The 122744-nt window shown below is 31.8% G+C and overlaps 6 protein-coding genes and 1 long non-coding RNA gene across 8 annotated transcripts in view; 5 read left to right on the top strand and 2 right to left on the bottom strand.

Moving 5' to 3' along the window:
* The first annotated feature begins 17269 nt into the window (after positions 1–17269).
* LOC143050866 (potassium voltage-gated channel protein Shaw-like) lies at positions 17270–28823 on the top strand. The gene is made up of 3 exons (XM_076223971.1): positions 17270–17746; positions 27149–27328; positions 28785–28823. Exons 1-3 carry the CDS (start codon positions 17270–17272, stop codon positions 28821–28823), a joined length of 696 nt encoding a protein of 231 aa, XP_076080086.1.
* Positions 28824–48996: 20173 nt separating this feature from the next.
* LOC143051320 (uncharacterized) lies at positions 48997–50092 on the top strand. The gene is made up of 2 exons (XR_012970702.1): positions 48997–49211; positions 49976–50092. It is a non-coding gene; the product is annotated as an uncharacterized LOC143051320 (long non-coding RNA).
* A 9105-nt stretch (positions 50093–59197) lies between these two features.
* LOC143050865 (uncharacterized) lies at positions 59198–66687 on the top strand. The gene is made up of 7 exons (XM_076223970.1): positions 59198–59215; positions 60039–60273; positions 62235–62435; positions 63547–63632; positions 64534–64642; positions 65954–66173; positions 66587–66687. The coding sequence occupies exons 1-7, from the start codon at positions 59198–59200 to the stop codon at positions 66612–66614; spliced, it is 897 nt and encodes a 298-aa protein (XP_076080085.1). The 3' UTR covers positions 66615–66687.
* A 5242-nt stretch (positions 66688–71929) lies between these two features.
* LOC143052631 (uncharacterized) lies at positions 71930–81209 on the bottom strand. Its single transcript, XM_076225696.1, has 4 exons — positions 81121–81209; positions 75694–75979; positions 73946–74098; positions 71930–72788 (listed from the first exon to the last, which is right to left on the bottom strand). Exons 1-4 carry the CDS (start codon positions 81177–81179, stop codon positions 71967–71969), a joined length of 1320 nt encoding a protein of 439 aa, XP_076081811.1. The 5' UTR covers positions 81180–81209; the 3' UTR covers positions 71930–71966.
* Positions 81210–92549: 11340 nt separating this feature from the next.
* On the top strand, positions 92550–102097 carry LOC143052628 (phosphoserine aminotransferase-like). The gene is made up of 10 exons (XM_076225692.1): positions 92550–92706; positions 94276–94336; positions 95113–95182; positions 95700–95905; positions 96223–96300; positions 97012–97106; positions 99644–99813; positions 100190–100318; positions 100730–100867; positions 101339–102097. Exons 1-10 carry the CDS (start codon positions 92653–92655, stop codon positions 101439–101441), a joined length of 1104 nt encoding a protein of 367 aa, XP_076081807.1. The 5' UTR covers positions 92550–92652; the 3' UTR covers positions 101442–102097.
* Positions 102098–105921: 3824 nt separating this feature from the next.
* Positions 105922–119024, bottom strand: LOC143052627 (methionyl-tRNA formyltransferase, mitochondrial-like). 2 transcript variants are annotated; one of them, XM_076225690.1, is made up of 10 exons: positions 118522–119024; positions 117823–117880; positions 113776–113918; positions 113216–113338; positions 111342–111444; positions 109630–109705; positions 109141–109232; positions 108026–108098; positions 106692–106792; positions 105922–106114 (listed from the first exon to the last, which is right to left on the bottom strand). In XM_076225690.1, exons 1-10 carry the CDS (start codon positions 118893–118895, stop codon positions 105947–105949), a joined length of 1311 nt encoding a protein of 436 aa, XP_076081805.1. In that variant the 5' UTR covers positions 118896–119024; the 3' UTR covers positions 105922–105946. The 2 variants fall into 2 exon arrangements, with proteins under 2 accessions (XP_076081805.1, XP_076081806.1); XM_076225691.1 differs by having other exon boundaries at positions 106697–106792.
* Positions 119025–122585: 3561 nt separating this feature from the next.
* LOC143052630 (ras-related protein Rab-11B-like) overlaps positions 122586–122744 on the top strand; it is an 11542-nt gene continuing 11383 nt past the window's right edge. The window contains exon 1 of the mRNA XM_076225694.1: positions 122586–122725. The gene's annotated coding sequence lies outside the window, so the exon portion shown is untranslated. The remainder of the gene's footprint in view (positions 122726–122744) is intronic.

Genomic DNA, 122744 nt, shown 5'->3' with positions numbered 1-122744 from the left:
GAATATATATGCCATCAAGTGTGTTTATTCTTACATGATGTGCACATTTATTTGATTTTAAAAGACGAAAGAAAATTATGCAATTGAAATAAAATTGATCGATAAAACTAATATTCTTTTTAAAACTTCAAAATTCATAACTTGAATGAGTTTTCTAACCATTATACAAATATGATTCGGTTCATGTTTGTAAGGTTCAAACATAAATAAACTAACCATAGATAGCAGGACTAAATTTTGTATATACGCCAGAAGCGTGGTTCGTCTAAAAAAGACTCATCAGTGACGCTCGAATCCAAAATAGTTAAAAAGGCCAAATAAAGTACGAAGTTGAAGAGCATTGAGGACCAAAATTCCTAAGAGTTTTGCCAAATACAGCTAAGGTAATCTATGCCTGATGTAGAAAATCCTTAGTATTACAAAAATGCAAAATTTTGAAAACAGTAATTTTATAAATATATAACCATATCAATGATAATTCATGTCAGCACAAAAGTGCTGACTACTTGGCTGGTAATACCCGCGGGGAAATAAATCTCCATCAACAGTGGCATCGACCAAGTGGTCGTAAATAAACTCATTATACATACCAGGACTAAATTTTGTATATACGACAGACGCGCGTTTCGTCTACAAAAGACTCATCAGTGACGCTCGAATCCAAAATAAGTTAAAAAATGCCAAATAACGTACTTAAATGCGACAATGTGTCTTAAAAAGATGTTTTAGATATTTTACATAGTTGATGTGTGTCAATTAAACATTATAAAAGGCAAGCATAAAACAAAAATTGCTTTTTAACCAATATTAAATTGAATAAGTTCTGAGTACATTGATGTTTATCAGAAGGAAATGGATCTTTTTATATAAACTATATTAGTATAAAGCAAAGGAAGCTCAGGTCTCACGGTCATAAAACTTTCGAGCATGATGTTTGTACTCAGACTAGAACATCAACCAATCAAATTGCTGGATTTCATGTTTCAAGCATTATTTGTGTGCTCAGAGCACTGAGCAAAGTTTCATGACTTCAAGGCGAGGTGTACTAAACATTTACATGTATGTAGTTCTAAGACATCTACAACAAAAAATGTTATCGATTGGTCAATATTTTCAGAACACGTAAGGAAAAAACTCTTTCAAAATTAGTTGAACGTTTCAATCAGATACAGATTGGTCGTAGCATTGGCACTGCATTTTTGATAATTCTAAAACATTAACAAAAGCTGCACGAGTCCGTCTACATTCGTACGAATGCAAATTATTAGATGGTGTATCATAAAATGAAAGGAATACACATCAAAATCTGATATATGTCAATCAATTATTAAACATTCTAACGGTGTTCTTATTGAGATATCAATAATCCCAAATCATGTATATGCATCAACATTTTTAATGTGTTGTAATGATATAAAGAGTCAACCATTTAACTTTTAGTTTCTCAACGCTTTTTCGGTTAAAACGCACACCCTTTTTTTAAAGTTGAATGATCGTTCCCTAACATTATAGCATAGGAACCTAAATGAAGTTGATTTGAGTCGTATTAATGACTACAAAATGTAGAGAATAGTTGTCGTATCGTGTATTTTATTATCGCTGTACAAAGATTTTCAGGAAAACCTCTTCATTATGCCATAATTGCGTAACAGCTCTCAAAATGAAACTGCATCATAGTCCATATAAATAAGTACTAGAACACACCAGCGAAATCGCGGGCATATACAGCTTGTGAACTGTTGTTGGATGATTTTTTGTAAAAGATATTATGTATGGAGAATTTCATAAAAGGTATCAAAAGCCCTCTCCCTTTTTCCAAAGTCCGATATATGTGTTTCCTTTCTGTTAAATTCAATTGTTTTGTGTTTCTGACCTCAGACCGCAATTTTCTACTCCTTTGATACAAGGCTTCTTTTGGTAAAAGTCAAATCAAATTAAAAATTTGCACCGTTTCAAACATGAAATAAATGTAACTGCTTATATATAGACCATTATTAGTCTAATAAAATATGCATCTAGTACAATCCATCAGTGCCTTTTCTTTTGAGAGCCTTATTAACATACCAATGGTACTGAATCATGACGACCGACTTAGGCTTATTTGAGGGGTAATCGGAGGGGTCCTGATCACGAAATCCCGGGCTTTAAATCATGAAATCCCGAGATGCAGAATTTAAAGAAATTCATATCCTGAAATCTACAAAAATCGAAAAATATATTCCCGGATTCCGTAAGGATCAATCCCCAAATCCCAAGCTTAAAAAAAAACGATCCCGACGCCCCGAAAAAGGTCATGCCTCCCTCTAATCTCTACCTTACTTCAATTTTTGCAAAATCACTATTTTCCGTTTCAACCATAACGTTTTATGTCCCATTTATGGGCATTATGGTTTCTAGTCTGTTCATCCGTGCGTTCGTTCGTTCGTTCGGTCGTCCGTCCGTCTGTCCCGCTTCAGGTTAAAGTTTTTGGTCGAGGTAGTTTAAGATGGAGTTGAGCATGTCTTACTTATTAATATATATGCAAGTGATATGACCCCTTAAATAGTAAACATTTCAAAGAAAACAGTAGACAGAGTCAGGGACTTTCTATACTAACATAGAAAATCCCTGACAGAATACAGAGAGTCTCTATATATTAAAGTAGTATAATCGTAGTTTACATGTAATAGTTGTGATTCTTGCGATCTAAACACCATGATATGGAGAACGCTCTGAACGGCTTATTTATTTTCTTTTTTGTTATCTATCATACGATTGGTTGTACTTGGGTCACATGTTTTACTTATTTTACTATATATGCAACCGGTATGACCCCTTATATAATAAACGTTAACATTTCAAAGAAAACAGTAGACAAAAAACAGAGAGTCTCTTTATATTGAAGTAGTATAATCGTAGTTTACATGTAGATAAACGCGAAAACTAATTGTCCTTTATAAGGAGGTATAATAGTTGTGGTTCTCGCGATCTAAACACCATGATATTGAGAACGCTCTGATTGGCTTATTCATTTTTTAATTTTTGTTATCTATCATTTGATTGGTTGTGTTTGTGTTTCAAACCGGAAGTCTTATCTATGACTAAAATTCGATCTGATGACGGAATCATATCTGAACTCCTTTTTTGTCGTTTTTCTCCCAAAATAACTAAATCTGCATAATCATGAGAATGGATGACAAATGCGACTATGCATGTTACCTATAGGACACAGAGGCATGCTGATTGATTTACTGTGGAAGGAAGAGAAGCGACACACAAAATGAGGTCTTCTCGTTTAATAGTATAGATATAATATCCATATGCTATATTTGTGGCTTAACATAATGTATAATATTATAAACGGATACGGAAACAGATAGACACTGCATCAAGTTTGGTGTCGTTCATTTTACGATGCCTACAAAGATAGAATTGTTTCTTCCTATGTGTTTATATACCAGTTTCTTTTGTTACTTATTCTGACATCAGTGTATGACTTCTTTCAACTGTGTATTGCTGTGTGTTCCTTTTTTAACTTTGGCTAGGAGTATTGAGATGGTTCAGATCTCACAATACATGTTAAACCCTACTGCATTTGTGCGACTATCCCAAGTCAGGAGCCTTTGGTCTATATTGCTATTGTATGTCTTTCGTAATTTTTGCTTATTTTAAATGACTTGGAGTTTAGTATGACGTCCATTTTCGATGAACCAGTACACCTTTCCATTTAGGAACTAAATGAGTCTCATCTCCGCGGGGTGCAGGATTTCTCGCGGTGTTAAAGACTCACTGTAGCCTCTTGGTTTAGGTTGTTGTCTCTTTGACATGTTCCCCATTTCCATTCCAAATTTCAATCAATAATTGTCTGCACTTTATCATCTATTAAAATATTATTTATTTGTTTTCAAACAAAACATATTAAATTATCATTTAAAAATCAACATACCTGCTTACTGATATGATATGATAGTATTTTTCGCTTAATTAACAAGTATGTATCGTCTTTTTTCTGCCCTTTTTCACAACAGATCATTAATTTCATACTTAGCCTGTACTAAGTCAGAATATAAAAGTTGTTTCCCTTTGTATGATTTGTAAGCTTTTGCCACATAACTTTTGTCATTTGATAAGGAACCTTTTGCCATTTGATAGTTGTCAGTACTTTTGTTGTTTTTGTTTTGCCGTCTTAAGAGTTTGAATGTCCCTGTCGAATCTGTTGCCTCTATATAGGAAACTTAAAGAGAAACGAATAAGCGTTTTCATAAATTATACATCATTTCTCGTTTCTCGTTTGTAAATATAGATTAGACCGTCGTTTTTTCCCGTTTGAATAGTTTTACACTTGTAATTTTGGGACCCTTTAGAGCTTGTTGTTTGGTGTGATCCAAGGCTCCGTGACCTATAATGGTTTACTTTTATAAATTGTTATTTGGATGGAGAGTTGTCTCATTCGCACTCATACCACATCTTCCTATACCTATTAAGTCTAAAAATAACGACCAATATATCGTCAACGAGTAAAAAGCCAATTAAAATTAATTGATAGATTTTCTTCCCCGCCCGCCCTCTGAAATCGTCCCGCCCCGACTTTTTTTTTTTTGAAAAATTTACGATTTCCAGATTTTGTTTATTTCCGTTACCGGTAACCGTCAATAACTTCGTTTTATTCGAACTTCCTGTTTTTCATATTTCTTGTTTCGAGTACTTTAAAATGATTTCGTTGACAAATTCTGCTGCTCAATGATGAAACTATCATCTACGGAGAATAGAGATAGATTGCCAGAAGGGCATGAAATATTCGGGTAACGAGTAATACGCTGTGTCCAAGAACGCAAATCAGGGTATGTCAGACACTGAAAAAACTTATTCATAGAGCATTTCAAATTGATTCTACATTGAAAGTATGTGAGAAAGGTCAGATAGTTGAGTATATTATGTTACTTTTCTTTACGAGTCTTGTTTGTCACGCTTTATATCATTAATCCATAACACTGTTTTTTTTATTGCCTGTTGCAGGTCAGTTTATTCACACAATATTATAAATAAAAACCTTAGATCTATTGTTGCAAATGAGCAATCTATTGTATTGCCTGTCGTATGCAATAGCTCTAGGGCTACTCAGACCAGAATACTTAATTACTTCTCTGCATGATTTACCGTCAGCTGATATAACTACCACATTTTCAGAACGCCCACCGACTACACAAATATTTTCATTTTTATCGACGACTATACCACGTGGTTGTTTTAAAATATTTGTGTCTTCGAAAGACCATAGAACGTTTCCTTTTGTATCACAACACTCAATACTTGTCTCGGTTTTCGTATAGTATAGATGGTCATTATGAAACGCTATGTATGAATATGATCCGCATCTAAACGAAAGAAGATCAAAAGCATTGTTTGATTCGTCTTCAATGTTCATCCTTATAATTCCTTTTGGGACGGAACAACAGTAAACTGTACCATTGTGAAATGAAATGCCATTTGTGTCGCCGTCAACTAGTATTTCTCTCATTTTCGAATTTGTCAAATTTAAAAGACAAATTTTCTTACTTCGGGTAGAGATTACAACTGTATTTCCATCTTTCGAAACATTTTCTATATCAAATATAGGAGTGCCTTTCGCAACTTGTATTCGCTTGATATACCTTCGTTTATTGACCAAAATCATTTGATTAAAAAAACCCTCAGTTGTAAATTCACCTATTAATAATTTATCATTGGCCAAGAATGTACAACCGCATATAAAATGGCAAGAAGTCCCGTGAGAGATTTTAATAGTTTCATTTAATTTCAGAGAAACTGTAGGATGTGTATTTGAAGGTATTGGGACTATCTGCGCTTGCGCCGAATTGGTCTCAATCATATCCATATCACTTTATGTGTTTGAAATTTCTAAAGTACCAAGCGAATTAACATCTTTAAGAATGGTGTCGATTTTTTCAGCCTTAAATATGATTGATCTACTATCTGTATTTCCTTCTTTTCGGAAAGTCTCGAGAGTTCGTTCAGCAGACACCAATGATATATCTATTGCCTGAATACCTACAAGAATTTGCATGTTCGTTGCATTTTTTCTCAAAAGTTTAACGTTGTGTGATAAATTTGTAACATCAGTTTCGATCGTATCTAATGCTTTTATAGATTGATCATTGCTTTTAATTTCATTTTGCACCACTTTAGAAAGTTCGCTCAGAGTCGTTTTTTCAATATCATCAAGGCGTTCATTAATTATTCTACGAAATTTACTTATATCTTCTTTTACTGATTGTTCTTGTTTTGAAATTTTTCGCTTGTTATTAACCCGGTCGTTCTTTAGTTTTTGTATATATTCTCTGACATCGAGTAGGCCCTGCTCTGTGCTCGATAATTTTGCTGCGTGTAAGGTGTTTAGCGTCGTTTCTTCAAGGAGTGATACATCTGTGCAAGATTTGTGCTCTAAAAAGATACACTTTCTACAGCAAGTAACGTTGTGTGTTCGACAGAAAGAATCGAACTGCTCGTCGTGTTCCATACATACGTGTTTAATTGATCGGATGTAGGCTGGAATAGTCCTGTAATCGTCAATGGAAACTGAAGTATGTCGTTTAGACAATTTTGAAACACTATGAGGTCTTCGGCAATCAGAACAAAGATAATCTTGACAGTCATAACACCATATCTCAGCTACTTTTGTTATATGGAGCTTATCGCAGAGCGTACAAAACTCGTCCTCTGATGTAGCCATGGTTACCTGTGATATGAAATAAAAGAAATGATGTAATAACGTCAATAAAAGAGGGACGAAAGATACCAAAGGGACAGTCAAACTCATAAATCTAAAATAAACTGACAACGCCATGGCTAAAAATGAAAAAGACAAACAGACAAACAATAGTACACATGACACAACATAGAAAACTAAAGAATAAACAACACGAACCCAACCAAAAAACTAGGGGTGATATCAGGTGCTCCGGAAACGTAACGTTTAATGTATTTGTAACATTAATTTAAAGTGGCTTTAGCTGTAAAATATATGTTCACCGATTTGATTCAAATTCTCATATTTAAAAAAATGTATTCAAGTTATAAAAAGTATAAAACAAATAATATACCGAGCATGGGCGCGATAACATGTAAATTTGTTTCGTGTGTTTTTAAGTCTAGACGCCGAATACGTCCGGTTGCGATGATAAGCGATAGAAACTTAAATATTGACATACATATATATGAGAGTTGTGCATTTGGATTTTTCTATGTCTGTTTTATTTCATATTTATATAAGCGTTTTTACCTGTATAAAAACGATTTTTTTATGAATCGAATCAGTCAACCAACATGATCAAATGATTCACCGTTGTTTCACTTACAATGTTTACTTTTATTAACCTTTTAATAAATGAACACGAACCATGCATGCAGTATCCATCTCTACCCAAGGGGTTTAATTGAACTTCACATGCATTCGGATTCAATGAGGTCGAATCATTCACTTGCGAGTGGATAATTCATCAACAATGTTCCTTAGCATATTTTGACTATTTGAACCATACTGGCTGCGATATATCATTTCACTATTTCACTTTCATTAATGATTGAACAAAAACGAATACTAATGTTTATATTTTATATATCTCCAGCTATTTTTTAAACATAAATGAGGCCATTAGTTATCTCGTTTAAATTGTTTTTCATTGTCATTTCGGGGCCTTTTATAGCTGACTATGCGGTATGGGCTTTGCTCATTGTTGAAGGCCGTACGGTGATCTATAGTTGTAAATTATTTCTGAGTTATTTTGGCCAAATGTGGAGAGTTGTCACATTGGCAATCACACCACATCTTTTTTATATCTACATAATATTATACTTGTACCACGTAAACTTTGATTCCATGAGAAGAAGTAAACAAAGACAAACTATCAACGCATAATTATTTTCACATGCAGCAAAATTATTGAAATCAATCTCTCATTTAGTATCAAGCTGTAATTACGGTCATATGGTCCATCGCACATCATCGATGGACCCATCGAGGGACCATATGACGTCAGCTTAGACCATTTTACTTTAACGTTCCTGAATATAAATATATTTATTTATAAAATTGCAAACATACAAACAAATAATCCTACCGTTTCATTTTCGGTGCCAATAGCATTTCTGACTCTTTGTGGTGCTTCTGCAAAGAAAATATTGATATTGATTGCGCAATCAAAGGGCATAATATAAAATCATGCACATTCATCAACCCTTAGTATAGTAACACAATACAGAAAGAAAATAACATTTCATCATCTCATCAACTATCATTCATTTTAACAGCTTTCGTAACATTTTACCAAACGGTTTATTGTAACACTGTATTTATCTACATATGATGCAATGTTGCAAATGCAGTGGCATTCTACTATTTGCATTGTATATGAAGATCACGTGTTTTAAATGTTATTTTACGTATCCAAAACCTTTATTTTGACGGTCAATAAAAATCTTGCAGGTATATTATAACGTATCGACTTCGTCAAAAGTCCATGATTAATAAATATTTGCCACTGAACATAAATAAGCAACACACTTACAATTATCACGTTTGATTCCAATTGTTATCCATTAAGGCGACGACATTTTACGTCATGTGTTGTGTGTGTTTGACATACAATCTACATCAGTGTGGTGAGTAAGGCGAAAATGAAGACGAATATTTAAAACATTTTCAGCAGACACAATGACTTTATCAGGAGATACATGGATCTAGTTCACCCATAAACATTTTGTCTGTCCTCTTTGATCAGTGTTAAATAACAACTTTTTCTGGTAATGAATCCGATATGAATCAAATGTATAGTTATATATGATAACGAATCTGCGTTCAAAGTATGTTGCTAAAAAGTTTTAATGTGTAAATTATTGCGTATAATTTTTGAAATATCAAAACCAGAATAATCTTAACTTCATGTACGTTATTTTTATACCATATATTAATGTTTTTCATAATCATGATATAGATTTTGTCTTCATTAAAAATAAACTGATTTACCATCAATGACAAAATTAGCAGCTGCCAGACAATCTCCATGGAAATGGTTGAAAAGTGACTGTGCTTCCTCAAACGTAAATCGTCCTCTGAACAGCTCTTGCAGTCTTATTATCTATTGAAGGTAGAAACAAAATTATCTCTCGCCGAATAAACATTTCGAAAAACATATGTTTATAATAGTGTGAATACATGCAAACATATATTGAAAAGAAAACCAAATTCAGAATATAAAAGATTTTACTTTCGCTCATTACCTTGTTATGAGAGAAAGAATGAAATGAGTTGTTGGTTATACAGTATATCACCGAGAATTAAAAAGAACGATGGAAAACCAAAAACGACGTACGGCCTTTACTATCAATACTAAATCGCCAGAGTCTAAAAAACGCAATTTAAAATACAAAATGTTTTATCAACATCGCCATTCTTTAAAAGAAAAACAAAGGTAGTTTACATTTATACTATATATATTTATAAGATAGCGTATTATAAGTTTTTTTGACGTCAATTCATATATCATCTTCTAGGGAGTTATAATGTTTTTGCCAAGTAAATTTACATTTCTAATTTAATTGCATTCCTACTATTAGTTCAATCAAATTGATCCGTTAAAATATTATTCACATATTTTCCATTGAAAGTCAATTTCACCGTTATCTATTCATGCACGATACACCGACAAACATGCATGAGATCCCCTGGTTCCAAACAAATTCAGACTTTAAAAAAACTTAGCTATTATTTCTGTTTCTTATGCAAAAGAATATTAATAATGTATTAGAGATTGAATGTTTTTATATTAATATATAATAAAGTTGCGCGAAATTTCATGATTGACCTTGACCTATTTACGGACTTTAATTAAGTTGGTGATATAATCGCCCCATTTATAACATCAATCGCTTCTCGACAACATGTGTTTAATTCTGTAGTAACTATACCAGTATAATACATGCTTAACATCGCTTATTAAAATCTTCAAAATATTTGTTTTTTATTGTTTTATTTCTCTTACTGCTGGTGAAATGATATGTATTATAACGTAGCTAGTTATAGCTGTGTAATGCCATGACTTGTAGCATACAATTTGTTACCACATCTTCAGATGATGAAGTTAGAAAGCAGTTAGACATAAAAGTCATACCCCTCAAGCAAATTGTACCGTATTAAAGTTTGCTATTCGTTCTAGGTTCGTCTTACTAATATCAATTAATATAGCTCCTTGCATAATCCGCAGCTTATAAATCCATATATTGATTTACTTTTTAGATTGGGCAGACTTGGTGAAGCTACATGCATAAAAGGCTTTAAATGCTCCAAACAAAAAAGGTGTGCCAATCTTCGCTAAAGACGTGCAGACCTGAAAATGTTCTTCCCGCTGACAAGTTGGGGCTAGATTAATATCCATATCTACGTTGTATGCGATATAAATATACGACAAGGAAGTAATAATACTGTTTGATAAATCTTGTTTATCTAGATATTTAGAATAATTATAGATTAAACGAACATCAACCACTAGGTTTTCAACAACAAGAATATAAACAAAACCAGAAAGACATTTTTCCATCAAATTACAAACAAATGCCTTATCATATCTTATATCAAGATCTAAATGCTCTCGCAATCGTCGTTACTTCTTACTTCTAACTAGTAATACATATGACATCAAATCTTCAGATAAAAATACAAGATTTTAACCCTACGACAAGTTTTGCTTTTACAATGTATTTACAATACCTCATGATCGTTATCCTCCATTTACATCTACTTTTAGGGTCCTATCTTTTTATATACGATTATTCATTGTATACTGTTAACGTAAGGTCAATACCAATCTTCAGTCTATTATTAGATAAATGTATTTTTGAAAATATTTGTATACAAAATGAATTTTTATAAAGGTTTAAAAACCAACTCAATACAATAGACATAATTTCATCGATATATTCGGATCAATGCATGTAAACATTGTGTTGTATTCTTATTTTTAAATTAGTTAAATTTTGAAAACTTTTCTTGTTGATTATTGATCACCGTAATTACCAATTTTAATATTTTCGTTATCTTAGTATATTTGATTATATTAAATAATTACAATAGAGTTACTGTTCAAGTCTTTCAATTTATAATATTGAGAAATGTATTATTGCTATATTAGTTTGAACATTTAAACAGATTAGATAAACCTGATATTTCAACATGATACAAAATTGACAGTCCAGATTCGCCAATTTGTATCGAAATATTTTTGAAGATTAAGAGTTATAGTTTTATATCATTTGAGAAACTTAGAATATCATTAAGCTATACGAAACTACAGATTATCCATGTTTAGATTCAGGGTATGTGTCTCCTGCTGTGTATACATCAATAATCGGTGATATTATTCAACCTACTCATGATGATGCTTGTAAAAAACTTATTTTACATCGATTTCAGTCAGTAGTTAAATTTTCTCACTATGATCGAGCCTTAGCATTCTCAAAAGGAGATTGATGGAAAATGCGATAAAAGTGGTTTATTTTGTTCCAAATACTTTACACCAAGACAAGACGCGGGTTTTTCTCCGATTTTCTAACTCTGTCGTCCCCCACCCCCACCATCTGGTTGCCATCACAACCTCATCCTTATTTTTCAAGTGTGTTTACTGTTTGGTCTTAGAAGATCTTGCCTTATATTTCAGATATTTTATTTTTATTTTCTATATGCATATAAAATTTAAGATAATTAATCATTTCAATAATACGATTTTAGTTTAAAACAACTATATGCACAGGATTTTTGTTTATATCAGCTTCGATTTTAAAGATAACCCGGCTTGGATACAAAATACACAAATAACGACACCATTACAAACACATTCCCATTATTCATAAACCCTGCATGATTGATTGATAGATTGTTGGTTGCTTACCGTTCAGTGGCCATCCTGCATGAAAACCTGCTATTAATCCATCAATTACATTACCTAAAAATCCATAGTACGGATGGTCATTCAAATACTCTGATAAACTGTTAGTTTTAAAGTGGAAACTGAAGTCAAAACTAACATAGGGATCTAAAATGTCTTCAAGTTGCCAGATCCGAAACTCTGGGGCTCATATGGTCTCTGTTTTAAGTAAGTACAACATATATAGATTTCCCTTTTACAAATCGAACAATTATGACTATTGCAACATCTCATAGCTGCGCATCCTCTGATACCTGAAAATATTACAAATTTCCCGAATTTCCCAACCTAAGAGTAGTGTTTCTAATAGACCATTCTGCTGCTATATAGTAAAGAGGCATATGAGCTGCACATTAACAATAGTGAAATTCGTAGAAACATATACCTGGGTAATAAGTGGTCATATCTACATTATCCCTCCTATAGAAATCACATTACTTCTCCGTTGGGGGAAGACAAGAGCACGTATAATATAATATGAATATAAGATAAATAATATACTGACAACGTGAATATTAATAAACACTTCTGTAATTACTTGATGAAAACCTAATTAGCCTAGGGATGAATGAAATGAATAGCCCCCATGTAAATTATTTTTTCAGACCCGGCATGAAAAGGGTTGAGTATAAGGAGTTTGTACCTGATGTAATGTTTCCTCAGTTGGGGAGAAAGGCAGTGATTTCAGCTGCATATCACCTTGTATTCCGAACACCACAAACTACCTGGTTTTTCTACTAGCTGCAGTCTCTGATATAGAATTCCTAGAGAAGGCTGCATATCCTTCATATGTATGTAGTAGGGATAAATTTCTCCAATTGTTGACATTGTCACATCGTAAACTTCCGGTTGAAGTGAAAGTAGAAAAATCGACTGCTTTATGTTCTGTCAAGTATTTTCAGAAACTTATAAGATTTTAGATGATTACTAACTTCCGTTCGGTGATGAAACATAACATTTCCACTGAAGCAAGGGTGAAGAAAAATATGGACGCCCAGTTAATAAATTTCTTCGGTCCATTTAATAAAGAAGTGGAATTAGAAACCATGTGGTCCTCTGTGTACTAGCTGATGCATTGTGGGATCGCGCACTACCATATATGGTGTAGCTTGAATTTTATCTGCTAATAACGAAATATGTCCTCCATTTCGATTATATTATCATTATTGGTAATAAAGTCTTGAAAAACAATATTCTGCCTGACACATTTTCCTTGCATTTAACGGTGCTGTTATTAACTGCTCGGTTAATCCCGACTATTACCGTCCCATACATGCGGAATGAGAGGTCTAAATAGCTACTGAGAAGCAAACACATTAACTAACAACTAACTAAGTTGATAATGAAATGAATAATTAACAGCATCTTTACAAGCAGGTGCAAATATCAATATCCATGTTACAAACCTCAACTTCAATACAAAGACGCTCCAAATGTACCATTTAACGTGTTTAAAAGTTTCGGTTTTGATTTGCATCAAAAACTAATATAGCCACTTTCAAGAAAATGAAAAGTAATTTTCTTGAATTAATTTTCCACAAGTACAAATATGACTGCTAACAGTGCAATGCTCAAACGACAACTGACCATCCTATCAAAATTATATACAGATGTTTCTCTGATAACATCAATGCTGTCATCCTGCTGTTTCCTATCTATGATCTAATACCTATCCCTTAATCTCTTAATTAAGACAAACTGCCAAGCTGCCAAGCTGACCTTATCATTAATGAAAATAAAACCAGGGAAAGTACATACCCTAGGAATTAACAAATATGTATAAACTCTAATTTAATTTTTAAATTACCATATAACAACCGTCAACAAAAACCTGAGGAAATTGCATAAAATCCATAATAGCCAAAAATGTATAACAAACTGCCAAGTTACAAAATAAGTTTAAGGATGTTTACTGCTAAGTTTAAAAATAAATAACTTTCCATAAAAATAGTATATATTGATAGGGGATTAATTTAGGAATCAAAAAAGCAAAAAAAATATAGCGGTCAATGTGCTTGTTTTCGAGATATTAGCCATTAGAATTTTGGCGGGAAAATGTTCTCTCTTGATTTTTCTTAGCATTATCATTGACCAGTTAAAGTTCTCAAAAACTATTAAAAAATAAATAAGATTTTATAAGACTTTTACAAATGGCTTATCATTATAAATGTAAAAGATTTATAAAGAGAAAAATGGGGGTTCATAGGCAAATTTTTTAAGGCATTCAAATGGATAAAACCAGAGGATTTCGAAAATCTGACAAAAATTCCAAAACATAACAAGCAAACATCCTTAAACTGTTTAAGCATGTAAAATGCAATGATACACCAAAACCACCTGTTTATATTAATTTAACTTTAAATGTTTTGAAGTATATTAAAAAGGAAATATGCATATGTTTCTTTTTTCCCAAACCCAATGTTTTTTGTTTTTTTTTTCTCAAAAATTAATTGTTTCATCGGAAAGTACTGACAGAGCTTAAAATTTATTGAATTTTTAACAAATGTGATTGCATACCTGATTTAATGGTAAACGGTATATTTGCCAAAATAACAGGAAGCATAAGTAAAAGAGCTTGCACTACAAACATTTGTGTTCAGTTTTCAGTTAATTTTGGACAGGCTGAATAAATAAAGACAACAGTAGTATACCTCTGTTCGAAGTCATTAATAGAATAAGAAAATACAATTACGGGTTAAAAACTTCAAACAAGGAAACCACATACATCAATTATAAGTGGAAATCAACAGAACTACAGTGAACTGCTACAAATACAAACACCAACATGCATAGAAACAGAGAATTATTAGATAACAACTGCAATATTCAAGACTTGATATAGGATAAGCTGAGAAGATGACGCATATTTAATTCCAATCTGCGACATCTTGTTCTGAACTATTGGTCATACGGTGATTTTAAACAAACTGTATATTTATTTAAATGTCTTTGAATCACACGATTTACAAGAATAATTTTATAGATACTTGGCAGTTTGACAACCCAAATGTTGATCATTGAGAATCTGCATTTCTCTTTACTTGAGTAAGTGATAGAAAGTTCAGCTGTTATGTATCATCTTCACTCTTGATAATTCTTTGATTTATCGACGGACAATATATGATTAATTGTTGGTTGCATAACGTCCAACAGCAACAGGCAATATGAGAAAGACTGTTTTATCTCGTATAATTAGCAGATAATATATAGTTAGTCCTTCAGCAACGGTATCGATCCAGTGCTACAAGGATATGCAAGTTAAATTTAATAGATTTTTTTATAATTTTCAAAACTAAAACATTCTAAGCTATAGCATTTTCATCAGACTACACACGTTCCGATTATCTATTTAAACAAGTAAAGAAAAACCAACCATACCGAAAAGATGCTTATAAATATAAGATAAAACAGAATACGTTGTTCATTTTTCCACAACAACTATCTCTATATGATATGTCTACCTGAGATTAAACGTCCAATAATTTATAATAAATACAAAAATGGGAATGCTTGCAGTGCTACTTGACAGGCTATTTAGATATTCATGAAAACTAGAATTGTTAGGTGTCCTCACAGAACTTATGTATCCCGGTTAAATCAATACTTCTTAATTCCCCATGCACGAAGATTTAATTGTCCGCAATTATCAGAACGTCATTTTAGGTATTGTATCATTTAAAATTTTAAATTGCATTGTAACTGTAAACAAGTTATCCATTGTTCATTAATACATATTTATAGTAATATTGTTCCATAGGCAATCATACTACAATTCCTTATGTTTGTATTGTAATTGCTTCGTTGAAATGGAAGTTAATAAGTAGTAATTATATAATTACTTACATATTGGTCTCTAAGATTATTCCATGTATCGGAAATTTATGTAGGTTTTTCATATCAATAAGAAGGATCGCAGTTTGTAAAATTTCTAACTCAGCAAACTGTGACAATTGAGTTTAGTAAAAATATTTGCCAACTGGTAATTTGTTCTCTTTATGAAAAATCAAAACTATTTCCGAAATAAATGCTTATATAAATATGAGATACAACAATATACGTTGTACAAATTAAATATCAATGACCTCTATCAATATTTGAATTCTCACTTAATTCAATTGTGAACTTTCCATTTCTAAGTAGCAACATTCCAGAAGCACCTGCATACTGGGTATATATATCCCAATTGATACGATATTCCCATGCTTGCATTTCCTATCACGATTTTCATGATAGAGGGTTGTTGCTCACATGAAATCTATTAAACCAAGATTTCGAAATGGTGAAGTTGAAATCATCCCTTCGTAAATTTTACGGACGCCATCACGTGTTGGTTGACCGTTATGGAATAACCATTTCACAAATGATATCGGATATGTTCCTTACGTCTTAATTACAATACCCTTCCCTTTCATGAATGTGACCTACCGAATTAGACTATTTACCGGATTTGATATCACGTTAGCAACACGACGGGTGCCACATATGGAGCAGGATCTACTTACCCTTCCGGAGCACCTGAGATCACCCCTAGTTTTTGGTGGGGTTCGTGTTGTTTATTCTTAAGTTTTCTATGTTGTGTCTATTGTTTGTCTGTTTGTCATTTTTAGCCTTGGCGTTGTCAGTTTATTTTCGATTTATGAGTTTGACTGTCCCTACGAAACGCGCGTCTGACATATATACAAAATTTAGTCCTGGTATCTATGATGAGTTTATTTGGTATCTTTCGTCCCTCTTTTAATTCAAATATTATATAATTATAACTGGAGTGCTTCTCGAAAGGATATATAAATTTATCAAATATTAATAATCATCAATTGTAGCAAATTTTAGTATAGAGTCCTTAAGAAACACAAATATTAAAGATAAATCAATACTTCTAAATGCCAATGCATTTATTTACAATATTTAAGTTATTGCATTATTAATACTTATACACTGAATATTGTTACTGCGAATGTGTTGTATGCTGTTCTTTGGTAAATGTGTAAAGTCTATTGTCTCTTTGACAATCAGCCCATGTCACCTTATTTCTATATTATGGAGATTGAGGTTAATAAGTTGTTAAAGATTAATGACTAGATTCATTACTTATAAATTGATGTCTTAGAATATTGCCACTGTTGGAAATGGATGAGCGTTTCTTACATCGATTAGACGATAATTGAATGCAATGGCATTAACTCAACGAGCTGTTAAATTATAACGTATACCTATGACAATTCAGATTAAGTTTAAAAGATTAAAAAAACATAATAGGTAATTTGTTCTTCCATGTATTAAGCTAGATAAGGTTGCATAAGAAAGTGTAGCGAAATATGGCAAAAGTACATTGTATTTCAAATAGAGGAATAAAACACGAATTGTCAGATCAACTTTTAAGAAGAATTCGTGAAACTACCTCTGATGCCGCAGATCATATCTTAGCAACAATTAAGAATGATTCTAAATGTATGGACTTTCAATTCAATAGACACACAACGTCTACCAACAATATATTTGATTATCTAAATGGAGGAAAATTACACATGCCAGAAGACATATGTCCACAGAAATTCAATGAAGAACTTGAATTTTGGGGAATACCAGAAACTGAATTAGAATCGTGTTGTTTCACTAGATATGTTTCGTACTTTGACAACCTACAAGTTTTATCTGTTTTAGAGGAAGGGGAATGTAAAAGAAATACTATGTTTGAAATAGTAGCGACGATGGCCGGCGGTAACGGATGGAGGTCTGTACAAGCGAGAGCGTGGTCTGTAATGGAATATCCAACTTCATCTTTTTTAGCCAAGGTATTATTAATATATGTTGAAATAGTATAATGGTGCACGAAGATACCATTCGTTTCCATTTCCTGATATGGTGAATCAAGATATGATCATACCATATCTTAGTTTGATATATACTAAATAAAATTCTACAAACAATTTTCTCGAGAATTCTAGAATTACCAGACATGCAGAAACCAAATACCAACTGTTTCTAACTTAGGATGATATTAACATCGACGAAGGTTCGTTAGGCTAGTGGTCTTTTTTTATTTTCACCGCGGCAAATATTCGAGAGATAGATAAAAGATTTAAAACAGTGTCCGTGAACGTTAATTCAATTATATTTGTTACCACGTGTTTTAAATTATCAGGGATTTATTTCCATTTCCTTCTTGTTTTCGGTGGTTTCCTTTCGAATACTTAATTGAATATTTCCAGTAATAAAACAAAAAATGTAACATTTGTTTAAAAGCAGATAATAAATTAAGAGAAAAAACAGAAATCTCTTTTAAAAGTATCTTAATCAACTGCTATACTTCAGGTTGCAGTCTTGTAATTGACTGCTTCATAGTTTTACATGTAAAACAGCTGATCTTTGAAAATAAAAATATAAAAAAAAACGCTACAAAGAAAACAAATTTCATGTTCATATTATGTATGTCAATGTATGTACTAATGTGAAACTGTGATGTAATCGAAAAATAAGTGGGTCATTCCATGAAGAATAAAAAGTTACGTAACCCTGCAGTTTTTGGGATTTTTTTCTTCTTTCTGTTTGCTGTTTTCACTAGGCCGCACCACTTCCAGTATAAATGATATCCTTCCTCTTTCCTGGATTGATATCCCCAAAAAGATTTGTTTTCACTCTAAATATATGTTTCAATTCAGCATAAACCTATAATTAAACAGAAAAAAATGAGTCCAGAACAAAAATCAGAAAAAATGGACTTTTTCGTTTCCCTCCATGTTTTGACATGCACCGGAAACTTGAGTTGTTATACAAGACTGGTACCTTCAATTTATAGTTTAAATTGTAGAGCCTACAGATAAGATAATGTACCCTCATCTATCAGGGTAATAGAGATTCATATCTCTAGAATTGATATATCATTGTATCAACCCCATTAATTGTATAATAAATTATGCTCCTGTACTTGCTCTTGTGTTAGATGAAGCAATTGTTACTTAACAGTTTTAACGAAAAATGGGCAGCTATAGATAGTCAAGCGTCAATTCAAAATAAATGTTTCATTTTAAGGATGTTCGCTTGTCATGTTTTGCAATTTATGTCAGATTTTAGGAAACCTCTGGTTTTATTCATTCGAAATTTGCCCATTGACCCCCGTTTTTCTTTTTATAAATCTTTTACATGACTGTATGAGTATAAGACATCTGTAAAAGTCTAATAAAATTCTTGTTTTTTAAAATAGTTTTTGAGCACTTAAACTTGTCACAAATAAATTTATGAAATATCAAGAAAGAACATTTTCTCGCCAAAATTTCAATGGCTAATATCCCCTATCAATATCAATACTAGTGTTATGAAAAGTTTGTTATTTTGAAACTGAGTAGAAAACCTCTTGAAAGCACATCATAAATCCCGTTTGATATAAGTTGCTAGCTTACCAATACTGAAACTCTGTTCTTCTGATTAGTTCAATAGAGATATTCACAACATAGTTGTTTTTTTTTTCGGGAAAGTAAAACAAATTCTGGTGAAGTTAAATAAACAATTTCAGCTATTGATCATGTAGAAATCTCCCCCTTACAGGTATTATTAAATATGGAATTAGGAATAAAAATATCAAAAACCTCGGTTCTGTGATTTATCAATAAAATGAGATACGCATTTGTCCATCTACAGTCCGTGTAACGTAAAAGTTAACAATACGAACGCTGCCCGAACCATGTACGTACGCTTCCCGAACGGTGTACGAATGCAAACGAAACGCTGAACGAATGATGTACAAACGAAACCATGTACCATAAACCATACCATAGACGATAACATAAGCGCCCTTCTATCGTACATCGTATGGTTTTGCGTTAATCGTTTCATTTAGCGTATACCGTATCGTTTAGCGTACATCGTTTCGTTTAGCGTATATCGTATCGTTTAGCGTACATCGTTTTTGGCGTGCATAGTTTCGTTTAGCGTATATGGGTTTTTTTAAATATAAAACATGAATTGTGTTCTCTTAAATCTTTTTATATAGGTGATAATATGCGCAAAATTCGGATCAATCAACATTTTTTTTTAAATAGCCTAAGGTATCACCCTTTTTTTTCAAATGAACAATTCAAGTTATTTTAGATGGAAGTCGGAATTAATATAATGTTCTTACAAAAATATATTCCGTGTCTTAAGGTTGACTTTTTGTTCAAAAAGATTGTTAAATATTTGTTTTATGTATTTTCTTTTAGAGCATGTCTTTTAAAATCGACTGAATAGCAGTTTTATCTATATATGTCGTAATTAAACCATTTAGTTTTGTATTATAGATTTTTTTATTCATTTTAAAATCAGACGAAAAAAAACAAAATATTCGAGAAGTTTCAAACAAAAACAATTACTCATTATGTTCCTCATCAACTCTAAACATAAACCCCTACCAATGTACAAACGATAGTGTATTATTTTAAGCCCCAGTCCCACCAGACCACAATCGCACCACGCTCACCGCGATCTAAAATAAATTTAGATCGTGGTGGGGTCGCGGTATGAGCGGCATGAAAATGTAAATTGTCGTTGCTTTCATGATGCTACTACGTTCTCTCTACGCTTCTACAAAGATCCCACTACGATTATACCACGTTCTCACCTCGCTTATTCTGCGACCTCACTACGCTTATCAAGATCTTTCTACGCTCTTCACGTTCTCACTACGACCATACCACGAGTTATCCGATTGCAATACGATCTTACTGCGATTATAACACGTTCTTACCACGATTATACTACGTTCATAGCGCGATCTTACTACGTTCTCAGCAATAACGTCAACATCGTGTTCCATATAAATACACTATACAGTTCAATTCCTTCTATGTCTGATTAAATCGTAGATTTCTCGGAAACAATACAGTCATGCCACCAAAATCTACCAGAACACGTGGGCATGGTGGTAGGAGTTGATGTAGAGGCAGAGGGAGCAAAGTAAGGAATCCTGATCAAGCAGAGATGTCGGACCGACCAATCCAACCTAAATTACAACCTATTGCTGGTCCATAAAGCTCAATGACGATATTTTAGTGAACGATAGCAGAGATGACATAGATGAATCAATATATATAGGAAGATGTGGTATGAGTGCTAATGAGACAACTCTCCATCCAAGTAACAATTTATAAAAGTAAACCTTTATAGGCCAAGGTACGGCCTTCAACACGGAGCCTTGGCTCACATCAATCAGCACGTTATAAAGGACCCAAAATATTACTGGTGTTAAACCATTTAAACGGGAAAACCAACTGTCTAATCTATATAAAAACGAGAAGCATGGTTGAGCCGTTAGCGCAAATGAATAATTACATTCCAACAAACAAAATCTAGGGAGCTTTTTTATATATTTTACATGATAATGAGAATAATGGTCGTAGTGTGAACGTAGTCAGGTCGTAAGAAGAGCGTGATGAGAACGGCAAGGGCGTGCTAGAATCGTACTATGGTCGTGAACAGCGTGGTATAGTCGTAGTGGAAGCGTAGTTGGGTCGCAGTGAGAACGTGATGGTCGTAGTGAGGTCGTGAAAACGTCGCTGAGCGATCGTAGCGCAGTTTCTCCGAATAGAATCACGCTTTCGCTACGCTCTCGCTACGATTGTACAGCGACCTTTGCGATCTTACTACGATCTTAGTGCGCTCTCACTACGCTTTTACTACAACCTGATTTCGCCACGACCGCACCACGATTATTTTGAACATGTTCAAAGTTGGCCACGCTCTTCACGATCTTGAAGACCTCACCACGACCGTGATACGACCTTACTGCGATCTACACGATCGCACTACGATCATAAAAATTTGCATTTTTTTTCACAAATCGTAGTGCGATCGCGGCCTAGTGGGACTGGGGTATTACCTATAAATGCCCTTTAATTTAAACAATCATCATTCAACAATTGTCCGGCAAAAAACTAGACCATTGCCTTCTATTCCTGATTTTTCTTATACCATTTTCCTTTATTTTCTTTTACCATTTTCCTCTGTTCTTTATTTTGCCCGTTATTCTCTTAGACTATTCTAATTTTGTATTTTTTTTCTTTATTTTCCTGTATTTATACCTCCTTTGTTCGAAGCAACCCATCCTAAATATGCATATGATACACACGGTCTATAGGTCTATAGGTCAAAAAGAAGCATTCAATACTTATAAATACATTTTTTTAGCTAGGATTATGAAAACACGATTTTTATCAAGTTTTTTTTTAATTTACCTGTGCACTCTATTTTGGGACCTCGTGTCATCTTGAATGATACATTTTATTGTGTAATGAAATTGATTAAGGAATAACGCAAGACTGCAGTGTAGCCAATCAGAATAACGTATTATAATTCAATTCAAACCTTTATTGCCATAACACTACATATTTATAGTATGTGACACAACATATAATGACACATACATCTAATGTTAGTATAACACTGTAAATGTCCTCCTGATGATACATCTAATAGTTACCACTGGACATTAAACAGCTAACTATAATTTCATCCGCCATATTCTTAGTTTTGTTATAATGTGAAAATCAAACAACATGATGAAACAATAATTATTGCAGATTTTCACTAGGGAAATTATGGGAAATAATTGTAAACAAAACCACTCAATCACATCCCTACGACACAAATTAAAGTCTAGCCTTTTCACATTAAAATACGTTATTTTTTATCTATTTCAATCTATTCTGAATGATTTTAAACAATTTCAAATCAAACGGTCATTTTTCTTATTTGCCATAAAAAAACAATTATTTTCATTTCTTATTTTAAACAGATCGATTGTTTTTCAATGGTCGATGCCTGTCAGCATTTACAAAACCGTGTTTGCCAGAAAAAAGCTACATAGAATAGGAAAATAGCAATGTCTTAGAAATACTTGGAGTTCTTTTCTAATTTCTGTTGAAATGTGGTGTAATGCAAAGTGGTCATTCCTGAATACTAATTTGTACCCATCAAGCATCTGGGGTTAATAACAAATCTATGGACAGTAGTCTCTTTTTTTAAGAAGATCGCTAGAAACCTTAAGTTAATCGGAAAATGAGCTATGCACGATGAAAGGGAAAAGTTTGGTGCGTCGATAAAAAATTTCATGGATGCATGTGATAATTGTAAAATGTCAAGTCTTTAAATAACATCCATTTGTAGAACTGATTATTTCGATCCTTCAAATATGTGTAGAATAATAATAAAAAAATATTATTTAGTCTCTTTCATATAAATACTGTAGATTTGTATTTGATCATCGATTGCAAACATAACGTCCAGTGAGAAATATTTCATGTTTTCGTACAAATCAACTTCTTTTAGAATACAATTGATTGGTTATTTAGGTAAATGATTTGCGAAAGAATAAGTGGAACTTGGCCATAACCTTACCTCTAAAATAAAAAAAAAATATAAAAAGGGTAGAGTTATTTTTTAATTCTGTATTTTAATCATAATGGACTTAAGCACTTTTTACAGTAAAAAAAAATAGTTTTAACACCGACAGCAGGAATCACAAGCGACGCTGGTTCCATAGATATCTTCAACGAATTTTTATATACGTTTTACAAAACCACCAACGGTGACATTTACCATACGATGAACGAACGATGAACGAACGATGAACGAACGCTGACCGAACATTGTACAGACGCTATACGAATGATGTACGAACGATGACCGAACTCTACACGAACGATTACCGAACGCTGTACGTACGATTTCCGAACGAAATAAGTGTTCACTTTTACGTTACAGGGACTGTATATGAATACTTATGAAATAAAAAGTGGATTTATGATTGCAAATGAAAAAACTCTCATCTCGAGACCATATGGCTAAAGTAAACAACTATAGGTAAGCGAAAGTCCTTCACAAATGACCAATACTGCAAGGTTAGCAGCTAAAGCCCTCGACAAGATAAATGTAAAATGATTCTGAAAGGAAAGTAACAGTCTTATTGATATATAAATCAATAACTAAAAAAACAGACTGTATGGACCAAAACCAACAACCGATGAATAATAGTTCAGAGCCAATATCAGGTTATAAAAAAGTCATTGTATCGAAGACTAAAAGGTCAATAAGTTCACTTCCAACATCCATATTTGATCTTAAACTTAAATTAAATACATGAATGAACATTGAATTAATTTGGTTGAACGTGTCTTGAACCCCATTAACTAACTCTCGGGAGATCGACTGTAATCATTATGTGTGTGGTAAATGCTTGAAATCATCATTTCTGACAAGCCGTTAATGGAAAGTATGATATAAAAGACCAAACCATGTTTTTGCTATCTATTAATCCAATGAAAAATCCATCATTTTCTGCTAAAGGAAACGCCTGTGATAAGTATGGAATTTGACATTTTACATTTGTTTGAGATGTTCAGCCTTTGGTTTTTGCCATTTGAGTCCGGTATTTTTGTTATTTTACTACCTGTTAATTAACTGTTATCATTATATGGGATCAACATGTTTGTAAAAATCTTTTCTATATAACAGCTAATTGATCAAGTCTGTAGTAAAGACAGATTTTATAATTCTTGTCTATTGATTATAGTTGGCTTCAGTTCATAAAAAATTACTTTAGGAAAATTACAAACTAAAATAACAGTAATTTCATTAAGTATGTCCTGGAAATTGACACATCAGAAAGAGATTGTTAACGAGCTTTGAAAAACCAATATATATTTGGAAAGAAAAACATGTTCGTCTTGCAGCAATCCCCAACTATACACATCTTTAAAAAGCATATGAAACGAGCGAGAGCGGTAAACTTTTTCCTGCTGACACTTTGATTTTTTTACTCACTTTCTGACTTTTTGATTTTTTATTTATCTCGAACATACAAATATCCGACCCTCTTTATTTGGGGGGTTTAATACCGAAAATAAATAAATGTGTCCTACTTATGATTATCAAAATCTGGAATTCACAATTTTTTTGGTAAATTTTGTTTTTCGCCATTTCAAAGTTGGTTTAACCAAGGGTTAATGCCCGAAGAATATTTTGTTTAATAATAGGACAAAAAATTGTAGTCGCCCTATGTCCCCCTTGGGACGAAGTGGATTAAGTCAAGTAAGTCAGGACAACATACTACAATGTTTCCATAGAAATAGTAAAGATAACACTATCAATACAAACTACTTCTGTTTGACACATTACATTTTAATGACTAAAAAATTACACAAACAGGATGCATTATTTGATATTATAGAATGACTTTCAAGTAACCGTGATTGTTTAAGAGATCTAACGAGAGCAATTATGACGGACAATATGGATTAGTTTCAAATTACTTTTTGTACAATAAGCAGAAAACATTACCATAAGACACAGTTAGTAATAAACATCGATTAATATATCATTGGAATTGTTAAAACGCACTGTAATCCATTTTTATCCATGGACATTTATTCCACTATATCAATCTAACATAGGACTCAAATGCTATATATACCAATATATAAAATCAGATGTCCCAAAATTTCTGAATTATAGACCTGACGGATTTGATTTTTTATATTGTTGCTTATTATATTCATTTTAATACAATTCTTTCCCGTTGTAAAGTTCTTCATTCGGTAAGAGTGAAGATGGCAATTCAATTTCCCAATCACGATGAAATGACCTATTCTTACATGGTTGCTGATTGGCTAAAGACTAGTGGAAAATTTATATGCATGACGAGTACAAATAATCAAAAAATGTAAGAGGTAGGTCTGAGATCTTTTTCCCCACGACGCATACTTTATTTCGTTTCCACAAATTGAAATTTCAATTTATATTCGATGAATATTACCATGTTTCTAATGTATGACTATCAGTTACTAGTATGCTGTTTTGAATATTCTGATTTAATTGAGTTGTTGTACACAATCCTTCAAGGGGCACTAGCTACGAGATATATGAAAAACCTAATATATTTGTTTTTAGGCTCAATCAGTAATGAAATACAAATAGTGAAATAATAATTCCTTTTTAGTAGCCAATAAGGTTCAATTTTGTTAAAATAAGCAAAAAAAAAACATTGATTATTAATTATTCACTTGCAATAACTCGACCTCATTGAATTCGTATTCATGTGAACTTTAATTTAACCCCTTAGCTTGAGATGGATAACACGTGAATTGTATGTGTAAAGTTATTTAAAGGAAGATAATGTCAACATTGAAAATGAAACAAAAGTAAATCATTTGATTGACTGATTCGATCTACAAATAAACTTTTTAATACAGGTAAAAACGATGATAAACATTTATTTTGTATCTGTAATATGAAATTAAATAATCCTAGAATAATTTAACAGAACGTGCTTGCTTAATCTATTTATATCTATATGTATGTTTACATCGCTTGTATGGTCATCAGATGACTATAGAGGTCAACTCGATACATAATTAGATGGCGTCTAGACTCAATACACACGAAACGAAGCTACGTATATTCATCTGTGTGCCTTGTTCATTGTTTGATTTAGACTTTTAATAGTTTGGATAAATGTTTTACATTGTTATAAATCAAATATGAGAATTTGATTAGAATCGGTGAACATGAATTTGACAGCTAGCGCCCCTTTAAGTAAGTGAACGCATGGTCATTTTACACTTTTTTTCCTGTACCAATCAAGCTCGCTTTATTTATTGAAACTAATATACTTTACGTAATGAATGTATGAAATATCCAATTTCAAAATCCGAGTCAATCATGAGCAGTTTATTAACATATCGATAACTTAAAAGGGATGTTTGATTCTCGCATAAGTAAAGTTTGGCGACTATAAAATTGAAAATGGACATGGGGAATATGTCAAAGAGACAACAATCCGATCAAAGTACAGACAGCAGCCGATCACCTCCGATGTTTTTTTCAATGCAGTAAGATAATCCCGTACCTGGAGGCGGGACTCAACTGGCCCCTGAATAAACATGTGTACTAGTTCAGTGAAAATGGACGTCTTCTTAAACTCTAAAATATATAAATGAATTAAATTTTAAAAAACATGCAAGACTAACAAAGACCAGAGGCTCCTGACTTGGGACAGACGTAAACATGCCGTGAATTGAAATATATGTTTGAGATATCACTCTCCTCTACCTCTAGCTTATGTAAAAATATTTTTTAAACAATCTATTTTAGTTTCTAACTGTTGATCACAGTCATATGCAGTAGTGTATAATAACCAAGTTTTCTTTATTTTATTTTTTATTTAGGTGTTTTTATATATCAGCAATGCAATGGTTCTACTGTCTTTGTTTCTACTGGTCAGCAGTACACATCCATTATTTAGAAGAAAATTAACAAAAGATGAATGGTTTGATTACTTTACATCAGAGGAGGAGGAACTGTTCGATGATTACTGGTTTAATGATACATATCATGACGCATCAGTGGTACTACCACGACATGTTTACGTTGAAATCGATGCTTTTTGGTATCTCAAAATGATAACATTGGCGTACTTTACGATTGAAATTATTTGCAAGCTTATAGTGTTTCCTTTGCCGTGGAGAGAGTTTATCACATTTTTAAACTTCATAGACATTTTGGCCTTGTTTGTAATGTATACATCACTCATTGTAGATCAAGTGAATCCTAAAGAGGTATATAAGGATTCTGGTCACGATATTGTGTATTCACTGCAAGTATTTAGAGTATTTCGATTATTTCGATTGGTAAGGCACATCAGCGGGTTCCGAATATTGGTGTACACGTTACGTGCTAGTGTGGGTGATTTATTAGTTATGCTGCTAACCTTGTGTACAGCTGTTTTGTTGTTCTCGTCTCTCGCCTACTTCTCGCAAGATTCTGCCTTTGCACATATCCCTGACGCAGCATGGTGGGCTGTTGTCACTCTGACGACAGTTGGTTATGGAGATATCTACCTGACAACTGTCCAAGGCAGGCTAATTGCATCAACTTGTGCAATTACTGGCGTATGCCTTCTTGCTCTACTGATTCCGGTACTTGTTAATAATTTTTTGTTATTCTACTCTTATTATTTTGGAATAGAAAGACGACAAAACGCTAAGAAAAAAGTTCTCATGAGAAAATCGTCAGTTGCACCAAAGTAGGTAAATATCTTAAGCAAAGTGTAATAGTTTGCGTGAACATTTAGTCGATAATGCCTTTTAAACTGTGTCCGCACATAACAATTTAAAAAAGCACTAGTTTGTAGTTGTCCGCTATAGGTGTCATAACCGGGAATCTTTTGAGATAGATTTAAATAATTGTTTGCAGAAAACATCGTGACAGGCGTCTTAAAATGGTAGACAATAATAGTGAAATCTTGAGTTGATACAATAGCTTGTCAAATGTGGATAATATAAAAGAGAGCGTATCCTTACTAACATTGAAAATGTTTTCATACCTTTATTATATCCTACGTTGAAAACACAATTAAATTGTATGTGTGATACAATTTTTCAAATTGTTCTGGTCGTCCATTCATGATGATATTGATATACAGGGGAGTCATGGTTACAACATATACAAGGCTATTTTAATCATTTAATTGTAAAAATTCGTGTCACATGAATTAATCTAGTTGAGGAGTATTATGAAGTATATAATACGACACACCAATTCAACCAACATTTGATTATAGCTGTGTCTAGAATTGATACGGATGACACATTGGAAAATACATACCTTATTGCGTAGTTGTTATTCAACTATAGATACACGGGCAGTGTGCTTTACGTTGCTTAGATTAATAAGCTTCGGAAATGTGAACGCCGAACCTACACTGTTTTATACACCGTCGCTTTTTTCTGCTTCTGACATTTGTTTATCTTTTTATTATTGTAGTATTTGTCCATTTGTTTCTATTTTATAAATGTTTTTCAGTTTGCCATACTAGGGACTTTTATCAGTAACTACTTATGATACATATTCTGTGATTTGTTTGGATATTGTCATGTAAAAAAAAATCTTACACACTCATTTGTTAAGACGTTGCTTTTAGATCAGTGTTAAATCACGACGACCAAACATCCAAAAAGATTCTGTCATTGCATATTTATGCGATATCATGTTGATAACAAAAATTGGAAATTATAATAGCCGACTGACCTCATAATTTGTTGTTTTTCAATGTGATAACTCATACGCATTGACTGCAAAACATGTATTTGCATCTTCAATTTGGTCCACCTAAAGAGTTATAATTTAGTACATGGAATACATACATGTGAATGCAGTGTTTCTTATTGTTTTGTTTCAAAGAGTTAAACGAATTAATAAAAACTATACGATTTTTTAACATAACAAGTTTCTGTGAGAAGTCTGTCCTATTTTTAAGTAGTAAATTTCAATAAAATATACACTACTTTATTTGCAAGTCTATTACATTTAATTCGGAAGAACAATATGATTAAAAACATAAGGTTGATTTTGGTGTTTCATGAGTTATCAGTGTTTTTCAACTCTGAATCATAAATATTAGTTATCTTACATATACTTTTAAATGATTAAGGTTGTAGATTTAAAGAACCATTTCTTTTCTACGAATTGCCTTTACTTTTTGACGCACTTCGGTTTATAACGTCTCGTCGATAAAAAAAATAATATTGTCTTAGGGCAGGGAGATAACAATACGTGATTTCTTGCACATGTGAGATACTAGATAAGGATTGCTTTGACTGAAAATTCACATTTTCATTGTTACCATTACAATAAGAACTTTCAATATTGACGAAGGATAGGCAAGGCCAATACAGGTATGAACATCTCGTAGGTTTATAAATAAAAAGGACAAACACCAACACTTAAAACTAAAGCAACAGTTTGAGCAAGGAGAAAAACCATGAAAATACCTAGTTTATATGATGACATTTGTGATCGTCTGAAGAAAGGAAGAGGCTTTGTTGACTGTAAGATGTTTATATCATATGTATAGTTGTTGTATGTGATAAATCTTTAACAAGAATTATGTATAGATGTCGTAACACTATGACCTAAGTTTTAAATGTAAATAAAATTGAGAATGGAAATGGGGAATGTGTCAAAGAGACAACAACCCGCCCAAATAAAAAACAACAGCAGAGGGTCACCAACAGGTCTTCAATGTAGCGAGAAATTCCCGCACCCGGAGGCGTCCTTCAGCTGGCCCCTAAACAAATATATACTAGTCCAGTGATAATGAACGCCATACTAATTTCCAAATTGTACACAAGAAACTAAAATTAAAATAATACAAGACTAACAAAGACCAGAGGCTCGTATATTTATCTCTCCGATACACTCAAAATTGAAACGTTTTTTAAAACCCCTTTTGCAGCACGCATCCCATATTCCTTTTATTCCAAAAGACAGCAGACCAAAAATTCATTATCAGGAAAACGTACAGTCCAGAACCCTATTACCCTGAAAGCGTGCAAGAAAAAAATCATATTGTTCTGAAATCAAACAGTGCACAACCATATTACCCGAAAAAAATGCAATGTAGAACCCTAGTATCCTGAAAACACACAGCCCAACAGCCTTTTAACATGAAAGTACACAGCCGTAAACAATACTACTTAGAAAGCACACAGCCAAAATATACGCAGTAAAAAAGTGGTACAATTATGCAAATAATATCCGGCGGACACAACTTAAAATCGAAACCAAAGTCCCATAAACATTAAAAGTGGACAAATTTGGAAATACATGTTGACATTTCTGATTATAAATTTTGTCAATGTTATCCATTGGTTATTATTTTGACCCTACGTTTTTATGATTGCATTTAATAAATTGCCTACAGTTGAAAATATGAGCAACATGTAATACTCGTACTACATTTTTGGAATCTATGATTATATCCAGGTGAGCGATTCATACTCATTTGAGCCTGTAGCTGAATTGCCTTTGTCAAGTCTCTTGATTACAGTTGACATTTGTTTATTACTATTTAATTCATTTGATTGATTATGTTCACTACAACTATTCATATTGATGATCATAAAGGAAATTGTATAGATAGTTTGTATTTTTACAAAAAAATGTACCCCTATTTGCATTAAACCGACATATCATAATATCATATGTCATTACATAATTATAAAAAAAAACTATTGCATTTATAAACATAAACCTAAGAGGTTTAGCTAGCTATAAAACAAGGTTCTACACAAGAAAAGGCATATAACAAGTTAGGAATATGACAGTTGTTGTTTATTTGTTTGATGTGTTTTAGGTTTTGATTTTGCTATTTGATTATGGACTTTCTGTTTTCCTCAGAGTTCAGTTTTTTTGTGATTTTACTTGTTGTTATTTTTTTCGACTTAAAATTAAAAACTACAGTCATACAAAATGCAACATGTTTGTTCAAATGATAGTTTTCACAGGCTTTCATACTAGTTTAAAATGGTGGTGTTCTCCGACGTGGAAGTATTCATTATAACTGTACTTTCACTTCTTTTTCATCAACAACGTATGGACAAATGTGTTTGTTTAAATATGATTAATTTGTTTACATGCACATTTTTGCTCTTATGTGTTAAATTCCAAGGTGAACATTTCAAGAAACCTATACACTGGCAGATAATTTTACCTACAGTTCAAATATTAAAAGCTATATAAAATAGTACACACTATGTAATTATATAATAATGTTGTGTTTAACATTGACTATGCGAAAATAGTAGCCAGGGTGAGAGACAATAGTGCACGACCCGAAGGTGAGTGCACTATTGTCTCAAACCCTGGCTACTATTTTCCATAGTCAATGTTAAACACAACATTAATATCATTATTATACTGACTGTTTACTATTTGGAATAGTGACAGTAGTGTTTTTTAGTGTAAAAAAATGCGCTTTATGTAACTCTGCATATAGATGTATTTATACTGCAACTAGTTGTTTTTATTTCCTAAATATAGAAGCATATCTATATTTTATATAATGTCAATTTCATCATGGAACACTTTTTCCACAATCAGAGGTCCATTAATGGATAAAAAAGTTTGACATTTGTGTTACGATTAAAAAAGCTATGATTTTATTAATTTAAGTTGCAGTATAAACACAATACTCATATAACTCAATACCTTACAAAAAAAAAACAATGATCGCGGACCATATATAACTATTTATCTGTACAGTAAACAAATGACTTCTAAAGTATTCAAATAATGTTGGCTTCAACGGCAGTAAGCAGAAGTAAACAAAGAACAAAAACGTTCTAACAGAAACTACAGTAATTTAAAGTCTCTTAAAATGTCAGAGAAATTAAAATGAATATATCTTCTATTTTCCCCTGATTGTTCAATTGTAATAGTTTATTAATTGCTATGCTCATAAATCCAACCCACTTGTCTGTCAAAGCAACTAAGCTCCGCCTTTGCACGTGAAATTGACAATGATTGACATGAAAATCAATAGTCTGTTGCAACAGCAAGGCCTACTATTTTCGCATAGTGCAGTTAACGCTATATATTTCTTTAAAAAACTATGCAAAAATAGAGCAATTTTTCTATAGAAGAACATTCTTACAGGAAGTATAATAATGTAAGTTAATACTTTGTCTCATGTGCACTCATAATACTTACCTTTGTAATTTAATAGTGAAGATTAAATTTGCTTTACTTTGTTTTACTAATTTCCGTTCAGCAAAACATTTTCCAAATATTATGCATAAATAACAATTTATAAAGCAATATGGTTGGATTCATAAACAGAGAATATAGTTTGTCTACAAAAACAAGTACTCTACGACCATGAATTTAATACCGAATACTCTGTCACAGTAAGAAAACCTACAGAATTTATTTTACAATAATGGTGATATCTTTATATCATTAATTCCCTTGGCTAGGTATTCCGTAGATGTTTTTGTTGGAAGCCAATTTTGTAGCCGGAGAAATTCAGTTACGATCAGAAATGTAATGATAGAACTGATAGGAATCGAAACTGGACCCCTGGCACAGTTTGATCAAGGTATAAATTATATAAATGTATGTCTCCGTATTTTCATAGTTATTTAGATATCAAAAAGCCTCGATTAATCCTTCAATAAAATATTCACCTCTTACAAAACTAATTTTTCTAAGTTACGCTTTATCAAGAAATTCGCTTTACATTTACTGTGCCACGTCACTCTAAATATGGTTTCTATGTGTTGCTGGATAATAAAATAAAAAATGGAAATGGGGACTATGTCAAAGACAACAACCCGACCAACAGAAGTCCACCAATGGGTCTTCAACACAACGAAACAATCACGCACCAAAAGACATGCTTCAGCTGGCCTTACATGAAAATGTGTACTAGTTCAGTGATAATGGGCGACATTCTAAACTCCAAAACCTGTAAATCATCTAAAATTAAAAATCATACCAGACTACAACGGTCAGACGCTCCTGCCTTTGGACAAGCGCAAAAGATTCGGCGGGTATACATGTTTTGTGTGATCTCAACTCTTCCCTTTACTTCTAGTCAATGTTCATGAATAAATTAACACTAAGCAAAATGCACAGTAGAACTCTGTATAAAAGAAATCCGAGTCCGATGTAAGAACAAGTAACTAAAGACATGTTTAAGAAACTAAGCATAATAAGAGTGATACTTGAATGAACAAAGGACTTCTAGCAGTTATACTGGCATGCCAGCTTCAGACTTCATTTTAACCGATTAAAAGATTATCATTTCGTATGAAAATCTTGCACAACCCGTGTACGGTTAAGAACCATACCATTATACAATATATTAAAAGAACATAACCCGTATCATGCCAACAACTGGTTTTAGAAAAACTGATAACTTTTGGATTACCGAGTTATTGATATGCGCATAATCTGAAATGGTAAGAAAATTAAATATGTTTAACGAAAATTGTTGTTTGATTTCGTTAATACATGATAGGTAAAATAAAAAAAAAACAATTTCAAGGTGGGCTGCTTCTAGATAGAAGAGTTGCTTTTCACGCAAGACTATCAAGGAACATGACTCTTATTACGGGGTTTATTTATTTGTTTCTACCTGACTAAAAACACATGCATGCTAGCACCAGTCTACATTTGCAAATAGTCAAAAACAATGACTTCATACCCAAAGGACATGCCGCAGGCGGTTCATTTTCAGAAGAAGGATTACCTTGAGTGTGTATATTATAAACTATGATTGTATATATATATATAGATATAAGTACGTCTGAGCCAGTGAAACTCTACAACAGATTTCTCCATCGGATCACCAGCAGTGATGATGATACATGGCTGTGTACATTATGTATATACAACTCGTCTAAACATCAACCCAACAATGTTAGATCTGTAAATTTGCTTTCGAAAATTTTTTGTTCTTCCCTCGCCGGGATTCGAACCCATGCCACTGAGATATCGTGATACCAGATCGCCTGCACTGTAGCCGTCCCGCTAGACCACACGACCACCTGGGTTTCATAAAAATGAAGCTTGTGGTTGCCGGGTGTTACCTTTCCACGTCAGTTTTAATCTAGCGTCGTACTACAGTACATGATATATTAGGCATGGAGATGTTATTTTTACAGATCAGCTAAATTATCTATAGTAAAGGATCCTACAAATTAATGTAAGATACAGTCACATTGTCACTGGCTCAGACAAAATATCAATGAAAATAAATATCAAACATAATTCTTAAATAACAGATGAGAAGATATATATGATACTTTGCTTAATAGATACAATTGTGTTGCTGAACATATTGTCTAGCTACAAGAAATAAGTAGAATTTAACCATTATTCCTATACAGAAATTTACAACACAGGTCTGTCCCCTTATAATTTTTTATTTAACTTGATGTTTCTCTGTTTCATTAATTTGGTCGCCGTAGTGTGACCTGTTGTTGTTTTAATTTAAAAATTCTCCGTCATTTTGATCATTTATTCACATTCAAGTTAGAATTTCTTTATTACAAGTCTGCATTTTGTCACTTCTACATTGGAGATGTGATATATCAAGTCAAATTAAAAACATATAAATTTTGAACTGAGAAATATCAAGTAAACAAGAAAAATGTAAACATGGGTTTGCGAAATGTCAACTTGATTTTTAATTAGAACTGAGAAACAAAAATTAGGCGAGAGGCTAATCATATTTAAGAAATAATATTACTCATATGTCGAACAAAGTAAAAATGACGTCGGAGGCAAAAACGAAAAAAGACGTAAAGACAATTTACTGTGACAAACGCAACATATAACAGTTACGACGCTTATAAATAAAGCAAACAAGAAGAAAATCACAGTTATTTCCATGAGAATGCCGATTGCTTTTTTAAACACGTCATGCAAAGGTGACTAAAACCTGGAACACGAATTTGTCACATTACGTTACAAGTCATTATGACTGTTCAATTTACACATGTTTTCTAATGACGACTTCTATATATTACAGTACTTGCAACCTTAGGCGTTACTATTTCAGCGATCAATCAGCGGTCATCGATCAGTCACCGATCAGTCAAGTTCGCGTCAAACTCACGTCAGCAATCCGTCAGACTTATAGTAAAAGTAATTGACTGATCGGACTGATCGGACGGATAGTACCGATCGACCTTGATGACGGATTGAACTTTAATATGTCACATGATGAACTAATACAAATTACGGAATCTTAGTTTCGTTTAATTTTTATTAAAATGGCGACTCGTGAAAATCGAACGTTCAATGATACATTTTGTTTATTAATTATTTAGCAAAGTTTTATGAATTGAAATGAAAAGAAATGTACAGATAAAACCTAAATAAAAATATCATCATTAAATAATGGTCTTTTTCGTTTTATTTAGGTTATAAATTTTCAAACCCGGCGAGTGTCTACATCGCGAAATTGATTTTATTATTTTCCAAACATACTCGGGAAAAACAAAATGAAAGGATCAGTTATTGAAAAATGTAGTCTATTTTTTTCAATATTTTAAATTTTTGTATCCTTATCATCATAAAATTAAAATCATAATCATGGACTTTCTATATTCTCGTCACAATCGAAGCCTTTAAAATAACAAATTACAAAAATAACTACTCCTAAACAATAAAAAGTACAAAAATCCAATGGTGGTAAACATAAATACATTCCTTAAAAAGAAAGAAATAATTTTAAGCAGATTTATTCTTGAATAATTCACATTTTCTACAAAAATAATATGAAAATCACTTATAACAACTGATTGTTATTGAAATTACAATATTTTCCAATATGAGAAGAAATATTTGCATTTTGACAATGCGTACAAAAAAATAATATCTTTTTCCTTAAAGTAAACATAATTTATGAAGAACAACCAATCCTGATGAACAAAAAGTAATGAAATCATGGCGGTTTATAACTTATATCATAATAAAGCAATAACTGCATTCTTATTCCACAAAAATAAAAGTTTAAGCATTTTAAGTCTCATTATATCTCAATTCTAATTAGAAGACTTGTCTCAAGATGGTAAAATAACTGATTTCAAATAAAATAGTATCATTTTTGATAAAAAGAAGAATAGTTTTGGTTATTTTAAATGATGCGAATAAAATTTTAGTATGATTTCTCTGACATTCTTTTAATTTTATGAAAAAAAAACTATAATTCTAAACTATAAAAAGTACAAAAATTTAATGGCGGTCAATAATTTTCAGTAAAATGAAGAAATATTTGCATTTTAGGCAACGCGTACAAAAATTTAGTATCTTTTTCCTTTAAGTAAGCATATTTTATGAAGAACAGCCAATCTTGATGTACAAAAAGTACTCAAATCATATGACGGTTAATAATTTGTATCAAAATAAATCAATAACTGCATTCTTATTCCACAAAAATAAAAGTTTAAGTATTTTAATTCTCATTATATCTCAAATCTGATTAGATGACTTGTCTCAAGATGGTAAAAATAACTGATTTCAAATAAAATAGTATCATTTTTGATAAAAAGAATAATAATTTTGGTTATTTTATACAATTTGAACAAAATTTTAGTATGATTTTTCTGATATTCTTTTAATTTTATGAACAAAAAACTATTCTAAACTATAAAAAGTACAAAATTTATTAGCGGTCAATAATTTTCAGTAAAATGAAGAAATATTTGCATTTAAGGCAACTCGTACAAAAATTTAGTATCTTTTTCGTTTAAGTAAGCATATTTTATGAAGAACAGCCAATCTTGATGTACAAAAAGTACTCAAATCATATGACGGTTAATAAAATTGTATCAAAATAAATCAATAACTGCATTCTTATTCCACAAAAATAAAAGTTTAAGTATTTTAATTCTCATTATATCTCAAATCTGATTAGAAGACTTGTCTCAAGATGGTAAAAATAACTGATTTAAAAAAAAATGGTATCACTTTTGATAAAAAGAAGAACAATTTGATAATTCTAAACAATGCGAAAAAAAATTTAATATTATTTCTTTGACATTTCTTTTAATTTCACGAAAAAACAACCTGTTCGAAACTATAAAAAGTTCAAAAATCGAATGGCGATCAATAATAACCATTTTCGTAGGAATAAGTTTATGTTAACAGAGTCATATAATACAATATGATGTTAACAATATTTAATACAAAACTATTAATCAACACAAACAATTTAACGCTTTAAGCATATTATTCTGTATACTATTTTCACTTTTTTTTATTGCAACCAATTTTATTACAAATTAATGTGTAAATTAAGGTGTCTTCGTAGAGGTCCGCGTTCATCGTTTGTAAATACTGTCGAGTTCGGTTTACATAAGAATTTTAAATATATACGTATCCGTCCGATCCGTGCATAAATTTCATTTACTGATCGATCGGTGACAGTTGTCAGGATAACTCTCTCATAGGTTATTTGACTTATCTGACGGATCCTATGGGTCACCGATCACCGATCACTCATCGATCAGTCAAACATCCGTCACCGATCATTCACCAATCAGTCAAGTTCACGTCAAACAGTAACGCCTAAGGTTGCAAGTACTGTATCAGTAGTACACATTGAATATGTGTTGCTTATAACAGCTAGGTTAAACGGTTTGCACTGATAATAAGAACATAAGAAATACTTGAAATTGGCAGATAAACACCACAGACATGTTGTTTTTGGGTATAAGTCTTATTCATTTTCAGTTATGATTCGGTTTTTATTTTCTGTAACGAATAATTATAGTATACATTTTATACTTATGTTTGATGAATGTTTAGCATCAATATTATGTCAGGCTCATTTGTGTGTCAATGTTAAAAGCAATCGGCCAATACAAAAACTCAATGTAGTTACTTAATTACACTGAACGTGTACAGAGTATTTTCAAGCAATACATATAAATAATACTAGAACACACCCGTGATATCGCGGGTCCGTGACTGATATATAACTATGCGTATGTCTTATTTTAGTATTGGTATTGTCATCTGATAAAGTCATGCCGATTATAACATGTATAAGGTGCACAGTTTTCTCTGCTTTCAAAATCTTTCTGTTTAAACCCGTCGACCTGGAACCTTCAATTATTGGTAATATTAATAATTTGGAAAACAAAAGGGCCTGGAATGGAGTATTTTTTACTCAACAGTATACAGCAAAATCCAAATACACTGTTTGGTGGTGCGCCTGTCAGATGCGGAACGTACAGATAAGGTAATAGGTAACAGGTGAATATACTATTGGTATCGGTGTCGGACTCGGTCCGGAACTTCTTAATTATTGGCAATATTAATTACGTGGAAAACAAATGGGCCTAGAGTGGTGTAATTTTTAATCAACATCATTGTACTATATTAGTTATATATAAAGTTGAATTCTTTGTTTCATCGGTTTTACGTGAAGACGGCTGACAAATTGGACCTCGTAATTTTAGTATTATAGATTCTAAAACATCATTATTTATCGCTTTTCAATCTTCTAAATCTATTTAAAAGATGCTAATCAAGCTGCCAAACATAAATTTAGGGATCACATATGTTAAATTTATTCTAAAAATAGCAAAACATATTTAATGTGTGTTGACAAGATACTCGTCATCTCATAGCATGCATTACCCGATATTCGAATTTGTATTCAAACAAAAGAACACGATCGTGAATAGGACATAACTGATTAGAATTACAGTTCAAACCACTTTACTTATATTAACATATCTAAGACCACAACATCATATCGCTATTTAGCTAGGACACCTACATTTTGTATCGGTCAACCATTTCTTTATTGTTACCGTAAAGCTGTAGTGTCATTCTGTGGTTATACTCTGTTAGAGCAGTTTTTGTGTTGCAACACCATAGTTAACAAAATGCGACAATACTCTGTTAGAGCTGTTTCTGGTTTGCAACACAATAGTTAATAACATCCGTATAGTTTGAGCATGCACAATCGTAATGTATTAGCTAAGACATGTATTGACAAAACGATGCGAGCAGAAGGTTTGCTACTGCTTGTTATGAAAAGGACATTTAACAATAGATATAAGCTGTTGTATATCACCCAAATATTAATGCAATCATTATTAAGCGACAGATATACAAGAACATAATCAATATAGCTACTATTGGTATTGAAATATTTTGACAAGGTTTTATATTCATATAAAAAGTAAAATCACAAAAATACTGAACTCAGAGGAAAATCAATTCGGAAAGTCCATAATTACATGACAAAATCAAATAACAAAAACGCATCAAAAACGAATGGACAAGAACTGTCATAATCCTGACTTGGTACAGGCATTTTCAAATGTAGAAAATGGTGGATTGAACCTGGTTTTATAGCTAGCTAAACCTCTCACTTGTATGACAGTCGCATCAAATTCCATTATATTGTTACCGATGCGTGAACAAAACAAACAGACACAATAGGTAAAAATGTCAAAAATAGGGGTACAGCAGTCAACATTGTGTTATCATCTTAATCACTATAAAAACAACAAATGTAACGAAGTAGCACAAAAAGGCATACATCTAATTAACATCCTCATTTTGATTATATTATACGATTTTATTTGTCTATGTAAAATGCACCCATCAAGGAAGGAGGGTTTTGAGTACTGGTGTAAAATTGCGCGTATGTATGTATGTTCCGTATCTCCCTCCTTTAGTAGGAGCACCACCATGGGTTATGGTGTAAAAAGGAAGACATTTAACACACTGTATCGGTACAGATTTAATGTGAGCATTTGCCTATCCAGTCTCCCAGCCTGGCCGTGACGGGTCTTACAACCAGAAAGTTAACCTTCCCCAAAACAATAAGTACAATGTAATAAAGCATACGAACACACCCAATCACCTGACTCGCTCATCCTCAAAAATACAGAAAATGCATAATATAAAAAAAACATTATATACAAAATAAGGGATAAGGTCACCCCGGATGCCGCACAAATGCCTAGACAACGAACGGGAAACCGGAGAGGACATACTTGGAATCCAAACCGATACCGCTAAATGCCCAGCTGTATTCCTGGTAGAGGAAAGCCGAAAATCCTATGATAAAGGATCTCGGAAAGAAACTACCAATCCATTAGGGGAACAGCTAAAACCCTCAGACATCGAATAGATTGGTCTGATAGTTTCCCACATGGAAACTACTAATGGATCCCATCTGACTACATGTCTCAAACAAACCTGAAAATATCTGCAGAAACCTTTCTCAACAAAAAAATATAATCCAAATCATAAAATATACGATGTAAGGATAATAATATTTATCCATGAAATCAATTTGACAAAACAATTTCAATGATGTTGATGGATTGTCTCTGCAAAAATTTTCACGTCCGCAAAATTCGCACAGGTAGACATAAAATAACTTTGTCGTTCAAAGTATGACGGGATGCCTAAATACAGTCACGCAAAATAGATATAACAAAAACTGACTTAACAGTTAAAGTAATAATATTAAATAAAATAATAGTGTGGTTCAAAGTATGACGGGATACACAAGTACAGAGTCACGTCAAATGTATATCACAAAAAAGTGGGTTAACAGCAAAAGTAATATTAATAAATAAAATAATTTTGTCATTCAAAGTATAACAAGATGCATAGGTACAGAGTCACATCATAAAATAATTTTGTCGTTCAAAGTATGATGGGATACATAAGCACAGAGTTACGTTAAAAGGATATCTCAAAAAACAGACTTAACATTAAAAGTAATATTAATAAAGACAAATAAAAGAATAATATAATACGTTATTAAGATGATAAACAACGTCAGTACGCAAAATCTATACTTCAAGACCATCGTGTATTATTTTTGAAGTTGATACGGAATATTTATCAACAAGTTCTTGGTACCTTCCGAGGAACTTTTTTAGAAAAAGGACGAGACGTTCTTTGACATACCCCTGGTTCATCAACTTTCTGCTCAAACACTGGTGACGTTTTACAAAGTCTGAGTAGGAGCTGCAAGCTCTTGAATACCGAATAAGTTGGGAAATGTATATTCCATATGCAGGTGAAGTTGGTATATTGCTACTAAGGTGGGGGAAATTGATAATTTCAAAATTAAAATCGTCTCGATTGTCATAGATTCTGGTACTAAGATGACTGTGTATGTCAAATTCAAGGTATAAGTCTAAAAATGAGGCGGAGGAAGCCATGTCTGTTGTCTCTTTAATTTCTAGTTCTGGTGGATATGTTAATGGAACCCAATCAGAAAAGTTCGGATTGTTAATGGAAAGAACATCATCAATATATCTCAAAGTGAAATTAAATAACCTGGCTTCTTTGATCTTCTTGTTTTTGACAAGTGTCTGAAGGAACTCCGATTCATATGAACATAAGAAGAGGTCAGCAAGGAGGCGCGCAGTTCGTTCCCATAGGAATGCCGACAATCTGTTGAAAAAGTCTACCTCCAAACTCAACAAATATGTTGTCGATAAGAAACTCTAGCATACTGACCACTTGTTCTTTTGTGTAGCATGTTTTACCTTTTTGTTTGTCACTATTAACGAAATATGCCTAATGATATCCCAAAGTAATAAATTTATAGTGTATGCTACCATTTTTATGTTGAAAGGCATTGTGGATTATTTCTTTTAGGCGATTTTTCAATTTCACATGGGAAATGGTGGTATACAGGGTTGAAAATCAAAAGTTTTGATAGAACTTATTTCAGAAAAAGACCGAGATTTAAAATTGTCTAGAAGTTCTTTAGAATTTTTAAGAATCCACATATGGTTAATACCACTACGCGAGTAAACAGTTTCACAGTATTTCTGAAGACCCTCTTTCACTGCGCATAATTTTAGTCAATCTAATGGACAATTTTTTAGTGGAACATGAAGATGAGCCAGCAATATACCGTTGCTTGTACGAAATTTTATGAAACTTTGGTATCCAAAACAAACAAGGTAAGTCCTCCTTCAATAAGTACACTAAACAAGTCGTAAAAGTACATAGAATAATAGATTGTTTTAATCATCTGTTTGATTTCTTTTAACGTTCATATTATCTTAAAAGCATGGTAAATTATTATTATACATAGTAGCATAAGTCGACATAGGACTTTGGATAAATATAAAACAATTGGGAATTAGTACATGTGGTATGATCGCCATTGACTCAGCTATCCACCAGTAACAAACAGGCTTTGGTGAATAAGCTATTTGTGACCGTACATATGTCACCAATAATCAAATACCATAAACTTTGGTTGATTTTTACATAGGTTTATTGTTTATAATTTATTTTATTTTGAAATATATTTTTTTATTTATTTTTATTTTTTGGGGGGGGAGGGGGGTTATTGTATCTATTTGAATCATTAATTATCATGTGTATTGCTATTTTTAAGGTGTTTTGTGGGTGATAACTGTAACCATTAAATGTATGCATGTCATCTTTATAAGTTCTCTGAATTTTACTTTGTTTCTTTCTTTGATATCATAACGTTTATTTATGGACTGACTGTAATATTTTTTTTCTGTCTAAGAAGAAATAACTTTAAAAATGTGGTGCACACTGAAAAACGTGCGTAGTGGGTTATTTAAAGTGTTCACCACATTTTTTATGTTATTTCGAATATTTGGTACAGGCAAGAAAAACGTAGTACAAACCTGGTTTTATTAGCTAGCTAAATTACTAAATTGTATGACAGTTCCGTTATATTGACAAACTTGTGTGAGCAATCCCGAAGGGCATATCAGCTGTGTAATGTTACATTAGTTGAAACACTGCAGCCAAAACTGGGTGCTTATAAAATATGTAAAGTAAATGTTATTACATACGGTTATAACAATAGTAATTTATATCAAATCATAGCATTATCAATGAACATAATTAGAAGTTCACGTTTGTTTTTGTTTTGTATTCGATATTGAAAGTGCAAGAGATTATGCTATAATTACTGTTTTGCCTTGTAAACATATTGTTTTTTAGTAATTCATACACCAAACAGGTGAAATAATTTATATTGTAAAGATTGTGAAAAGTGAAAAAAAACAATCCATGGGAAATTCTAAACGGAAAGCCTATATTCAAATTGCAAAATCCAAAAGCTCAAAAATATCAAACGAATGGATAACAACTGTCATATTCAAGCTTTGGTACATGCATTTTTACTTATTTTAAATATTGGGGGAATAAACATTTCAAGTGTAGGTCATTCACATAAAATGAAAACATGTAATAAATTCCACTACCTCCAACAAAAAGATAAGATGAGGTGTTTATCGCTAAGAAATGTTTCTCAACTCTGGTGCCGCAAAACTCTTCTTTTCATGGAACTTTTTCATTAACTTAAGTAGGATATCTGGATGAAAATTGTTTAAATTTATAAGAATCATGCCATTTCTTTAAAAATGAGCTTTTCTTTGTTTTTTTTTTATCTTCATCCCCTTTATTAAATAGACGTAAAGTACCAAAATACATAATATGAAATTGAAATCTTGATTTAGAAGTGTCTACCAATTGGTGGATTATTGTATTTAATGTCTCATAAAAGAAGAAATCTCAATTTTACTAGCATTTGATTAGGAGGAGGGCGAAAGATAGCAAAGGGACATTCAAACCCATAAGTCGAAAATAAACTGACCTTGCCACGGTAGAGTAAGAAAAGACCAAGACCAAAAGTCAATCAAAAGTATATAACACACAGTTTAAAAAACTTTAAATTGTGCTGCACGAGCCCAACCGATAAAACGAGTTGATTTCAGATACTACAAACGGGTGAATATATCCTTGTATATGTGTTTAAACCGTCGTGCTAAAATACATACCCTGCAATAAATGACAGGGTCAAACTGTAGAAGTTATCATGATTATAATAATGGTCTAGGTGTGATATGAATTATGGGGGACATTGACTTAAATCTTTTACATATATGCATGTACTTTGATTTATTAAAACATTTTTATATGTATGAAGCGCTCTATATCTTGTTGCATAGGAATAATCCATGTTATAATAAAACCAGTAAAGAAATGTATGTGTGCTTGATATTGTAATTAGATATCTGAATATAGTAAACATTGGCACTAATATCGATTTTGTCATTAGCAAATTAAAACATAACTAAATTGTATTTTCTTTCGAGGATGTATAGAGACACACACACGTTAATTTGTATCTCTAAAAGAGTCGCTCCTCACTATCCTACTACCTGTCGATACAATTATTTTTGTCATTGCACAATAAAGGAAACAATAGTATACCGCTGTTCAAAACTCATAAATCCATGAACAAAAAACGAAATCGGGGTAACAAACTAAAACTGAGGGAAACGCATTTAACATAAGAGGAGAACAACGACACATCATTAAAATGTAACACACACAGAAACGGACTAAGCATTAGACAAAATCCTGTGAGAATAACAAAAATAGCATGACTTCTCTGACTGTTCATGACGTTGAAATACTAAGTCAGGATAAAGATGTACAGTAGTTGTTGTTTGTTTATGTAATTTATACGTGTTTGTCATTTCTCGTTTTTTAAATAGATTAGACCGTTCTTTTTCCCGTTTGAATGATTTTTACACCATTAATTTTGGGCCCTTTATAGCTTGTTGTTCGGTGTACGCCAAGACGCGATGTTGAAGGCCGTACATGAAGCTATAATGGTTATAAATTGTTATTTGGATAGAGAGTTGGCTCATTGGCACTCATACCACATCTTCCTATATTCTAAAGGTGAATTGAAAAAATATTCATACAAATTTGTTAAAATATAATTTTCACGTCATTGAAATGCTGACTAGTAACATTTACTTCCAGGTTATTGTCACGACCTAAATGTTTGTCGTACGTATTCACGGATCTGATAGAGGTTTGGCCTCACATTATTTTTATAATGCTTGCACTTGCAATGCTGGTTATACGGGAGAATGTTGTAAAGCAGGTGAATGAATAACAGTTGATATTTATTTTTTGTTTGTTTTTCCTTTATAACTAAATCTGACGTAGAATAATAAATAACTATGATTTAAATTGTTACTTTTTTTATTCGTGCTACCAGTACGTATACTGTAGTGGTATTAAAGTTTGAATGGACACTATAAAGTCAGCAATACTGGAAGGAGGTTTTCATAAACAAAACGCTTATAGAAAAAAACACAATGTCATATATGCTACTGATCTATTTTTAAAAAATATGTTAAACAGAAAATTGTCATTCAAAATCTATTGATCATGTTGATGTCGTTTGCTATATATACGACTTTAAAGTGCGATGGGGACGCTAAAACGCGATGGTCACGCTACAGTGCGTTGGCCTACGTTCAAAAGCTTTTCAAATCACTAGTTTAAATTGATAGGGGATTAATAAAGGAATCAAATGAGCAAGAAAATATGTAGTTCAATGTGCTCGTTTACTAGATATTAGCCTTTGAAATTGTGGTGGGAAAATGAAATCTCTTGACTTTTCATAGCTTTATCATTGACAAGTTTACGTTCTGAAAAACTATTAGAAAATAATTAAAATTTTATAACACTTTTACAGATGGCTTTATCATGATACATGTATAAGATTTATAAAAAGAAAAATGGGGGTAAGGCATCCAAATGGATAAAACAGGAGGATTCCGAAAATTTTACAAAAATTCCAAAACATGACAAGCGAATATCCTTAATATCAATTAAAATTCTGTACAAGGTGAAAACATATCAATAGAAACGTCGAAATAATTGAACGTCATCGGGATATAAACCTTAAAATGTCGATTTTTATTAGTTTTATATTATTTAAACTTAAATTCAAGTATTAACAACAAATAGCATTTTTACGAAAAATATATGGGGAGAAAATTTATGTCAGTTCATTTGCAATCTATAAGTCTGATTGTCCCTCTGGTGTCTTTCGTCCCTCTTTTGTTCGTGTTTAGTCTAGTCCATGTTCTTCATATACAAATGACATACATTCATCTTATTTGAAAAAAATATGCAATTAGCAATATTTCAGAATATAAAAGAGACAATGGTATTATTTGTTTAATTCAACGAGCCCAAGGTATATAAACATCATACCAAAATCTGTTATATAGCCCATTTACTGTTCATTGACGATAATTTTATTTGTCTAATTACGAAATTACGCATGTTGACACTTCCAGTATTGCTCCTTTTGAAGGTCATGCAATTCAAAAAGGTTTTTTGGTGTTTTTTAGTTGTTGTTTTGCTTACAATAACTCGTATTGTAATATATTGATGTGGTTTAGATATGGTAAATATTGTCGACTTTAGTTAACGTTTGATTGTGAAGCAAATCATTTGGATCTTTTACACGTTAAGTTGATTAAAATATAATTTGAACAAAGCCTGAGACCAATACTATGCTAGTTGCATTTTAAGTGAATAAACTACTTTTTTGTTCTTATCTAGATTACATTTATCAACAAGATACTAGAAATAATAAAACAAACGTGTATTAAAAGAGTTTATGTCTTTTTGCATTCTTCATTGTAAGTTTCAACATTCATTCAAAAGTAAAATCACAAAAATACTGAACTCCGAGGAAAATGACAACGGAAATTCCCGAATCAAATGGCAAAATCTAATGATAAAACACATCAAACGAATGGACAACAACTGTCATAATTTTGACTTGCTACAGGCATTTTCAAATGTAGAAAATCGTGAATTGAATCCGGTTTTATAGCGCTAAACTTCTCAATTGTATGACTTTCGCATCAAATTCCATTATATTTACAACGGTGCGTGAACAAAACAGAAAAAAAGGAAATGTAGTATACCGTTGCTCAAAAGTCTAGAATCGATAAAGCAAAATCAAATCCGACTGACAAATCAAATCGCAGAAAACACCTAAACTATAAAAGAAGTACAACGGAATAACAGAAACACTAAACTGATACAAAATCAAACACCCACATGCACATGAACTGAATATTTTAGAACAACTAATATACATTATCCCTTACTTTTAAAAAACACAAAGTGGTTGGTTCAATCTGGTTTTATGCCTAGCAAAACCTTCCGACTTTATGGTAATATTACAAATACGGCTACACATTACGTGTCAGGAAAACAACACAAATATACGCAGGAGCACTGAGGACAGCATGTTCAGAATAAATACATAGAAAATAATATAACTGTACATGACAACATGTACATCACAAAACAACAACGGAAACTATCCATAAATTTACAACAGTTAACCGATACTCCACAATATAGTTAAGAACTGTGCGACACGCGAATGTATCAACGCAACAAAATAATGTGAAGTCACAGGAAAATTTCTTAAAATAGACTATAACATTTCGATTTATGAGACTTGAAGTAGTCCACGGTTATTAAGATTTAATCGATCGTATACTTTAAAACTGTAATTAAGTTCTGGTTGTAGTAAATTTGAAAGTTCATCGTTTCACCATCATGAATATTTCTGTTAAACTATTTTTAAACAAATATTCTAAGTCATGTAAATAGAAGCTGGATTAAAAATATATATTTTTTTTTGTTACGTCTGAAATCACCAATGTAAGCGTACATTGCGTCTCATTTCTAAACAGTTGACCGACATGTCGTCGAAATTCATTATTTTCAGATAATTGTTGATGTAACGCGTCTTCTGATGGGCTGAAAGTTTTCTGTCTATCAGCTCAAAGACAATGAATTTTTTCATGTAACCGAGACGTTATCAGAAATAATTACATGACTTACTCCTTAAAAATAGAACTTAGAATTAAATAACAAAGTATTACTGTAACAAGTGTTATATTTTTTTGCCAATTCGAAATAACTTTAAAAATGTGTTGCACATATTTATATTATTTAAGTTATTTTGTCATAGACAAAAACATATTAAAGTCATCCCTTTGAAATTGGAGAACCTGATAACCTCCTGCATCATGTGATTTTCTAACAATTAATACTTGATTTAAGAAATTCTCAAACCGTACAAAATGGAATATATTTGCAAATGTGCGATTTAATGTCAAACTACAGAGATTGTTGTGGTCTTATATTCATTCTTTCGTTCTCTTGTGTCATCGTTTCTTTTGAATTTTGAGCGATATAGACATCATATTAATTAAATGCATTGACCTAGTATGACGTACCGTCATAATGGTACGATAGATAGACAAAAGCTAAAACAAACTATTTTAATGTTTTATACATAATTATCAAAAACATGGATAGAAGATAGATTATAATTTAACTTATAAACGTAAATTCGTTTATTATTAATACATTTTCAGACCCTCCTTCTATAGTGTTCCCTCCACAACCCTTTGGTGGTAGTGCTGGAGTGTCTCAAAACTTTACTTGTGAAGCTTCTGGTCACCCACATCCACGGATAACATGGACATTTACGTCGGTTTGTCTAATTAATAGTAATATGTTGTGGACTTATATTCATTCTTTCGTTCTCTCGTTTCATCGTTTCTTTTGAATTTTGAGCTATATAAACTATCTGATATATCTTATAAACCAAATAAGATATATTTTGTACAAAAAAAGCATAGAAGATAACGTATTAAGTACATGCTATATCCTTTCAAGATCATAAGATATCTGATATATAAAGTATATAAGATACTTATAAAGTAAATAATATATAATATGACGTTTATAAATATCTGATAAAGTTTATATGCTATCTACTAAAAGTTGGATTATGTTCAAATAAATTGCAAAATGGCTAGTCATATTTAGTCTTTAAATATCTGAATTCTACATATCTATTATTCAAAATAATGTTAAATGTCTATTAGTATTCACACCAAACCTATGGTCTACCACCACATACGTTATTCCAAAATGGAGAAGTTTTGGAAATCAGTAATATGCAAGAATCTGGGACTGTTGCATGTGAAGCTATAAACGAATTTGGTAAAGACACAGCTTCTGTTTCTATCATTGTACATCACGGTAAGGTTTATTTGAAAAAAAAATACATTTATTGCTTATAAACATTTTCTCGGTATACATGTCAAGATGTATAATACAAAAGAGATCTGTTGTAAAATATTACAAGATTGCATTTTAACCACATAAAATAAAAATCGAATAAAATATGTAAAATATGTGATACCATCGTCACTATGCACTTCTTAGTAACAAGTCAAAGAAAAAATAGCCAATATAATCCAGAGGAAAGACACGCAGGTCAATTCGAAAATATATGACAACGCAGTGGCTCAAGAACAACAAATCAAAGGACCAACAAACAATAGAACACAAAATCCTAAATAGAAAATTAATGAGTTAGAAACACGAGCACTACTCAAAATTGTGTGAGATCTCAGGTGCTCCAAAAGGGCATGCAGATCAGTATCCACATGTGGCATCCATTGCGTTGCTCATGCTTGTATACACCCAGTAATAAGCCATGTTGCTTCATAGAAATTGAAAGTTTAAAATTGGGAAGCTTTATTCATCTCTATTGTCGTAAAGTGTTGTTTTCAACCGACCCATATTGTCAATTTCTAGATGCAACTCACGATAGAGAAAGTGTTTTTAAATGTGTGCATAGATTAATTAACTTACATTTGTTACATTAAGACATAGATCTCTAATAGATGAGAGGACAAACTTCCTTTGTTTAGTTATAAATCCGGTTCATTTTCTGGATTATTTCTGTTTCTATATATTTTGACAATTATACTACGAATTTTAAAACTTTTTATTTGCAGATACTGCAGTTGTTGGATAAATCCACCTTTATGAACGGACAGCAATAACATACATACATACTAATAGGAACGCCAGTTGATTTTTATATCAAATGAATAAAACATGTTCAGTGTAAATTTTGACTGGCATGGTACTTCTTCTACTGGTGCCATGACTATCTGCTTCATATTTTTTCTTATCTTAGTGTCTCAATTATGAATACTGTTGTTAGTCATTTGGTCTTTCTGCTTCACTTTTTGCAGTTTTTTTTCGACCTTTGAATATTTCCGATATTGTAGGTAGTTACATATATTAATGAAAAAAGTGTTTCTGTTAATTACCGTGACAACAAAGTCGTATTCACCTAAAATCTAATGTTTACCTTTTGATAAACGTAACTAAATTTTATCTGCGCGTCACAGTTTTCAAAGACTTACCAAGTTTAGAAGAAAGTTCACCCCTTGTTTTCGGTGGGGTTCTTGTTGTTTATTCTTTAGTTTTCTATGTTGTGCCATGTGTACTATTGTTTGTCTGTTTGTCTTTTTTCATTTTTAGCCATGCGTTGTCAGTTTGTTTTAGATTTATGAGTTTGACTATCACATTGGTATCTTTCGTCCCTCTTTTTTTCAGCCCTTATCATTGAGGCAGAAAAATTAACACATAATCCACTATCCACTATCTACTTTACAGGATAATGACAACTTCACATATACACAAATAGAGATAATCAAAGTATCAATTACATTGGAGAAAACAGTGTGTAGGAGGGAACAATATGGCAGCATATATAATAGATAAACACAATGCTTTACCTTGTTGTTACAAATTATATATACTTGTAAAGTTACCAAATATTTAAAACAATCTATTGAATTGAGAATTAATTGTTGAACATTGCATTCGACAATGCATTGAAAATACATTTGCAATATATGATTTACACTGATCAAACCATACACAGCCACTAGCATAGACACATAAATGTATACGATTTATAAAAAGAAAAATGGGATTAGAGGGCCAATTGATTTAAGGTGGTATCCAACACTTTCACTCAAATTAATTTGGCTCGTTTAATTTTCATAAAATTTTGTCAAAGTATTTACTTTGACCCTTTAACAAAAATATTAAAATACAAAAAATTTTGAACCAACCGTTTTGTCAGAAAAATTACACTGGTTATATAGAAATTTGACTAACACCAATTTTGATCATTGAGAATCTTAATATTCCTTTTACCACACAACGTAATTAAAACGTTTAGCTGACTTTACAGAGTTGTTTCCCTGTAGTGTTAGGTACCACCTTAAGGCATTCAAATGATTAAAACCAAAAATCCAAAACATGACAAGCGAACATCTTTAAAGAAAGGCTAATGATTTGAGAAAGGATGTTACAGGAAACATCACTATATTGTCTTGTTTTGCCAGACATGCAGTTTTGTTTGTAGCATTTAACGGTGACAATAAATAGAATGTTCGGTCAACGTCCTTTGAAATGGTAAAAACATTGCAAGCCAGAACTCGGGGCGTATTTGTAGACCACCATTTTGAGGATGTATTTGTTAATATATATGTAAAAAAGACACTCAAGTCAAAGGTAGGAATGCATGACATGTTTATGGAAATTTATGTTACTTAAATAACTGATATAGATGATGAAAGCACTTGATAATTTTAGGTAGGTGTTAACTTTCTCCACAAAACAATTATCTGTTATTTTGCAATAAGTCATTGGATATAGAATGGATACTATATGATGGCTTTTGGCTGCTCAAAACATTCTATTGTTGCAAAATGTATCCTATTGTTACTAATTATATCTGCTGTTGATAGTTTCTGTTATGTTTGTATCCGTTATAATTTAAAGGTAATTGATACTGCTTATGTTTTTTCGTTGTCTTTTAGTTCTCAATGTAATATGCACAAACTCGTTTTGATATGTAAATGCTTTGTTTTTCTAGCTTCATTCTTTCTATCTATTGGAATGTGTTAATACGTAAATTGATCATAAATGAATCGATATTAAGGAGTTTGCTTTTGAGTGTGGTTGAAAAAGTTGCATTTTGGTAACGATAGTTTGTATCCTATCTGTCATGGCTTTCAACCATTATGTAAGTGTCCGAATATTCACTGTTACAATGGCATTCGACAAGATCCTCTTAAACTGTTTTTACATGAATGATATATACATTAGTAAGAAATCATACTTTTTATGACCCGTACGAACTGTTAATCATGTTTGTCTAATACACAAATAATTATCAGTTAACAAAATCTGTCATTCAAAATAATGTCGACGCGATAATCCCGGCGCCTCTTTTTCGCGGTAGACATAGACGAAAACGACTTGATATGATCTGATTGAACTTGCCACTACTTATTCTGTAGTGTGGTCGTGTCTAGTCGTATCTGGTGTATTTTGCCTCAAACAAAACACATGTTCACTAGGAAGACTTTTTAGTTCATATCGATGTGATTAATGTCCTAAATCAATTGAAAACATGTGAAAATTATATCTCTAAAATGTATATGTTTACTAATGTTTACCTTGATTGGTATCTTTCTTCAAATAAAGGCAACAGTAGTATACCGCTGTTCAAAACTCATAAATCCAGGGACAAAAAACAAAATCGGGGTAACAAACTAAAACCGAGGGAAACGCATTAAATATAAGAGGAGAACAACGACATAACACCGAAACGTAACACACACAGAAACGGACCAAGCATCAGACAAAACACCACGAGAATAACAAATATAACAAGGACACCAAATACATGAATTTGGGATAGACAAGTACCGTGCCACGTCTGATCTCAATTTATTCGAAACATCGCTAAAGATCTGTCACCAGAATATATCATTTATTTAAAAGACCCTTTTGCGGTTGCAAATAAAATATAGTATTTTATCACCTAGTTTTTATAATTCAAATATGGTGAAAAGGAGTTCCACAACTTTTCAACGTTTAAGCTAATAATTATCAAAGGTACCAGGATTATAATTTAATACGCAATACGCACGTTTCGTCTACATAAGACTCATCAATGACGCTCATATCAAAATATTTATAAAGCCAAACAAGTACAAAGTTGAAGAGCATTTACAAATCAAAATTCCAAAAAGTTGTGCCCAATACGGCTAAGGTAATCTATTCCTGGGAACAATCCTTAGTTTTTCGAAAAATTGAAAGTTTTGTAAACTGGAAATTTATAAAAATGACCACATTATTGATATTCATGTCAACACCAAAGTGTTACACCAAAGTGTTGACTACTGGGCTAATAATGTTTATTATACTTTTGATTTATGGTTATCAATTCTTAATTCCATTTATCTTTATTACACCTACATCCTTAAGACAATAGTAAACATATTCCTTTTGTTTATAAGTACAAGGAAACTGACATTTATTCATAGTGTAATGAGTGTATAGATGCAATGAATATTTTTATATTCCATTAGAGATTTAGAATATTTACAAACTTAATATAAGATTAAATTCCACTAATTTTGATAATGAACCTAGCTTATGAACGTGACTGCAAAATATCACATTTTGCATGAATAAAAAAGTCAAGCTGAAATTTGTTCCGTTATTTGTATGCTTCAGGCCCAGATAATAATTGATTGAAATACTTGCAATGAGAATTACAAGGTATAAACACAATTATGTCTAAAGGACTTTTAGTAAATCATACTTTCAAGTTATACATTTATTGGACATTTTTTACTTTATCTTGAAGAGGTAATAAAGAACATCCAGACACACAGCACACTCGCGATTGCCTCATTTTTTTCTTTGTTTTTTTATATTACCGTATAGTCCTTTTAGAAATAATTTATGCAAGCCCTATTTTTGTGGCATTTTAAAATGGTCGTTCCGTTATGCTCATTAGTTTTATTCCTCGCTCACGCTCAGTATTAAATTAATGTCCAGGCCGTGCGAAAAAAATCACAAATCTATTACGGAATGCGTTATTTCTCCAACAAGCTAAGATCAACAATTTTCCGTTTTCTGACCCCATTATCGAAAATACTGTAAACTGGTAATTTTCGCGCCGTCTTTATTTCGCACTTTACTAACACAATCTAAATTGACGCCGTTATGAATTCACAATTTCCCTGTGACCTAAATATTTTCACAAAACGATTTAGAAAGTGAGCAGATTCTCATGTATCGTAATTTTGTGATAAAATCAGAAATCTATTGTTTGCGATTCATTAATGTTAAAGTTGTGTCATGTTTGCTTGTAAAAACATATACACAATAATAGAAAAGAAGAATTTATTAAGAAGGAATTAAAATAAAATGGTAATAGGATAAATGTTAATTAATCGATCATTTGATCTAATCAAACATGTTAAACGAGGTATTACCAATGTTATTTCAAGTGATCGGGCGGAGTTTATGTTTTAATTTGCATAAGGACAGTCTATTTGAAGATGTGTGAGATAAGGATGATTGCCGTTATAAATATTACTGATTTCTAATCACCTATCAGTGTCATCAAATGAATTTACAAAACAATGATTGCACACTTTATTGATGAGTTTATCCTAAAACACCATGTTAAGATGGACTGGTTTATTATGAGCGGACCGGCTAGACTCCGCCCAGTCAAGTGAAATAACTTGAGTAATAATTCTTTTGAAACTTATTGACAAGTGTCGTGAACATATGTGTAACAGATGTTGTTTACATAAAGATATCCGTAATATCCGCTTACTTGATATATCTTCTATTTAGTTAAAGTCATGATTTCTATTTTTGATTTCCATTAAGAAAACACAGTTATGATTTGAGGAATAAAGCTGTCATCTTCAAAACCTTTTTTTTTTACAGTGGTCCTGTGCGTGTTGTTTCATATACGTGCATGTGTGATCTTTATCTTATGAAAAGAGTTTCGCTGCAATTTTCGTGGTCGCTTTTATTTTCGCGTTTCACTTCTTACTGCGAAAATAGTGAATAAAGTAATTAAACTGCCGCCGAAATTTCCCTGTTAATTTCTCTTGAAATATAAATACATATCATTGATAAATGGGCAAAAAGACAATACAAATCATGTTTGGCATTGATTAATCATGTATATTAGATAATTGAAAAAAGCTTTACGTGTACGTGCATAAATGCAACAGTAGTATACCATTGTTCGAAAGTCATAAATCGATTGAGAGAAAACAAATCCGTATTACAAACTGAAACTGAGGGAAACACAAAACACCAGAAACACTTATACAATAGAGCGTTTGCACAGAACGATCCTGTTTACTAATTAGATTTTCTAATGGACAAATTTGATAACAGATAATACAAGTATTAGGCATAATACTTTACAGGGACCAGACGGAAGTACACCACTAATGCATGGCCCTAGTGCTCTGTATGTTAAATTCACCCACTTTCACACAGACAGAGCTCTTTTGGTATAAATTGTAAAGTAAAGTGACAATTGTTGCATGTCAAAGCAATCCTTTATGGTGTCTTGTGTTGAAAAAATCATATCTTTAATGACATATAAAAAAAGAAAAAAAAAATGGTCCCTGAAGTTCGAATGTAACAAAACAGGTACTTCAGATCTGACAGGCTTGCAAAATGTTCTCTTTTTTAAATGTCTTGGATTTTTTTTTTTATTTTATCAAATATAAGTCAAAAAGTAATACATATGGATCTACAGCTTTCATTTGGTAAAAAAAAATACCTAAATCTTTTCGGGGTTGAATATGTACTTCTTTCTGATATGTGCTTTCTGACCGGGACAGAATTAGTTTTGTTACACCTATAACAGAGCTGATATATTGACTTATTAAATTAATATTTTGATCAAATTCATGCAATAAAAACATGCAAAACTTACATCCATTCACTATTTTACTAATTTCAAGCTCACATTGAACTGGTAGTAATAATGGGTTGTGCAATGAAAAATATGGATATTACCAATGGAAAATATGATGTTTTTAATTTTCAATATCATGCATATGGTTCTAATTTGTAAATTTCCATAGGAAAACAATACTCTAACCAACAGTCATATTTTATCGGAGATTGTTCATTAAACAAAGTGTATGTTTAGCCTAATAGGACTAATTGTAGTTTTTTTTTCTCCATTATATAATCGTTAATCGTCTTGCTTGCTGACAACATACCCCCGCCTCCTCATTATTGCCGGTGTTATCGTAAATTACACCATTATAATGTCTTTCGAAAAAAAACTTTTAACATGTTTTCACAAGAGTTATGTGGTCATTAAATATAAGCGAATTATTATCAATGAATAAAATAATGACCTTCGGTATGTTGTGTACTGATAATCTCGACCTCTTTATCCCGGCAGTCATGAACGAAAACGACTTATGATCTTATTTTACATGACATAGCTTATTCTGTGGTGTTTTTTTCTCTGATCAATGTTTTCCTATAATTATAAATATGTTTACTAGGAAGACTTGTTTATTTCATACCGTCGATTAAGGTCTTAAATCATTTCAATAAATATGACAAGTTTATCTTTATAAGACGTACATGTACCATGTGCATACTGTATGTGTGGTAATTTTTTACCTTGATTTGTCGCTTTCTTATGTAGACGAAATGCGCACCTGGCGTATCAAAATATCTGCGTAGTACCTTTGATAACTATTTCTTCAATATTTTTTGAGACATCATTGAACTATTGTCAACTAAATATATCTATAGCAGTCCTAAATGGGCTCGCAAGTGATTTACAGGATTTTCCGTTTCAAAGAGGAATCTTTTAGATTTTTTTGTTTTGACTTGACAACCACCAGCATACTGTCACCTAATTATATATTAACTACAAAGAAGATTTGCAGCAGCTGTTTGGTGGAATAACATTGAAACAAACTTTATATTAGTACTTCTAACATATAGCCATAAAGAATAGATGACTAGATTTGAAATTACCACGCACAATTATTCTATTAGTTTTGATCTCAAATAATTTTCAATATTTTTTTGTGTTCGGCGTTCATATTCAGAATAACCAGTAATATTCCTAACAAATATTGGTGATTCTCCCCGGGCACTCCAGCTTTCTCCACCAATAAAAACTAAATGCCATGAGATAGAACAATAGTGTTGAAAGTGGAATTGACCAAGAATCAATCAAGTATTCAATATAACCAACGTAATACATGAAACTCACAATACTGTATTCTTTGATATATGTTAATTTAAAAACAATTGGTGAAAAAATATGATATGCATAGTATCTCCCTTAGGAACTGCAATTATATTTCTGGTGAAAGTAATGTACGACAGTCCAATCTTAAAGAAAGGCATAATTTAATCTGTTGAAGCGCTAGAATTAATTCCAAAAAATTATTTTTCAAATTCTAATGACATGTTTGGATTAATTTTTATATAAAAACATGTGTCTAGTTTGCCTGTATTTAAGTATGACATACATTGTACAGTTAAATTTCATATGTATTGATATTTCTAAATTCTGATACTATGTTCGATTTTATGTTGATGCACTCAGAAAAGGGACTTTCCGTTTGGAATTTTACTCGGAGTTCGGAATTTTTGTGATTTTACTATTTTTACTCAATACTTCATTTACTATAGAGACTCTAGTATATGTCAGTGTCTAATTTGCCTGTATTTACGTATAACATGGAAGTCTATCTAAAGAACATATCTTCTTTATCTAATTGATATAAAAGTAAACACCTCTAAAGATATAAAAATTATACCACTGAAAAAATCTCTTGAAATGTCTATTTGGAAATGTTTTGATAGCAGGTTAGTTTCAATTTTCGTATCTTTTTAAAATAATTCGTTTCATTTTGAATGATATATAAAAAAGAAGATGTGGTATGATTGCCAATAAGACAACTATCCACAAAAGACCAAAATGACCCAGACATTAACAACTATAGGTCACCGTACGGCCTTCAACAATGAGCAAAGCCCTTACCGCGTAATCTATTATTTATGATGGACTTCTCTTTTATGCATATCTCTTATAGATTGGTCTTAAATATGTAAGATCGTCCCGAACATTCATGAAATATTTGTCACTAGACGTTAATCAACCAACAATTAATCAATCTTTTATGCATATCTCTTATAGATTAGTCTTAAATATGTAAAGTCGTCCCGAACTTGCATGAAATATTTGTCACTAGACGTTAAGCAACCAACAATTAATCAATCTTTTATGCATTTCTCTTATACTTTAGTATTAAATATGTAAAGTCGTCCCGAACATGCATGAAATATTTGTCACTAGACGTTAAGCAACCAGCAATTAATCAATCTTTTATGCATATCTCTTATAGATTAGTCTTAAATATGTAAAGTCGTCCCGAACTTGCATGAAATATTTGTCACTAGACGTTAAGCAACCAACAATTAATTGATCAACATGTAAGAAACTTTAAGAATATGAAAATTTCATCAATTGTTTTCAAAAATTGTATGACACAATAATATAATGAAACAATAGGAAATATATCAGGTCCCGACCTGTGCATGTACTTTGGTCTCGATAGTATTCAATTGAAACATATTTTCGTGGATTTCGTTGGTACAGAGATTCCACGAATTCAAATGTTGTCACTAACTTCAGGTTATCTATAAAAATGGATGCAGGTTTAAATCAAGCCATGAAATATTATATCAATCAAAATGCAGGTCACGAAAACTTGTACCCACGAAAATTATTATATCTAATATCAAGTGATGTTTTAGTGAGAAACTGGTTTTTTTTCGTTTATAAACAGTCTAAATAAAAAAAAAGAAAAGAAAATAATTATACAACTACTAGTATAATTTATTCCACAAATAATGTCCAACAGCTATTATATTTCTGATTATGCACTTAACAACAGTCCAAACTTAGTGAAGGAAATTATCAAATCTGGTTGTAGCGTTGACATAAGTAAAAACATAAAGTCAAATTTCAAACATAATGATATTTTAAACTCTAATAACAAGTTCAATGTTATGGTGATGCACTGAGATAAGGACTTTCCGTTTAGAATTTTCCTCGGAGTTCGATATTTTTGTGATTTTTACTTTTTATGAAACTCAACTAGTCACTGATTGATGTGTATAATTTGCGTTCATTTAAGTATGACAAGGAAGTCTATCTATAGAACATACCTTTTTTATTCATGTGATAACTAGGGCAAGGAATCAATTTATATAAAACTGTACAACTTTAAAGATGTTTACCACTGGAAATATCCTGAAACGTTTGTTCGATCATGTCTCTCATCTTTCAGGTAAGTTTAAATTTTCGTATATTTTTTTTTATTTATTTGTTGCGATTTGGGTGCAGTAATTAATATTTATAACTGACTTCCCTTTTATACATATCTATATGGTATTTTCAGACTTAATAAAGACAGTCTGAAAATTGACTGTTGTATTTTTATGTATGCAATATTTTTTCTTTTTTTCTTCTTATACAGCAATTGTTTAAAAAAACAATTTAAAGAAAACCATGAATAATAAAATAAAACAATGTTCTATTTTTTGGTATATATCGATGAATAAAGTAATATATAATGAAAAAATGTTTTGAAAGTATTATGAACGTACCAAATATACTTAATGTTATTTTAACTCTATAGACATTTTGATTGTGCTGATTGTGATGAACTGCTATTCCTACCCCAAGGTATTATCAATTCAAAGTTAAGTACTTAGTCATAACATGTGATTTAGTGGCATTTTATTGTACCAGATGCGCATTTCGATAATTGATGTATGTTCAGTAAGGCTCGAGTCTAAAATACTTGAAAATATAAAACGAATAAAATAGTCAGATTTGACCGAACAATTGAGTTCTCAGTTGGTTACGTATTCATTTTTAATACAACCCTCATGATCAGAAAATTCAAAAGGGGCGGCAATTTCACCACAACAAAAATGGAAGTAAAATACAAATAAGGTACCGGATGCAAGTATATTTTTTTCGGACAACTGAGGCATCATATATAGTATCGAACAATAACAACCTAAATCTGAAATATAAACTCAACAAAAAACATTTAAATTAAGGAAACATTATATTCGTCATGTTTATCTATCAATTATTTTCAGGTATCGCTAGTGGTCTTTGTTGGTTTAACTTCAATATATACTCAACAGATATTTCCTAATTTAGATGGAATAAATGGTCAACAATTAATTCCAAATGTTAATGGGATTATAACTGGTACAAATGGAATAGATGACCAAGATACATTAACTCAACCTAATGACATATTCTTGATTAATGACGTTAATGAAGGAGGAGCTTCTCCCATTTCTCCAGGTTCCATTTCACAATCATGTGGTAAGATTGTATGTTAAGGTAGATTTAGTGTGTACCACCATTTTGGGTTGTACAATTGCAGTACATCGTCAATCTAGTTTTTTGCCTTAATCTGCAAAATTCGAAATAGAAATGTATGTTTAAAACTTTTTATTCGCATTTACAAAAATAAGTGATTTATTGCATTGTTTAAATAAAATACCAAATATTTCTGTTTTATTATCAATCTTTTCAACTTAACCATTTGAGGGGAGATTACTCTTAAAGTAACAGTTTTACACAAAAATGATAGTGAAGTTTTCTTTTTTTTACTTTGAGCAAGAAAACAAGTTCGGTGAAACACAAGATTTTTTTTTCCTTTTCTTAAAGCATATTATGAAACCCATCTTATTATATTTTATTTCAACATTCTATCTCTAAAATTTCTTCTTTTTAACGAAAATTTGTTTTTGTATGAACAAGCAAAGCAAATTTAAACAATTTTGCACGGCTTGTAACTTACAAAAAAGCACGGTGACCCATACTTTTTATTATATTTTTATTATATTTAAAAAAAAAAAACATAGTAGAATCTTCATTTCGACAAAGTATAAAAAGTTCTATCGGAAGAAATATACTTTGATGAACCTCCTTAAATGTATGATTCTGTTATGAGTGCACGTAGCTAATTAAACAGTAAATATGATAGAACGAAACATCAGTTGTTAGTGCGGAATGTAGATGATAAAAATTAAATGATTAAGTTGGATCAATATTACTGTTTTAAGGTACGTTTTAGGCAACCCGAAAACTGTACTTTCATTAGCTGTTGTTTCATAAATTACTTTAAACGTATATTCAAATAACTTGTTTTGTCAATAACATATAACCTTTAAGGTGGTATGGGTGGCTTTCGCCATCTTAGATTGTAAAAAGCATAGAATCTAGGGTCCAGATTTTCAATCAAATTAGCAAACTTTGATGCAGGAATGCAGATAACTTATGTGAATTTGCATTTTTTTTTAAACAAATTAATAAGATTATAACTTATAAATACTAATATATTTACAGTGTAGATTTTTTTTGCTTGATTTTTAGTGTTTTAAAATTGGCTTTTTAAGGGAAGGTAACTCTGAAATAGTGCATATTCTGAAGGAATCTACATGGAATTTTGCTATTTTGTATTGTAGACGGGAAAAGGCACGGTGACCCTATCTTTTCTTTTGATATTCTCAAAGCATTTTCCAAAAGCTATCTTCTCGTATTTTATTTTACAATTCTATCATTTAGTTTAGCTTTTTATCACATAATGATGTTTTTTTCCTGTATAATCCATACACAATGTGTCATTTTGTCACAACCTCTAGCTTGAGAAAGTGCACAGTGACCTACTGTGGATTCATTTATTTTCGTGGGTATCAATTTTCGTGGATTACTGAAAACTTGTATATTCGTGGATATTTGATTTCGTGGTTTTAATAATCTCTGTATACAAAGCCTATTTAAAGTATGTTTTTCGTCGAACATTTGATTTCGTGGTTCACCTGCACCCACGAAACCCACGAACATTGGTATCCAACGAATAATAATGAATCCACAGTATTAATTTTATTATATTTTTGAACATATATCAATATTTTCTACGTTTGTGCAAAGTATGAACAAATTCTATCATTTCTAATTTAGACTCCTATACCACCGTAAACATGTTCACATAAAATTCAATAAGACCAAAGTGCTAAAATGTGAACAACTATGTATTTATATTCTGAATGTTGTTTTTCGTTTGGTTTTTAATTCATTATGTTTAGATATTTACACTGCTCTTGTTTACAATTTCGGACTCTAAAAATTGTTTACACGAACAAATACGAATATATTCATTTTTATGAGGTAAAAGATTGAGGTTTAATATGTTTTTGATTGCATCATTGGTACTCCAAAGACAATGTTGAAATAACAATAAGTTTTATTCTTCTTACATTTTTTTCTTCTTTCTAAAGACGGTGCTTTCTTGGGTGGTTTCATAATCGGAAGGTTGCTTGCACCAGTACCTATGGCGGACGGAACAATGATGACAACGGCCCAAGTAATGATGATGAGATTGATGAGCATGATGACCGGAAATCCAATGGCCCCAATGATGTGCCAAACACAACCAGTTACAACGCCATGTCCTCCAATGGTTTGTCCACCTATTAAAAGTAGGTTTTATATTGTAGTTCTGCCATGTAATGTTGTCATTTTAATGTTATAATTAACATTGCCATTAAAGAAGGAGGTTTAGCATGCCAAAAAATCAGGTTCAACCCACCATTTTTTTTCTTAAAATGCCCTGTACCAATTGAGAAAAATGCCCATTGTTATATTATAATTCGTTTCTGTGTGTGTTACATTTTAATGTTGTGTTTCTGTTGTGTCGTTGTTGAAACGTTTCCCTCAGTTTTAGTTTGTAACCCGGATTTGTTGGTTTTTTTTCTATCGATTTATGAACTTAGAACAGCGGTATTCAACTGTTGCCTTTATTTTTCACCATAATGGTTTGTTTTTATTTCATGATAGATTTCTTTACATCTGATATTCCTAAATCTTACCTTTATAATTCATAATTCGTCTTCAAATCCGAGTCAAATGGGTTTTTTTTATTCGATTAATGACTAATAAACAGTGGTATATACTTCTATTGCTTTTATTGGCATCGGTAATCCACTGTGTGTCTGATGTACAGCACCCTATTATTTTTACTTTGCAGAGCATTAACAAATTTTGACCGATGAACTCGACTTTCTTTTCATGATTACATTACATATATTTTTTTTTTAATATTTCAACCTTGTAAAATGTTTTTTTCCGTTTTCTGAGGTTTTTATTTGAACCATTCAGGTGGTAGGTGCGGTGCATTCGACATCTTAATTGACATGGAGAGAAAGGATACTTGCCAAATTAAAGGTCGATTGTTCTCTGTAGGCACACTGACTTCATTCATCAATTAAAACTATCCGGATGAATAAATGTCCTGAAGAGTTGTTTAAAACCAATTTATCACCTTGTTGATTTTTGATGGTTATAGAGGAAAACAAATGCCAATGTTAATTGTATGACAAATCTATGTACGTTCATTCGCCACCAAATTTTAGATGGCTATTAATCTCCAAAACATGGACATTAGCGAAACATTTTGTTTTCGTTTTTATAGCTCTGATGTATACATTGTATGCTGTCTGTTTTTGAGAGTCATTTAAAAAAATTGTTAATTTAAAACTGAGATGCAAAAATCCTTACAAAAAGAATTAAATAATGCTTTCTCCATTTCAGCTGCTGTTTGTCCACCAGGTTGGATCTTATTTAAGAAGCTATGCTATAAAGTTTTCCATGATAAGGAAACATGGGACAATGCAAATGTATGTCATTTAGCTGCACTTTTTTCTACACAGTTAAATAAAAAGTAAAATCACAAAATAAAACTAAACTCTGATTCCAACGCCAAAAGCCACATCTACAAATGTTACCCATCATTACTATCGAGTTTAAAGCATTCTGAATTTTTGAAATTTATGCTGCAGTTTCCATGGAAACATAGGAGTTCCAATGATTATCCAAAACCTGTATACAGTGGACGAAAAATTTGTATCATAAATTGATGATTTAAAATTTATGCAGTTTTAAACAATTCACCAAACTTCAAAATTATATTTGTTCACTTTGTTATGGTTTCCAAAGTGATTGCAGCCATTTTTAGTGCCAAAGTTACACTGATACTCAAAAATCAGGGTTCCTTGTTATAGCGGACTATCATCAAGATTGGTTCTTTTGGCTCTAAGAAAAACTCCCGGATAGAATTAGGTGAAAGACGTCAACTAAGGAACAACACGCACATTAAAGTGTAACATAAAATTAACTCGAATATACATAGAAGCGATCTATTTGATAACAATTGCCGTATTCCTGACTTGGTACATAATATTTTCAAAAATGGTGGGTTGAACCTGCTTTGATTTTGTCGATTTTGTTATATCCGCAAAAATAAGCGAAAATACACGCTATACGGTAGTAGATAACTCTCAAGATTTATAATCCTACCACTAACCAGCGAATAATACTCACAAAGACTACTAAGATGTCAAAACATATTAGGAAAATAATAAGATGCAATATGATTGCCAATTAAACCAATCTTCACTAATCTTCAATGAGACAACATGACGTAAAAGAAATGTAACTGTACGGACGTTAAAAAAAAGCAAAATCATCATGAATGTATTACTGTCCATTTAAGCTTATTTATTTAGTATTTTTTACTAGAGAAACTGTAAAGGACAAAACGCAATTCTTGCCGAACCTGATACTAGACCAGAGATAGACTTTCTGAAAATTTTAGCTAAGATACCTGATTCTGATAATTGCCGTGAAGGTAAGTGAAGAGTTATCTTTCCTAGAATGTAATGTTTAATGCACATTTTTTTATAATTGATAATACGTTTTAAATAATCAACTGATATCTACTACCTACGAAATGCAAAAAGATAGTCATATGTTTCGCTATTTGCACCACCACAATTTATAAAGAAGAGTTTGGATGGGATATTAAAGAATAGAAAAAGATAGACAAAAACTACAAAATACACAACAGATAAATAATGAATAGAGATAAATAGGCTTAAAACATAACACTTAGAGGTTGGATCCAACAAATGTGGAGAACATCGACCAGAACTATAGTGAACAAGGTATTAATTAGGTCGATGCCACTGCTGGTGGACGTTCCGTCCTAGAGTGTATCACTAGCAAAGTAGTCAGCACTGCAGTGTTGACTTGATTATAAAATATATGGTCATTTTTATAAGTTTACTGTTTGCCAAAGAATATTTTTTTCGAAATACTAAGGATTTTCCGTTTTTGGCGCACCTTTTTGAATTTGATCAATGCTCTTCAATGTTATGCTTGCTTGGTTTTCTCACCATTTTGATATAAGCGTCACTGATGAGTCTCATGTATACAACACGCGCGTCTGACGCATTAAATTATAAGCCTGGAACCTTTGATAACTTTAATATGTGCTGCGTCGGATAGAAATCGACCTTATGCAAATGAATATCAATACATCTGTTTACCTATTTCAGGTTGAAAAACCTCTACGGAAAGCCTGTAACTGTTGAACATCAAGTTTTTCTATTCTTTAATATCCCATCCAAACTCTTCTTTATAAATTGCGGTGATGCAAATAGCGAAACATAGGACTGTCTTTTTGCATTTCGTAGGTAGTAGATATCAGTTGATTATTTAAAACGTATTATCAATTATAAAAAAATCTTCCAAAAAAGACCAACATTCATCTTCCATTTCGTATTTTTAATGCTCCAAAATCAAACAAAGTCTTATGCATGTACATGTACAATCATGTGCACTTACATAAGGTCGATTTTTATCCGACGCAGCTCATATGTTACAATAAACGATATAAAAAAAGTATTTCATATTAGATTAGACTTACAGGTGTAATACGTTAGAATACTAGTATTTTCAGGTTGTTTTGAATTTAATTGACTATTTCTGTGACATTTTTTGGGAACATGCTGTTGCAAATGCATTCACACTAAGTCTTTAAAAAAGAACGGATATGGGTACCACTGCCAATGAGACAATTATCAACCAGTGTTCCGTTGAAGTAGCTGTAAGCAATTATTTGTCCCTTTAAAGTATAGAATTCACTTTTTCTTGTTAGACTATTGGATTGGTGGAAAAGATCGCAAACCGCCAACAAATGATTTTGTTTGGACCTCAAGAGATGTCAGGGTAAACATTGGAGCCACTGATTGGGCAAGTGGTCAACCGAATAACTTTAGAGACAATCCAGAAAACTGTATGGAAATGCGTAAAGAACTTAATCATAAATGGAACGACACGCCGTGTTCACAAAAACAAAAATATATCTGCCAAAAAAGGTTTGTTATCGGTTCTGCTATCCCTCTAATAGTACCTCTGCATCAAGCATGATATAATATTTTTCCACTCAAGATAGTTAAATAATCAATTCGAATGAGTAAGGCTTGCCAAGCTTTTCAAATATTTAAAATTCAATTTTCCAGACGTTAGAAACTGTTTAGACAATATGACGACAAATTCTTTCAATGATATGTTCTATATATATGATGTCATAAAGCATGGTCAACGTTTTCGTCACGTCACAATATGATATTCCGGGAATTGCAAGAGCATGCAACGTTCATTAGTTGATATTGACCAATGAAGCACCGAGACGAAACGAAGTGTAGTTCTTTCTGAAGATATTATAGTTAAGCACTGTATATAATTTGTCTTCTTCGCATCATAATTGTATATATTTTATATTTTTCAGTGCAACTTATGTTGAAGTCTCAGGCTAAGAAAACAGGAAGAGTACAATACAAAATCGGCATGGACATTTCAAAATTACTTTAATAAATATTTTTTGAAGTCTTTGTTGTTATATATATATGACAAACTAAACTGTTGGTTTCGTTTTTTACGCCAAATATCTCATTAACTTTGATCAAATTATATAGATAAAATTAGATGTGATCCAAGTCACAATTTGTAAAAGTAAACCAGTATATGTCAGAGTACGGTCTTCAACAAGGGGCCTTAGTCACACCAAACATCAAGCTATAAAGGGCCCTAAAAATGACTACTGTAAAACCATTCAAACGGGAAAATCAACGGTATAATCTATATAAAAAACGAGAAACGAGAACCACATCAACAAACGACAACCACCGAACATCAGGTTCCTGACTTAGGACAGGTGCAAACAAATGTAGCGGATTTGTGTGCAACTAGAAAAACTTGATATTATACCATGTCCAGAGCATGAGTTTAGAGAAGGGCATTCATGTTGTTCAATAAACGTTTTCCATGTAGTGTTGTCTAACTGTTGCTTGTTTGTTGTCCTTTTTCGTTTTGGCAAAGCTGGTGTTTTTTAGTTGGACTAGAATACAAGGGTTATACATGGGTGAACAACTCTCGGCTTAATCAAACTAAATTTGATGTATCAAAAAGTATCAAACTGGTCAGAACTGGTTCAATGCATCACGAATTCAAGTAATTGGAATTAATAAAAAAAAATAACACTTAGTAAATGTGTGCATCAGTGTCTTGATCAAACAGACTGCATGCTGATGATATATAATTATCTGTATACGTTTTAATGTGCATGTGAGCTGAGGAGTCATGTGCCCATTCGAATATATTTTGTGGGTTGGAAACTTTATTGCATAAAATTGAGAATGGAAATAAGGGAATATGTCAAATTTAGACACAACAACCCGACTAAGGAGAATACAACAGCAGAAGAAGAATTGTTTTTAATAGTCTTATCTATTGAAAAAAAAAATTCTAACTAGTAGATTAGTCAGGTCAGCACAGAGTTAAACCATAGTTTGTTATGTATGTTAGTCTGGTAACTTTATACATATTTAAAAAAAAAAATGGTGCAAATGAGTATAACAATGTATTAAGGGACAACTATTATGTCTCCAAGGAATAAAACTGTACAAATAGGCATACTTTACTTTTATTGGTTGCAGATCTGGTTCATATGACAAATAATCCAACTGCAAAAGAGGGGCGAAAGATACCAGAGGGACAGTCAAACTCGTAGATCAAAAAATTAACTGACAACGCCATGCCTAAATAAGAAAAAGTCAAACAGACCAATAGAAGTGCACAAGACACAACATAGAAAAATAAAGACTAAGCAACACGAACCCCACCAAAAACTGGGGGTGGTCTCATATGCTCAGGACGACAAAGAGATACGCATGCCAGTCTGTGTTTTTAAAGAAGGACATTGTCTGGTACGTTACGGATGAAAATAGGGTATGTGAATTAAAGATGCGTAATTTTACTACCCTAAAATAACATTTCATACTTATATTTATTTACAAGACTCGCCTTCACCTACATATGGAATATACATTTCCCAACGTATTCGGTGTCCAAGAGCTTGCAGCTCCTACTCAGACTTTGTTTGCAAAACGTCACCAGTGTCTGAGCAAAAAGTTGATGAACCAGAAAAAAAAAGTTCATCGGAATGGACCAAGACCTTGTTGTCCCCTTGTTGATAAATATTCCGTATCAACTTCACAAAAAATACACGATGTACTTAAGTTTAGATTCTGGGACTGACGTTGTTTATCGTCTTAATAGTGTGTTATATTTTAATATGTGACAGGCATTACCTGTGAATGGGGACGAAGTCTGTATGGATTATTTTTTTTGTAACTTAAATATTTGTTAAAAAAAAGAAACGGAAATACCGTAACGTTTCCGATTTTAGTTCTGTTGTTAGAGATTTTAATTGTGACGTTATTTAAGTTATGACGTCTTGTTCAATGTAAACAAAGAAACGCGATCATCAGGTAACGTTTATTCATATCAAAGACATTTAAAGAATTATCAAAAATGAAATTGGTATTGTGTTCCTTGAGTTCCTATTTTTTACTAGACAACTCACGAGACCGGAAAAGGGAAGTAGATTTCTGTGTTCTGCGCAGATCCGGAAAAAAAAAATTGAACGATTTTGAGTTCATTAGCACAATGAATTCCCGATTTTTTTTTGATTTTTTTTTTATTGATTTTTCTACTGTAATATGGGACTTTGTCCCCATATTATTTTATTTGTCTTAAAGAATACTACTTTTCCTGTTTAGTCTGTTTTTAGTGATATCAATAAGACGTGACTCTGAACTTTTGAATCCCTCATTGCGTTTTTCTAAAACATTTTGCATTCTTGTGTTTCATTTTTGCTCAATATGCTTTGTCTATATGACTATTAGTGTTTTGATACATATGTCGTGGCTCTCAGTCTGTAATTATACATCCCGTCAATATGTTATTGTTCTATTGTAAAAAAATTTGTAGTCTTTTTCATTTGTTCTAATGTGCATTGTCTATAAACCTTTTAGTGTTATAGTGATAAAGATTATAACAAAATGTTGACTCTGGTTCCCATATTTTTTACATTTTTACCTATTATGTCTGATTGTTTTGTTCACACAACGTTGTCAATATAGTGGCATTGTGTACGACTGTCATACAAGTGAGAGGTTTCGCTAGCTATAAAACCAGGTTTAATTCATTTTCCACAAAAGAAAAAACCTGTACCAAGTCAGGTATTATGACAGTTTTTATCCATTCGTTTGATGTGTTTGAGCTTTTGAGTTTGCCATTTGCTCAGGGACTTTTTAAATTTTTCTCGGAGTTCAGTATTTTTGTGAGGATAAAATTTCATGGCGATCCAAACTCTAATACACAAATTATTGTTCTGAAACATGAAAAATAACCATCACAATAAACCACAACCTTCTTATTGTGGTGTTTAACCCAGTATTCAATACTTCGGTGTTGACATGAATATCAATAATGTGGTCATTTTTATAAAATTCCGGTTTACAAAACTTTGAATTTATCGAAAAACTAAGAATTTTCTTATCCCAGGCATAGATTACCCTAGCCGTATTTGGCACATTTTGGGGGAATTTTGGATCCTCGATGCTCTTCAACTTTTTACTTGTTTGGCTTTATAAATATTTTGATATGAGCGTCACTGATGAGTCTAATGTAGACGAAACGCGTGTCTGACGTACTAAATTATAATCCTGGTACCTTTGATAACTATTAACCTTATACTAGGATTTAATAGAGATCAATACACTTGAACTCAAGATATTGCATACAAACCATTAAAAAAAAATATTTCTTAAAATGTCCTGTATCAAGCATGTCAAGTCAGGAATATGGCAGTTATTTAATAGTTGTTAGTGGCTTTAATGATTGCATTATATAGCGAAACAAGAATGTGTCCCAAGTACATGGATGCCCGACTCGCACTATCATTTTTTTTGTTCATGATGTTCAGCGGACCGTGAAATTGGGGGTCAGAACTCTAATTTGGCCGAAAAATGAGAAAAATCATATCATAAGGAATATGTATACTATGTTTTAGGTTGACTTAACTTCAACTTCATCAAAAACTACCTCGACCAAAAACTTTAACCTGAAGTGAGTCTGATGAACAAACAGACGGACAGAAAGACGGACGCACAGACCAGAAAACATAATGCCCCTCTTCTATATTAGATGGGGCATAAAAACATACATTTTTAGACTCACTAATATTTTTTTTCATATTATTAAACATTATCCTGGCTTTATTTCATGTTTATGCTTGACTCTTTATTAAAATTTGTATTTTCTTATCCTTTTTGGTCAGTGATTGTATAAAATAGATGAAGTTGTGTGAAATAATAACGAATGTCAGGTGTGATTGTGGTCCCTTTAGATATATCGCAAATGCCAAATTATACAGTTTGGTGGTGTGTCTGACAGAGGTGGATCATACAGATCAGGTAACTGGGGTTTGAAATTAACCAATTTAGGTAACTTATTGACTTTTAGAAGTGGAAAATTCCAATTTTTGATTCACAACAATATATTTAGTTCAACATTTATTGAATTTTTGAATAGGTATTTTGTTTTTAACTTAAGTGAGACAACCCATGAAATACAAAATAAAAGGAGTACGTTCTATAAGACCTTAAAATGGCTTCCAAATTCCAGCTAAATTTTCACATTAGGATTAGACAGGAAAATATCTTTTTGTCAAGGATTAGGTACTTGAGTTCTATTCATGCATCACAAAAAGCATTCATTTAGATCTTCCATGTAATTTCAATGAAAACAGGTAAATTTAATTTTTTAAGAAATTAACTATATATAGGAGTCCATGTCTGAACTGAAAAGGTCTTCTAAAGTCATATGAAACCAGTGACTGGTGAAAAATAATGTTTATCCAATTCTTGAACCAATGCATGTATATATCATAAACTTAGTCTTCTGTGCACGATTTTATCATTTTTTACACAAATATATTGTCTAATCGTCAATTTTTTTTCTCTCTGTCTGTTAAGATTTAACAAATATGGCTGCTCATTAAATGCCGTGTTTATAAGCCGAAGTTTACAGATTGTAACCTTATAGTCAACAATCACAAAAAAGCACATAGGTATTGAGCACTATTTAACATGTTAAATCAGATAATTGTTTTTTTTAATGACAGATCCATGCGTATTGCCATCACCTGATTTTTACGAAGAAGGTCACTTTGCATACGGAAAATATGTTGGCAATTTGCTTCCTGGAAGGAAGCAATTAAAAAAAAGTAAACTTCTTCTAAATGTGGACAAATTGTTTCTTCAGAAAAAAGTATATGTACATAAGTTCTATAATGAAAACTATCCATTTAGTTATAAAAACATATGCATATTTTTTTTAAATTTGAGGTTTCATATGACTTTAACATAATGTTTGTTATTACATTTGCTAAATATATCTGACTTCAATATTTTGGTTGTCAACTTTTGCACTTTTGTTGCCTAAGCAAAGTACGTCTTTTCATCATTTTTTTTGTTGTCTTGAAGCACATTTTAACTCAATTGTCAGGGAAAAATATGGTCCCTACAAAACTTACTCCTTGTTACTACAAACAGCAAAATTGTATATTTGACCTATCTAAATGTATGTATGAGCTCAGACTATTTGGAATTAATTTTAGAGAAATTTTTATGACTTTTACAATTTCAGGGATGAAATAATAGTTCTTATCATGCCTCAACGTTTTAGCCCAAAGAGCCAATTCAAGTTATATAGCATGTCAATAAACTTCAATTATGATTTCTTTATTTCTTACTTAATATTCACTAACTATAATCTATCAATTTCAACATAATTGCAAAAAGTTTATTTGTTTCACTCCATATGACAAGCTCAGTTTCTTTCACTTCATAAGAAAACATATTATTTGTCTTTTTAACTTTATGAACCACTAAGAGTTTCATTCCATCAGGCACTACAACAAGTCCTGCTATTTCTTTCTGGTTATTGGACAGACCCGCCATACACTTCTGAAAACACTGCTCAGTAGATCTTTTCAAATGTGTTTCAAAAGATATATATGATCCATATTTATCATAGGCAGATATTTCCGCTATAATTTTGGCTACTTGTCCTCCAATGGTATTTCTTAGATAAACCACATCTGGTATGTATGACTGAACGTAGTTATGTAAACATGAAGACTTGACCAGATAGTTACTTGAATTTTGAACCAAACAATTCATATTAATTACTCGATCTGGGTCTTGATTTTGTGTGTTTTCTATTTCTGCCAAAATATTATTCTCTCCAGGCGATGGAGAACGTGATCTGGATCGGAATCTTTCAGTACGAATTTTAGGACACAATACTTTCTGATGTATTCTACCATGATTTTGACTATTTCGAGATTGTCTCTCTTCAATTTCAAGTTGATCCTCATGGTTACCATATACTAAACAGTGTAGGACTCCATTATCTATTGAATTGTCAAGTGAACCTTTTACTGGTGGTCTTACTGTTTCACTCTCGCCAAAAACAGTAATGTTAAGAATTCTATCTATAAAGATTTGTATCATATCCTCTCCCATGACCTTTAATCCTTCTAACATACAGTGGAGTATAGTTTGAAGTTCCAACAGATTCATCTGAAAAATTAGTATATCATCATTATTATTTATATATACCAGTATTTATTCAGTTTTAAGGAATTACGTCCCATTTTAAATTACTACATATATGTAAGCCGCCTACCAAAACCAATAACAACAGCAATGCCCCCCTTTTCCCCAACAAAAAATCCAGAATCTGGTGAAAACTGTTTCTCTAATGATTTTTAGATGTGCTCTTTATACAATATATGAACTAGGAATCAGAGTCGGAAAACAGACCAGCTATGAATGAAATCCAGGATTCTCATGATAATGACTACCATGACTACAGACGCATGCATGGCACAGTTTTTAATTTATTTATTAAAATTGAAACTGTGGGACTCTTATTTATATTATATTATGTACATTTTCCAGCTTAACTTTGTTGGATTTATATATCTTTTTAATGAGAAACACTGAATTTCATAAACATGATAAATTAAAAAACATTGAATTTGAATTGTTACTTTAATACCCCCTCTTAACTTCAGTGATATTGTTGTCTTTTTTCAAAACTGCCTCTACCGTTTTTTATTTGGAAAAATGCATATTTTTTATTGAAATTGGGAAATTTGTATATTTTATTCTAATCACATCTCCAATTTTTTGCTGACCTTTGCTGTCTTTTTTGCACTGTTTTTTCTTGTATATTTTGGTTGTCAGACATTTTCAACCTGAAAGGTACTTTTTGGAGAGGGGAAAGAAACAGAAGCAATGATGGTACTTTATGCATTGAAAACTACATGTATTACAAACACCACAATGATTCTGAACAGAAAACCGGATCTCAAAAGTGCTTTCTAATATCAAAATAATAACATGAATACGATATTTACAAACATTACTACCAATGCCATCACTGTTTGGGGAAAATGTGAAACTTTATGGGAGGAATTTTAAGCCATTTTTTTTAGTAATTGGGAATTTTCTCTAGGGGAAAAGGCCGAATTTCGGCTGTAATTTGAGGCAAACAATATCACTGAACTTAATCATGTTAATTAAGGAAAAATTGATTGACCAATACGGATATATATAAAATCGATGTCAATTAAACAAAACTTGCAGCAATTTTGACCCCACCCCCAAACTATTTGAATTAAATTTTTTTTATCCTTCATTTATTTTTTGATATCGTCCCTTACCATGCTTACCTCTCCAGCCTGTCTAACAACTGGCAGTACGTCTGCAATCCTGCTATACACATGTGCTGATGTACACTTATCGTCATCTCCACCACCTCGCCAAACATTGCTGTGGAAACCATCATAAAGAGTCGAAGGAGCAACACCATTATGTGGGGTCATCTAAATATCAATTCAAAAAATATATAATAATGACAAATGACAGATCATACAACAAATCTTACAATATCTATATTTTATTTACAAAACACATCAAACAAATGGACAATATCACTGGGAAAGCCATTTGACTAACGTGCCTGCTTATTGTCTAGTACCCCATAAAACATCTAAAAATATGGACTATGGTTAAAAGATAACCAGTAATCCTTAATTATAGATGTTTTACAGAAAATTGGATGTTTGACGGCGAATTAGATGTTTTCTTTATTTTTAACCGTTCTTCTTTATCTTTATACTTTCGTCCGGCGTTTTAGATGTTTATCGTAATCACTCTCATACTCTCAGATAACGATATAACTGTCATATTCCTGACTTGGTACAGGCATTTTCTTATGTAGAAAATGATTGATTGAACCTGGTTTCATGACAGATCATACAACAAATCTTACAATTGTTATGTTTATCTTTTTAATACTGGTTGATGAAATCATTACAGTGTGTATTGGCTGGTCATTATCGTGTATGATAAGATTTTGACACACCTACATAGCTAATGAATGTGGATGAATATAGATAAGAACAGCACATGTAGCCATAAACTTAGGGAGCAGTAGATTTGTTGCGTAAATGTTTGGATGTAGTTTTGAGAATATAGAAAAGATACAAAAATATTGTTTTTAATTATTAGTATCCGAGGAAATAAAACACGGATCTATCATGTCTATCATTATATCTATATTTTTTGTGGATTCATTATAATTATTATTATTCATGTTATTGAATAGCAATTTTTATTACCATGATTATGTAGGTATAGATGAAGCACGAACATAAATGTTCAACAAAGTACAACATTTCTTTTAAGTGTGCAAAATTTGGCGAAACCCTCAAATCAAATACATCAAATATCCACAAAGATAATATTTTTCCTCAATCTACAAAAAATTGGTACCCAACAAAAAATAAATGAATTTAGATATTATACATTACTGCCTGCAATTTATGTAAACTATTTTCATTTAAATGTAATTGCATTGATTTGTAATGTAATCATACTGGCTCAGCTTTCTTAACTTTGCGCTGTATTGTAATACCTTGTTCAAGTTAATGGTCATCCTGTATAAATTGAGCATCATTTTACTGCAAAAGTTTATAAACAGCTACACGAGCGCATGATACGCCTGTCGTCTTGAGTGTAAAGTTTTATGCAATTATCATAAATATTTTCTGAGATACAGCGCGACATGTGAACACCCCCCCTTTTTTTTTCCAAAAAATCAATGACTCTAAAATAAAAAAAATTAATTATCATTAAAAAGTATACAGATCTTGAGAGTTATATAACTAAGTGTGTAAAGTTTTAAGCAATAATCATAAATTGTGTTTGAGATACGGCATGTGAACCCCCCCCCCCCCTCTTTTTTTTACAAAAAACTCAATAACTCTAAAATAAAATAAGCATACCACATCTTCTTTTTATGTATTGACTACGCATAAAGGTCTTGTAGGGTGGGCACAATAAGCATGAAATTTCAATAAATGATTTCCTTTCAGATGTATTTGTCTGGTGTTCAAAATGATAAAATGACTATTACCTGAACAAGCAAAGCAGTTCTTAAATTTGCCAGAACATTGACAAATATTTGCCATTTCTCAGATGGTACTATTTGATAATCTAGTTCTAAATACTGATGTGGCACTGCACTTGTTCTTGGAACACGTTGCCAATCAACCTCCAAAAGCTCGTCAGCGTCTATGATGGGTTTTACTTTTCCCTCATTAACTTTTTGAAAACATATTCCAGTAATCTCCACTTCATTATCTAGATAGTTGTCCAAATAAGAATTCCCTAATGAGATACATGGCACTTTTCCTTCAATCCTAAAAAAATATAATATAAATTCATCTTTACCATGTATTTACTCTGGAATTAATTTTAACTGTTTATAAAATTTTGTGATTTATATCTTGTTGGTTCATGGTGACTTTGTGGTTTTTGAAGGATCTTGATGTCTTTAATTCTGTACACTTTAACTGTTTATGGCATTTTTCTATTCTTAATAGTAGTTTTCTGTAAAATTCTCATGAAAATATTTCTACCTTTAAATTTGTCTGTATGTACATTAAATAATTTCTTTGTTGAGTATGTATTGTTCATTTAATGATTTCTGTAAAGAATTCTTTTATTGATCAAACTTATTCTTAAGCATCCAGTTCATGATAACTTAGAAATGTCTTCCCCAAATCCCCAAATGTATATCACTCTCTTCCATTTTAACTGGGAATATTATACTAACGGGACTGGAAACTGATCGATCTGTTGAGACTTCAATGCCCAGAAAGTGGGATTATTGATTTTTTTTTTTGTTTTTTTTTTTTGAAATTTATATATATTTTATTGAAATCTTTACATTTCATGCATTTGTTAGTTTAAAACATTGATTACCTGTACCTTATCCCGACCTCGTTAACATTAGTAATGATAATACTAGTAATAGTAATGTCTAATATAACAAACAAAAGATAAACAATTCTTCATAAATGAGATATTATCTAGTTTTCGATTTTAAGGAATCAAACAGATTATAAATCAAGAGTAATTTCATTTCTTTTTTTCGTTTTCTTCTCTCTTCCCTCCCTTTTTTAATACAATAAATATTTAAATGATTTTATTAAATTTTAACTCCTCCCCCTCCCAAGAAAAATTAAAAAAATAAAATAAAATAAAGTTAAATAACTAAGATAAACTTTAAAACACATTGAAAATAATTAAGAAATATAAAAAACAAAAAAAAAATGATTTTTTGGTTTTCATTGACAACTTATCCACGTGTCACTTAGAAAATTAGCATTCGGTACATGTAAACAAGTCAGCCGATAGAAAACTTTAAAATTGGTGGATTTGAAATAAAGAATAATTATTAAATTAATTAGTTTATATGCAAAAAATAGATATTGTTTACGAAAAAATATTAATAAATTGTCATTATATAAGTGCTGAAAATAAACCAAAAATAGTTGAAAATTAAAGGAGCCTAGTGTACATACATGTATTTTCACAAAGTCATATGCTATTATACCCCTCTGAAGACCATTACTAAGCAAAATCAATCCTGATTATACTAAAATATTGCATACATAAGAAGGAGAAGCAAATTTTAAAGGAACAGTATAATTTATTTGAGCCGTGCATGTGGGTTATGGTTGTAATGAAAAAGAGATTTTTTTTCCACTTTTTCACTTTAAAAAGTGAAAATAGAAATAGGCAAATCCAAACTAACCCAAATATGACTTTACAACAAACCAAACTTGCGTATCCCTTTTCAATCAAAATTTATAAGACATTTTATGAATCATATACTTTTTTTCCACATCGTCCCCACACTATTTTCATTCTGATAATTTTAATGTTTATATGTTATTTTTTAAACTTAAGGCAGGATTTGATGATTCATAACAACTGTCAAACATCGGGATATCTTTTATCATTAAAGTAATCATGTTTATATTAAGGATTATCATTTCTAATAACTATAAAATAAAAATAAACAAATTACCGAAATTATAAGATCAAGGCACAATGTCACTGTCAAAACAATTTATTATATTTCACGTTTAAATGACATATTTTGATTGGATGATACGAGGGTGTTTATTTACTCTATTCATTGGCTGAGAGGGTGACAATTTTTTTGAATGTTACCCTCTCGTTTAGACCAATCAAAAATCGATAATTTAAAGGACAATGAATTGAATTAACATCAAGTAACTAAATACACTGCTAAAGTTCTACATTTTGGCTCAGATTTTATTATTTGACTGTCAAAAAACGAAAGAAAAAAAAACATCTTGCTTAACTTTATTGTTTTTTCTAATACCCGTAACGTTGTTATGTAAGTGATGTCATAGAAAATACTTGTAAAATAAAATTAATCTGTAAAAGACTATAATGATAGGACATTCAGTATAATAAATCAAATAACACATAGCTGAGAGGGTGATAAAACAGATTGGTACCCATCAAAAAAACATACTGTCTCAGGCCTCGACAATACGCTTGTCCGATTGTCCGATACCAGAGGGAAAAAAGGTCGGACAAGTAAAAGCTGTATCAAGCTTGTCCGTCAGGACAAGTACTATTATTCTGCAGAAAATAAATTTAATCCAACTTTGATGAACAAAGTAATTTATTATAAACAAAAAACAAGAAAACAAATACTAATTTGACATGTTTCTTTTTATTCAAATGCAAAACCTTTCCCTTCAACATGTTTAATTTTTAACTGGTTCTTTGTCAGGTACTTTTTAACAGGTAAAAGGTATACTATTCTGGGAAACCAGTCTTTCTTATAGGAATCAATGATGCCTTTGTAGATAAGGTTACTTTACAGGACAGTTTGTCACCTCAAAAGATTCAGTTCCAAGTTTAATAGACAGTTTGGCACCGTAGGAGACATATTTAGTAGACATAATTGATAGACAGTTTGACAAGGCAGGAGACATTTCGGACCAAGACAAATCAGTACCTCATTTTGCTACCTTATTCTGTTCCTTATAATAAATATCATACGTAATTTTTTCACAAAACTATTTTTTTTTATTTACCATAAAATTCACAAAATCATATTTGATCATAAGTAGAAAAAAACAATACTTGCAATATGGTGACCTATTGTTGTTAATTTCTGTGTCATTTGGTCTCTTGCAGAGAGTTGCATACCTGCCAACTTTTCAAAATGCCCATGGGGGTTTTACGTGAAAGATGGTTCTTATAGTCCTACAAAACCTTCAAGGGGGCCTTCAAATATATTCTTATGTGGTTTTTTGGTTTCTTCGTGCTTTAACAAGCTCATAGTCATTGTTAAATTATTTTTTTTCTTTAAAATAGAGGACAAAATTGCTCTTACAAAATTTCCACTTGGGAATCTCCATGGGGGAAATCCCCCGCAAATAGTGACAGTTGGCAGGTATGGAGTTGTCTCATTGGCAGTCAGACCTTATGATTGCTTATCTTCTTCTTTTTATTATTGATTGAATTTGAATGAACTTTTTCAACTTAAAAAGACAAAACAGAATACAAATCCAATGAGTGTACAGGCCTATCAGATTGTGCCTCGTGTTTAGAGTTTGGTAAAACTTGAACCTAATTCCTGTGACATGACTAGTTTCGCAGTTGTACTTGACTCATATTTTTGAAAAGTATTTCAAAAGAAATACATCAAATTCTGTTATATTGTTTAAATTCGTTTTGCTCCTTTAATCAACTAAAAATGTAAAAAGGTTATTTTTAATAGAATTTTTTTGGACAAGTAACAATTTCATTCGGACAAGTAAATTTTGGTATGTACTTGTCCTACAGGACAAGTTGGAAAAAAAGTTATTGTAGAGGCCTGCGTCTGCCGTTAAAAGAGGATGGCTATTCCACTAGAACGATTACGTTTGGCCCTGCTGAAAATTCACCTTGCCGGACTCCAACAAGAGCAAAATATCATCCATTTATTTTTCTTTTTGGGGGGCAACCTGGTTTAAATTCGCTGAACAATTATAATATAAACTAATACGAAAAACGTCGTTTACTTGGACCGAACTTATAATGACACTTAACTATATTGAAAGCCTTCTTTACTATACAGATACTTTTGCATAGGTACTATTTCTGTACTAAAAAAATGCAGTACTGGAAATTTACTTTTAATATTTAGTACTTGATTTGTACTAAATATTTTGGTACAGAAATAATACAATATTCAATGTTTGAAAATCATAACTTTGAGAGATTTGAAATAGAAAAACTTTCAAAATGTTGAAAATGTAACCATGGTAACGGTAGTAACCAAAAATCCGTAGTACTTACCTAAATTTCAAGTACAAATAAAGTACTGTAAAATACAGGTACCTAAATATTACAATCATTTTAGAGTAACAAAATAGTACTGAATATTAAAAGTAGATTTCCAGTACTACAAATTTTTAGTACAGAAATAGTATCTATGCAAAAGTAGCTGTGTAGTATATACTAGAAGTCTTAGAGTCAAATGCGTGAGTGAACCACAACTGTTGTGCGACAGTTGTAAGACAGTCATACAACAGAGGCACGACAGTGACACGTGCATCCCATGACATAAAAACCTGAAAAAGAGCCCCAAATAACTCATGATTGTTGTATCACTGTCGTACGACCAACTTGCGACAAACCCACGGCAGTACAATTACAATTTTTGTTTTTGTCGTGTACCCATTGTGGAACCATCATGGACATGTCATAGCTGATGTGACCACTCGAAATATTTTTTTTACATTTTGCACGACAGTGCCATGACAACTATTTTATAGATCTACCACGACAAAAAATCGTACGATCTGTTGTGACCGGGGCTTTACCGATATATAAATATTTATTAAAAATCTGAGTAGATTTAATCAATTTATTCACTAATTGCGACAAATTCCGTATATTTTTCATGTTTCATTACCAATCCGATGCAATTTTATTAAAAAAACGGATGCGGGTACATGGAGCCTACGAATGGTGATTTGACTTTCATACCCACATGCTGCTACGCGCAGACATCTTCAAAGGCTATTGCTTTTTTTTTTACGTCAAAGCAAAAATTTAAAATAGTCCGACCATTCCAAGACATCATAATTATTTCGACTAGGGTCCAGTTTAGATGTAAAATTAGAGTTATCTCTCTTTGTGCATCTAACGGACTAACTCTGTCCTGAGACATATGTTGCAATTGTAATATATATATATATATATCTTGCTTCATTACATAATTGTGTAGGATAAATCATATATGTGTAAATAAATCATAAATGCATCATCTGTATTTGTTACTTGGCTATATCATAATAATGTTTGCAATGATCCATCTGATCCGGAAAGTAAAAGAATGTGTATAATGTTGACGGTGCGTTTCTGTTATTCACCTGTAGTACAACATCTTTATTAAAATATTTTCAAGTCGTCATTCAAGGAACTGAAACTAATTTGCATTAATAATAAACTATAAACAAACCTGGGTTTGAATATGCTGCAGTCACATTTGTTATTTTTCTGTCTTGTTCCTTCCGTCATTGTCTTTTCTGCAACTAAACAAACTCGGCCTTCAGCAAACTCGGACTATAACGAACTCGGACTCTAACAACCTCGGACTCAAGTGCGTAGCCACGTTTACGTCATTTGAAACGCAAGGCGTGCTAATTAATTGGAATGGGGAGAAATAAACTAAATGAACTAAAAGAATTGGATAAAAGCATATGAGACTTGTAGTTCTTACTTCGATTCTTCTTCTTTGTGTAACGAAGATAAAAGTGGCAAAAAGTTACTTCTGAATCAATTTACGGGTTTTCAGCGCTATCAATCGAACTATTTGTTTCTTCAAAATTTAACACTATAAGGTATGGGGAAATCTGGATTTAGAATAGTATTTTTTTGTCATCTGCTCTAACCAACAAATTTGGGATCAGAATATTTTTTTCTGGAAAATACCAACCCCCCCTTTTTTTAAAGGTTAATAATGGTCGTTCCTCATTGGCGCGTGCTCAGCAAATGCAAATTGTCAAGTATTTTGGTTTGTCACTACCTAAATGACATCATAATAAATAAAAAATAAAAAATAATTATAATATTTTGAAAAAGAGAGGCGAAAGATTCCAAAGGGTCCTACTATGTCAAAGAAATATCCAGTAGCAAAAGAGGGGCCAAATTTAAGGGACATTCACACAAATAAGTCGAAAATAAACTGACAACACCAAGGCTAAAAAAGATCAAAACAAACAGCAATACACAAAATACAACATAGGAAACTATAAACAGAGCAGCAGGAACACCACAAAAATGGGGGTGATCTCAGGTGCTCTGGAAAGGTAAGCAAATCCTGCTTTATTGTGGCCACCGTCTTGCTGCTCATGTAAGTACTAACCTGGTAATTCGGTAGGTCACGTCACATTCGCGAAAAACGGAACGGGCTTGTAGTTGTGACAATTGGAACAAATCCGTCGTCATTAGTGAAACAGATATTCCATAACGGTCAACCAACTCGTGATGGCGTCCAGAAAGTTTACGAAGGGATGATTTCAACTTCCCCACTTGGAACTCTTCGTTTAAAAGCTTCATTGAGAGCAGCGATCCTCTATAAAGGAAATCATGATAGAAAATACAAACCCTGTAATATCGTATCACCTGGGAGATGTATATTTGGTATGCAGGCGCTGCTGGAATGTTACTACATAGAAATGGAAAGTTCACAACTGGGAAGCAAAACTCATCTCTCTTGTCGTACCGACCCTTGTAGTCAATTTCTAGTTGTAAGTCAAGATGTGAGGCAGACTTAACACTATCTGTCGCATGCTTTATCTCAAGTTCGAAGGGATAAAACATAGTCATCAAAATTTGAATTATTTAGCGCATGGGAGAACATCATCTGTGATAAGGAACAAGACGACAAGAAGAGGAGCACAGGTGGATCCCATTTTTCAATTGCAAGTTTGTTTTTGTGACACGCCACAGAAAAATTTTCGGATTCGACCCCCCTCCCCCTGTACATCATAAATTATTCCTTATTATAACAGATGTATATTTACCGTATATACTGAACTATAATAGCACATGTATCTATATTTTTTTATAAAAATCTTTTCAAAAAGGATAATGCGCCTGTTCCAAGTCAGAAGCCTCTGGCCTTTGTTAGTCTTGTATGATTTTTAATCTTAGTTTCTTGTGTATATTTCGGAGTTTAGTATGACGTCCATTATCACTCAACTAATATATATTTTTGTTTAGGGCTAGCTGGAGAGTTTCTCGCTGCATTGAAGACCCATTGGTGGTCTCGGCTGTTGTCTGCTCTATGGTCGGGTTGTTGTCTCTTTGACACATTCCCCATTTCCATTCTAATTTTATTTACATTCCTAGCTAGAGTGACATTCGCACAGCAGTAAAAATCTCCGTAAAATATTGCAGGTCTGTCTGGTCACTTAAAAGTATATACTAAAAAGCACGGAAACTGATGTTTCTCGCCCAACGATATCACAAAAAGAAGCATTCAATTTTTATATGAATGTTTGTTTCAACAAAATGAATTATTGGGCAGGAACATATATGTATAAATTTAGTACAACCTTGAACGTTTTAATGTAATTTTAATTAAGCTATCATGCGGTTTTGAATAAAAAAATTATTTCAGATTTGTACTATTAAGCTTTGAATAAACATATTTTTTTCTGAAACGTTAAAGGAAAATGAAAACAAATTGTAATGGTTGTTTGAAAAAGATTTTATAATGGAGTTGGTGATATTAAATTTTTTATTTTAAAGCTTTTAAATTCTAGCAATTAAATTTGTTTAAAATTTCATAATAATAAATTAAAATGGTTGTTTATAATCATAACATATATATTCGGACTCACTCATACTCATAAAACATCTATATATGACTAAATTTCCCTTTAACTTTAATAAATATATATTAATTTGTGTAGATTTATACTTTGAAGTTTAAAACCAATGATTTCGGTTTCTGAAAGAAAAGAAAATTTCAATGGTTGTTAAAAAGTAAAATAATAAATCACACTAAAATTATACTTAAAAAGTAATTTTAACCAATATATATATAACTTTACAACATGTAAAGGAATCTTGCTCTATAATCTATATTATTAAGGCAAAATTGTAATAAGAATTGGACCAAATTCTATCTTAAACCGTCTGATCATACTTACTTCAGTGTCGGTAAACGCAACCACAAACATTAAATCAAACCTTAAAATAGACTTCTTTGCTTCTAACTATTTGTTAGAAGGTAGCCAACAAACACACTGGCTTTTTTTTTTTTAACTTTTCACTGTAGAAGTTAACCGTCCCCCTTTACAGTCGTCCGCATCGCCACTGCTGCATTTCGGATACACTATAGGACATGCAGCAGAAACGCTTGATAATAGTTAACATGACTTTAAATTCATATACAAATGCTAATAATATAATAATAATAAGATACGGCAATGAGATAGCTCTCCATGTAGACCAATTCATATAGAAAGCTATAAAAGCCAAATATAAAACAATTAAAACTAAGTTTAATACCTTCAACATTTAAATGTAAGTTTTATTTTAACCACATAAGATTTGGACAAAGCACTATTCCTTTGTTTGAATTATCAAGCAAATAATATTAGTAAAAGTAATGATTTCCCATGTCAAAACGCCGAATAGTGGAATCCAATGACTGAATACGTCCAAAGTCTTTCGGAACATTAAGGATGTGTATACAATATAAATCCCTGGGAACATCAAGTAATAAATAATATTCCTCTTTCCCACTTCCTCTCTTAACTTCTGTAGTTCAAGCCCTCTGTGTATATGCATTCGTTTTATAAATACGCGGAGTTGTTTTCAGTTCTCAAGATATTAGTTGTCAAGATGGTGTTAAGCTAAGTTTAAACTGTAGGTCAATAAAGTTCTCATTAGGCATTACTTTTTATGTGATTTCACACCGATAGTCTCGCCGTAAGTATGAATAATAAATTTGAGCGTCAGATCTGAGCCTCGCGCCGGACCACTCTCCGAGCAAAGGTGATATTTTTTTTTTTATTTTATGCCGCAATGTAATTCCCGGATCCCCTGAATTCACCTTGTTTTTTTGTTGGTTTTTTTTTTGTAAAAAGGGGGGGGGGCGGTGTATGTACTTGAACTTTGGTATATTTATTAATTTTTCTTCATCTGTCATCTTTCTAGGTGTTCCCGGCTGTGTTTTTATCCACCAATTTCGTCTTTTTACACTTTGGTATTCCAATTTCCAATACACCAAACACAACCCATCTAATACTGGGAAAGGTTATATTTCATATAAGCAATATATGAAAAGGTAAACACTTAAAAAAATTCAAAATGCCTAGAGTGTGTAGGTAAAGGTAATATCTTTGGCTAGATTGATTGCTAGCTGAACCGTGAAGTCATTATTAGGTTAGGTACATTACCCTCTTTTCCGCCGTCGTCTTTCGTGTTTTGTCTTACCTTTGACAAATTGGTAGTTTCTCAGTTCCTTGGTATCTGGGATCTATTTTCTTGTGGAATAGGACAACAAAGCTCACGATTTTCTAAATCATAGTCATTTGCTCTGCAAATACATTCTTTCATTAGGATATTTAACAGTTTTTGCTTTATGTTATATTTACGTTTTTATTCTTCTCTTTTTTTGTGTATATAAACTTATTTTCTTTTAGAAAATATATGAAGAATCAGCATATTGTCTTTTTCTTCAATTATGATTTCAGGGCAAACTTTGTTCGGCATCGTGGCACTTTTCAGAGAAAAACGAAAGCACCACCATCAGGTTTGATTGGTTGTTGTTTAACGTGATTGTTAGCACTCATGAGGGTCGTAATGGGGGTATACCTTCGTGACGAATAAAGTTAAATTTGTTTGCCAAATGACGTTAAGGGCATACGATACAGTTTTGAACCTGTATTTACAAGTTGATGAAAATTTGCATATAGGCTATTTTTTACCTGATTAAATCAAATATGTCATAAAAAATATACCTTCATGTGCTACTTTTTGAGTAAAATGATGTCGAAATTTTGTATATTTGCTAAAAATTCAGATTTGTGTCCGTATTTTCTTTTTCGAAAGAACGACGTAACTTTTTTGCTTTAAAAGATAAACACAAATTGTTTTTTGTTAAATAATCGGTAATTTCTGTATTTTATATGTATCATTCAAAATTATGCAATTTTTATTCCGAAATAACTCTATATTTATCAAATGTTCATGAATAGAGGAAAAAACGTCATTTTTTGCTGCATGTTTATTAAAATTAAAAAAATTGCGCTATTTACAGTTTTATAAAATTTGGGTCACATAATCTCCTTGCAAAATGAAACAAATTGCTATTTTAAAAAATAGGGGTCCATGCACTCGTTTTCAAATTAAATCAGTTTGAATGATAAAAATCAGTCGAAAAATGCATCTTTTCCCGATATGTCATAGTTTGATTTTGACGAATCACGTTATTTTTTTCTCTCCAAAAATGACGGTAACGATAAAATGACGGTAACGATAATTATTTGAGACAAATCACGATACGAATATTTTGACGGATCAAGGTAAAATTTTAACCAATTTGACGCTAACGGTAGCCGAAAAATCCACTAGCCCGACGCCCGGGACTAGATCATTTGCACCTCGGGCAATCAAAATTTTTAACCCAATATGCCCGACGGACTAGTAACAAAAAATTCTTGACGTTTCCAAAATAGATAGTGAAAAATCCCTTCATCCCTATTCTATCTTAGCCAATCGGATCCAATTACGTCATCCGGGATTCAAAGCATTTGAACTGGGTTTTACAGTCTAGGTTTGCGTTCAATATCGTAGCGGCTACTTAGGGCTACACAGATTTATGACTTTTGAACGTGTAGCTAGCCTAGCTGCTACATAGATATTGATAGCAGCTAGGCTAGCTACTCGTTCAGTAGACAAAAATATATGTAGCACTACGTAGCCGCTACGATATTGAACTCAACCCTGCTGTACAGTTACATGTTTTAAAAATAGAACAAATAACTCAGGGTGGCCAGGTATCATCTTTTGATCGCAATATCTCACACTTTCAATATTGATTTCTCAGTACAGGGGGTATTGTACTTTGCTTCTGTCGAGATTTTCAATTAATGGTACCGGTTATTTTGTATAGGTCTTGTCGGACAACTGTTGAACACGAAACAATACAACAAAATATTTCAAAATATTTTAGAACGGGCACCCCAGGAACTTCGTCAGTTTCTAAGCAAAAATCGGTAGGTCAAGAGGGTACTATTGAGGCTGAAAATTCATCCAGAAAAAAATATAAAATATGATCGGGAAAAGCGGAAAAGAATATATCTAGTGACATGGACAGACAGATTCCCCTGGGCAAGGTCGGCTGTGGCGCCAGGATGAAATTTCTGAGACCATATTCTGCGAATATTGCCAGTGTTTTCCCGAGCACGCCAATAAAAGGTCTCCCTTGTATGTGTGGACAACAAATATAATAATTAAACCACTTGTTTCACACGATTTAAACCAATGAACATGTTTCCTCTGCCAGAAAATGAACTAGTTTAACACAGTGTATAATGTCCCCTTCAAAACATGACACCCACCATGTATTATGCAGCAAAGGCATACATGGGCTAGCAGGTCAGTTTTGATGGGCTAGCAGTTCTTCGAACAGGGCTAGTAAAATCCTGCTGGCAATAAGTTCTGGACTAGTTAGTTATAACAACATTTTTTAACCCCTGACATGATTTACTGACTATAATGCGGTATGGGTTTTGTTCGATGTTGACGGCTCACCGCTGTATGGTGACCTATAGTTTTTAAATTCTAATGTCATTTTGGTCTCTGGGGGAGAGTTGACTCATTTGTAATTTTAGCATATTCCCAACCCTTGGTTTCTAGCGAAGAACTGTCTCGTTGGCAATCATACCATATCTTCTTTTTAACCGGATTTTTGTGACAAAAATGTCGGTTATTGATTTGGGGATGTACGGCGGGCGGGCGGTCGGGCGGGCGGGTGGGCGAGCGGGCGGCAATCAAATGTTGTCCGTGCATTAACTCATGAACCGTTCAACCAAAGCTTTTAAAATTTTAATATGTTGTTACTGACAACTAAATGAAGGTCAAGTTCAATAATGGCGATTTTGACTTTTACCGTTCAGGAGTTATGGTGCTTGAAAGATTGAAAAATGGAGTTTCCAGTCGTGTCCGTGCATTTACGCATGAACTGTTCTACCTAAGCTTCCCAAATTTTAATATGTTGTTACTGATGACAAAATGGAAGTCAAGTTCAATAATGGCGATTTTGACTTTTACCGTTCAGGAGTTAAAATTCTTGAAAGATTGAAAAATGGTATTTCCAGTCGTGCCCGTGGGGGGCTAGGATGAAATTTGAAAAAAATAGGCAGGACAGAAATTTTGAGTAAAAAAAAAAAGGCAGGATGAGACACTTGCAAAAAAAAAAAAAAGTCAGGATGACAGTTTAGGTAAAAAAAAGTCAGGATAAACTACAGGCTCAGTCATGTCAATAGTCCTGACCTTTTTCAGGCTCAGTGATGTCAATAGTCCTGACCATCTACAGGCTCAGTCATGTCAATAGTCCTGACCTTTTTCAGGCCCAGTCATGGCAATAGTCCTGACCATCTACAGGCTTAGTCATGTCAATATTCCTGGCCTTCTTCAGGCTCAGTCATGTCGAAAGTCCTGACCTTCTTTAGGCCCAGTCACGGCATCTATCCTAGATTATAAGCAGGAAAAATATATGTTAACCATGGAGGTATAATACCCATATATTTGGTCACTGATTATACTGTCTTAGGTGTGGAGCACATGCAGAACCACCTCCCCCTGATCTTACACACTTTCATGCAAAATTCTGAAATATATTTCAATTCAGCATTAATTACTCGTCAAAAAAGAAACAATTACTAGTATATATAAATATATATATATATATATATATATATATAAAGTGTATCTAGACTATGTTGATCTACATGTTATTTACGTCATGTTTTATCATGCTTCCTAGATGCGTATATAGGAGGGTCGTAATGGGGGTACCTAACAATGCTTGCCAAATGACGTTAACGCTTCAATTTGTTGGTGCATGACGATATAATTAATGAACATGTTCTTTTAGACGATAAAAAAAATCGACTTATTTTGATGAACCATGTTACTTCAGTATTACTATTTAATAGGGGTCTACTGTATAAACCAGAACAAACAGCATATCTTAAACTACTAGTACATGTATGCGATATATGTATATCAAATTAAACCTTGATAAACTAGTATGCGATATATGTATATCAAATTAAACCATGATAAAGTGGAAATCTACCAAGTTCAGTTAAACTATATTTTTTTTTTTTTTTTTTTGTATGCACCCTAAGTATAAATTTATAAGTAAAGAAGGTCGATAATAACTATTTTATGGATCGAGCTAATATGTATAAGGGCCTTATCATCAGGTGATGTTATAAGTTAATATCTAGAATAGGTCGATATATATATATATATATATATATGCGTTTACTATGGTGCATATAGGTAGATGTAATTGTTATATCAGTAGGGGATCGATGGTTTTAGTAAGGACATGCAGGTCTATATTGATCAACAATGTTTATGGTGTTTATGTAACGGTTTATTTCTTCCTCTGTGATATTTTATCCTGAGGATAATTTGTCCCGGTAATTTTTTTCCAGGCATGGTATTTCACAGGTTGATTTTTTCCAGAGGAGTGAAAATCTATCTGTGTTATGCGGATAGTATGTACCGGTATATATTTGCCATACTATATTTCACAGAACCGTGTGAAATAGAGTCCCATTAACTACTATGTAAGTTACTCACAATCAATATATACCTGACTACAATTATAAAATGTTTCACAAAGGTAGACCAAATTTGCATAATTTATCAAAGGGAGGTAATTATAAGCAATTTATATTTTTAAGATATTAATATTATATATTTCTGAATCTATTTTATAGCGAAATTTTTCCTTGAATCTTATCTTTTTATATATTCATTTATATAAAAAGATGACTTACAACTTGATTTAATAAGACAGATAACATTTCACGGGTAAAAAATATCCAGCTGTTAAACATGCTTTTGTTCCAATATATTGTTATGCTATGATTTATCTGATTTCCATATAATCAACAACTACATCTCTGTCCCCAGACAAAACTATTTATATAGTTAAAAATATCATAATCAAATTCTTCCATTACTGTTAACGGTAGTAATGCAACTATATTTCTACCTTACTTTTAAATTTATATTTGTACTGAGATCTGAAAACAACTCACTTTTACATGTATTTCACTAACCTTATTTAATCATGATATTATTTTCACAATTACGATCTTTGAAATTAATTCTGGTTTTCTTCCCTATGTTTCATGATAATTTTCCTTTTAAAAGGATGATATTGACTTGAATATTTCAGGAAATTTTTTCAAGGATAATTTGTGAAATTATTTCCCATTATAATACTTTTTTTAACAATTTCGCTTTATTTCAAATACACTATTATTATTTCATAGTATTGTTAAAGGATAAGTTTTTTCTAATAACTATTCAATAAGTTAACTACCCAGATAGAATTTCACGGCAAAGGAATATAATATCCCAGGAAAATATTTTCCTCCGGATAAAAAATAACAACAACTACTGTGACATTTTTTCCTCCGGATCAAATTTCACCCGGATATAATTTTGCTTTACATTTATAAGTATACATAGCGGGGATATTAGCAGATGGTGTTATGAGCAAAGAAAGAGTCGATATTATAAGTTAAATATTTAAATTTTACATCTTAATCCGTTTGATCTTAAATAATTAATCATATAATTTCCAGCTTTACTTCTTAATCTATTTAAAACGGGTTAATGTGCAAAGGGAAACAACTTTAGTTAATCTACAAAATATGGGCAATCATTGGCAGATGTAGGGTGCAGTAGACCCATCTCTTGAATAATTATCCACAATGGTCTAATGAAACGATCTTCTGGTTCATAACAATGTATATTTTGAAAAGAGAATGATCAGTTTATCAATGAAAAGAGTTAAATTTTTCAGTATACTTTGTCAACATTCATCTTGATATTAAATCATTCGACATCAGTCGATAATCTATGCATGGCGATCGTATGTTCCGGTTTTATTTGATTTATGAATTAACAGTTTGTTAATAGTAAGATTACAAGTAAGTAACTATATATCCTGAAAAGTCCAGTCTATTCCGGTATATTGACTATAACGTTTTATCCTGAGGGGCAAATGTATTTTGCAGAGCGAATACATACATGTATTAAATACATTTCATAATATATATTAAGTACATTTTGGGTCAATAAATGTACTGACCACGCTTTAATTAAGGGACCTTCATGAAGAGAATGTTACATATTTTTTTGTTCTAAAAAACTGGTTGATTCTTTGAACCTAGCCGGGTTTGCAAAAAAAAAAAAAAAGAAAAAAAAAAAAGATAGATACAATATAATTTTTTAGTTAAACTTTAACATGTTTAAAATACTAAAATATTAACAATTCATGTCATTCCTAATTATAAGATTCAAGCACATCAGTTAAGTAACATATACAAATAATACAATACACACACACACACACATATATATATACACAATCATTTGATTTATACTGAGTAAAAAAGGGGGGGATGAAAATGAATATCCTGGTCTTGTCAGCGCTGAAAATGAATAACCTTGCATAAAAGAGGGACGAAAGACACCAGAGGGACTGTCAAACTCACAAATCGGAAATAAACTGACAACGCCACGCGTACGGCCAAAAATGAAAAAGACAAACAGACAAACAACAGTACACATGACACAACATATACAACTAAAGAATAAGCAAGACGAACCCCATAAAAAAAAACTGGGGGTGATTTCAGGTTCTCTGGAAGGGCAAGCAGACCCTGCTCCCCATGTGGCACCCGTCGTGTTGCTCATGTTATTACAAATCCGGTAAATAGTCTAATTCGGTAGGTCATATTCATGAAAGGGAATGGGATTGTAGTCACGACGTAAGGAACTGTTAACGACGACGGACGACGACGACGACGACGGACACCGGACGCCAAGTGATGAGAAAAGCTCAATTGGTCCTTTGGGCCAGGTGAGCTAAAAATGTATTAGGCAATCCAAAATCCGAAACCATAAAATGAATCATCTGCACCCCTCCTCCTGGAATATCAAATGGTCTTCCCCAGACGTTCAATAAGATATGTTATAAAATATAACGGCCGAGGTCAGTCCTTAAGTTAAAATGACCAACATTACAACTTTAACATTTTTGTCTATTCTTTAGCATGTTTATAGTTTGTTGGTCTATTCAGGGACTTTCTATACGAGAAGTCCCATGTCTGATCATGTCTATTTCACGTATTTTGTAGCATTCTTTTTAGGCTATAGCATCCCAATATTTTCTATTCTATATAATTTGTCAGTCTTCTATAACATAAGTACTCGCATAAATAATACTTAACTCTAAAAGTCTAAGATTCAGTTTTTAATAAAACATCCTCTAGACCCTCAGCTACAAGATTCAGAGGCTTTCCTCTTTTTTATTCTCGGCATCATGATTTAGTTTCATTTTTTTACAAATCTTTTCTTCGAGTAAAGCGCAGATATATATTTTAATCATACGACAATGAAAAACCATAACAAACTAACAACAACAACAAATGAGAGAGCGGAAATTTTAACAACTGTTCCACTATATCAGGTCATCGGAAAAAAATACTTTTCAATGAGGCACTAGGTCAGTGCGTGTTCGTCTGCTCGGCCAATAAGATTCAACAACATTGAAGTGACCAATCAAAAGGCGTCATGCATGCGGCGTGATATAAAAGGCTTTGTAACCGTAAATTCCTTCTCACTATTTTATAACTAATCCTAGAGAAACTAGGAAACTGTATTTTACAAAATTAACAATAACATTTTACAATTAACAAACTGTTAATTAGAAATCATGGCATCTAGAGTGATCAATTTCTCAGCCGGACCTGCCAAGCTACCAACTGAGGTAAGTTGACATTTTTTTTGCATTTTTACTATGTTTACCTAAAATAACTTATTATCTAGATTTTTTTCAAAGTCGACGGAATTTTTATGTTTATAAAGAATGATTTCATACAAAATTGTGATACTGTTAACCCGTATTCTTTCAAATTAAAGCGATTTTTTTCTTTGAAGTGGAGTCGGAAATCTCGTATCCTGTTTGGAGGGCACATTCATTTCAAAATCTAAAACTAAAATTTTGCAACTTTTTCTATAAATCGCGCATATTTTCTTCTTCGACGGAATTTTGACATTGGTATGGTCTGATTTTAGTGAAAAATTTACACCTTTTTTCTTGTCACTTAAGAATATAAGCATTTTTTCACTTGTGTCAATGGTGTATGCCAAATCCGGGCCAGATCATGTTGAGAAAATTCCGCCTCAGACCAGATATTTGATGATGAAATCACGATCATGGATACGATCATATAACAAACTAATTTACATAAATTATATTTAACTCATCACACAATTAATTTTTATGTTAATTATATAACATGGCAATATTTATTTTTTTGTTGTGCAGTGGAAATTCCCCATGCTTATGTAAATTTATGCAGGGTTATTTATGGGATGTGTGAACCTTTAGTTTAGCATATTGAGGTCACAGACAGTCTGGTCACGTTGATTCAAGTCACGGTCTCCTATGAGGCTATGTAACCTTGCTTATATAAATAGATTTATATAACCTAGGTTGAAAGACTAAATCTACTTATGGAAACAGGGAATTTCTATTAATCGTGAACAATTATAATGTTTACAAACAATGAAACATATTTGATTTCATAAGTCGTCAGTGGTTATTACTAGTAGATTGAGTTATAGTATTACTTTTACTCTGGAAAACTTCTTTAAATTAGTGACACCTATGTGGCTGAGGTGACACACTTTAGAGAATCATTGATTTATTTTACATTTTTAAAAAATAAAACAAAATTTGATCTTTACCCTTGTTAAACAGTCAATATTTTCTTCTTTTTTTTCTTTTTTTTTTTTTTTTTTCTTTAATTTATTTTTATAATTTTCTAATTTCAAATATCTTCAAAACATCATAATATACCTTTTTTTAAAACTTTTTTTTAATGTTTGAAAATTTGTTTCGAAATTTACAAAGTTTTACAATCAGAGGCATATAATACATTATGTTTACAGTATTCATGGTATTACATGTCTCTGATACAATTAAATATATAAGAATAAATGGCTTTCATTACTCGGGCAAAAAAACAATGAAGTAAAACACATAGCGATTATTAATAGAAAATAATATACACAATTTTTTGAAATTTTTTTTTTGGGGGGGGGAGGGGGGGGGTCAAACTGTATTTCCCCATTCAAATGTATTGATTGTCAATAAAAAGGGGGAGTTCCAACCCTAGAAGCCCCCCTGTCCACCCCATTGAATCTGCCACTGAAAGTTCAATATCGGACATAACAGATGTGAAATCAAATCTTTACATTTTTTTTTAGAGACATAAGACATTTACACCAAAATTATTGTTTTATCTTAAATTGTATTTATTTTATTGTGCAGGTATTGGAGAGAGCCCAGAAAGAAATGTTAAACTACAATGGTCTTGGAATCAGTGTTATGGGTAAGTCTAAAGAAACAAAGTACCGATACTCTTACAACTTGCGGGGTCTCCTTCAACTAAAGGGGTTTGTTAGTATACGATTGGAAGATACATTTGTACTTTAATATAAAAAAGAAGATGTGGTATGATAACCAATGAGACAACTGTCCACAAGAGACCAAAATGACACAGACATTAACAACTATAGGTCACCATATGGCCTTCAACAATGAGCAAAGCCCATACCGCATAGTAAGCTATAAAGGGCCCCTATAAGACAATGTAAAACAATTCAAATGAGAAAACTAACGACCTTATTTATATAAAAAAAATGAAAAAAATCAAATATGTAACGCATAAACAAACGACAACCACTGTATTACAGGCTCCTGACTTGGGACAGGCACATACATAAATAATGTGGCGGGGTTAAACATGTAAGTGGGTTCCCAACCCTCCCCTAACCTGGGACAGTGGTATAACAGTACAACATAAGAACGAACTATAAAAATCAGTTGAAAAAGGCTTAACTCATTAGACATTTTAGATGGACAAAAATACAAGTGGATCCTTAAAGTAAGAATATATAAAGACTAGAGAATATTAGCACAATTTTTTACTTACAAATGATAAAGTACAAAAATGAGGTTTACAAGTTATTAAGTTATGTTAATCTTTAATATTTTAACTGAATATTATCTTATTGATTTTACCTATGTATCAGATTATAAAATTATAGATCCTGTATCTATTTTTAACCAATAACAATCTGTTTCATTGTGATTTTTTTTTAACAGAGTTGAGTCACAGATCAGCTGATTTTACAAAGATAATTACCACAGCAGAGAGTGATTTACGTCAGCTCTTGTAAGTATTTGATTATTGTTACCATGGTTACAGATTAGATTTTAAAATCTTAATTTTTTATACACCTCACATACTTTTATTCATAATTATTGCTGTACATACTGTCAAGACTGGATTTATTTATTTTTCATGAATTAATAAAAAAAAAGGTTGATTTAAGTGTAATTCTTGGTTTTGCCAACTCCTACATGATGAGCTGGGGTGGGGGCATTGCTACTTTGTTGAACATTTGTATTCTACCTATCACCTCTAAATCCTAAAAAGTTGGTTTCCCGAGAAAAACTGTTAATAATTTATTCACATTAGCTTGTAAATTGATCATATACATATCATGAATTCAAAAATAAGGACAATTGGTATGATTTCCAACATGTTCAATGTGACAACTGTCTTCAAAGTTCAAAATAAAGTGCCTGTAATGACCTTCAACAATGAGAAAAATGGATAGCGGATGTATTTTTTTCATCAATAAAACCATCACAATTATATTCTGAAATATTATGTTTACTTTTTTCAGGAATATTCCTGACAACTATAAAGTAATTTTCAAACAGGGAGGTGGAACTGGTCAGTTCTCTGCCATTCCATTGAATCTAATGAACTTCAAACCAGGTGGCACTGCAGATTATCTTGTGACTGGAACCTGGTCGGCTAAAGCTGCTATAGAAGCAGAGAAATATGGCAAAATCAACAAAGTTGTACCCAAAGTCTCTAAATACACAAGTAAGAATGCTGTTTGTTTCAGAAAAAAGGGGGGGGGGGGGTGAATATTTAAAATATAAGAGATACATTTTAAGCAATTGCCTTGGTTAAAAGGAATATTTTCAATGGGTTTGTAACTTTAATTTGAATGTTTTTGTGTTTGTAACTCAATTTATGCAATTAACTTGTGGTTCATTCTTATTGGTAAAAAAAAACAAAGCTCTAAGCTTAATTTTGTAAGGAAAATGATTTAAAATTTGATCTTGTATACTAGTAGAAATATTACATACATTTAATAATGCAAGTACATGTATAGATAATTTTTTTTAATATTTCAGGTATACCAGACCCTTCCACATGGAATCTTAACCCTGAAGCCTCATATGTCTATTATTGTTCTAATGAAACGATTCATGGTAAGTTTTATGTTGTGTTTACAGTTGTGTTGACAATTTGATTGGTGATATCTGTAGCCAACATCAGCTTTAAAAGTCTATATCATTTTACACAATAAAAAGATGTGTTAGGATTGCCAATAAGACAACTATCCAAATTAAGAGGATGTTAAAACTCTGTTACAAATTATGAAATGTACATACCATTAAAACTTTATACAGATTTTTGTTTGTTTTAAGGTGGTACCTAACACTACAGGGAGATAACTCTGTAAAATCAGCAGAACGTTTTAATGACGTTGTGTTCATAAGGGAATATTAAGCTTCTCAATGATCAAAATAAGTGTTTGTCAAACTGCTATATAACCAGCATGACCAGTGTAATTTTTCTGATTAAACGGTAGGTTCAAATTTTTTGAAATTTTTATATTTTTGTCAAAAAGTCAAAGTAAATACTTTGTCAAAATTTTAAGAAAATTAAACGAGCCAAATTAATTTTAGTTAAAGTGTTAGGTACCACCTTAAAGAAACATTCAGGAAAAAAGCAGACTTTGTTCTGGAGTAATTAAATAATGGTAAAATAAAGACATTAAAATGTTAAAAAATATTTGAGAAAACATAAAATTTACAGTAGAGACATATAGATTGATCTTCTTATGACAATATTACTGATTATAAAACGAGATATTTTTGAATGCACCCTTCTTATTTTCAAGTATTTATTTTTTCCAGGTATAGAATACCAGTATATACCAGAAACTAATGGTGTACCCTTAGTCTGTGATATGTCCTCTAATATGTTATCCCGTCCATTTGATGTGTCTAAGGTAAATTATTATCTCCCTTTTAAGCTTTTCTGAATATTACATCTTCATCCTAAAAAATTTCTAATCTTGACAGAAAAAAATCTTCAAGCATTTTATTGTGTGAAAGAAATTAAGTTAACTGAAAAAAGTAAATTTATATAAAATGTGTTGCAGTTTTATGATTGACCGATGAGGGCTATTCCAGTAAAAATTATCCAGGGGGGGTGGAACGCCACTTATTTTTTGACCCCCCACCTATGGAAAAGATTAAAAAAATACACCCCCACCTAGAACATGTATTTTCTTCCAAGACCCCCTACCTAGAGAAAAAAAATAAAAGTTAGCTAGTTTTTTAAAAGTATACAAAAATGTTGCATCCTGTCAAATAAATGTAAAATTTGTTGGTTTATCTATTTCAGTGCATCCAAAAAGGGGGGGGCCCTGGCCCCCCTAAATCCGCCTCTGGTCTCAATGGCAATCATACCACATCTTCTTTTTTATACTAGCTATGTTGCTATTAAAATATAAAATGAAACATGTAACAATGTTATGGAGCAGCAGACGACAGATGCAACATGACGGCAATAGCTCACAGTGACCGAAAAAGGGGGGTGCGATTTTAATTATGGCCCATTTTATTTTTAAAACTGTCAATAACATTTTCAGGTACGACATATTCTTCAGGTGGGGAAACTGGTTGGCACCAACCATTTGATGTTTCAGAGTTTAGTTTGAGCCATAAAATATTTTTGGAAGGCACAATGTAATTCTTTTTTTATTTTTTGTATTTCTTATATACATTTTTTTTTTCAATAGGCAAATGTTGAGGAAGATGATATACTCTCCTGTGTAACAAGGCCATATTTTTCCGCAAAAATTAGGCCATTTTTTCCTTCAATACCACCCACGCAACATGCGCAATAAAAATCTAATTGTCTGTGCCAAATATAAATATTTTTTTATGGACCGCATAGTTTGGATGTCACCCACACATATTTTTTTGTGGGGAGACGGTATACAAGGGAGAGGGTACTTGAAGTTGTTATAAACTGTATGCAATAAAATATTATTTGGGACAAAAATTGCAAAGAATTGGCCAGTCCACCTTATTAAGGACATATTCTTTGCAAGGAAAGAGATTTAAGTACAGCAAATTCTGCCATTTCAATTTCAATGAATATACAATAACTTCTTCCAACCGCAACAATATTTAAGTTAACCTTTATTTACAATGTTTAAACTGGTACTGTTGCCTTGTTCATGTTCATGTTGGTTTTTTTTACATTAAATTTGGGTCTTCGTCGATACCATACTTATTCCAGACGTTCCGTATCAGAGGACATTTCAGGCAATTCTTCTGCACTTCTTGTATCATTATATCTTCATCACGGTGACAAGAATAACAGTATAGAGTACCATTAATTCATAGAACAAAACAACAAATCGCTGAAGAAGTCATGTTTACAAAATGTCAAAATGAGCCAAAGACCAAAAAATGACAAGGACAGTTAAGCGTCTTTTATGGAGACAAAAACTATATTCCTAAAAAGTCTTTGGGGTTCTTCAATCGAAATAATAGCAAGCTAAACTAAATGAGATTATTATAAGGGCTAAATCTCGTCTGTACTAGCCAAATTTAACAAATTTAAAGTTGTTTATAAAAAAAATATATATCATGAATGATGGTTAATTACGTTTTACGGGTTATCAGTTAGACCGCATGGTTTTATTATTACAATAGGAAAACACCCGAGACGTGAAATCGCATGGTTCTATTATCATAGGTAAACATCCGAGACGTCCCAAAAATATATAGGTGCTCCTATTATTGGAGGAACATTACACAGTTGTGTACACACACATGGCGGCATGGAACACGATCGGAAATTCATTTGACGATATCTAAACGTTTCGAAACGAAGTGAAAAGTATCGTGCGCCACGTGGGCGCTTACATTTGTCACTGTATGCGCCATTTCTTGTCAATATGCGCTATAGGCGCAGGGGGCACGTCCTTCCCGATCACTGGTTTGACAAGAACACAAACGGACGCTTAAAATTAGTGGTCTGCCAACTTTATTTGCAGTCGGATGACCTTTTCAGGAGAATATTCCTTCATAACAGGGGGAACAATATGTTTAACCTATCATTCAGAAACCCCCCACCAACAGAAATGAATTTAAATCGGGACCACCACCCTCCAGAATACAATTATGTTGATAACCCCCCACCTATGGAAAAAAATATCGTCGGCGTTCCGCCCCTCCTAGGTAAATTTTACTGGAATAGCCCTAAACTGAGAAGTTTATTATTCGACAGTAATGTATGCAATTATCTAATTAAGATTTAATAAAAACTTATGTTTTAAAAGGATACTTTTGTATCGCTCTATTGACTTGGTTGTGTAATAATGAAATTTGATAACCAAGGCTACTGGTCCCCTGCTTATCCTTTTCCTTGTATTTTATAACTATTCTTTGTTTTACAGTATGGTGTTATATTTTCTGGTCCCATTGTAATCATATTCCCTGTATGTAATAACTATGATTTGTTTTATAGTATGGTGTTATATTTGCTGGAGCTCAGAAGAATGTTGGTTGTGCTGGTGTAACTCTAGTCATTATCAGAGAAGATCTCATTGGTCATGCTATGGATACTACCCCAGTTATATTTGACTACAAAATACAAGTTGGAAATAATTCTGTCTACAATACAGCACCTACATACAAGTAAGTTAAAGTAATCAATTCACTGTTTTGAAGATAGTAAATTTTATTACTTTCGCAAGTGTACACCAAATGATATGGTTAGCTTATGAGGTCTTAAACAATGGAAATAAACCAACGACTGGACATATATTTTATTTCAGGAGTATGAATAATAAAATTACTTACAATTCTTGAAAGGACTATTAAAGCTTTCAATAAAATTTTAAAAGTTTCTAACTGTCCTCGCATTTTGCCTACTTAGGATCTGCTAAAGTTCATGGCAGATTTTATTGTTAATATTTTAATATTCACTAAAAAACTCAGTATTCAAAAATTAATTTTGCCCAAGTTAAATATTTGTATGTTAATTCTAATTTGTAGTTAACTAATTTTTCAGTATATACATCCTTGGTCTAGTTTTACAATGGTTGAAAGATAATGGTGGTGCTGAGAAGATGGAAGAGTTGTCTGCCGTTAAATCTAAAGCTGTCTATGACATCATTGATAACTCAAATGGATTTTACTAGTAAGTATATAAAGACTTGTTAAGGTTCCATGAATGGTACACATGTTATCAAAACCGTTTAATTGTTAACTGTTTTATAGTTTAAATCTAAAGAGATCAGAAAAAACAAGCGAGGCAAAACCCTATGCATAAACTCGGGTAAAAAACAATGTCAAAAAGCTAGCACTAATAAAACATTTACTCTCCACACTGATCTGTGTCCACACTATTTTAATAAGAGAAAAAAATCATCTTTAGTGTGTTTAATAAATGGAATACTGCAATGGTATCACTAGATATTTGCAATACACCACACCATACCATGATTAAAAATAGCATTGAAAGTTCAGTTTAGGAAAGAAAAGGGAATAAAGAAAAATAGTTCTTTAAAACAATTTTGACCTCAAACTATTTTCTTTGTTCTGTTTACAGTTCTCCATTAGATAAGTCATGTCGTAGCAGAATGAACGTAACCTTTAGAATTGGTTGTCAAGAAGGAGATGAAGCTTTAGAAAAACTGTTTCTCTTGGAAGCTGAAAAGCGTGGATTGATCTCTCTCAAAGGTCATAGGTATGTATTCATTAATATTTCTACAGTGATATAATCTTGAGTTAACATGCAGATGCATAAAAAAATATGCATGTTAAGTAGCTGTTTACAAACAGAAAAGCTTTTTATTCTCTTTGCTGTCTATGATTGTTTTAAAGTCATTTGTAGAATACAGGATTTCCAAGATCATGAAGATAATGGCTGCTTCAACATTGAGTTTAAAAAGTTTTTCATTAATCAATAAGCCTTATGATTTGCATATCTTCAAATACTTATATCAGATTAGTCCACTAGATTTCCCCCTTTGTTTACACTTAGATAAACTATATGTTACTGAATAACTTACATAGCTGTCACTGTGATCCATCTCATTGCAATACACAAGCATGGGATTAAGGAGTTTCAGTATTCTTATGTTATTTTCAAATTGCAAAACTTCAAATCAAAATAATGATGTGACAAATAATAATCTTTGACTTTGTTCTCTTTCAGGGCTATTGGTGGAATCCGTGCATCATTGTATAATGCTCTATCAGTAGAAGAATGTATGGCTCTTGTGACTTTTATGCAGGATTTCTTACAAAAACATCAATGAAGAACAACAGACTCCAACAAATAGTCTTCATCATTTGAATCTCTCAAGAATTGTCCAGAAAAATCAGATCAATTTTTTAGACATTGAACAGAATTGGACAAGATGAAATTGTGTCAGCTGACTATTTTAACGAATCAAATATGAAAGATAGTTACAAGGTTGAAGTCCATCTGACAGTAGAGTGGACCATTCATTTTCAAGAAAAAATGTAGTTCATCTGATTTTTACTCAAAAATGAAATCTAGTCACAAGAAAACAGTTAAATTATCATGCTCATTGTACCATGACTCAGTTAAAATAATCAGATACATTTTTTTAACAATTATATCAGATTTATTATGTACACCTTACATATGAATTTGGTAAATTTTAATGTGCAGCTACTATAAAACATGGCTCAGTATAAAAGATATTTTGCTGAGAAAAACAACTTGTGATATTTTAATAGGGCATATATGTATTCAGGTTAGTTTAGAATTATGTTATAGTTTATAATGTATTTTTAATCACCATAGGTCAACATTGTCAAAGAGTTTTAAGGCCACACAAATTGTTTTTTTGGGATCAGGTGATAGAAATTAGCAGGTAAAGATTTTCTTCAAGTTCAAAATAAATTCACTTTATTTCGTAGAAATATGTCAAAAATTCATGCGAAATTTTTTTTGAAGTTTAAAAGACTAAGTATATACACATACCCGTAGCCAGGGGGGTTCGGGGGGTTTGGACGAACCCCCCTTGAAAACAAATAATGACTGTTAAAGTCAACGTTCTGTTCGAATTGTGACTGTTAAAGTCGAGTTTTTGAGGCCAACGAACCCCCTTTTGGAAATTCCTGGCTACGGGCCTGATACATCTTTTCTTATAATTAAGTAAAAGATAAAAATAAATGAAAAAATAATTTGTGTAGCCTTTAAATCCAACCAAGATCTTTATATTGAATTCTTTTTTTAAAAATACTCCATAAATATTTCATACTCATTAAACATGTTTTGATCACATTGAACTGTTTTCATGTGGTTGAGGTGTAATGGTGATCAAGCCTTTATTTTCTATTTTAATATCATTTTGAATACTCTTGTCATAGACATGCTATACTTTTATATAAGAGTGAGTTGAATCTCTACAAACAAAAGATTAAATCAGTTTTAAAGTTCTTTAAAAGGAACTAATTTTTATGCTAAAACATAACTTTTACAGAGCAATCTGAGAGATTCTGAATCGTCAATTTGGTTTTAGAAACACCTATTCAAACTATTGTTTTACAATTTGAGACTATGATATAATGGAAATATTATTTACATAAATATATTATTTTATTTTTGCATCATTTGTTTTCCTTTTATGTAGGAATGTTCCATTAATATACATGATATATGGTAAGACCCTTATATGAGATCATAATTTTCATATTTAAGATATAATTTCTTCCAGAAGGTATTTTATAGGGGTCTACAGGCACTTTTATCAAAATTTTACTTTTTAGAAAAAAAAGCCTGAACAATTACCCATACAAGGAATTATTCATTTAATTTGTATGCATGAAGATTAATAGCAGTGCCTTCTACACATAACCTCCTTTTATGTGAATGGAATTCAGAAAAGGATAATGTATCTCCCCATAGAAACATCCATCTTAGTGCCTTATTACCCTTATGTGTTAATGGAATATTCCACATGTACGAGTGCTCATGCACTTGTATGTTGTTATAAGTTAGTGATTGACATTGTTATCATTTTATCCATTATAAATTACATGAATGTTAGCATTAATCATTGTAAATTGTTTCATTACACAGTCATTATCATAAATACATGTATGTTGATTATATGAGATTAAAAATGGATAAAGAAAAGTCTTTGTTTGGTGAATTGATAAGTGGCTAGCTGTAGCCTGCCTCCAGGTGCAGAATTTGATTGCTGTAACAACGACCTATTGGTGGCCATAGAGTGTTTTCTGCTCATTGGTATATTGTTTTCTCTTGAACACCTTGCCATTTTCATTCTCTTCTCTATTTGTTTGAAGATTTAGATGCCAATTTATTTTGATAATAAATTAAAGGTATAAAAAATACAATTCAGTTTCATAAGGGTACTCAGTTGGGCCTAACTATTTGAACTTTTGTATAACAAAATGATTGAAATAAGGAGAAGTATAGCACATGCCTTCAACCAAAACGAGGCAACATATACATGTACAGGTGTTCTTACACTATGTCTGTAATTCTAATGCAGTTATTTTGTAACAATTGTTCTGATTGGATAACAGCAAGCGTAATTTTCTTTAAAGAACATTTTACACTGAAATAATGATTGAAATTTAATTATAAACTTGTTTTGCATTAGAATAGAGATAACTGTATTGTATTTGAAGCTTAGCGGACTTCCATCGGTAGTTTTACTGTCGCAAATACCCATTTACCCGTCTCTGCTTTGCGTCGCCAGGTAAACTAAATTTGCGACAGTAAAACTACCGATGGACGTCCTTAAAGCTTCAAATACAAAACAGTTATCTCTTAAATCATATGTGCAGAGAATTAGTAAATTAAAACAGAACTGCTACATTGTATCTACAGCACATTTACCAAATCACAGAAAAAAAAACAACCAGAAAAAACACTAATGAGTTTAAATGAGTAAAAATAAAAAGATACATTTGAGAAACTCTCCACCAGAGCCCAAATAACAGCGTATTCAAAATTTTTATGCCAACCATGTCATTCAGAAGGTGCTGAAGCAGTTCAACAGCTGGTGTTTTGGTTTAGCTTGAAAATGAAGTCAATGTCGGATGAACACTACCAGACAGACATGTTCACTTTTATAAATTCATGCATCATATGTAATTGATCTTACTTTTTTTAGTATCTTTGAAACAATACCTTCCAGACAGAGTGACAGACATGTGCACCTTACAATCACTCCATATGCCAAATATAATAGACCTGTTGGTTTAAATATTAAAAGAAACCAGACCAAAACACAAAAAACAAACATTGACAAATTAGCAGTGAGAATGAGTTAACTTAAGGTGAGATGAAACCTGCTAGACTGACATGTACATCTAATAATGATTCAAGACCCAAGTTATAAATGACCTTCTGCTTACAATATCTGAGAAACAGACCTAATCATGATCACTGAGTAATTAGTTGCAGGATCATGGCATTCAATGTACTGAATGTCGGTTGTTTCTGTATATCATATTTGAAATGTTTTTCTTTCATAATTTTCTACAAACCCCAGCAATTTTTTCTCGTTTGAATTGTTTTACATTTGGTATTTCTGGGCCTTTTGTACCTGACATAGCTGGATTGGTTTTACTCATAGTCGAAGGCAGTAGTGGTACGGTGAAGTATAGTTCTTAATTTTTGTGTCATTTTATCTCGTTAAGAGTTGTCTCATTGGCATTCATTACCACATCTTAATTTTATACCTACTGATGGGCAGCAGAAAACAACTTAGAAATCAACTAAATGGAAAAAGATTAAAACAAGTTCGGCTGTATTAAGCAAACAGTGTGTAAAAGCTGAGCAAGTTATGACACGTGATTTTGCATAATTCTAAGTTTCCTGTCATGTTTTTCAGTGAATTAAATATTTTGAAGTAAAACAAGACAAAGCTGAACACCCCTGCAGACACAATATTCGTCTGCTATAAAAATAGGGGAAATAAAGCGCTGGGGATAGTAACGAACGCCGGTTGTCTGAGAAGTGATATCGACACGCACCGTCGGAGGACATCAACAACCTTTTTTTTAACCGCTCATCGCACATTTCTCTATATCTCTCTCTCTCTCTTTTTTTTTTTGTTGGCAAAATGATGTTGAAGCCTTGGCTTCCGAGCTTCCGCCTAGCTACGCCACTGTCGTATTACACGAGATATGGTGGTGGAATCTGTTTCTCTAATGATTTTCAAGCAGGCAAATGTATTGCTTCTTTGCGACTAATCTGCAAAAATATGTGTTCTTTCTATGTGACGTCATCAGGCAAGGTCGCCTTTTTTAATGCCATCACAATAGGAAATTCAGAGGAAAACAAGAATATTTGACGTCATAATCGGATTTTAACCAATGAAGAACTGAGATCAAAAGAACCACATGTTGATTAAATTTTTTTATACAATGGGTGCAGAAAGGGATAAATTGACGAAGAATTAGAGAAAATTATATAACTATTTAAAGACAATATTTAGCGATTGCAGCATGAATAAGAATAATGATGAAGAATCTTCCATGGCATAATCAAATGGGTTAGGATCAAACTAAATCTCTATTGGATTAATTTGTCTAAGTTTCAGGAGATGATAATTATTTTCCTTTACAGTAAGTTTTACATTACTCCAAATAACCATAAAATCTTAAATCATTATGGGTTTTCTTCGGGTAAATTTTTTGCTGGATGAATTTAAATGGATGGGGCTGAACAAGATGTCATATTTTTTTAAAATTTTAAATTTGACAATAAGGCAAAGTCAGAATTTGGACTCAGACACAGATTTTTTAATACAAATTAATTAGCTGCAGTCACTTTTTTATCTGGTACATGTTCAAACAAATGATTTCTATGACTAGCAAACACATGGTTTTTATACATGTCATTAATTAGGTAACCACTATAAAAGTCACTGGCTGTTAATTTCTTCTTGATGATTAACTCTCTAAATCCGACCCAACCATCCTGAAAGTAAAATAAATATATACTGTATAAAACCAACTACCTTTTAGAGTGATTTTTTTTTTGCCATAACAAAAATACAAATATAATTTGTCACGAAAATGTAAAACCTGCATATTTCCTTGTCTAATTACATCAAATAAACTAAAAAATTGCGAAATAAATCTCCCTGAATTGGGATAGAAAATCAAAATAAAGTATCTGTGAAAATAAGTTGGTTTACAGTAGTTATTGCAGAATAATCAACTTAACAAGTCAGCTATGGATAGAAGTGAATATCAACCATGTAGTCAAATTTCAAGTTATAAATTGCACATGATATAAAACTTAAGAGAAGAACATTCAAAGTCATGCTCTTATCCTTACAGTCAATAACTATGGCAAGCCATTTTACTATTTATTATAACTTTAGATATCTCTTTTAATATAAACTCATACTATATAAGATATCCTCTATAATCTACTTTGTATAAGATATCTTATAAACTTTATGAGATATTATTTAACATTGAAATAATTCTGAGCTATGATAACTTGGAAAAGGGATTGTCATGCCTTCAACTATAGTGATATATCATACCTTACACTTAATCCAACAAACTTTACTGTTTCTCCCATAACATGGTGTTCCTGGAGGTAGATTGAGGTGTGTGTTGCCGTAGTGATACACAATACTTTCATCTGCAATGAAATCAAATCACTCTAAACAAATATTAAAGCATCAGCTATAGGTGAAAATTCTTTTATCCTGATTTAGAGTAATTTCTCGCAATTTGATTGGCTGATATTGTCCTAATAAATTTCAGTACAATTTTTTATCACGTCAATTGGAATTATCTCCCTTATTTATTACGTCAATTGGAATTATCTCCCTTATTTATTACGTCAATTGGAATTATCTCCCTTATTTATTACGTCAATTGGAATTATCTCCCTTATACCATTGACCTAATTTACACTGTGTAACTAATATTGTTGTGTGTTTGGAATATGTAAAATACAAAAGTGGAAAATATAAAGCTGTCTTAAAGTAGGGTCTGGATAGTGTGCACAGAATAGAGAATAATGGGTTCAGATATTGAAATAAGAGAAAAATGGGCCAAAAAAATAAAGAATTCTAATCGATAATAAAAGGCATAAAATTAAAGAAAAGAGCTCAATGAGAAAAACATATAATAAATAGAGAATAATGACCTAAAATTGAGGAGTACTGAAATAAAGGACACCCCTTCCATACCCTAATTAGGATGAATCAAATACAATTACTTTTGGAAAGATACAATTGCAAAAACTTATAGAAGAGAGACTCTTGCATACTAATTGGATCACAGACGAAAAAATAAATAAACTAGATTAAAAATAACTGACCCTATGAACACATTTATAACACCCCTTACAAAAATGTGAGAGGCTCTAGTATATCATCATCTTCATAATCTCATGTTAATGCTACAGTGTTTGTGTTTAAGACAACTGAGATGATGGTTACACACACTTTTTTTTATACACTCTTGACAATTAAATTTCAATATTCATAAATCATTATGAGAGGCTAAATATATAAAATCTTATTGTTCACAATGGTAGAATCAATATTTCAAGGTAAAACTATTTTATCACCAGCACAATGTCATGCTATTTCTTTTTACAGATAAAGATTTATAGCGGGTTAATTTGACGGGTGTAAAATTTCGCAATTTTCAATGAATAAGGTTTAGGAAATATTTTGGTTTTTTATTTTGGCCTATTCAAGAAAAATTATCAATACCTTTGCATGTGCAATTTTAAGTTGGCGTAATTTATTTTGGCAATTTTGTTATATCCCCGAAATATGTGAATATTTACACCCCATGAAAATAACCCGCTATAGGGCATCTTTAAGTAATTCAACCCAAAAAGAAAATCATATTTCACCTATCTCATCTGTCACAGGAACCATGCTTTTTAACTTGACAAGCACTTTACCATAATGACTTTTCAGTGGAAACTACAAAATAATTGTACCCTTAAAACACTTGTTCTCAATTTTCTATGATAGAAACTATGATACGTCATTACTTGTTAGATACCAACTTTTGTAGATTTCACTGTAACAGGTAAACCACAAATTAAAGTGTGCAACTAAGTACAAATTTTCTATACGCTTGTTTGAGAGGTTTAGCTAGCTATAAAACCAGAAAATGTCTGTACCAAGTCAGGAATATCACAGTTGTTATCAATGCATTTTATGTGTTTGAACTTTTGATTTCCCCATTTGCTTGGGGACGTTTAGTTTAGAATTTTTCTTGGTGCTTGGTATTTTTATTATTTTACTTTTTCCAGACTTGTCAAAAACCATTAAATCAAATAACCATGAAAATATAATTTTCCTTAATCCACTTAGATTGGCACCATGAGTCCACAGTTAATAAAATACCTGGATTTGCAAGAACATTAAGGTGGAACCTAACACTACAGGGAGATAACTCTATAAAATCAGCAGAACGTTTTAATGACGTTGTGTTCTTTAGGGAATATTAAGCTTCTCAATGATCAAAATAAGTGTTTGTCAAACTGCTATATAACCAGTGTAATTTTTCTGATTAAACGGTTGGTTCAATTTTTTTGATTTTTTTATATTTTTGTTAAAGGGTCAAAGTAAATAATTTGTCAAAATTTTAAGAAAATTAAGCGAGCCAAATTAATTTTAGTTCAGGTGTTAGGTACCACCTTAAGCTATAAATATCCAAATGTCAGTTTGTTTTGTGGATTAAAATAATGAGGAAAAGTTAACTTAAACTTGAATGATATTAATGTAAAAGATGAATAAAGCTTATAATTATTTTTTTTTATTCAATTAACTCTATGAAAGAATACATACCAGTGTAAAAGTATTAATGATAAAATCTTATCTCAAACAGATTTTATCTGGAAAATCTGAATGGAATAAGTATGAAATTAAACATTTTCTAAGGAATAGGCATGTCATGGAAAATTAAAAAGGACCTTACTCATTGCAAAATATAAAAGTTTGGGCACTTAACACTTACATCTTCATGTAAAGCTCTGTATTGTCTATCAATACTCTCTCTAGTCTGGTTTTCCCAGTCTATATAGGTCATCTCTGGTTTTGTTTTGTTTGCTGAAATGTAATCAAGATAGTTTTATATATTAATCAGTAAAATCTTTTTTTGTTTGCTGAAATGTAATCAATATAGTTTATATATTAATCAGTAAAATCTTTAAAAAATCATTATTTTCTTTAAATCAGCAAGCATAGCAAATCTTCATATTTTTAAAACTGTCTATTTAATTACCAAGTTTTTCAATAGCAATTGAAATGAAAGGAAGAAGATGGTTTAATTCAATACAAAAACTGATTACATAATCTGAAAACTGAAAGCAGAAAAAACAGACCTTAGTCCTTTTTTACAATTTTTCTACATCTCCATGTCATGTAATAAAATGACATAAATATTGCTTTGTGTAATTTTATAATTTAAACCAATGAATATTTTTACTTTTCTATTCTTACTAACCATAGCTTACTTCTTGTCCAGACTGAGTAACTTCTAGTCCATCCAGGGTTGGTAGATTGTATAAACACTTTATCAACTAGACAAGAAAACTGTATTGTTAATTGTGGATATCAGAGCAAATTGAATAAAGTATAAAAAACTGAAGTAATGATAATATCTAGTACATTATTTAAGATACTGCTTCCATTTTTTAAAAAGACAATATATTTTCAGCAAATCGTAAGTCAAAACATCAACACTTGCAAGCCTCCTAAGAACCATTATTCAAATGAAATGTTGGCTGAATGAATACCATAACCTCAGGTTTAAAGTTTCCTGTAACACAATACTGTGGATTCATTTATTTTCGTGGGTACCAATTTTCGTGGATTTAGGAAAACTTACATGTTCGTGGATATTTAAATTCGTGGTTTTGCTTATGTCTGCATACAAGCCTATTTGAAATTTGTAATTCGTTGAACATTTATTTTCGTGGTTCTTCTGTGCCCACGAAATCAACGAAAATTGGTATCCCACGAATAATAATGAATCCACAGTATACGTTTATAATACAACAGAATACCAATATAATTGATTCACCTATAGTGTTTCCCATAAAACTGACCTAATCACTATTGATAGTTTAGTCTTAGAAGCATGATTTGTTTTATTAGTTGTTAGAGGCTTGGAACTAGCTGTTAGATAACTGTGAGTACTCTCAGATCTGTTCATTGTGTCTTTTTGTTGTCGGAATGTACAAGTACCCGGCCACGTCTACTTGTATTTTTGTCCATCTGATGAGTTAAGCCTTTTTCAACTGATTTCTATAGGTGTAATACCACCATTGATTTTCCCCTATTAGTCTTTGTTAAATTTGCACTTTTCAAAAAAATGTGTAGAATTTATCTTTGTTTCAAATAAAGAAATACTTGTCATGAGTAAAGTTTTATCCTTTCCAGTTCTATAAAAAAAAAAATCACATAACATTTCATTGTATATAAAAAAATAACCATCATTGGAAGTTAACCAATCAAATTTCTCCCCTTATTCTCTCTGTGTACAAGGTTTAGTCACCATGTAACCTCAAGATTACAAAATTTTCTATAGAAATCCCAAATAAAAAATAATGGTGTTTTGAAATACCCAAGACATATGTTTATGACACAGAAATGGTTTTACTGCAACAAAATGTAGGATTAAATACCTACAACTGTCAAATTCAAGGGAATATTTTTTTCGACCTACTTTCGTATACAACCGGATGTGACATACCATGATTTGGTGGCATTACACCTATAGTTCATTCTTTTGTTGTACTGTTACACAGTCCCAGGTTGGAATCCTGCTAACATGTTTAACCCCGCCACATTATTTATGTATGTGTCTGTCCCAAGTCAGGTGCCTGTAATTCAGTGGTTGTCGTTTGTTTATGTGTTACAAATTTGTTTTACGTTCATTTTTTTATATAAATAAGGCCGTTAGTTTTTTCTCGATTGAATTGATTCACATTGTCATATCGGGCCTTTTATAGCCAACTATGCGGTATGGGCTTTGCTCATTGTTGAAGGCCGTACGGTGACCTATAGTTGTTAATGTCTGTATCATTTTGATCTCTTGTGGACAGGTGTCTCATTGGTAATCATACCACATCTTCTTTTTTATAACATCTAATTATGCCTGTATATTCTGGTCAATGGACAACCCTATATTTCAGATTACATATTTTACCTTACCATTTTTCCTCCTATAGGTCCTAACATATTATGTAACTGTCTAGTTGTGCAGTCTGGAGGCACTGGGAGCTTTTCTTGCATCTTCACAGGCCCAGTGTCAAAACTAAAAATATACAAAAGAGGTGTTCTTATACCTAAATGACTTTTGCCATTACAAATTACAAATGAAGGTATGGAAAAAAGATCTTAGATGGTATCTTCTAAAATTTATTCACAACTTGTATCAATCCAGCAGATTAAAGCTAAGCTTTAGCTTGACATATTACCTAAGTATATGGAATATACAGACCTGCCAGCAGTCCCAATTTTTGGAGTATATTCAGGGTTGGCAAAAACTCGAGTTTTATGAGTATTGCCCAGCCCAGTGGGAAATACTGGGAAAACCCGGGTTTTACTGGGTTTTACTGGGTAATACTGGGCAATACTGGGTAATATAGAATACTGGCCTGAATTTTAAAGAGGATTCATTTATCAAACACAAATGCAATACATTTAAGATATATATAAACCTATTTTTATTTATAACTACATGTACGTTTACTTGTTTGAGAGTCCTATAAGACATACATGTACAAATGTACAAGTGTATACTATACATTTGAGAAAGAATTATTCTAACAACTCTGAGATTTTTGTTTTTAACTATAGATAGCTAATATAAAGTGAAATAATTTATATGTACAAATGTACATAACTAATTAATAAGTATTTATTCAGATTAGAACATAGATATGTTTATATAACAATAATCAGCCTTTTCATTTCTATAAGAGTTAATGACAACACCCTGTAGGGTGTTTATTTAGCAATCATGATTGCATATGTAGCAATCTAATTTACAATCCACATTTACACTGCAATAAAATGTTTAGATTATTGAAACAATGCTTGGAAATTAACAAGGAATCCTAAAATGTGTAAATCTTGTATTTTTCCTACATTTGTACATGAAATTTAAGAAGAGAAGAGTATCTTCTAGAAATGACTCTCAATGGTTATCTGTTAAGACTGTATACAATGTATATATTTAGCTATAATACTATGAAACTACAACAAGTCTTTACTATTTATTGTTGAAATAAGCTTAAAAAATCATATTGCCCAGTATTGCCCAGTATTACCCATTTCTGGGAGTATTGCCCAGCCCGGGAAAACCGGCAGTAAAACCCGGGCGGGTAATACTTTGCCAACCCTGGGTATATTCACCATGAGCTGTCTCGACTTGAATATTGAAATTCTTAACTAGAATACCTCAAACAGGCATTAAAATAACATAAATGGGATTAAAGCCCACACATACTCATTCAAACAATATAGAAATAGATTAAAAACACTCATGACAATAACAGCGGAAAATTAAATTCCTTTTACGCTTGAAATCCCCCATGTATATTTTGAAAAGTTGGCAGGTATTATATATATGGTATGCTTATGATAATGCTTCAACAACACAAATGTATCAAAATATTATGCTAGAAAATACAATAAATAAAAACATACATGGGACCCATGAAAGGAACTTTCAAACCTATGGGTGGGTGTCATCTATGTTATATGTATAGTGGAAAAAATGTAAGTGAAATTTAAATTTGCTTCTATAGGTGGTTACCCCATTTTCAAAGTACCTTCCCTGGGTACCATGTATGTTTTAACAAAATAACCCTAAACAGGAAGTGAAGTAAACCCAGCACAAGGTTTTGCATGCTCACATGTTTCAGTTACTTGATTTCAAAGTTCATGAAGCTCTGTTGCTTCTGAACAAATGACACAAGTTTTAATGGAAAGATGTTGAGACTATTAAAGGGACAGACACAAACCTCTATAGCTTCCTTTTTGGAGCAGGGATATAATAACATAACAATAGTCGTACTTACTGTTTGGGTCTAATTTCCATTATAGATATCCCTGTCTCTTTGTCTCCGTTTAGTATGGTATGAACAAGTGGTGAGGCTCCCCTCCATCTTGGTAGTAAACTTGGATGAACATTTAATATACCACTGAAATAAAACAACAAGTTATTTAATACAACAAATAGATATTCAAATTTTTTTTATATCAATTAAAACAGAAAAATAATCTTCTATTCATTCCACATGTTCCACAGGCACTTGTTTCTGTCAATATGGGATTTTCTATCCATACCCGTACAACATTTTTTTTGATATTTAGCCTATTGATGGAGTATGAATATAGAATACTTACTTAAAACTCATGATTTGCTGTCTTTGGTTGAACTTTTATATCTATTGCAGAATTTAGCATTAAAAATATTTTAATAGGGCAAAAATTGTGATAATAGAGGGAGACTAAAAATGTAAACACACATCAGCATTCAATTTCAGAGATTTTTTTTCCATTGTTTGAATCTTCAGTATTTGTCTCATAACATTTGCTATATATTTGAACTTGTTGCATAAAACTAGTTTCTACCTACTATGGAAAGCTATTTATAACTTTTTCGGGGATTAAGCTTCCAAATGACACCAATACTCCAACATCATATTTACCATCAGGTACAACCAGTGGCCAATTATGAACTTCTAATCCTGCTTGCTCAGCATAACGTCTTACAGATTTCTTAAATATGTGAAAAAGTAGAAATTGTGTATCACAAAATGTTACTGTTTACGCCACTTTACATATTTAATGATGAATTCTAATATGAAATGCTTCTTTAACTTTGTAAACAACACTGTGATAAAATTCTCGATAAAATATACTTAGCGCAGACTCAGAGATATGCATAATAATGGCTGTTACAATATACTTCCCATGTAAATCTACATTTGTATGCATAATAAAAAGAAGTAATGCACAAGAGCTCGTAGAAATCAACAAAATAAAAATTAAATAAAATTCTGCGAAAGTCTATTAATCTTTTTGGCGCATTTAAGTCATTTCAAAACATGACGTCATACAAATGAAACCGCTAAAGTTGAAAGTTTTCTGTTATGTGAACCATCGGAATTCGTATGTGATATTGTATTAAAACTGATTTTTTAGGTAGGTTTTGTTTTATTTTCTTTTCAATTGCATTATTCGCATATTTACTCATTTCAGCAGGTCAACATGGCGGCTCTTTAGTTACAAAATGTCAACTTTGGATTTGACAGAAGCTTTCGAGAAAAACATGTAAATTAAAAATGGCAAATGTTGTGTTTGAGAATTGAAGAATTATTTTTTCTTTTCTTTTCTAGCAGTTATTCACGAAATAACCTACGCAAGCTACATATTTATAAAGAAATTTGAGCTTTATCTAACAGGGAGTAAAAAAGAACAGCCACACACACAGCATACCCACCCTTGCTTCAGTTTTTTAATGACCGTTTTTGTCCTATTAGAATCGAAATAATTCATGGAAGCCATATATTGTTGGAAATTTACACATGGGCCGTGATATTTGTTAATTTTATCCCTCGCTAACGCTCAGGATAAAATTCAAATATAACGGCCCAGGCCATGTGTCAATATCCAACAATCTATGGCTTCCATGAATTATTTCTTAATTTTTCATAATAAGAACTGGTATAGTACCTGAATAAATACACCATATCTATCTTTTTTTATTTTTTTTTAGATGCAGTTTTATAAAGCATTTTGTCTAAGGTTATAGTCATATAGTTGTCTTTTTGACATTATTTTACATATTGTATTTATAGTGTCTCATAGATTAAATTGTTCATTCACTGCCGTGTACATGGTATATGTTTACTTGTTTTTGTTAATATTTCATTTTGATTAAGTATGCGGCCATGTTGTTTCTAAAAGACGGCGAAATCCGCCGAAGAGCAGTGAGATCAAAGGAAATACTGAAAATGAACAAAAATAAATCAAATACAACTTTGCATGACGAATTGAAAAGAAAAGGTAAAAGACACAGAAGAGAGTTCTGACAGCATAAAATGGAAAGACGGAAGAAAAATTGTGGAGCTTTTTAGTCTGTCAAAAGCACTGAATAACTGCCAAAACTGTACGGCCAAACAGAATCTGCTCAACGTACAAGAGAAAGAAAAATTGCAAGGATTTCGGAGCTATCCTACTATTCGTTGCTTAAACTGTAACATGCTGAAAAACATTTTAACAAATAAGACACATTACGGAACAAAAGAACCTGCTATTTTTGACATCAGCACAAACATGACAAAAGCTGCAATAGCTAATTATGAGTATAGATTTTATATAGATTGGACCGTTGGTTTTCCCGTTTGAATGGTTTTACACTAGTAATTTTTAGGGCCCTTTATAGCTTGCTGTTTGGTGTGAGCCTTAAACATTGTTGAAGGCCGTCCGATGTCCTATAGTCGTTTACGTCTTTGTCATTTGAACTCTGGTTGCGATTTGCCTCATTGGTAATCATACCACGTCTTCTTATTTGTATAAGCATCACCCTTTTGTACTTCAATGTATCGAGAGATATAAATTGAAGTATCGACAAATGTACACTAATTGCAGACAGACAGACAGATCAAAAAGTGTACACACGTTAAAACTCGTCGCTGTCAAGCTGATGAGCAATTATGAAGTCATGCAGTAGCGTTGTTTCTGAGAAAAGTAACACAATTATAGTTACACCATCGGACAGAAGAACAAATAAAGTGTTTTCAATATAGCTCTACTTATAGACATACAAGTACGCTATATTCACACAGTTACGCCGTATGAAAGGTAATGCAACTTATCTATCGATAAAGACATCCTTGACTATTATTCTCTAATATACTAGCTGCTGTACTTCCTATGAAATGTTATACTACAACTTCATTTTCAGTCGACTGAGGCAATTATGACATGAAATTGCACAAAACAGCTCAAACTATAGAACAAGAAGTACTCCTTATAATCTAAATTTGAAAGATGATTATTTTTTTAATGTAAAAAGAAAAAAAATCCAAGTACGTCGGGGCCTTTTAAAGCTGACAGGTTTGGTCATTGTTGAAGGTTATACGGTTGTTAATTAATGGTATCACCTCACTTAATTTATAGTTGGTTCACATTTTGCCATGTTAGGGCCTTTGCAATAATGTTGGCTATCCTCTTTCGGTACATGAAGTAATTTAAAACTTATGTCGGACGAAGCTGCACCTGTATACTTCTATAAGATTTTTCTGTTTTGCCGTACATCTGACAAAGTAATCTGCTGGGATCCTTTTTTATATCCTTTTTTTTATTATGAAAAGGTTCCTGTCCAAATTCCGTTTCGTAAATGCTTAGCCTCATGTTTATCACAAATGTTTAGCGATTTTATGAATAACCATCTTATGAACTTTTATGATAAGTATCAACGCTTTGGAAAACACCTTCATATACTTGACAGCGTATTCGTGTACGGCGGGAATGATTACACGACGTTGGTGCGATTAAAACTTTATATAACGTAATATAGCGCCATACTGACAGACGTCGTAAAAATTTAAGGTATATGGCTTTTATTGAAAAAACAAGCACATGGACCCATATTTTTTTCTTTTGCAATCAATCAAGTACTGTTTCAAGAACACTCCCCCAAAATTTCAAGAAAAAATCAACGATCATTTTTTTTTCTGCACTTCCGAAAAGATGCAAAAATATGGTCAATTTCTTCATTTCGCATATATCAATCTAAATCCGGAAAATCATAATTTGGTTTAACCTTAAACTTGTTCCAGCATGTAGCTGCCATGGATCAAGGGAACGTTTTACAAAAAACCCGGTTAAGTTATGACTTTTTGTTCAAAAGTATTGTTACTTTCTTTAAAAGTCATTATTTATGAATTTTCGGGAATTTTCTTCCAAATATGCAAATTTAGAACCAAATTATCTCAAAAAGTAAGTCATGAAGGTACTTTTTTCTTTTCATATTTGGAAAGTACACTTTAAAATTTACCAACTATCAAAATTTTAGGAAAAAATCAACGAGGGATCTCTACTGTATCGTATGCCCTTAAGTATCAATTGAAATGGTTTGTCTTTTTTATGTTTGATGTTATACTACTGTTTCAGGTTAGGGTGAAGGTTTGCGCCTTTTAAAAACATTTAAACCTGCTGCATTTGTTTGCACCTGTCCTAAGTCAAGAACCTGTTGTTCAGTGAATGTGGTCTGTTGATGTGGATCATAAGTGTTTCTCAATTCTCGTTTTTTTATATAATGATTAGATCAATGGTTTTCCTGTTTGGGTTGTATTACACTAGAAATTTTAGCATGTTTGGCCCTCTATAGCTTGCTGTTTGGTGTAACTCAAGGCTCTGTGCTGAAGGCCGTACTTTAACCTATAATCAGGATAATGTTTTTTTTTTTAGAAATACCTCCAAATTATCCCTCAACCATGTCAACACATTATTACAAATTTGATGAGAATCTGTCAAGACATTAAACCGTATTTGTTGTGCAGCATAGATTCATTATTTGGTTATACAGACATATAAATCCCAGATTTTGTTTACTTTACTAAAAGCATGTACAGAAATTTAAAGCTAGCATGGTATATATAGTACATGGTCTTACTTTTTCTTTGCCAGTTACAACTTCTAAACTTTCAACAACACTGTCTTTATCTTGTAATCTGTAAAGAAGATTTATAAAGTTAAATAAATTTATTGAAACAAACAAACAAATACACATGTCTAGGTAAATAAATTACAAAAATAAGGAGATGTGGTATGATCATGATGATTGCAAATGAGACAACTATATACATGATATATGCATTTTGAGGTTATGATTATTTTTTTTATTTCTAGATAAAATTTTTGGATGAAAAAATGGATGAGATGGTTCTAATTACAAAACATGCAAAATAATATCACATTTACTTACCTGGTTATCAAACATTGTTGTTACAGCTAATTTCCTAATGCATGTAGAACAAAACTTAAATTAGCTTGCTTGCTTTGTTTTTATATTTTACAATCATTAGGATAACACCCAATTAAATTCAAATATTATATCTACAGGTTAAACTATGCCTATATATAATGCTTAAAGATGTCAATCTTATTTACAAAGCTTGTATAAACAATTATTCAAACAAAGCAAGCAAGCCAACCAAAATTTTACATTGCAAGCATTAGGAAATCAGCTGCAATGGTTCAGGAACATAGTTACAATCCACACTAATGAGACTTAATTGAAATACATGTAGTATGAATGATGAATTTAAAGTCATTAAAGTTGATATAGACACAAATAGTACAAAAGTATTACCTATTCTCATTTAAGCATTTTAAGGTAAATAGAGAGAAATGGTCAGTTCCAAAAAACAATATTTTCCATGGAGGTGACGAACAGGGACCATCTTGATTCTTTCCATTCACAAAACTACTGCAGTGTCGTCTTTGAATATATTTTCCACAACATGCACAAGAGTTATGTCCCTTTAGTATTCTCCTTCTGTTTTGATGATTGAAATAACTCTCCACAGAAATGTTCTGCAAGTTTAATGTGTGTTTATCAGATGCAGTGTCTGTTTCTCTAATGTAGCTATGACAACTGGTAGAATTGGATGACAATCTTATAAATTGTAGCCTTAGGGCCCTGTACATACTGTAGGTAGTTTGATAAATCTTCATCATGTCCATATTCTTTATTTATAAAATAAATAGTACTAGACAACACATGCTAGATCACAATATATCCTGCTGTTGCAGATTGTTACTCCACACATGTAACATGTACATTACTTCCAACTTAATGCTGTAGTGACTAAAAAACCTACAAAAAATATTTATGTACATTATAATTATAATATATACATATATACAAAATACAATAAAATAAAAGATGAAGTTTGTCCATTTTGTGGCATTTGATTAACAATCCAATTTGCAAACAGTCCTAAATTTTCAGTCTAATTTTTCATGTTGATTTGTATAAGGTCTGTTTCTATCCGACACAGGTCACAGCTAATATATATTTTGTCTCGACTCTCAATAAACATGATAAACAATGATAAATATGACTTATTGAAAGGCTATTTTATATTTTTTCTGTGATGCTAAAGGGCTAGCAAATTAGTAGAGTAGTCCAAATAATTATGACATCTGGCAAGGCTTTTTTCATTTGTTTCTGGTTTGCCTTCCAATTTTTTTCTGGGACGCCTTTTACATCGATGCAGGACGTAACAGCCATACTGCCATGACGTCCATAGGATGAAACGGCCATACCCCGAAAAGATGAAACAGCCATAGTACTAAAACGGCCATACTTTGTAAAGACGTATCGTCAATGTTTTTTTAGTTTTTTTTAGATGTTATATATGAATTATTTTGATACTTATAGATGGTTATTATAACTTTTTTTTAATAAACTATACTGTTTTAACATTATTTATCATTTTATCATGTTTAATTTTGTTATATCATTTGTTTATGCATTATATAGGAATGTGTTTAATCTAATAAAATATTAAAATATCATATTGTTTTCTATATATATATATATATAAATGATTTTTTAATATCTTCCGTATAACAAACAGAACAAAATGAACAAATATGAATGACTGTATTTGAATGGGAGACTAATTTCTGTCAAAATTATAACTATAAGATTAGTTTTAAAATATAAAACAAGGTAATCAAGTAATGATTAAGTTTTAAATTTAAGAAGATTGTCAATTATTTGATGAACACAAGTATTAATTATGCTTTTGTCAAGAAATTCAAAAGGAAATACAATAATTTGAGATCACTATAAAAACACAGCACCCAAGCTGAGTTCAAACGGAGTGCAAACATACATTGGGATGTGACATTCTTGTAAAAATACAAGCTGTTTGGAGTCTACTTGATGTACCGGCCTTGATTTATAAAAGTAACACAGCTTTGCAATACAGGTATTTACAAATTTATTAGAAATGTATTTTTTCATTTGAATCATAGTTCGTACTTTCGGTCATATTTTATATATACATTTTTTGTACTTAATTTTGGTTTTAACCCTTCCCTGAAAAGAACTAATTCAATATTAAATGATATTTGCATTACAAATTAATTTTGTCCAATAAATGGACCAAAAAAGACATTAATTAAAAGATATAAAAAAGAAGATGTGGTATGATTGCAGTATGAATCCGTTGATGAGAAAACTCTCCATCAGAGACTAAATGACGTCACCTATTATTTATTATGTTTATTGAATATAAATGCACATTTTTACCCATATGGGTTGAAGGATACATACATGTAAATCAACATAATAATTTTACAATACATCATACAGAAAAAAAAACCAACAGAAGAACAAAACATAATATACATATATTTATTATGCATATATTGTTTGTAACATGCCAAATGTATACACTGTACATGTACTTGATTATTCTGATGAGCTGTAAGGCTCAAAGTTAATAAAGAATTTGAATCTGAATTTGATTACCTATGAAAAAAAAACCAATCATAAATCATATTAATCCAATCATTAATAATTTACGTGATTGCCAATAATCAAACAATGTTACAAATATTAATGTGAATTTATTTATTTTGAATTGTATTACATCATGTACATGTCTCTGATATATTTGACCTTTTTTTATAATTTTTGTTCACAAATACATGTACACTTTTATATTTTGTTTCACAACTTTTATACTTATGTTTTTCGTTCATGTTTAGTGCTTTAGTTTCAGTTGTGACTTTTATAACTGCACGTTTATGTATTTTAGTGCTTTATGTTATAGGTTATATGTGTGAGTGTGAATATAGATGTTGAATATTTGGTGAAATGTGTATGCAGTGGAGTAAATGAATGAGTGACATGAGTATATGAGAGAAAAAGTATGAGATGGTTAATTGAAAAAATGTATACAAGATGAATGTTCTATGACATATCTATATATGTAATGAAATACAATTGTATTTTACTACATTTCAATGCTTGTATGGTTTATATGTTTGTTGTATATTTGTTTATCTGTATAACTGATCATGCTGATATGATAAATAATATATGTTTAACAAAAATATTATCTTTTTGTGTTTCTTATACCAGAGTATATTGATATGATTGTCCATACTACATTTTTGTCAGATATTACGGGTATTTTGTTATGTTATTGGAAAATTTTACAGTAGTCTCTGTCTTGGAAATTGTTCTAAAAATGGAATGACTCTAAACTATAAGAAAGAGGAAAAATACAGAATTATTAAACTATGTGATGATCATGACACGAGTTGCCTTCCTTAGAGTTAATCTTTACACTCAGGCTCCCTGTTTTAAATTTCAAGAAGATTGAGAAGATTTTTATTGGATAGAATTATATATTTTTTTGCAGATATAATAAATTTGAAGATCTGTAATATGTGCTTGTATTTATCAAGGACATATATTTATATATCGTCATTGACAGCGACAGTCAACATTCCTAAAGTTTAAACTTCATATAAAATAAGATGCCTTTATATCGCATTACGATAAAAATTATTCTTCAGAAATTGTTTATAACTGATAACGAAGAAATAATCAATATACTTACATAATATGGCCCCAACGAGTGACGATAATCAAGCAAAGATTACTCTTACATGCAAGAATAAACTAAAGTAGATCTCGCCAATATGTCCCATGCCCATGGACGATGTGGCGGTATGGCCGACACATCCTATATATGGCCGTCATGGAAGTATGGCCGCCGCGTCTCGAAAGCTTTTACATGAAGTGTCCCAGAAAAAAATAAATAAAATGAAATAGCATTTACAGATATTAAAACATTTTTTCAATAGTGTAGCCAGTAGGTCGATTTTTTAAAAAGTGGGTTGAGTTGGTGAAAAAAGTAGGACGACTTGGTGTGGGTCGATTTACCAGTGGGGCGAGTTGTCTTTATTCCATACATAGCATAGAATAAAAGAGTTGTAAAATGCAAATAAAATTAAAACGTTCCATAAAGTCTAAGAAAGCATATATAATATATAGTGCATTCAACCACTTACGTCTTTTCTGTTTATAATTTTCTACAAGAAAAGGAGTTTCTGGTACTGAAAGTTGAAACCGAAAACCAGGCTTATACGAAACTAAAAGCCTTTTATATTAATTTCATTTTTTTTATCATAAAAACTTAAAAGAATACAACATATGCATAAGAAAACTCAGACAGTTCATATTTAAACCTTTTTATTGTTTAAAATGCACATATTTTAATTACAATTTATACGACAAGCGGCTTTAAAATCAAGACTGATAATTTGGATTGACAGGTGTGATTGACTTACCTGGAAAATTGACATACTTATAATTAATTTACAAGAATGACACAAAGATATGCAGATATCTGAAGTAGCATTTTATTGACTTTTAACGACTTTAAAATAAAAGGCTATTAAGTTCATAACCAGATGGTATACGTTGAAACTTGAGCTTGCAAATTGCTCTGTGTGTGTGACACATCAAAACATTGACTCAGTTATTGGTAATTTTTATTTTTAAAC

The sequence above is a fragment of the Mytilus galloprovincialis genome, chromosome 11 (assembly GCF_965363235.1).
Source record: "Mytilus galloprovincialis chromosome 11, xbMytGall1.hap1.1, whole genome shotgun sequence".
NCBI lineage: Eukaryota > Metazoa > Mollusca > Bivalvia > Mytilida > Mytilidae > Mytilus > Mytilus galloprovincialis.
Note: the sequence above shows the minus strand (reverse complement) of the source record. Positions and strands in the feature narration are given on the sequence as shown.

Excerpts from the sequence above, each read along its gene's own strand:
- LOC143050866 (XM_076223971.1), top strand. The coding sequence starts at position 17,270 with ATGGCAAAAGTACATTGTATTTCAAATAGAGGAATAAAACACGAATTG. Across the intron at positions 17,747-27,148 it reads CTTCATCTTTTTTAGCCAAG|GTGTTTTTATATATCAGCAA; the intron begins GTATTATTAATA and ends TTTTTTATTTAG. Across the intron at positions 27,329-28,784 it reads CATATCATGACGCATCAGTG|TTTGCCATACTAGGGACTTT; the intron begins GTACTACCACGA and ends AATGTTTTTCAG.
- LOC143050865 (XM_076223970.1), top strand. Across the intron at positions 60,274-62,234 it reads TTCCATTTCACAATCATGTG|ACGGTGCTTTCTTGGGTGGT; the intron begins GTAAGATTGTAT and ends TTCTTTCTAAAG. Across the intron at positions 66,174-66,586 it reads AAATATATCTGCCAAAAAAG|TGCAACTTATGTTGAAGTCT; the intron begins GTTTGTTATCGG and ends TATATTTTTCAG.
- LOC143052631 (XM_076225696.1), bottom strand. The coding sequence starts at position 81,179 with ATGACGGAAGGAACAAGACAGAAAAATAACAAATGTGACTGCAGCATA. Across the intron at positions 75,980-81,120 it reads TGCAGCATATTCAAACCCAG|GATTGAAGGAAAAGTGCCAT; the intron begins GTTTGTTTATAG and ends ATATTTTTTTAG. Across the intron at positions 74,099-75,693 it reads GAACTGCTTTGCTTGTTCAG|ATGACCCCACATAATGGTGT; the intron begins GTAATAGTCATT and ends ATTGATATTTAG.
- LOC143052628 (XM_076225692.1), top strand. The coding sequence starts at position 92,653 with ATGGCATCTAGAGTGATCAATTTCTCAGCCGGACCTGCCAAGCTACCA. Across the intron at positions 92,707-94,275 it reads CTGCCAAGCTACCAACTGAG|GTATTGGAGAGAGCCCAGAA; the intron begins GTAAGTTGACAT and ends TTTATTGTGCAG. Across the intron at positions 95,906-96,222 it reads CAAAGTCTCTAAATACACAA|GTATACCAGACCCTTCCACA; the intron begins GTAAGAATGCTG and ends TTAATATTTCAG.
- LOC143052627 (XM_076225690.1), bottom strand. The coding sequence starts at position 118,895 with ATGGACATGATGAAGATTTATCAAACTACCTACAGTATGTACAGGGCC. Across the intron at positions 109,706-111,341 it reads GACCTATAGGAGGAAAAATG|TTGATAAAGTGTTTATACAA; the intron begins GTAAGGTAAAAT and ends TTTCTTGTCTAG. Across the intron at positions 106,115-106,691 it reads TTTGTTGGATTAAGTGTAAG|GATGGTTGGGTCGGATTTAG; the intron begins GTATGATATATC and ends TTTTACTTTCAG.